At 40.4% G+C, this 133,201-nt stretch overlaps 6 protein-coding genes across 7 annotated transcripts; 2 read left to right on the top strand and 4 right to left on the bottom strand.

Annotated features, from left to right (window-relative positions):
- Positions 1-4,527: 4,527 nt before the first annotated feature.
- Positions 4,528-23,018, bottom strand: SCP2 (sterol carrier protein 2). Its single transcript, XM_083867585.1, has 16 exons — positions 22,906-23,018; positions 20,731-20,785; positions 20,100-20,171; positions 19,509-19,640; positions 18,792-18,856; positions 17,905-18,031; positions 17,155-17,218; positions 16,792-16,878; positions 15,979-16,129; positions 15,070-15,217; positions 13,392-13,499; positions 11,372-11,525; positions 8,782-8,875; positions 8,081-8,210; positions 6,644-6,723; positions 4,528-5,426 (listed from the first exon to the last, which is right to left on the bottom strand). The coding sequence occupies exons 1-16, from the start codon at positions 22,945-22,947 to the stop codon at positions 5,331-5,333; spliced, it is 1,605 nt and encodes a 534-aa protein (XP_083723711.1). The 5' UTR covers positions 22,948-23,018; the 3' UTR covers positions 4,528-5,330.
- A 169-nt stretch (positions 23,019-23,187) lies between these two features.
- ECHDC2 (enoyl-CoA hydratase domain containing 2) lies at positions 23,188-31,038 on the top strand. Of its 2 annotated transcripts, none has more exons than XM_083867579.1 (10): positions 23,188-23,370; positions 25,750-25,817; positions 26,461-26,548; positions 26,853-26,939; positions 28,091-28,183; positions 28,802-28,858; positions 29,253-29,440; positions 29,886-29,936; positions 30,264-30,311; positions 30,772-31,038. In XM_083867579.1, exons 1-10 carry the CDS (start codon positions 23,220-23,222, stop codon positions 30,847-30,849), a joined length of 909 nt encoding a protein of 302 aa, XP_083723705.1. In that variant the 5' UTR covers positions 23,188-23,219; the 3' UTR covers positions 30,850-31,038. The 2 variants fall into 2 exon arrangements, with proteins under 2 accessions (XP_083723705.1, XP_083723706.1); XM_083867580.1 differs by lacking the exon at positions 23,188-23,370 and adding an exon at positions 24,410-24,460.
- Positions 31,039-32,168: 1,130 nt separating this feature from the next.
- On the bottom strand, positions 32,169-53,240 carry LOC310912889 (protein zyg-11 homolog B). Its single transcript, XM_083867858.1, has 14 exons — positions 52,082-53,240; positions 46,384-46,549; positions 43,260-44,014; positions 41,074-41,214; positions 39,665-39,841; positions 39,429-39,493; positions 38,756-38,855; positions 38,625-38,675; positions 37,938-38,099; positions 37,783-37,830; positions 36,963-37,160; positions 36,815-36,867; positions 36,456-36,553; positions 32,169-34,160 (listed from the first exon to the last, which is right to left on the bottom strand). Exons 1-14 carry the CDS (start codon positions 52,082-52,084, stop codon positions 33,970-33,972), a joined length of 2,208 nt encoding a protein of 735 aa, XP_083723984.1. The 5' UTR covers positions 52,085-53,240; the 3' UTR covers positions 32,169-33,969.
- Positions 53,241-55,601: 2,361 nt separating this feature from the next.
- On the top strand, positions 55,602-57,475 carry COA7 (cytochrome c oxidase assembly factor 7). Its single transcript, XM_083867516.1, has 3 exons — positions 55,602-55,715; positions 55,937-56,077; positions 56,897-57,475. The coding sequence occupies exons 1-3, from the start codon at positions 55,610-55,612 to the stop codon at positions 57,343-57,345; spliced, it is 696 nt and encodes a 231-aa protein (XP_083723642.1). The 5' UTR covers positions 55,602-55,609; the 3' UTR covers positions 57,346-57,475.
- A 28,223-nt stretch (positions 57,476-85,698) lies between these two features.
- On the bottom strand, positions 85,699-105,426 carry SHISAL2A (shisa like 2A; the record flags this gene model as incomplete). The annotated part of the gene is given in 4 exon segments (XM_083867159.1): positions 85,699-87,151; positions 87,153-87,222; positions 97,540-97,679; positions 105,245-105,426. Coding segments are annotated over 4 exon segments (420 nt in total). The 3' UTR covers positions 85,699-87,123.
- Positions 105,427-122,688: 17,262 nt separating this feature from the next.
- GPX7 (glutathione peroxidase 7) lies at positions 122,689-131,683 on the bottom strand. The gene is made up of 3 exons (XM_083867843.1): positions 131,454-131,683; positions 125,078-125,339; positions 122,689-123,243 (listed from the first exon to the last, which is right to left on the bottom strand). The coding sequence occupies exons 1-3, from the start codon at positions 131,658-131,660 to the stop codon at positions 123,080-123,082; spliced, it is 633 nt and encodes a 210-aa protein (XP_083723969.1). The 5' UTR covers positions 131,661-131,683; the 3' UTR covers positions 122,689-123,079.
- Positions 131,684-133,201: the final 1,518 nt, after the last annotated feature.

Below are 133,201 nucleotides of genomic sequence, written 5' to 3' on the forward strand. Positions count from 1 at the left end.
GTGAGACCTGCTCAGCTCTGCAACTACTGTCACTGCCCTTAACAGGCTAAATTTAGTTGTGATATGATAAACTCAAAGAACAGACACACCAATCAAACAGCAGCATGGCAGAGAACAAAAGGTATAAGCAGATCTACTGAAGCACAAGCTAAAAGAACAGTGGTTCTCCAGGCTCACTTGTGAGTGAAGCACGAGGCATTCTGGAGGTTTCAGTTGTATCTTAAAAGGTAACAAAATGTTCTTTACTCTCACCTTTATTTATTTGATTTAGACTCTATGGAAATACTGACATTCCTGAAGTGCTCACTGCTATGTGCTGGTATTGTGCCTTTATAGAAAAGGAGAGAAAAAATCATTAGAATTCTTCTAAGTAACTTGCAGTCATTTTGCTTCAAAAAATGAATAATCAAAACACAAGGAATAAAAGGGGGTTTTGTCTCTAAAGCAGGAAGGGAAGTATTTTTCAAACCTAAGAATTCACAACAGTGCCTGGCCAGGAGCCTATTGGCATCTGTGTTTTGATCTGAATGAACTCTGAGATGTCTGTTCTCCCAGAGGACATGTACTGTTAAAAAAAAAGAAAAATTAAAAACCCATGACTGCTTTTAATCTACCTGAAATATGGGATACAGACACAGCATATTTTATACTTGTTTTATACTATCCATGTTCCTTTTAGCCTGCTGCAGCATTATTAGGATGTTTCTGTTCCTGTATCACAGCATATAACTAACATTTCCCAGAAAATCCACCCAGGGCCATACAAAACCATCTGCTTTCAAGTTAGCAACAAATTCTTCTTACAGATACAGGGTACAGAACAGCTCACACTGTCACTCCAACAAATTATGCTGCTGTTTATTTAAGTAATAAAGGCATTTGTTCCAAACAGTTGGGGCTTTTTCCAGCATTTAGTCTCCACATGTGGTTTGCTTCCTCAAGTGTTGATTTTTCATAGTTAAGAGACTTTTCCCTGCCTTTTATCCACCAGGCTAATTGCATTCTTACCCTTTTCTGCCTAACGAGAGCTGACAGGCAGCGCTCTCGGTGCTCTGCAGAGCAGGAAGCCATGGATTTCCTGTTCCAAGGAGGTAAGAGTTGAAGCTGACCTCAGATGAATTGGACATATGGGAAAAGGACAAAACCAGCCTTGTGACTATCTGCAGTTTTTTTCTATCCTAAGAGGGAAGATGTAGTCAAGGTCCTTTATCCCATCCTCATGCATCCTGAAATGATCTGTTGCCCAAAAATCCAGCTCTTGAGCCCAGCTGCCATCAACTGTGCTCAGCTGCTCAGAGCCTCCTCACTCTGCTGCTTTCCAGAGGGATCCCACACTGGACCAGGATGTGCTGTACACAGGCAAAGCCTCCACAATGCCACCTGCCAGACTGTGTCACACATGTGCATTTTCAAAAGTAAGTGTATTGTTCTGCACTGAACCTATTTCTGATTAGGCAAAGCAGCAGGACTGAAAACACAAAGCCCAAGTAAAAGTTTTAAAATAAAATCTGTGCTCCAAAACCAAAGCATTCACTCAAATTCTTGCAGGCCAGATCTGCTGAGTCAGGTATCAACTCTGCTCAATGGCTCCAACTCTGACAAATCATTTGCTTCTCTTGTTGTTTTCATTATAGTGAAAATTCCAACATGCAAGAATTACAGGTATTTTGCAAAAGAAAATAAAGGTAAGATATACCTGCCAACACCTCTGCTGTCACACTTATTATAGCTGGGAAAGAACCCCAAACCAAGAGCTGGCAAGGGGTACTCACTAGAGTCCATGAAAGAAGAACAACCCTTCCAAGTATTTTAATTTCTAAAGCTGAGGTTGCCCCTCAGGTGAGCTGGGAGTCTGAGAACACCAAACTCTCCGCCTAGAAGATTAAAATTATTTTTTTCTTTACACAAGGCCTTTGAAACCAAAATTAAAGCACTGCTATATTCAGTGACTGGCCACATTTGGTACCTCTCTAATTCTGCCCCCAAGGAATCCAGTTAACATAACACAATTGCTGTAACATAAACTTCATTTAAAAGGCCGATCTAAAGCTACAGGGGATTTTAGCTGAGAAGACGAACTTTATGCTGCTTGGTCAACAGAGTATTAGGGAGTGAGAAAGAAAACCTTTGTAGCAAGATTTCTAAAATGGTACAGACTTAAGTAATGCTTTGAGTTATGCAAAAAATGAGTAACAGAACTTCAAAGTGTCAAAAACTGCTTTGTACCACAGAGCTTTCCCTCCTGAAAGTAAATTATTTATATCCACTGTAACCTTTATTTATTCAAAGCTGTTCTATTCTAAGACTGGAGAATGTTCATGGAGGATTTGGGATTTCTAGAAAAAGACACCTTTCCCCTCAGTCCCAGAAAAATCAGTGGAAATATTATATTAAAAAATTACTCAGCAAGTTGTAACTCAAAGAAGATACTGAAAGTGAAGAAGGAATACAGGACAGATGTCAAAATAAGACATTAGCAGGTAAAATAGGTAAATATGACTTTGTCCCTTACACCATCTCCTTAAATCCTGCAGGAGAGACAGCCTGACCAGTTCTCCCAGCTGCAGGCTGTGCTAACCTTTGCACTACTCCCTCTACCTACTGCTGATGGGAATGGAAGGTTTAATCTGGGATTTCTCTGTTTTGATGACATCACAGCTGCACATGCTCAAGCCTGAAAGCCCCAGGCCTGTGCAAACCCAGATTTCTCTGAGGGAGAAATCGAGGCCTTACCCTTGGATATTATTCCTCTTGGTAGCAAACAAATCCAAAGTTATTTTTGCACTTTTTTCTTCCTTCATATTTCCATGCAACTTCTCCTCCCAAAAGAACTTAATCTCATTCTGCAGCCGAGCACATCTTACTTGAACTATTACTGGGATGGACCACTATTATCTATGTTATCTTGTTTACATTTCAAAATTCATTTTCTGCCTTAATTAAACAGTATGTTGTGTCTGTGCTCAAAATTCTTGAAAAGGCATGTTTTTAGCTTGCATAACAGACACCTCTTCAGAGTTCTTCTGGTAGTGTCAGTAATTCAAGAGGAGGAAAAAGTTGTTTTCTGTACAGAATTACTGCTGCAATCCTGTAATTCCCCTTTGTTTTAACCCACAAGCCAAATGGCAAGAACTTAGGAAAAAGCAGTGAACACAAGAGCAAGTGTTTGTTATTTTACAGAGAGTTAAACACTGCTTTCATTTGAGAGATATGACTCCTATCTATTCCAGTCCTTTAGATAAGTCAATAAACAATGCACAGGAGGAAACCATTTGTACAACCAGACTGTACTTTTAAAGGTTTACAGTGGAGCAATGCCATGTTTGTTCTAATTAACAGAAAACTAATGCCTTGGAAAAGATGATCAACAGTGGGGTCACAAACATTGATTCATCCAGATATTAAAGACCAGGCCTGAACACTGAGTTCCTGGGCAGTAAAAGAGAGCTGAAAATTCAATACAAATGAACTGATGAATACAGAACAGTAATTTAAAATATTTCAGTTTCACAGGGCAGAAATAAGCACTGAGTATGAAAGGAATGAGCAGCCTTCAGTTTTAAGAGACCTGAGAAAACATCACCCCAAAATAAGGAGTGGTCAGAAAAGCAACCAAGAAAAGAAAAATAGAGGCAGAAAATGCTCTTGTATCTTGAATTTTTTTAACAGGACAATTGGAATGCAGAATGCAGGAAGGATACCTGGATGGACAGAAGGTTACAAGGGTCTCTCCATGTGACACAGGTAAACATAATGACCTCTCTGTAAGCTGTGAAGCCTGAAGAAGACAGGGCAAGAATACAAACACCAGGAGTGCTCTGAAGCTGTTCACTGTTCTTCCAGTAAAACACAAAGCCCCCCAAAAAATGAGGTATAAAACTGCAAAGTATAGGATAGAAAGGAGTAAGTTTAATTCTGTATGATGTGTAGGTACAGAAACTCATGATCCATGCTAAACAAGCTGTCCCAGGATTCCAAAAGAGACTGGACAAACTCATGAAAGACAATCCAGACATAATCACTTCTGGCTCTAATTTGTGAGCTGGAAAAAAAAAAAAAAAAAAAAAAAAAAAAAAAAAAAAAAAAAAAAAAAAAAAAGACAATCAGTGGCAGTTAGAAAAGTACCCTAAGTAACCAGATGATTGGGCCATCTTCATCTTCTTTCCAAGGTACCCAACAGGGAGAAAATGCAGCAGGCCAGAAATATTTTTAGTCTGATGCAGTAGAGCCATTCTTACTGCTCAGCAATCTGTCACCATTCCCTATTGGAAGCAGAATGACTGGCTTGAATTTGCTCTTTTATTATTATTTTAGTTAAGCCAGAGAAGGGAAAGTTTCAGTGTAAGTTCCCAAGTATATGAGGATGTGAGATGTGTCTGCTGGACTGAGGTGAAGTTTATGGATGTACTGACAATGCCTGAGGAGGAAAAAGTGGAGATCTGCAGGTGCCAACCTGAATAAAACACTCAGTTTAGTACATTAACATGAAATCCATATTTATAAATCTGAGAAAGAGACACACAGAGGAACAGGAAAAGTATATTTAATTTTCTATTAAACTTCCAACCAGAATACATTTTCCCAAAACAGAACTTAAAGCTTTTACATAACTGACAAGAATTTCATCATGATCAACATGAGATTTTACCAGGAGAAAACAGGTAACATATTGATTATATTCCCTCTCTGCTCTCCTGGCAAACCTAATCTGTTTTCAAGCTGAAGTATTATCAAATCCTGTGAACCTCAGAGCAGCATTCTAGTTCCTGCTTACTTCTGGATATTTCATTTATTTTTTAATTCCAAAGTAGTAATAAGAAAAGTATTTTATAGCAAATTCCTAAAACTTATTCTAAAAAAATGTTGTCAGAGATCCCCTTTACAAGACCATTTTAATGTAAGCAGCAGCAAACTTGTTAGAATGCAAGTCTGAAAGCATTTGTATGACCTGCTATTACAGCCTTTAAAAAATGCAAATCATTCCATTGATAAGCCAAACTATTTATAACTTTCCTCTCTTCCTTCCCAACTAACCTCAACAACAGGAAGCAGCCTAATTCAGCTCTAATTTTTACAAAATTGTCCATATTGATTAGAACAAAAGCTGTCACAAACCCCACCATGTAGCATTTTAACTGTTAGTGCCTCAAGCTTAGCCATAGAGAAACCGATGGAAACTGTTAAGAGAATTAAGGTCTCTAACAACAGAATTTAGGTGAGAGAGGCCAAATCAAACCCAGCCTCTGATTTATTATTGATAATGTCTAGTTTCATTCTACTTTTTTTTTTTTGTCAAGAATATCAAGTACTGACTATTTACTTTACTGAGCTCAAAGTTTAGCTTTGCCTGGCTGAAGCTGTAGATTCTGAAGTTTCATTGCCATGCCCATGTTCCCAGAAATCTTCAATTTGCCTTGAAAGAATGCCTGAAAAGAAAGAAAGATTCTGTGAAATGCAATACAACATGTTGTCCCAAATGCACCCCTCCAGACAGTTCTGGGTTATGATGGATGAGCAGTTTGGGAATTCCAACAGTTCTGGCACACACATCCAGCAACAAATGCATTGTCTGACTGTACAACAGTCAACTGAGGAAGTTGTATTCTTATTTGTGATACCTAAAGAGAATAAATTGCTTGTTTCTTAGATTATCACAGCCATGGGTCTGTACCTGGAGCAGGCAGAACACCCCATGTTTGGGTGGTGACTGTTCAGAGCAGATTATTTCAAGCTGATTATTTCAACTGCAAACAATAAAGCCACAGTGACAGTGGGTGCCACAACTGATTTCTGAGCTCAGCCTTAACTGGCTTTGTTCCTGATCAATTCAATTTTACAAATCTTGTTTGTGAAACTGACATGCAAAAATTTGGATTTTTTTCCTCCAGACCTTATAAGGAGATAAATTGCATGCACCAAAATATTCAAAGTGTACATGTAAAGCTGGAGTTGCTTCTGAAATTTCTACATGTATGTTACAACGTTTCTATAATGTGTTTTAACTTAAAACTTCTCCTAGATGAATTTCAGTTTGCAAAATTTACCCCATGATTACCAGACCAAAATCTTGAAACAGTTACTCAGAGCATTTCAAATTTGGAAGCACAGAACAGCAATTTACAATTAACTTAAACATCTGGTTTACTAGTACATGATGATTGCTTTTGGCATACAGAGGAATAAAAAAAATATAAAATACCAAACCAAATCCCCCAAACTCCCCACTCAACAGCAAATAATCCCAGGCATTCAGTGGATGCTCACTTCAATTTCTACTTTTCACCATCAAGATGACTCCTTACACTAATGTCAGCTATGGGGGTAAAGCCCTTCAAAGAGAGGCCCACATTCCTTTTTCCTTATGGCATGTTGCAAAAACTGGATTGCCCCTTTTCTCTGCAAACCAAGCACTATTGTATCTCCTGGGATGTAACACAGGACACATCCCTGCAGGATGTCTGACATACATCCCTGTCCTTCTTGATGAATCTCACTTTGGCTGATTTGTTCTGAGCACACCAAGAATTGTCATTTTTCAGATCAGCCATGGCAATGTTGGATGAAAACATTCAAATGTTTTCAACTTAAACACATTCAAAACAAACCAAGCAGCTCCCTGATCAGGTCATTTTGCTGTACTTACAGTCTGAGGGTTCATTTTGCCAGTCATGAGTGCCAGCAGGTCAGTGTCAGCCATTGTGATTGTACAGTCTGCCTTCTTATCTGCAAGACACGAGTTGAAAGAAGATTCAAACTGAGAAATGAAACAGTTAGAGGAGCTACAACTATGTGGAACGTCCCTCCAGACCACAGGTCAGAAAATTGAAGTATGTACAAGTAAGAGCCATTAAAAAACATCAGCAAGAGGCCACCCAAAGCCAACAGGCAGCTGGGCCACCTTGCAGCACAGACCACCCCAACACTGAAGAAAGATGGGCCTTCCTGAAAAGCTAAGAAAATTCATTCCTTGAAAAGAAATAATAATCTACTTGTATCCAGACAGAATGTTCATTGCACTGATAATCATCTTTCAGTTTTATCAAGCTTATATTTGCTAGTATGAAGATCAGCTTGGAATAGATGAGTTTTCCCCTGTGACATTCTGAAGATATTCGTTACTGACATTTCAGGCATTTCCTGCCCTCTCCTTCCATGGGAACAACATGTGCATTCTGAAAGCACTCATTTGAATTAATTCAAGTACAGAAGTTTCTAGGATCTTCTTACTAGAAGTAAGCTGGAAAATTATTTTAATAAGCTCTGATATAAATGGTGATGTGTAAACCAAAGGGCTAAAACCTGCACACATCTTTTCTTACACTCACCTTATTATTACATTGGAATCTTTGATAAATTATTTTCCATGCAACAGTCTTCTTTTTGTAATAACACAACAATGAATTTATTAATCAAATCCCCTGTCATATTTTTAATTAAAAGTCTGTGATGAAGGTTCATGGATACATCAGATTTTGAGGACTGGCTCCTGTCTTAGTTTATTTTCCATTTTTATTACCAGAGTACAAATCCTGTGTTTTCAATATTTTTATGGGGTTCCCCAACACCACCCAATCTGTTTCTTATTTCTGCCTTTTTCAAAATGGAACTTGAAGTTTATGTCAGCTGGTACAGCACTGAAACCAATCAAGTTTTGTTGCTTAACTACTTGCAGAGGAGAAGTAACTTGACAAGGCAGACCAGTTTACTGCTTACCAGTGTCTCCAGTAAAGCAACTGAAGAAACACCAACAAATTACATTTTTGGCCCGAATTTTAAGAGGCGAGAGCAACAAAATCCCTTAGGTTTGATTTTCACTTTTTTTTCCCCATTCTGATTCCTGTGAAGTCATATCACAGATCTCCCTGTAGCCTCTAAGAAAATGCACTGTTATCTCTAGAGTAGAAGATGTTTAGTTCTTGGTCTGAAACACTATGGATTAAGTGTCAGTAACAAGAAAAGTTTAAAATTAAGGTCACTCCACATCATTTTTGCTCAAGGTCACTACAGCCTGAACAGAATATGCGTCTATATTCATTAGTTTTATGTGTGTTCTGTAATGACATAATAAAAGAGTACTGACCTGAATTAAGTGCCACAGAGCCTTTACCATTTTTCACATCTACTACCCAAGTTGCTTCTTTCCCACCAGGACCATCCTTTACTTTGAAGGCAAAGACTCCACCAATTTTCTTGACAAATTGCTCTCCCTCCTGTAATGACCATGGAATGAGAAAGTAATTTGCTTCAACATAACTTTCAGTTAGTCTTAATTTAACAGAAGTAATTAAAAAACCTTCACCATTTCTACTAATATAAAAATATCTATTCCCCCCATTAGGCATCATTTAAACAACCATCAAAAAAGCTAAACAAACAAAAACCCTCAAATTATGACTATCTATATTGAAATCTATTAAACTAAGAAGAATATTCCTAATAATCCTGATAGCCTTGTCCTGACATAAGTTTGACAAAATGTGATTTCTTCTTCTGATCACACTTACAAAGCACAAAGTTTCTTTGGTTACTTAGCAAGCTCCTCACACACAGTCTAAACTTGCCTCCACTGAAATATCCTTATGCAGATAGGAACTATCTGGAAAAAAGTAATTTAAAATCATGGCACAGTGTAAAAGGTTTCTGGCAAAATCCAAATCTGAAACATTTGTTTCAATGAACAGTCCTGAGGAAATGATGGATGCTAAAACATTCCTAACAGGTTTCACACACATCCTGCTATCAATTAAAATCCTGTTGTAGGTAAATGAAGTAGTCAGATACCTCTTGGAGCTTCTTTTCAATCTCTTTGAAGACCAGGTGTGCCTTAAATCCATCCACAGCTGCACTGAGAGGCACAGCCGCAATACGGCCGTTGCTGAAACAAAAAACATATAAACAATTATTTAAACACTTTAAATCATATTTTCAACATCTCCAAATGATCATATCTCCAAATAGGCCTAACACCAGCAAGAAACATTTTAACAGTATTGAGCAACTCTGATATCAAAGTGAAGCTTGCTCACTTGAATTACAATTACAGCTTGAATTAAATCACTCCAGGTTATCTGGGTGTTCTGTGTGTATGAACTGAAGATTAATTTTTTAATGAAAGTAAATCGTTAATCTTATTCCTGATACTCTGGAGAAATCACCTTGCATGGCCTGATAGCAACATGGAATCCAATTCTTGATTTCTACAGTGGCACAAAGAGCCAAAGTACAGAGACACATCCAAAGAAATGGCAATTCAAGCAGCAAGAGGAACGAGTTCACTGCTATTACCATCTCTTGGCAGCAGAGTCCAAAACTCTGGTCAGGTCTGATACTGCTCAAGTGACAGAATTGCACAAGAAGTGTTGCTGGAGCTCTCTGGGTGGTTCTGAAACTGCCCTGCAGATGTGTGACAGGGGAGCAAGAGTGGGCACTGCCTTGTCTGAAGGAGACACATCCATTTTGCTGATAAACCAAGGCTGGACTAACACCATGGAAACTGTAAGGTTCAGAAAAAACCACCAAACAAAAAGCAGAACTGTTTCAAAAACTAATGCAAAACAGATCAAGTCCTGCTGCCTTGATGCAGAGTCTTACCAGCTGTTACTAAAGCCACAGGCTTGATCTGGAACCAGTGATTAACTGTACATCCACTGCTGGAGGAAACTGGTGTGAAGGACCTTCGTGAACACAGAGTTTCACCACCTTTCCCTTAATTACACAATGCACATCATAACTCAGTTACATAAGGGGTGTCTGAGCACATCAGTCACACTGTTCCATTCCAGAGTCTGACACTATTGGTGCAACTCCCTGTGTCAGGGATCTCCCACACACAGCCCTTGGGAGAATTAAAGGGTTTTAAGCTTCTCTGGTGTAAGATGAAATCAGTATTGCTAAGATTTCTCTGGGTTGAGTTGTACTTAAGAAAGTATTTTTAAAATTCTGAACACCAGTGAAAGTGAAATGAGCCATAGTAAATTAGACTTATGTTTCTATCAAGGAGAAATATTATCTGTACATGAAAAGCTCTCCCTGACAGGAAGGAGTACTTCTAGCAGCACCTCAAGAGTGATGATAAAAAAATAGCAACAGGTTCTTTCCATAAAGTGATAATATTTTTAAAGACAAAGCTCAAAGTAATGGAAAAAGGTGTACTCCCTCTAACAGTCTTCTCCCCTCAAATTTAAAACTGTACCAACACCCACTGAGAATTTTTATGAGCATGTTTGAAGAGAATCCATATTTTTCCTCTATCTTTTTTCTCACATGGTACAACCTCTTATGCATTAAAAAAGAGGCAAAATTATTACTCCTGACACTACAAAAAGTCACTTCAAAGTTCAATGCCTTCTCTTATCACCTCTTCCACAAGTTATATTGTCACCTCCCAGGAACTGCACAGGTTTAGCTGACACAGATGTTAGAAATACGAGCTGGGAAGGAGGAGTATGTTTCTTTCTGAAAGGCCAATGTATGATTAATTCTGCTGTTCACAGGTTTTCAGAGATAACAAAGCACTGGGATGGAGCTTTAAAAGCCATAATACCACAATAAGCTGGTTGATCTTTCTAAGGAAAGCTGGAAGTGAAAACACAAAGGGAACTGTATTGTAAGTCTCCCCTGAAATATCAGAATAATATTAATTCTAAGTGTTTTCTCTCAAATCCTGTCCGTTGGAGCACTGAGCTACAGCAGAGTGCAGACACTTTCACAGCAGTGTTCTCTCACTATGAAATAGGCTACAATTGCAAATTCTGTAGACAGTAACACACCTGAATTCTAAGGAATTACAGTATCACATGAAACAGGATTGAAATCAATCCTTCAAAGAACTAAACCAGTAACAATCTTAGCAGTGAAAGCAGCGCTTTCTCTGCTCCCATGGATGTCGTGCTGGTTTTGGCAGATCTCTAATTTCAATTAATTAATTTTAATGTGGTGTGCTTTACTCTTGGAATGTTTTTTTATTTGTTTGGTGACTTTTTTTCCTCCGAACATTATTCTTCCTTACAGACAATCACAAGAACCATTTCTACAAGCCAGTTTGAACTTTTCAATAACTCTCAGTGAATAATGTGACACGACAGCGTGTGAGTTGTAACGTCAGCACAGACCCGCAGTGCCGCAGGTACACAAGAGTCACACGTGCTGGGTGTTTTAGTTTACAGGGCAATCTCCTCCTCGAGCAGCGGCAATAACTCTAAACCAACTAAGTTTGGAGGGCACAGGAGGCAGGACAGCCCGGCTGGGCCAGCAGCGCTCTGCCCGTGCGCTGTGTCCAACCCCAGCTGAGCGCTCCGGAAGGCCTGGCGGTGCCGCCCGCGGTTCCCCCCCGTGCCGGGCGATCCCCCGGCGTGTGTCAGCCCCGGCTCACCTGCTCTCCCGGGGGAAGCCCATCCTGAAGAGCGTCACGACCACGGCGCCGCCGATGCCCAGGTTGTGCTGCAGCGCGACCTTCGCCCCCGGCACCTGCCGCCGCCCCGCCAGCCCGCGCAGCTGCCAGCAGAGCTCCGCGCACTGCGCCAGACCTGAAACATCGAGCGCAGAGCGGCCCTCAGGCAGCGGCCTCCCCCGCCACCAGCGAGGGAAGGGATTGGGGAAACTGCCAGGGATCCGAGCAGCTCCCACAAGATCCCAGGGATCCGAGCTGCCAGGAGTGAACTGATGGCCTTTGGAAACCCAAAGGAAGGGGAACCCCTTGGCACCCCGACCCTGACGCTCTCTGATTATGTTTACCCACAGTCTCTCCCCACTGTTCTATCAGCTCTTTCTCCAGTCAAACAGACAAACTGGACTGGGTTCAGTCCCACTGTGCGCACAGTCACAGAGTTAATTAGGTTGGAAAAGAGCTCCCAGGTCATCGAGTCCAGCCTGTGACCAAGCACCAAGCTTGTCAGCTAGACCGTGGCACTTAGTGCCATGGCCAGTCTTTCCTTCAACACTCCACCTCCTCCCAGGGCAGCCCAATGTTTAGCCATCCTTTCTGTGTGAAAACTCCTCTTGATGTCCAGCCTAAACCTCCCCTAGCACAGCTTGAGGCTATATCCTCTCATCCTGTCTCTAGCTGTCTGGGTTACAACCCTTCTTTTTCAGGGAGATGGAGAGAGTGAGAAGTTCCCTCTGAGCCTCCTTTTCTCCAGGCTGAGCCCCCTCAGCCATTCCTCACAGGATTTGTGCTTCAGACCTTCCCCCAGCTCCACCGCCCTCCTCTGGACACACCTCACACGTTTCTCCTTCCCTCATCCCTTCCTCTCCCTTCCTCTGGACAACTGCACAGGTCTTTGGACAAGGCAGCCAAGGAATCTGCATTTCATGCACCGAATTTTACACGTTACCAACTGGAACATTATGAAGAAGATGAGTTAAGGAGTTTTAAAATTACAGTCATAGATGAGAATGAACAGGTTTCATTCACATTCTCTCAGCCTCAAGGAGCGGGTGTGTACTGTGGTGCAGCCTGCCCTGGAATGGTTTGGATATTTAAGAGGATTTAAATGACCCTTGTTTAGCATATAACTGGTCTCAAGACTGTTTCCAAGGAAAATGAAGCTGACAGGCTGGAGACATGTCATTTTCTGCATTTTACTGACTCTTCCTCCATCCCATGGCAATGGAGAAGCAAGAATGCCAGGAAGTGCCTCTGCTTTTATCACTGTGTAACTGACAAAAATTAACACAAACCTGGCAATGCAATATTCTCATACTGTCACAGATACCCACAGTCACATTTATCTGGAACCATTTTCCCCCAAAGTTTCCTAACACTTCCTCTGCCCCCACACTTAACTGCAAATTGTATCTCACTGTTACAACTGTTTAGATTAAGATTTGGTGTTTTACAAGGTTTCACCTTCCCCAGTTTTCTGCAAACTTCTCATTTCCAAACAAGGAGGGCAAATTATCTTCACAAATACAAATGCATTTTGTCCAAGAGCCAACTCATTTAGAAACAAGCACAGTAGTTTAAAGAAAGAAAAAAACACAAACAGAAAAAGGGAAAACCTCTGTTGGTGGGAAATTGGGAGTGACTGAGTGAGCTTCTGTTGTAAACATCAGATAAATATTTTGACATCCAAGACTTAAAGAATTGGCTTCCAGTACAGCTAACAATGGTGCAGGCTATTCAGAGGCAGTAAAAATCCCCAAATCCAGAATTTTAAAGGATGACATAATATTAGAATAATTATTCAAATACTATTCAGAAGTTGTACTATTGAGCAATTATTTAGGAAAGGTTAAGCTGTGTTAACCTGCCCCAACACTTGAATTATTTGGAAAGAAGACTGGGAAGAAGCTTTGAGGCCTCACATTTCAAGCACAGGTGGGAAGCACCTGCCTGCTCAAGAGCTGTATCTGTAATGTAATGAAGTATGTAATTAAGTGGTTTTGCATACCTGTGGCACCAAGAGGATGTCCCTTGGAAATCAAGCCACCACTGGGATTAATAACCCATTTTCCTCCATAAGTATTGTCTCCTCTGTCGATCAGGTCACATGCTTTTCCTATAAAACAGTATTTATGTTAGAAAAATGTTCTTTTTTAATTTGTAAGTGATTTTTCAGTTCTGCTGCAACTTACCAGAGATGCTGCATATCAGTCAAACTCTAGGAAATGCTGCAGCTCATATTTCACAAAGAGCAAAAACGAGCCAAACTACACTAATGACACTTGCTTATACCATTGGAGAAAGTATAACATGGAAGAGAAGCATTTGCTTTAAATTGTTTTTAATTTGCAGTTGAATTGTTCTGTTGGTATATACAACATTATGATATAATCGGCATAATTAAGCTATTTATATTTTGTTCATTAAACTGCAGTAATAACTATCGGTTTGGTTAGTTGTAATTTGTGACTCCCAGGACTTGGAGGGTGAACACCAAGTAGGACACAAGCCCTTGCCACAAAGGCAAACTAATGGTAACTTGGGCTGTATTAGACATTAAAATATAAAATAGCAAATAAAAGCACTCAGAAGACTAATGCTTGGACTTATTTAGCTTTGCAGAATACAGACAATTCTCCCTTTTAACCAGCTCTCACTCATTTATTCTTGTACCAGCTTCTTCAGCTTACATTATAACACTGAAGTCTAAAAAACATCATTCATGGTTCCATGGTGCCCTTAAATGAGAATACCAGGGTAGATTTGCCCATCTAAACCTACAGTGGTTTCTGCCATTTCATTTATCTTTATGCCTAATTAGTCTATCATTCCAAGATAAGTTTCATACACTATTAAGGGTTGTGAGAACAGCACAATGCACAAAGCTAATTAGTAAATAGACAAGTACCACCAGGATTGTTCTGCATCAATTAAAGGAATAAACCTAAAGAGCTTCATGCCCCTGTTTAAATATGTCAAACATTTACCATTTTTGCTGCAGATACCATAAAAACACAGCAAAAAATTACAGTAGAAAGCAAGCATTCAAAGGCAAACATACAACTCTTCCTGTAGTTCCATAAACGTCTGTTTCAGTAACAGAGCTCAGACTTCAAACACCACCTAGTGCCAGATTGTGGTATTTTCTCACAATTAGTTAAAAACAAATTAGAGAAAGATTATATCAGATGATAATCTGTGCAAAGCAAGAATATGTTTAGAATTTAAATATATCACAAACTGAAATAGCAGTTCAATGCATTATTAATTTGAAACCGTAACATACCCTCTTCAGCAGAAAATTTTAATGATTTTACTTACACAGAGCTGATTTCCACTGCCACTGATGATGTAAATCCAGCAAATTCACTGACATTAAACTAATCTGGGCAGACTGAGCACTGTTAAACAGTTGACTTTAGCTGCACCTTGACAATTTGCCAACAACTCTGAGGCAAAGATGCTTCAAAGATCAGTGACTTGCTAAGGCCTCCCACAGGCAACTCTTGTCCTATTTTTATCTTCTTAAAAGGAAATACATAGATGAAGGGAAATCTTGGGGTAAGATTATGATAGAATCCAGCCCCAAAAAAGGGCCTTAAGACTGAGATCACAGGAGTTCTTAATTTGGGTCTTTTTGGTGTGTTCCATTTTAATAAAATAATTATCTCCATTGCTGCTATTACCTTCTGGACACAGTCCCAGAGCTTCATAGGTGATTAACTCATTAACTGAGAAGCAGTCATGAAGTTCAATCACATCAACATCTGTAGGTTTCAGCCCTGCTTTTTCAAAACATTTTTGTGCAGCTTTTTTAGTCATATCATAGCCAACCTGAAAAAAGGGAGAAATTCTGTGTTAAAATATCATTACAGAAATATAGCTCACAGTTTAATTTTTACACTTAATTTTAACTTTGCTTCTATAGATCCTGCCAGTGAAAGAAGGAGATGGTATTCTGATTTATTTTAATGCATCACATGTCAGAGTTTGATATTCATATAATAAAAATTGTCTAGAAAGAAATAACACATTCTAAGGCTTATTGCTGGCATGCAAAACCTTTCTGGGGAATATCCTCTATTTCCTAAACCTTGATCACAACCCAACTTGTTCTTTTGAATGACTCAAATCATCAGCCTAGAAACAAATCCTCAAATTGTCTTGTTACCTTTTTCTATGATCCACCTGATTGCTTTAAATTTCATTACTTTTATAAAGAGAGAAATGAAAGGAATCTTCTTTTGCTGTTCAAGTTGTTTGAAAAACACCCTGTAAATAATTTGTTAAAAACTAGGTTTCTGATAGCCTGTTTATAAGTTACTTATTGTCATTCCACAGTCATACTCCTTGCTTATTCCATATCTGTCCAGATGAAATCAATTTTACATTCACCACAAACCATATATTTGCTCACTGACATTAAAATGTTTACAGCATCATTAGAACTTGCAAGTACTAAAAAAAAAAAAAAAAAGCTAACCCCCAAAACCAAACCAAAAAAAACCCCAGAAAACACCAACCCAAAACTATAAACAAAATCCTTAGAAAAACCACCCCAATGAGTACCAGGGAACACAGAATTGTAAACCTACCATCTTCATACAACTGTTGTCTTCAAATGTGCTTGGATAATCAGTAGCCATCACCTGGGCTAGAATTTCCACAGCTTTTGGCTGCAACTTATGCCTTTTCACAAACTCCTCATTAGCCAAAATTGCAGCTGCAGCACCATTTGATGTTGGACTGATTGGTGGAAAAAATAATGATATTATTGTTCTAAATCAGTAATGTCAATCTTCATTAGATTGTTGATCCTCCATAGATTTGTCTTTTAATACAAACGAAAAAATAAAACCAACAAACAAAACCCCACTTTCTTTGGCTGATATCACTGAAACTATAAATTCCATCAATGCTTATTCCTTATTCAGTGCTTATTCAGCACTTATTCCATCAATGCTTTCAGTAATACTTATAACATACCTTTGAAAATCATTACATTGAAAGAGAAATGTGTCATTAAGGTTTTTCAATTTAGGACAAATCAAAGCTTCTAGTTGGCTATAAACATATAAAAACATATATACACCCTCCAAGACTGCTTAGGAAAGGCTGAAGAGAAGAATTAACACTTAACAGCAATGGATGCACATTAGGGAAAGAACAGAACTACATGAGAACCCCAAAGTACAAAACTTATTTCAGCTCACTGTATTACACTGAGAGCAAGTATCTGGTGTTTGCTCATGAGAGAGTTCCCACATTTGTTTTATTTATAAAAAAGTTTTACTTAAAGCAATCTGTAAATTATAACTGGCACACAAACAGACATTATTTAAATAGATGTCCTACCATATTTGTCTTAACATCAAGATCTACTTCACAATGCAAAGTCCTCTCCTTACCAACACTGTAAGACAGTCAAGTAATCAAAAATTTTGCGAGAATGCAGAACTTCATCTAATGTGTACTCCTTCTGGAACTGGGAATACCTATGGAAAACACAGAGATGCCATCTCAGAGTGAGCAGCAGACATACTGATATCACACTATTAGGAAACCACAGAGCTCTTTCTACAAAGTACAAGGCACCAAACAGAGAATTAATTTTTATCTATTTTTAGAACAACTTATTTATTTTCTCATTCCATAATAAAGAAGATATGCTGAAAATATTCTCAGCATATTCCAAAAAATACTACTTTGTTGTGCAAGAATTTTTTTAACAACGAGGGATGTTGACTACAGAGGCAGAGTACGTGACTCACGGGTTGTTGGTTGAATGGCTGTGGTTCTTCCACGCAATTTTGGCAAAGTATTCTGGATTTGTCCCTGAAAAGGGGAAAGATAGCTGTGTTGAAATACTTTGTTTACTCAAACAGTGCTGACATAACAGTTTAAATATTGTGTCATAAGAATATGACCTTTACAAGCATCTTTACAAGAGACACTCTGTGATGAAGGCTTTCCTTAGAACCCAGCTGAGGAAAATAAGGAAAATTAGATAAAGACTACTAAACATGGCTGAGTTTTACCTGACAGAACAACTCACTTGCACGTTTAACAATTACATAAAAACACAGAAAACAAGTGCATTTTATTTGATGTATTACTGTATTATTGAAACTTAAATGCTCATTTTCCTATCAGTGCAAAAACAGCTGCAGTGAAATATTAGAGTCTAAGTCTGTATTTTTTTCATATAATAGTCTAAAAGTGCAAATAAAAGATGCACAACAGGCCAGGCTGTCTCCTTGGAGCCAATTCCCTTGTCTGGTCAGGGGGTAGCAAACAGCAGTGGCAGCAGCCTTGTACTAGGTATTAAATCAAATTAATTAAATTAATTATTAAATCAGCTTTTGCCAAACAGTTCAGCCCCTTGCCCATCTACCTATCCTAAGGCACAGGGATAAAATGCAGGAAGGTATGCAACCCTAATGCTACCATTTCTTAAAACAAAATCCTATTATTTTTAAATCACTTCAGAAAGACAATGAAAAAAAAGTATTTTCACAGACCATATTTCTCCATATGTTCTTTGCCAGCACTTGCAAACATCTGAGGTGCCACTGGAGCACTTGCTAGGCCATATTTATTTATCATAATTTCCAAATGTTTGTCAATCGGATTAGTTCTGTCTGCAAACTGAAAACAGAAATACAAAGCAAATCATAATTTCCTTTTCTTTTCAACATCACCACAAAACTGTCAAAGATTCCAAGAAAATGAAAGGTTTTTCTAATATTTTAACAAGTCTCTGGGCAGTATATTACACTTCAATGACATGTTCAGAAGTATTGATAATTGCCCAGCTATTAAAAAAGAGTAAATAAGCAGAAAATGCTTAACATTATAACCCCTGCACTGATTCATGGCAGGAGTCACTGCTACATGATTTCTATCACAGTCACTATTCAGCAGGGGACTTTGGGTATTTTTCAGCTCACTTAAAATCCTACAGTTAATATAGTTTCAAGTTATAAAATTGATACTCTATTCGTATTTTCAACGAAGCTTAGATGAAATATCATAAAGCATGTTAAAAGATAACTCTTTCTCATTTTTATCACTTGCTAAATTTAAGTTTTCACCCAAACCTCTTGAATATATTATTGAATTTGGCAGTTCTGCAGTTAAATGACATATGGGCTCTAATATTGCTTGCCTTAAGGCAAAACACAACAAACCCACACACACTTCTCCAGTAAAAACAAATAAGAGTCAAAAAGCCCTTAGTTTTTGTGAGAGTGTGTTAACAGGTCAGCTGAGTAAGCATCAGGACAGAAGACCCAGAATCCTTTGATTTGCTGTGTTGCAAATGGTGTTACTGAGAACATATCTCAGGGAATGAGGAAGGGTATCTCACGTACAAACACAAAACATGTCAAGTGTTTCAGACACTTACACCTGTAGCAAGAGATCCTTTGGCCATCCTCTCAAAGCCCAGTGCCAGGACACAGTCTGCCAGACCTTAAAATAAAAAGTGTGACATTGTAAAGCACAGTGTGATTACAAATGACACTATGTACTAATAACTATTCCTTACAATCATATGTACGCAAACATCTACCAGCTGCTCTTCCTTCCTCCTTCATTTTTGAGAGTCAAATTAAGATGGACAAGATATTGATACAAAGATATTGATACCTAAGAATGAAAGATCACTACAGGATTGGGGTTTAACTCTCTGACAGCAATTCTCATAGACAGCCAAGCTTTTATGTCTCAGCTACAAACACTAAAAAATCATACACAGTGTTACTATAGTTCTCATTACAGAAACATCAGCATCAGTGCAAGAAAGTATCAAACTCCACAAAGGAACTGCAGAAACAGGAGGAAATACTCATCTGCCAGTTCAAAGCATGGTCTGTCAGTGTGTATTAATTTCAAGTTAAAAGAAAAAAGCCAAGCTTTTTAGCAAACTCTTCTTTTCAGCCTGGAGGATCCAGTGCCTGCACTTGTTCTGCACTCCTCCAAATAATTAGTGCAGAAACACTTAACTGGCAGAACTGACTAGGTTTATTCAGCTCATGACACAGGAAAATACATGTACATCCACACACCCCATCCTACTGCATGCCAGACAATCTCTGGGTTTGCACAGAGCAAAACAACCCACCTCCTTCTACAAGCTGTCTGGCCATGAACAAAGCAGTGGATCCAGTAGCACAGTTGTTGTTAACATTGATGATGGGAATGCCAGTTAGACCCAGACCATGGTAGATTGCCCTCTGCCCACAGGTTGAGTCACCTTCAAATAGAAACACAACATTAAAATAAGGTACAAACTCAGAAAAAGAAATCCTGCCATGTATGTGCACTGTAAACTTGAACTTCTGAGCTGTTCCCTTGAGTGTGGCTTTCAGGTATGCACAGTAAAGAACCCCAGAAATAAGATGAAACTCCTCAGATTCTAAAACCAGAACTTTGTCCTGTTTGTGTTCCACAGGCTGTGAATCAAAGGGACATAACTGCACTGGACAGAAGGGTCTTAGTGTGGTTTGGGGCTGCTCTGGGTATCACAGCAGACTGACCCTACTTCAGCTGGGTCATTAATAGAGAACCAGAAGGAAAGTAAACAGAAAAATCTTTTTGGAATGGAAATAGATTTCCACTTAATAGAAAGCTTATTGATGGCATCCCTGATACTTTATCCAGACAGATGTCTGCAATTGTCCCAGAAGTGACATCCCAATCAAACAATACTCACCATAAACATAACCCACACATGCCTGCTTCACTGCTGAATAAGGAATCCCAGCATCAGCTAAAGCTGCCTGGCCTAAAAAAACAGTTTAAAAGTTAAAAAAAAGTTTAAAATTGAAGGAAAAAAAAAAAAAAGCAGCTCTCACAACCATAACAAGCCAACCTAGACTATGAGTTCTGCATTCACAAATGAGAGTTGAAGAAATTCCTCATTATATGGTGCAAATGGTCAATATAGTCTTGTACCTCATAAGGACAATTCTGTACTCACAAGGACAATTTCACAGTATTTTGAGTTCTGAACAAGCTTTTTTTATCAGAAAATTTCATTCAATCAATTCTGTGTTCATGCACCAAGGTTGTTCATTCCGATGACAGTATGTTTTGAATAATATAGCTAAGTATTAAATTATTTAAGTGCACAATCCAATTTTAAACCATCCTGCTGGCTTCAGCCTGGAAGGATTGACCTGGACAGAGCAGTTATGGATTTGTTGAAAGTGGTTTTAAATCTGTTTTTCAGATGTGCCTATTTATTGAACAGTAGCTTTTCCTTCATGTCTGTAATAAAATATTTGGTGTAAGATCTAAAATAAGCATCAGCAATCAAGCAAAATGCTTTATTACTAAATTACCTGCTTCCTTAGCCATGTCAGGATAATCAGCACTCTTCTCATCAGGTTTTGAAAACTGGCAAGAGAAAAGGAAAAAAAGCTGAGAATAAATCACTGTGAGATTTAATTCTTTTTTCCCCTCAAATTAGTATATTTAAAGGCTTTATATTTAATTTAGAAGTAAGTTTTATATAATGCAAACAATGTAATTTCATTGACCCAAAAGTGCATGTACAAATCTTTACAATTCCCAAGTGCTGCTGCCAGATCCTGCAATGGATAAAAGGAGAAAATAGTACAACTTTATGGGAGCTGAGGGCCATTTCTGGTCAGTGTTAAACAAGATCCATGACTGTGGAGATGGACAAGAATCCTGTCCAAAGCTTGGGGGTAGGACAGAGAATAACTGTAATCTTCACTGATTCATCATAATATATGACATAACTTTCACTAGAGCTTTGATAAATACTTCCCTTCCACTTTTTTTGTTGTTGTTATATTCCTATTTGTAACAAGAAAATGTTTGTTCTTTGTAGAGAATTTATCATACCTTACTCCTCACAGCTGATAGAGGTGGCATTTCTATTTTCTTTGCAGTGTGACTCATTAGAGACCACCACAACTACATGTGGTTTGTATTTGTACATCATTAACAAAAAGTGTCTCTGCTTAAAGAAATCCTCATGCTCACCACTTACAATCCCACCAATCATTTGATGTCCCCTGTGAATATATAAAAGTTAATTTGCTGCCTCCCTCTGCTTATCTCCCAGTTATTTGTACCACTTAGCTGTACTTTCTGCAGTGCCTCCTTTTGTTAATTTAGACAGAGAACCTGCACAGCAAAGCTCATAAGAAAAAACAGTTGGTGAGCTGATCAATGTAGAAGTCTGTAAGAGTGATTGATACTGCTTGGGCTAACAGAGAGGAGAAGGGAGTACTGACAGTTCCTCAGGTCATGCTGAACTGGGAACTGAGTTGATTCACTTCTGAAAATGCAGAGCACTGGGGAACTGACAGTTACACACAGAAAATGTGGAATGTTGGTGTGAGAAAATACAACGAGCTTCAGCAGTCATTACATCATTAATGTTAATTAAATAGAAGCAATACATTGTAAAATAATTAGGATGCAGTATGGTGTCTGACAGGTTTTACTTGTCTCTTCCATGAAGACATCACAAGTGAGCTCAATAACTTCTATTAGTACATTGTGTGATCTAGTCCTATAAACACAATTAACAGAATTGTCTTTAACCTTTCAATTCCTCCCCTATTACATGGCATGCTGGAGAAATACCCAACAGGACAAAAAGTCATTATTTAAAAGGTGGCCAGGGGGAGGAGCTTCTGATTATTCTGGCAAATATCAAAGTTGTGTTAGGATTCATCTATCAAGACAAAAATGATTGTTTTACTGCTCCTCTTTGAAAATCATAGAGTGGTTTAGGTTGGTAAAGATCTTTAAGATCAAGTCCAACTGTTACCCCAGCACTGCCAAATTCAGCACTAAATCCTGCTCCTAAGTAAACATCTTCGTGTCTTCGAAGTCCCCCCAAGGGATGGTGATTTCACCACTATCCTGGGCTACCTGTTCCTGGGTTTGACAACCCTTTCGATGAAGGAATTTTACTTAATCCTAGTCCTAACCTTAAACATGCCCTGTGGAAACTTGAGGCCAATTCCTCTTGCTCCGTCACTTGTGATTTGGGAGAAGAGCCCCAGGCCCACCTGGCTACACCTGCTCTGTGGAGCTGTGGAGGGGCTGAGCGGGCGGGCTGTGCGCTCACAACCAAGGCCCAGGAACAGAAATGCCCCTGCGGACCCTGCAGGGCCCTGCCCCCCCTTAACTCTTGCCCAGGCCCCAGGGACACGGGGACACGGTGACCGCTGCAGGGCTGCTCTATCGACCCGCTCTGTGGAGCACCACGTTCACCTTGGCGGGGCCCGGCCTTCCCCACACCCCCAGCCAGGGAGAACTTTGCGCCGCCGGGCCGGGGCCGGGCTGTGCCAGGGCGCTCCTGAGGTGCCCCCGCGCCCCCTGAGGGGCTCCAGCCGCGCCGGGGCGGGCGCGGGGCTCCCGCAGCGCCTTCCCCTCAGAGCCCGCGGGGAACGGCCCGGGGGCGCCGCCGGGACCGGCCTGGCGCGGGCCGCGTCCCCCCGCGCACACAGGGGTGCCGGGGAGGGCGGCGGTACCTTGGTCATGCCGACGCCCACCACGAACACTCGGCGCTGCATGATGGCGACGGCGGCGGGACAGACCGACTGCGCCCGGTGACACCGCCGCGTCCCGCCGGCCCTCAGCTACACCGGGGGCGGGGCCTCAGCCACGCCGGGGCGGGGCCAGAGGGTGGGGCGTGGCCTCAGCGACTCCGGGGCGGGGCCTCAGCCACACCGGGGGCGGGGCCAAAGCGCGGGGGCGGAGCGAGCGCCGGGGGCCGGGCCCATAGACCCGCCCCTTAAAGGCGCAGCGCCCCCTTTACGGCACCGTCTCTGTCCATAGCCCGGCCATGGCCAGTCTTACAGACATCCCTGCTTATCCCCCTGAATTCCCCCGGCCTGGCCACTATCAGGCGTTTTTTCCAAAGCGGAGGTGCAGGAAGCTCGCCGCTTCTCCAGAGAAGGGCAGCGAGGATGGGGAAGGGTCTGGAGTACAGTCCTGTGAGGAGCAGCGGAGGGAGCTGGGGGGGCTCACCCTGAGAAAAGGAGGCTCAGGGGGACCTGGAGGAGGGGGCAGCCAGGCAGGGTCAGGCTCTGCCCCCAGGGGACAAGGGACAGGATGAGAGAAATGGCCTAAAGTGGCACCAGAGGAGGTTTAGGTTGGACATTAGGAAGAATTTCTTCAGAGAAAGGGTGATTAGATATTGGAATGGGCTGCTCAGAGGTGCTGGAGTCTCCATCTCTGGAGGTGTTTAAGGAAAGACTGGACGTGGCAATCAGTGCCATGCTCTAGGGGACAAGGGGGCGATCAGCCACAGGCTGCTCTTGATGGTCTCAGAGATCTTTTCCAATCCAATTGATCCTGTGGTTCTGTAATTCGTTTTCTCCAGAGAGAGAAAAAGAGATCCCTTTTTCTTTGGGACGGACACATTCTCTTTTTCTGAAACGCTGCTTGTTACCTACAGACGTATTTACCGTGAGAGCCGAACATCTGACCCTTCATCAACACACGCTTCCCTTCATCCACTCGACTTCCCCTTCCCTCCCTGTCACCCCTGAGGCTCTCCCCGCCCCGGGCAGAGCGCAGATCCCCTCCTGCCCTCCCCAGCTCCGGCCCCATCCTGCACAGCCGGTACCAACTCCGGCCACGCTTCTGTTCCAGCCGCGCTGACTTCCTTTACCGGCGGCTCCCGGAGGCGGGGCCGGCCCGGGGCGGGAGGAGCGGGGCCGGAGGAGCGGGTTCCGGCAGCGGCCATGCTGCGGCTGTGCCGGGCCGTGTCCCGGGCCGTGTCCCGGGTGTCCCCGGGGCTGTGCCGGGCGGTGTCCCCGGTGTCCCCGGTGCTGTACCGGGCCGTGTCCCGGGCCGTGTCCCCGGGGCTGTGCCGGGCCGTGTCCCCGGGGCTGTACCGGGCCGTGTCCCGGGCCGTGTCCCGGGTGTCCCCGGGGCTGTACCGGGCCGTGTCCCGGGTGTCCCCGGGGCTGTGCCGGGCGGTGTCCCCGGTGTCCCCGGGGCCGGGCGGGGCTCGGGGCCGGGCGGGCGCGGCCGGGGCGCCCCGGGGTGCGGAGGTGCAGCTGAGCGCGGCCGGCGGCGGTGAGTGCCCGACCCGGAGCACTGGTGTTTCCTGGTGGAATCGCCTCGGGGCGCTCACGGTTGTTTTGCGTTCAGTTATTTCAGTTTTGCAGGAATAGTGCTGCTGAATGAACAGCTAGCTACCTTCCCCCCCCCTTAAAGTTGTGTGCAGAAGACCTCAATGCAGGAAGTTTTGATTTGCATACTTTAGATTTTTTTAACAGCATTAACGTGCAGTGATAAAGGTGGGACAGGACCTTGACACGCCTGTGCACATTTATCCGTGACAGCCACGAAGCGGTTTGAAGTTTGGTTCAGATTGCCGTGAATTTACTGTGCAACTGTTGCAGGAGCTTATAAACAGCTCTTGGTGTTTTGCTGGTTACAAAGACATCAAGTAGTTACATCAATAGTTACTAGCTGTAAATTTCCTTTGCTGTTCGCCTGTGTCTCCGTTCCAGTGTGACACATCTCTGGTTGAGTGTCTGGCCACCGCCACAGGCAGAGGAATAAACAGAGACTCCCAGCAGGGCAGAAAGACCAAGCAAGGCAGGGGTGAGGTACAGCTGTGCACCGACAGCACAGCAACAGCATCTGCCAGGGTTAAGGCCTGGGAAGGGAGCAGGAGTCCAGACAAGGAAATAGGAGATGTTTTTTTTTCTCTCCAAAGCATACAGAGGCCATTGGATAATAATTTACAAATCACATGTGCAAAGGAGAAGTAGGTAGGTGTTGTGGTTTTGTTTTTCTGCTTGGACTTAGGAACTTTGAGTGGAGTCCTTTCTGCTGATGAGCTTAGAATGTTGAAGTTAAATGGAGTTCAGTTTCAAAATGGTTCTGGAACATGAAGTGATCTGTCTGTGCTGTTCTCAGGCTAACAGCAATCCCAAGAGGATGGTTTCCTTCATTAGGGAATGTACTTGAACACAGTAAGACTGTACAATAAAAATAAATTAAGCAACATTCAAAGGAGAAACCTAAGATGGATCATTTGGATTTTCATTTGTTGTTTGGGGCTTTTTTTCCCCACAATTCTGCAGCGATTCTAACATATTTGTTCTTGGATGTTCTGTTCATTTTCATTTTCACTGTCTTTTACAGTGCTGCTGAATTTTACAGTTGTTCTGCATAACTGGGTTTTGTAGACATGGTGTGCCACCTCCAGTTTTAAAGTAACTGATTGTTTAGAATATACTTTATATGCATTTTCAGGAAGGAGAAGATGCAGCATATGCAGATATTATTCCCAGTTGAATTACTGTGTCAGAGATCTAAATGAAGTATAACTGAAATTGTCTCCTATTACTAAGGTATTGCTGAAATCCTAATGAACCGACCCCACGCGAGAAATTCACTGGGAAAAGTATTTGTAAATGAAGTGAGTATGGGCCTGGCCTGTGAGTGTGTTTGGAACCATGATCACTAACTGACTGCAGTGAGAATAGTTGTGGGAAATCTAAAAAAAACTCATGATGAAGGGCAGTGGAAGATGGCATTGGGGCAAGGCAGGTGAACCTGGAGAAAAACAGAGTGTAACAGTTACTGCCTGATGTAGACAGAGCTATCTGGGTTATTTAAGCTAGCTAATTTAATTTAATTTATTGAAGTTAATGCAGATGCAAGTTAATGTCCTCACTTGTGTCATTACAACAAAAGCATACCCATTGTCACACCTTAGCAGGTGGTGACAAGGATGTCATCAAGGATCTTCAAGGATGACACATCCTAGAGAAAGTCTGGCTCATGCCTGGACAGGAAGGGAAGTTTTAGGTACAGCAAAGGTTCATCTCTGAGTGGAAGGAAAAAAGAGATGGGCAAATGTGTCAATCTAAATTTGTAATGGAAAAAACTACAGGTTCCACTTACATAATTTCCATGAATTTTCTGGCAGCTGCAGGGAAGAAAAAAAAAACACCTAAAACATTTCTATCATAGATTAGGAACTTGCTATAATTTCAGTGTATATACACATCCATATGCCTAAATTTTTTCTTCTCCTGTCTGCACTCCCTCCCTCGTAGCTGTTCAGTGTCCTGGAACAGCTCCGCTTTGACGAGCAGGTGCGTGTGGTGGTGTTCAAGAGCCAGGTGAAAGGAGTGTTTTGTGCAGGTGAGTACCAAAGGCTCTGCAAACTGTTCTCAAAAAATGTGGTGGCCCTCAGGGCCATGCGCCAATCAGATCAGGCAGAAAAGCAGTTGGAAATGAGTGCTAAAAGATATAAAAATAAATCTGTCAAAAGGATGCAGAGGAGCACCCTCGTTACCTCGTTATCCACACTCCAACTTCCATGGACCTCACTTAACTAGAACGCTATTATCTCAAGTGTTTTTAAATGATCTGTCATCTGAGAGGGACAGGAGGGAGCATTTCAGATGTCTTTTCCTGGATTCTAACCTTTTTGTCCTTTATTTAGGAGCAGATTTAAAAGAACGTGCAAAGATGGATGATGCAGAAGTTGGAGAGTTTGTTAGAAGACTGAGAAATCTTATGGATGAAATAGGTAAAGGATTATATAGTTGGAAAATTTATCCTAGACCACCTGTAGTGAAACATTTAGAAATGCTGTAGGAGGGGATAACTAGAAGGTTATCCACCTAGGAGTAGCTTTCTAAATGGCTTCAGCTTATGGCTGAAAGAGAGATCCAATTAGAATTAAATACCAACCATCCTGCTGCCCTTCCAAGGACAAGATGCATTCCTTATCCACAACAAAGCACATACACACCTATGTAATAAATACCTGCTCTGGGAAAGCTTTTATTTATTCCACACTTCTGTGGAATCCTTGGGAGGCAAGTGTTGTGTTGGTTGTCCCACTTCCTGTACATGTTCAAAAACACTCAGAATATGGGAGAGACCTAAGAACATGGATTTGAATCTCTGAATGGATTTGCTAAATGGATTTGTGGAATGTCAGGGGGCGTTGTATCTACAACTCCCTCACCTCCCTTTTCTTTTTCTTTGCAAAAGGAATATGAACTTCTGCAATTAATTTTCTTTCCCTATTCATGAATTATTCTGCTCTCACTAGAAAGAAATACCAAAGTCAAATCTGTCTAAAATACCAATCAGAATTGCAATAATTTTTAAAAAATGACAGGAGCAGTCAGAGGGGTGGGTACAGCAGAGAAGTAGCTCACCTCTGAAGTTTGCATCCAGCTGCCTGAGTATTTTAAAAAGTATCTAGCAGCTAATCTCCAGATACATCAAGTTCCTCAACTATGAGGTAACCTAGTTAAACAGTGTTTACTGTTACTGTTTTCAGGAGCCTTGGCTAACAAAAGCACCACAAAAACTGAGTGTTGTGACAGGGCCTAGGGATGGTGTCAACTCTTTGGCTGTTTAACTGCAACAGATGAATATTCATATTATAAAATTGCAAGGAGAGGACTGATCCTGTTTTGCATTGCAGTATTTTGTGTTTGCAAGCTTCTTTGCATGGAAGAAGAACATTTTGTATTCTTACAAAGAAGGGAAAAGTGCAGGAAGATCATCTTTACTGTTTCCAAACCAAAAACTCGTGGCAGAAGAAAACGAGTTCTTGAGCAATTCTTAACTGAAAGCTTTAGAACGTTAAGGATTTAAATTCCAGGAGCATGTGAACGAAGAATTTGTGGAACACAACTGTGCAATGTGTGCTCTCTCCTGTAGCTGCCCTGCCCGTGCCCACGATCGCTGCCATCGATGGCTACGCCCTGGGGGGTGGATTGGAGCTGGCCCTGGCCTGTGACCTCCGAGTGGCAGGTTTGTGCTGCTCACTGTAGCAATCTCCTGGTAATTAACTGATGGCTGTGTTTTAAGGGGAACTTACACACTTGACAGTGGATTATTAATGGAATGCAGAAGCTTGAGAGAAATTTAACAGAAGGTTGCACAGAAATTGTGGCATTTAGTTACTATTTGGATAATGGTTCCTGTGCTAAAAAGTAAAGCCTATTTTTAGGTAAGATTAGTATTGCTTTAGGAAACTGCTTATTAGTAGGGTTGAATAGTTATTGTAACTTAATACTGGGTCAGATAGACTGTGGCTAGATCTAACCTTCCCAGTTTAAATCAGTTTGGGTTGGAAGACTTATTTCTTCTGTTTTCATGCTTCCATCCATTCTATTCTATCTAGCAGGGACCCGAGGTTCATTTTTCTAGCTAAAATTGCTATACTGGAGTAAGCTAACTTGAGATGGACATTGAATAAGTATTGTAGTATTCAGACTTTCTGGCTACTTGGAGAAATGGAGTTCCAATTAAGTACAGACAGCTTCTAATTTTATTGATCAGTTCAATCTGGAAAACTTCTAGTTATGCAAATCAAAATGTAGCTAAATTTTCTTTTTTTTTTTTTTTTTTTTTTTTTTTTTTAAATAGCTTCATCAGCTAAAATGGGCCTCATTGAGACCACACGAGGACTTCTGCCTGGAGCAGGTAACCTTCATTAAATCTTAACCTTCATTAAACCATCATTAATATTCATTAAATCTCATTTTCTCAGCTGTATTGTAAATATTTTGCCATTAGAGCGTGTTCTTGAACACTTGAAGTGTTTTGAATGTAAATTAGAAGTAGCATCTTACAGTCACGAAAAAGATCTATGAATCAAGAGTTCTGTCTCAGACTTACTCTGAATTTAGCAAAGTCAAAGGCCTTTTTTAGTAAAAGGCCTTTCAGATGCCTCTAAAAATGTTAACATATTCAGCCAGTAGTTATTAAAGAAACATATGATCCCTTCATTTTTTAAGCCTCCTGGTTTTATAAGGAGACAAATACTACTGGGGCATTTGTCAGAAATGGAAAATTATGTTTTCCCCATTGTCCTAAGGTGGAACCCAGCGCCTGCCCAGATGTGTTGGAATAGGTCTTGCAAAGGAACTCATTTTCACTGGCAGACAGATTGATGGAGAACAGGCAGCCTCCATGGGGCTGGTAAATCACTCAGTGCCACAGAACAGCGAGGGAGATGCAGCTTACCAGAGAGCTTTGGCTTTGGCTAAAGAAATCCTGCCCCAGGTAAGTGCATTGCTCATGGCACCAATGTAAAAACAGCGTTTGTGCTCCTCCTGAGAGAGCAAACACCTGAAATTCCTTCCTCTGAAATAATGAAGTCTTAGTTCCTCATCTTTAAGTCTCTTTAAGTCTGTTCCTTTTTATGAATGCAGTTTCTGTAGGAACAAGTGTTAACATCCAGATGCTTAACCCACAGGACTGTTTTACCCCCCAGCTGCAGCCACACAGACCTGCAGGACACATTGAAACCTCACACTGTGTTCATCTGTGAACTGCAGACAACACCAAACTGATTTTTTAAAAAATACTTATTAACTTACTGCAAATTTATGTAGACTAAAATGTCATTTGGAGCTAGGATAATAATACAATAATTATCTATTATGAATTAATGTGAATTTAATTATTTTAAAATATTTTTTGTGGTTGTGTTTTGTTTTTAATAAAGGCACCATTTGCTGTGAAAATGGGAAAACTGGCAATAAACAAAGGAATGGAGGTAATAATTATTTTTGTTTCAATATTGAGGTGAATAAAAAGATTATTAGCTCTTACAAATTACTACAGTAAAAATATTTAGAATGGATGAGTTATAAATTTTTTCTTTACATCAGACATTTAAAACCATTTCCAAGGTTTTAAAAATAATCTTTAAAGATAAAAATGGCAGGATTCTTTTTTCTACAGATACTAACACTGTACTTCTAATATTGGAGTAAAGATCACTTACTATGACTGTTTGAGAGTGACTGAGTGCTCTCATTGATTTGAGAGCTTTGAAGTAGCTTTGAGGGCTCAAACCTCACACCTTTCCTCTCCTCCCCAGGTTGACATTGCATCAGGAATGGCTATTGAGGGGATGTGCTATGCCCAGGTAAACTGCTTTCGGAATTCATTCCTGAAAGGAACAACTGTATGTTAGTTATAAAATGAGCTTTACAAATGGTCTTAGTTTAATTAAAAACAAATTCTCCTGTAGTTCTTTGCAGCAAGTTTTGAGAGCAGGCACCTTTCTCAGCTAATGAAACAATACAGGGTATTACAATATTACAATATAATGTGTCTCTCAGCATATTTTAAGATGATGAAATATGAAGATTATGGAAAACTGTTTTCCTATATAGATCTATGGGTTTTTTCTTAAGTGCTTGGTTTGTGAGTTACACTACAGCCTTGTCTCTTTTTTCCTAATTGCAAAACATGGAACTTTACATATCATTGAAAGAAAAGCAATCTTGGTCTTGGACCACTACTGCCAAATTAGTCAGGACTTACAAATGCATCATACTTGTTGTAAATGGAGAACATACCTCCTTCTTCTTTTTCTCATGCAGAATATTCCCACCAAAGACCGTCAGGAAGGGATGGCTGCCTTCAGGGAGAAGCGACCACCTCGGTTCACTGGCAAATGAGGCTTTCTGCTTCCTCTTGAGTTTTTGGTGATAAAGCAGGACTGAGGAGGATCCACTGATTTCTTAGGATTATTTTTATGACACCATTCTGTGCACTTAACTCCTTGCCTAGGACTGCATTTCTAACTACTCCACTGGATCATTTTTCTGTATGAATCTCCAAATAAAGATTTCACTTTGTACACCTGATCTTTAAAGCGTGTTCATCTTAAGTCAGGGGTTATGGCTCTCACACAGATGTCAAGTAAGGAATGTGGAGAAGCTCTGGCTCACCATAAGCAAATTTTTTAAAAAAGGCAGAAAACATACTGCATCTAAACAGGAAAAACAAACATTGGAGAGAAAATCAATTTATAAAGATGTATCAATGCTCTTCCAGCAGTACTAGCACAGAGCAGTGGCCCTTCACCCCAGCTCTGCTGTGAGTAGTGTATCACTGACCCACTCTATGAACCCAAATTCACCTCCCTTTGGAACCAGTGCTTGAGACAACACAGGGCCATCATATCAGTCTGTGCCAGACACCCCAAGCACATAAATATCTCTCCAGCACCTGTTTTCCTCTGTTGGCTGACTGGAAGTTGAGATTATTTTCTCCCTCTGCTTTGAGGTTCTCCAACACTAAAATATGCCACACAATTTAACTCTACAGCTTCTTAATTCCTTAGACTGGGGCTTTCAAGCAAAAGTGAACTAATCAGCAAATGTGGTTTTAGGAAATGCTTTATAGGAAATGATTTATAGGTTATCAAAATAAGATGTGGCTTACCACATTGGAACTCGGTGCTATGAGAGTATCAAAGGAAACCACAGTTTCATTTGTGCCAAAAGGGTGTGGGAACCTTACCAAATTATACACATACAAATTTTCTATGTAAAGATCTGCAAAGGTAAAGCCAAGTCAGAATTTTCAGCCTTCACAAAAGATGGCAAATGCTACAGGTGGAACACAAAGTTTAAAAGTTGCTTACAGAATTATTCTACCCTGGCAGAAACTCCTGAATTTGCACAGGAGTGTGAAGAGACCTTTCTATAAGTGGCATACACAAATAGAGAGAATGGATTTATACCTTGTAGGCATGCAAAGTTTTCAGCTTGAGAGAATTCTGCTCACTGATTGCCTGAACTGTGGGGGAGCAAAAGAAAAGGGGTATTCAGCATCTCTGCACTTGCTGGTTGCAGCACTTTAGAAGGGACATGTCTCTCAGTCATCTGGCCTGATGCCAGCAGCATCTTTGCATTTTGTGCTGCATGGAGGAGATTTTTTTTTCCAGTTAAGTTGCTTCAGCAACTTCTCCTGTTATTAGGAAAAGACAGCATTGTAAGGAGAGTTGTCATCTTTATTTTAAAATCTTGTAGCAATTGATTTGTATTCATTCTATTGACACCAACTTTGACAAGTTTTGTGTTCCATTTCATGGAACGGAAATTCCATAGCAGACATCTTAGAAGGGTGGTGGGTAAAAACCCTGTAGGCTGATTTTAATTTTTAAACCACCTTCATAATTCAAAGCTACAGCCAGCTGAATTTCTGTTGGAATTGAGAAAACTTTAGATAACCAGATCCACAGATGAAAATGATGCCAGCCAAAATTATACTCTTGTACAAAAACAATTACACAACACTGATTAAATTACTGGATAAGTAAGTACCTTTTGAAGTTGCTGAAATACACATCAATTAGGTTATTGAAGATTAGAGGTGGTGTTTTTATGTGAAGGATGGGAGGTGGGAGGGAAAGGACTTAAAAATAGTAAAATATGGTCATCATGAAGAAGCCATTTCTGCTAGTAAGCTACCAAACATAAGTTTTCTTTTTATATTCAATTACCCAATATTTACAGAAGTCTCTGAATATCAAGCAGTTGCCATGGAAATATGGAGACTAAGCAGATAAACAAAAACAACACCTGAAATTAAACTGAATTTGAATGGACATGCAGCTTGCTTCCATCACTTGCATTGTATCAAGCATCTGTACACGGTGCAATATGTTTCATTCAAAACATGGTTTGAAAACCCAAAGGTAACTAAGAAAGAAAGAAGTTGTTACAATTAGCATCTTTATGTAAAATATCACACTCCACAAAACAATGCAATTGACAACAGGGGTTACACAGAACATCGGGTGATATTTTGCACTCACTGTGATGGCTTGGAAATATAATTCACTGCTCAATACTGACAGAATATTTACAGAAAATAAGAGCAATCACTAGTCTCTTATAAATAAGGTGACCAAATATCCCAGCCTTCTATGAATACATGCAACTCCCTCCATGATGAAGTCATGTCAGTTATTTTGCTCTAATGAGGCTTCTCCTATCCCCATCAGTATTCTAAAAACAAAAGAAAGATACCTCACACAACCAAAAGTAGTCACACAACAACTCATTCTTATTACAAAATTTAAATTCTCAAACATCCTTTTAGTACTGTCTCATTCTAGCTCCATTTCTACTGCTTTACTTCAGTGGGTTTCCCCTTTCCCTGAATGGGATGCTGGAGCAGGGAGGATTCTGGAGAAATGAACTGTAAAATGGCATTGTCCCAGCAGTAAGGAAAACAAAAGAACATGGCTTGCAGGCAAAAGGAAAAGAAGATGAAGACCCCATTTGTGTCTAGAAGGGTTATGAGACATTTTGGTCGCCTTAGTTACAAGTCTCTCTGTCACCTGCATGCTTGGACTTTTGTTTTAGTCTGTAAATGTTGATCTCACAACCACACACAGTTTTATTCAAACACCAAACTGGTGAACAGTGTTATGAACAGCAATCACAAGGATGGAATAGCCTTTTCTCCCAGAAGTCACAAAACAAGATACTCCTTGAAGTCTTCTTTGCAGTTGTGCATATTGATCTGTACAAGTCCCATCTCCTGGTAGCCAGCACTAACCAACCCTACAGGCATGACCAGCTCAAGCTGTGACCCTTTACAAGTTGTGTACGAGGTTGCCATTAAAGGTGACGTTCAGCAAGGTTACCACACATGGCTTGGGTACCACAGATACCAGCAAATCACTTTAATGGTGACCAATATATTATAAGTTACTCCAACTACACACATATCAGAGAGGATTATTACAGAGACAATACTTTACACTCCTCTACCTGCAGCTTTCAGTTTGGTTTGGTTTGTTGCTGTTTTCTACACGGTGGTGGCCTCCCATGACGCATAATGTGTTTTTCTAAACTATCCAGGATGGCAACAGCAATCCTTTGGACATGGGGATCAGTGTGGACGTTTTCCTTGATGTTGTACAAATGCTGCAAACCTCCTTCTTCAATTAACATGCTGCAGTATCTGGCAGCTGTAATAGGATTATAAAAAGAGAATTAAAACCAGAATTATCTAGGGTAAAGGTAGCAGATACTGTAAACACTGATTCAAATCCACTTTTATCTCCAGGCAATATTTAAGACACTCCCTAAGTTGTTCACAGAAGTGCGTGAGTACTTTAACAAGGACAACACAACAGAGTTATTTGGACAGGACTCTGCTGTAATCAGGTCTCTTACCAGTCTGTCTCAGCTGACTGGAAAGTGCCCTGTAATATGCACAGTATTCTCTCTTCCCCTCACCTCCTCTAGGGGCATTTAAAATGCACATAAACAAACCAGAAGAAATGGGAATCAAAAGCACCACAGTGTCTATGAGTATCCAGGTAATAATACTGAACAGTTACTAAAAATGGTATCAGATATACCACATCATTTGACCAGGCTTGGAGGGTGAATACAAACTAGTTCCTTTCAATAGTTTGCCAAATATATTGATGGTGGCCTCTCATTAGTTATAAGTTGCTACAAAAGCCTTTCCAGGGTTTTTTCCACTTATATTCTGGAATACAGTAAGTTGAAATCACACCTCCATCAGCTGCAGCATTATTAAGAGCAGGGAACAGCTATAAAAAGAGCTGTAGGATGAAAGTAATGTGCAAGCTGCAGAAGTTGTTATGGAAAGGTCAGGATGACTGTAATGCAATCCACAGGGCATTACCTCAGATGGGCCAAATTTCACCATTCATCTCAGTGATGCAACACCAGACTTGTTTTAATGCTGATGTTGAGCATTTCACAGGGGATCACATTTGCTGTGGCAGTAGTAATATTTTAGTTAGGTTACCACATTGAGGTGACTGTGACATAAACAAACAGCAGCAGAAGGAAAAAATATACAAAAAAAATTAAACCAATTACTTCCAGACTACTTTACACTGTCATTTATAGGAGAGGGTCAAAATCAAAAGCATCTCCTCTCTAGGACTGCTAAAAGCTTTCTTGGTACCAAGCACCAAAAGCTGAAGATTTTCCTCCCAAACACATCTTCGAATTTCAGAATTAAACACACTTCCCCCCAGAGTAGGTTATTACATTTGCTACCAAACACTTCTGCAACTCTCTGCAACTTTGTCCAGGAGCTTCTGGCATCAACTACCATTAGAAATAAGGAATTTTGTCTTGGTCTCAAATCAGGAGTAGGCCAATCCAAATCTCAGTGGCATGTTAAAACCTCAGAGGTGAGGGCAGACAAAATACCAAAAATAAATAGAACAAATAGGACAACACAAAATTGACAGGACTGAGGGACAAAGATAAATTACAGGGCCTTATTTAAATTCTGTTATCCAGATCTGACCAGTAAAACAGTTCTGTCAGAACAGTCTGACTTCAACATGAAAAACCTCAGAGATTTCTGGTCAGAACCCTGGGAACAGTGGCTCATTATATTTATGAGCTCTACAAAGGGCAGCAGAGCAGTATTCTGTGTGCAGATATGTATTATGTCATGTTATTGGTTGGTCCTGAATAGATGCCTTGCACTGCAGCAATAGTGATTTATGGGACAGGCATAAAGAAGCCTAGATATGCTGCCATCAAGGAGATTAAAAACTGGCACAGAAAACACTTTAAATACTTCAGAAGAAATCTGCTTTATATAGATATATTCATGCCAAAAATTTCTGTCAAAACAAAAAAAGCATTCAAAGCCAGGAAGGTTTGTCCCCTCCTACATTAAGGTATGGTGGGGGATTTATTTCCTTTTCCCAACACTTTTTTGTGCATTACATCAAATGCTCTCAAATCATTCTACTTCTCATTTTGCAGAGGAGAAAGAAAGATTAAGAAAACTACATTTATGCCACAGCAGGTTACTGCAAAAAGGCAATTAGAGATGAGAATTAGCTATAGCTTCTGTTCCCATAGTAAGACACTGCTACCTGCCATGGTCATTGCTCTTAATTTAAAAGGAATTTGCTGCCCAGCATTAATGTTTGCATATTTTATTTGAATAAAAACACATGTGCAAGCAAAAGGTGTAGTTAAATCTTAACAAATCCACATATTGGAATTAATACTATGTATCTAACTGTAAAATTTCAGTTACTAGAAGAGATGTAAAGAACTTTTACTACTCTCTTTTTCTGCCCCATTTAGTCAAGCCCCAAATGTAGTTTCTCCAGAGGATCAGGAGTGAACTGCCCAGAAATTCTCTTGTTTCCCACTTCGTGCTAGTGAATAACATATCAAAAAAAAAAAAAAAAAAAAAAAAAAAAAAAAAAAAAAAAAAAGAATTTTTAGGGTAATATTCTCTGAATACATACGATTTTTGCTGCAGACGTGCTGCATGGCCCACACTGCCCATAGCTGGACACCAGGTGTCATGAAACAGCCAAGTAGTGGAAAAAATGGATTGAAAGACCTATTTGAAAAAAAAAAAAAAAAGAGAGAGAGAGAAACAGTTACTTGCTTTATTTGCTTTATTACTAGATACTATTACTTAAGAGGTCATATGTCTGCTCATATGTTAAGTACAGGAGATACTGATAAGCATTAAGAGGCTGTTCTGATGCATCTAAAATTCATTTAAGACAACTACCTGCAAATATCAGATATAGCAGATATGTGGTATGCTTTCCCCACCCCCCCCAAACTCCTGATCACAAAATAAGACAACAGTTACCTGTAAGCCACCATCTCACAATCTGGGGTTGGCCAGTTCAGAATGGCAGTGTGCTGTAAAATACAGAACCGAGAACATTGACTGTTAAATACAAACACTGAAGAAATAATAGAAAAAACTGTGATAAAATTCACCATCATTTCTGTACCAGCTGTTCAAGGAGAGATGTCCTCTGGCTGCGACTTAACGTCCAGGCCTGCTCTCCTCGAGATATCAGGTGAGCAATAATCCCTGCTGCAAAGTAGCTGACTTCCACCTCCACACTGTGCAACAGTTTGCTGATGTGGTCTATGAAGTCCTTCCACATCAATTCAGAATGGAGTTCTTTAACTTCAGCTATGTTATTCTGGAATGGGGAGATAAATAATTAAAAAAGAGAATGTCAACAGAAAGAAGATGGTGTGATAAACAAACTTGACTTCTATTGTTCAAGTAGTAGACACAGATAAACACTCAGGTGAGACCTCTGTACACCCAGGTGAGCACCACATCCAAAAATACTGGTTTTGCTTTAGGAAATTTTTTCCAGTCAGAAATTTGCTCAAAACAACGAGGTTTTCTCATAAGTGATTTTATGCCACTAACATGTAGATTACACTAAATCAAAGGTTGATTTTAACATTGTCAAGCACAACTTGAGACAAAAAAATTCAGCAGTGCAAAATTCTGCATTCCACTGACTTTCAAACCTACTATTTGCATTTGGACTAATGTGAAGCTTCACTCTCCTTTCTTAAAAGCTCTTTTTATTTACTCTAACCATCAATTTCAATATAACTTTTGAGAAGACATAAAACAGTCAAAAAAACATGTCAATTGTGAATAATACACACTACAAGGATTAAAGAAGAACATAAATATTAGGACATGAAAAACTAATTTTTCAGATTAACACAGGGTAAGAAAAAACCTTTTCAAAATAAAAATTTTAAAGCATATATTTCAGACTTTTTTCATTTTCATCTCACCAAGAGTCCAAGAACTTTCTGTTGGATGGATGATTCAGATGGAAAAGACTGTGGATAAAGGAAACAAAAACCAAGTAAACATTTATGCTTTTTCTTGAAACAGCTTTAATTATAAACGTGTGTTGATAACCCACCACCAAGCCCCACTTCCTCACCTCTAAGACTCTCATGAAAAGTTCTAGCCCTTGGTTTTCAATAAAGTGCCGACACGTTGTGGGAGATTCATCTGTGAGGTTCCAAAGTGCACTCAGTGTGAACTTGAGGGTGGTATCTACAAGATTCTGATTTGTTTTCTGCTTAACTATTTGTAGAAGTTGCTAGGGAAAAAAAAATATCAAAATATCAATATATGTATTAACTCCTCTGCTTCTTTCTACACTAACTGGGCAATGCATAGCTGTCATTTATATGCAAAGATATACATGTGTAGTCAAACTATACAAAATAAACCAGCTATTAAACTTTTTACCTCCTCTGTGAACATGGTTGTCTGCTAAAGGAATTAATTTGTTTCCACAGTAATTACATGTGTAAGGCTATTACAGACGGCACAAAGCCAACCACAGAACTCAGAACCTTTACAGCAATATTTACTTCAAATATCCTCGTTTTGAGCATCTTTTACCTTAAACAATGAATTTCAAATCAAGATATGTCTATTTTACTTTGCATTAACTGTGTTGAGTTTTTCCACTTTGGCTTACCTTCTAACTAATTTTCACATGAATACATGTTAATATATTCTTAGAATTTTATCTCCTTATGTTTACTTTGTATCTTAAGGAATACTGTTAGTAAGGAACAGCTGGAGAGGATGGATGGCAGAAAGGCATCTGACTTACCCTAACAATGAAGAGCTCTGCACCAAGTTGAGCTGTTTGCTCTGTTGAAAGCTGGAAGCAAACAAAAGCAGATCAACATTTTTTTTAGACTTAGAAATGTTATCCTATCATCTCAAAGCTTAATTCCATACCTTTGCAGCAAGAATGGAAATTATGGCTACAGCCATCCTTTGCATGTTTTGATCTTCATGATTACACAGCCACTGCATAACAAGTTTAGCTGCTTCAAACCTGGAAGTTAAAAATAAAAAGTGATTTTCATAAGTCTTGTAAATCTTAATAAAAAAAAGATGTACACAAACAACAGAAGAAGTATGCTTCATACCATACAAAATAGAAAGACACAGTGAAATTGCAGATGAGCCTCTGTCAGTTTTAAGCTGTTGGCTTAGGGTGTCTTACTTCTAATTATGTATCAAAGTGCACAGGAATTGCTCTCAAAGAAGGAAGAAAAATTTGGCACAATTTCCTGAAACATCAGACCATCACACTTCAAAGTATTTGGACAAAATATTTGAGTAGAAAAATGTCTGCAAAAAGCAACCCCAGAGAAATGCTGACTTCTGTTACATAGAATTAAGGATAGACCCATCCAGGTGAAATAAAAAAGCCCTGTATAGCAAAGGATTTTTTCAGACTCAATGGTATATATTTGGGTCAAAAGGCCTAAAACAATATAGGCCAGATAAATTCAGCAACACTGGAAGGATTTAAACTGAGCAAAACTGGGACCAGAAACAAAGCTTCTGAAGAAAAATATTCTGCAATGCTACATATCATTTCAACTGACATCTAAAAACTTACCTATTAAACGGGACGTCCTGAAGGATTCTGTCACTGCATAGTGAAAGAAGGCAATTCTTTTGCAGCTGTGAGAAACAAAAAATAATTGCTTCATTAGAATCACACAAATTTCAGAATACTTTCTTGCTATGAACATATTTCTGTGAGGGATTTCACATTTGGGATGTGGGGAAAGCTTTGGTTAAGACCCACGGGACAGAGAATGGGACAGAAAGCAGGGAAGTTTTGCCTGGTACCTGCTGATGGTTTGGGAAGTGCTCCATGGCCTTGAGCAGCAGGTGAGTGACGTCTGCCAGGAGGCGCACGGGCATCCCGGCCGCCAGGTCCTGCTTGGTGAGGTTGAAGACGCAGGCGCTGGCCGCCAGCTGCACCGGCAGGTTCAGGGGGTGGTTCCTCATCCCAATCACCACCAGCTGCAGCACAACATTTGGGCCCACGTTAGCTGCTCACACATCTGCTCACAGATCCCCAAGAACAATCTGCCTCCTGCTGGAGGCCACAACAGTGACTCACAGCACCCAGCTCCTGCCTCCCTTGTACTTGAGTGAGAAATCCATCTGTTGTGATTTTAGTTCTCAAGGGATAACATTTCCTTCTGCTCAGTGATTCAAAGCTGGCAATTTCTGCTTCTCCAAGTTCTTTTGCACAGCTTGTAGCAACCTCTCAAAGAAGAGGCTGCACAGATTGCAAGAAATTCCTAGAAAGAGCCAGGCTGGGATAAAATCACCAAGCCCTTCCAGAGGTGAATGAAGCAGGCCAGAGTTTCTGCAGTGCAATGACAATGATGCAGTGCCTTGTTGTTTGGTGATGAGCCATTTCAAATCACGTCCTGGACTGCTAGGTCAGGACAGATTTTTTCCAGCTTCTTCCTCAATGATGTTTCTGGGTATCTATGTTGATTGTGATCTCCCCTAATAAGCACCTAATAATAATAATATTTTTCTTGTTGATAACTGACTGGAAAAAGTCTTTTTGATATTGATGCCAGCAATTTTAAGGCCACTTGTTCAACACCAAAGATAGTAAGAAAAATAAAAACCACGTGTCCTACCAGTGCCTCTTTTTAGGATCCTTACAAAACTTAAACCATCTCTGGTGTTCTAGACATGGAAAGCCAATGCCTAGAATGGGTTTCTAAGGAAGTTTTTGGGCTCCAGGTTACAGCCCCATACAGAATACTAACAATATCCATTTGCCCATTACCATACTGGAGGGTGACGTAGAGAAACTGTCACTGAATTCTTTCCTTACTATTACTGTTTTGTGAGCATCAGCAGAAGGCACTGCTATGTCTGGTATATAAGAGTAGACAGACCTTTGATTAGAACCCCAACAGGTAGGATCTAATGGCAGAATTCAGCATCTGAAGAATATTTCATATCGTATTCAGAGTTATGTGAAAAAATTAATTTACATGCTACTAAATTTAGAAAATTTACTTTAGTACAGAACAATTTTACCTAACATAAAACACTACAGGGCAGCCTCTACATCACTCTTGACTAAACAGATCTTTATTCAACATTACAATTTTAATCTTAAAAAACACAACCAGAAAGGTAAAAGCTTATAAACTAATTTATACCAGGCTTTTGGGGATGAGCTCAGGAACAACACATGAGAACCATGAAAACTATTATTTTACCTTTAAAATTTCAGGCTTAGTTTTTTCCATTACATGTGTCAGGCTGAATAAATGAAAGAGTGCTTCTCTCACAAAGAAGGCCCGTTCACTGTAACGCTTCAGTGCTTCCGAAATCTGAGTTTCATTTGCTTCCCCTGACACCTGTGAACACAGAAATAATCTTTACTTCAAGATGTCAGCATTTTACTTTCAAAGTTTTGTTCTCAAAAAATGCAAAGCTGCAGTTTCAAAGGGAGTGATTTGGCCAAGCCCTTCAGTAAGCAAATGACTGCCAGCCTGCTCTAGTTTCCATTTAATGGTATCTTCTCTGTTTATAACTCTAAGTTGTATAACTAAAGATGGTTTTTTTCTTCAATCCTACTATTTAATGAATCATTGTTGCAATCACTGTTTTTTAAAATTCTTAGGGCAGCATGCAGAACTTGTTCTACTTAACATGGCACATACAAAAAAAGCATAAATGTTCACATTTATAAGTGTTACATTCTGTGCATCCTGTATTGTACAGGCACGGGGTTTTTTTTAAAACTTCTGAGACCAGAAATACATTATAGCCTTGAGAGAACTGATAGCATCTTGGATTTTGTTTTATATTCTCTACTGATTAGAACAGGACAACTCTGCTTACTGACATGTTGTACAGCCAATTATATCCTGCATGAAAAATTTCCACTTGGTTTCATGTTCTCAACTATAATATCTGCCTAATGTTCATAATCAAATTTCACAGGGCTGCTGTAAAGACAGTAATACTTTACCTCTGCTGTTTCTATGGGTTCTGTGTCTTGTTTATTCTTTAGCAGTATCTAGACTAAGCAGTTGAATATTTCAGTAGAGTTACTAATGAATTTAGGTCATTAAAAAAAAAAAAGTAAACAAAACCAATCATAGCCTACAGTCTCTTCTTGACAACTATGCCTTAAAAAAAAGGAATGCAAACTGCATTTTGCAAACCACAGTGCCACAAGTCCATTGTGACTTTCACATTACCAGAACTTTCTTCCTTCCTGCCTTTTCACAGCACAGACAGTTCCATGAAGCAAGCATTCTGAACAGCAAGGATTACATTGTATTATTTTATACCAAACATGAGGTATAACCTCCTGAGGCTGCATATCATCACCCCATAGGGGAACTTGCTTTCTCCAACTGCACATTTCAACATTCAGACACTTGGCTACCAGCTGTGACAACTAAGTACTCAACAGACCTGGCCCTCAACAACTGCCAAACATTTCAGGGAAAAAAAACCCACAAAATTGTGCAGCTGTGTTACTCCACTTGCCTACAACAAGAGCATTCTGAATTTTAAAACTGAAGTAGAAGACTAAACTTGCACAGGAGACAGACTAAGTTAGGCACACTCTTCCTCATTCCTTCTGCAGCTTCCATCATCCTCAAGACACAGCAGAAAACTCAGTGTCAAAGATGATACACCACTGAAATATGTAAAACAACTTTTTTAAAAGAAATTCTGACCTGCTCATTTTCCAATAACTGCATTCAGATTCTACAAAACAGGAAATGATGTCTTGTTGCCTGACTCTAAAAGATAAATAAAATGCACTTCAGAAAACATAATCTCATCCTAAGGGGCTAAGTAACTGAGGATTTGTTCAAGAAGAGGAAGTGTTTCATCCTAAGATATTGCTTCTTAGCTGTTGTATCATCACCAGAAGACCTTTTAAGATGGGTAGAAATATTTTAAGAGGAAATAACAGCAGTGATGGAGCATGACAGCAGCTGAGTTATTCAGCTTTACTGTATCTGCCATGTTAATCATGAACTGCTCAAAGCTTATGCAAATTCTACCTCCACCCCTTACACATTGCTGACTTATGCCAGATACTGTCTGGAATCCAAAGAATATTATCCCACTAAGTGACTTCAAACCAGACAAAGTTCAGCTCTCTTAGGTAAATCAGGATCTAAGGTTCACTGAAAAGGCACACAAAAAACAGATGCCTCTTACAAGTATATGTGTATATACAGTATTATATAAATTTAGCAGTTTGTGTCAAAATGAAGTAGGCATTTCACCTACAGACAGTAATTATAATTAACAGTCAAAAAAAAATGAACCTACAGCCTCCTACTGAAACACACACATACATCTGTTACAAACTATTAGCTCTGTTTTCCCTGCACATTTTATTTTTTCAGTGAAGTTAATTCCCCCACTCAACCTTCAGGTTTCCTTCTCCTGTTAGGAACTCTGAGTAGCCGGCGTCGGTAGCTAGCAGTCCTACAAACTGCATCGTGGGCCTCTGCAGAACAAATGCCTGTACAGCTTTGTCTGTGACATGTTTTCTTCCAGAAATGTCCAAAGACACAAGGTTAGGTAAGATGTCTCTCTGCTCCAGTAAACGAAGAGCTATGTCCGATGTGAACTGTTTGTCATCTGAAATATCAAGGTGATTCAGGTATTTCAGTTCTCTTATCACATCCAGGATCTGGGTTGTGGTCATTTTCAAGCATTTCAGGTGGTGCATGGTCAAAGACTTGAGCCGGTCTTTGCAGGTGAGGAGTGCTGTTATGTCAGTGACCGAGGTGTTGGATATATCCAGACTTTCCAACCTGGGAAGTGAAGCAACGTCTGCCAAGTCCTCGTTGTAGAACAGCACGTTGGTGATGCTCAAGGCGCGGAGCCCCGACAGCTGACTGAAACACCTCTCGTAAGGATCTTCCAGAGAAAGAGTCAGTGAGTTCAGCACCAGGCACTGCAGATTCTGCTGGATCCACTTATTGCTGCCCAGCCCGCTGATAATGTCTGTGATAGTTATGTCTGCGTTCACGCCCGTGGCGTCCAGCTCCACCAGCTTGTGGTGGCAGAAGGCTTTGCGGAAAGCCACGGCCGAGATTTTGGCTTTGCGGATGCAGGCTCGCTTCAGGCGCATCTGGTTCCCTCGGAAGATGCCCACGGTCCCATCGTTCAGGAGCCCTGTGGGAAAACAGCATCAGTGCCTGGCTCCAGTGTCACACAACACCACTTTGACATTAAGAACCCAAAAGGGATAAAGTGTTGGCAGAGAAAATTAATTACAAACTAGTTTGCCCTGGATCATTTATGCCCCCGAGCCCAAAATCTCACATTTGAGATTCCACTTTGAAGATTATAATGTCGTATTTGGAAAATTCCAGGTTTAAGAATAGGACAGATAAATAAGAAACAGTAAATGCATATTACCTGCTTGGCTCAGAAAATGGAACACACAATAAATAAAATATGGGTATGATTCAAAAACAATCAGACTGCTGCCCTCATTTGCTGTATTCTTCTCGCTGAACTAGAATAAGTTAGAAGTGTGCTAAAAACGGAATTTCAAAATTTCTGAGTGTAATTCTCCTCTGGCCACATTTTCATTAACCTCAAGATTGCACCACCTATCAATGACCTGTTCTCATCCTGCTTTAACTACATAATCTAGCATTTGACTGAGTTCATAAGTAGGATCAATCCTAAATTAAACTAATTAAGTTCTATATGATGAAGGTAGGAGTGTTGCTCAGAAACAAGCTGAATGTGAGAAAGAAACCTAAGAAGTGATTCAAAGAATAGAAAGAGGAGGGCAAGGAAAGGGTGGGAAGGAGAAAGAGACAGCAGTGAAAAAAAGAAAAAGCAACAATCTTGTTTAGTATCCTTTTACTCTGTAGAAAGAATGCATAAGTAGTCTTTTCTTGCATGACACTGGCAACAGCCTAACTGAAACAATCCATTTAGTTCCCTGCATGGAATTATCAAAAATGCATTGAATATAAAAATATGAAATCTTGGTGTCTTATCAACAGAAGGATTACAAAAAGCCATGTGAAGGGTACAGCTGCACAAGCATCCACACAAAAGGAGTAGGAAGAACATGTCCTAGTTTTGTTCCTACAGGTTTATAAATGTCAATACTCCTAGCTTTTAATCTCCTATCTTCACACATACTTAACAGAGAAAATGAAATAAAAACGCAATATATTTGAATAACAACATCAATGCCACTACATTTTGGATTTATGTCATGGGCTAGTAATTGCTTCTGTGACAAAGGCAAATTAATATAAAGATCTGCAGACCTTTCTAAGGAGCAAATGATTCAAACATTTCTGACCATTACTTTCCTCTTCCATGAGGAAAGCAAAAATATGGGATGAAACAACTGGTATGGAGCAGAAAAAGTAAAAGCAATAATTATAGTTTGGTTAAAGTATCACTAAATTACTCCTTAGTTTTTGTTTATCTCTTCATTTAAGGACCAAAGCTCTCTCCCTGGCCTACCTTAGGCACACCATGTTTACCTGACACACATTTTTTTCCATCCTGCACTCTGTGCTTCTGACATTTTGGTGCCTGGAAGTGTCTTCATCACTGTCAGCATCAGTAATAAGTTTCTGGTAATTCAGTTTCCTTGAATCTAATTTCTTGGGACTACTGTAAATAATTCCTTATCAGAAAGTAGTGTAGATTAAAGATTACCTCTTTTTTTTGGAGCTTGTCTTTTTTAGGACTATTCCTTCTGTTACTTCTGACCAGAACAATGTGAGAAAAGCACAACCTGCCCAATAAGACCCAAATAAAATCTGCACCTATAGGACAGGGTGTTTGGTCTGTTTGAAGTAACTTTTCAAGTGTCAGGTCTCTTTTTTTAACAAGTCTCCAGGACCTCAAGGAACAGGTTCCTCATCTCTCCTCCAGCACAATTTATACCTTTACTTTTTCATGATGAGAAGTTTTATTATACAAATTTTACCATGCTTAAAGCAAGCAACCAAGAGGGCAGCCCTCTCCTCAGAGAAAGGCTGACAGAGAACCAGAACACAAAATGTAAGAATACCATAAATTGTTTATACTGCTCTAAAACTGAGTGCTTTGAAACAAGTAATTCCACAACAATAAAGTGTTAAGAGGGATGAGAAACTGTTTTAACGATTTACAAGGCTATTTTCTAGCTTAATCACAGGGGCACAAAGTAAAAAAAAAATCATGAAAAAAGAGCATTAAATGCTCTTCAAGAGGTATTGTTGTTAGAAGTAGTAGAATAATTTTTTTTCTGAAGTGAGTGAAAGAAGACTGAAGAATGTTCAAATAAAGGAACATTAAAATCACAAACCAAGACTAAGAACTTTCTATTTAGATCTACGTGGTAATGCAAAGCTCAGCTGAAGCTGTGTAAAGCAAAAATAACAAAAAATTCTCTATTAAGGGATTACAGAACAGAGTTTTAACAGCTGCAGCAGCAGATTCTACTAGAAAATATAGCAGAACTGCAATGTCACATTCCAGTGAAATATTTTCACCACTGACCCACAAATGATTGTTTTTACCATGAAATGCCATCGTCTGCAGCAGTCGATCAGCAACTTCTTGAGGGAACATTCCTGGCTCCTGCAAGCAAAATGTTCCATCTTGTCGTTCTGTGCAGAACTTCTCCAAGTTCGCAGTCAGGAAATTCAAACAGATATCAAGTAAAGAATATGGAGAAGCTTCCTCCTGTCATATGCAAAACACAATGAAACAAAAGAGATTTAGATAAGTTGTTCTTTCTGTGAACCTTCCATTACTCTAGGATGTCTTTTCTGGCAAATATTACAAGAGGAGATGTCTCCCTCAGAGCCACACAATGAACAGCTCCTTCCCCAGCCACCCCCAGAACCACATCCAGTCACGTCTGCTGTGCTTTGAACCCTGCTTGTGTTCCCAGAGGAAGAAAAGCAATTGCTGAAAAATCATTTCGATTTATGAAGTCACCTGGGAATTAATCAATCAAGACAGAAAAATGATTTTAAATTGAAATTATACTTCTGGATTTAAAATATTTCTTTTAATCTTTCATTTAAGTCAATGCATATTAGAAGTCTACTACCAACCTATATAGGAAATGCAGATACTGCAAATAAATTGCATATATAGAAGCAATTTTTGATACTGAAAAGGGCAGCTAGAGCTTCACATCAAAAAAGGAAACCCAAAAAGAACTGGTTTAATTCCAAATCTTGTGCAGCAATAAACTAACATCTATTACAGTAATCCTTTTCCTCTTTCCAGGCGCTCTGCACCTGGAAATCATCTCTAGCAGAAGTCTGGGTTCAAAGGACAAGGCAGAATATAAACTTGATCTTTTCCCTCAGCGTTTGAGATTGTACACTTATACACGAAAACCTCAAAGGTTTTTCTATTCCATGTCTAATAATAACCTACTGTTTTCAGCCACACAGATTAATCAACATAAAGAATGACTCTCAGCACTGTGAATCATCCCCAGCACCACACAAAAGAAGGCCGAGTGACTGGTACATACTCCCCCAGACAATATTGAAAATAACAGCATCAACTGTTGCCAGATCTCATCTGTAGGAAAAATAGTAGCTTCCCTTTTATATGGAAAGTTCTGGATAATTTCACCTTTCTTTCTCAGCTCATTTAACTTCTGTTGCTTCGCTTGCCTAATATGCTGATGACAAGAACACTGAAATATGTAAAAGGTTATAGAGAAGAAATATAAATAAGTTTACAAAGATAAGTCTTCTAAAATAAGGTACACATATTTGAGGACAGGAAGGTACCACATTAGTGCAAAAATGAAATGGAGTCTATCTTTAATGAATCATGTACTGACAACAATTAGAGACTGCAGTTTAATAGCTCCTGAAGACTTAAGTACAGGTTTGGGAAATAAAATCTCCAAATTGTTCAAATGCAAGCTCTTTCTAGAGCTTTTACCATACCACTTCCATTCCTCTAACTCAGTTTTGCTAAGTGCTTAAGTTTCATCATTTTTTAAGCTTTATTATTACATTGTATTGTTATAAAAACAGGAGTTACTTTGTGATGCAACTTGCTCCCATATCAGAAAATGGCAATTTTAGCTGCCTCCAATCTTAAGTTGATAAGAAAACGAAGGATAGATTTTGGAATTGTGAATGTCTTTTGTTTCTTTTTGTTTCTTTGTAGTGTGCAATGATGCCTGATTATTTTAAAATAGCACATTTTTAAATATGAGATGGGAAAATTTCCTTTTAATTTAACTTAAAATCAACACATATACCCAGGACTTCCATGACAGCTGATGAATCAAACAAATATCAGAATCTTCACTCAAAGGTGTATGAAAATCATTCCCACTGAACCAAAGACATCCACATCTCCATCAGATCTTGTGTTTCTAATTTGATGCTCAAAGATGACAAAACCAGAATACTGGCTCTCTTCATTCCTCCTGGAACTGTTCCTTCCTGTCTGTCAGAAAAGCTGAAACACTTTTATGTATCAGTGAACAAACTCCAATGAGAATTTTTAGCCCTGTAGATAGGCCACTGGCATATGACTCAGAAAACTATTTTTTCAACCAGTACCTCTGAGTGGCCAATCTGTCCTCTGGAAATGTGAGTTTCATTTTTATATAATCCCTCTGGAAGTTCACACAGGGCATCTCCATACAATCAAGGAACAACAACCACAAGCAGGGATCAATTACACTTGCAAACAACACAGAGTTTTTATTAACTCCACTCATTCCCATTATAGGAGACATTTGTTAATATTTCTTCAACTTGCTGCCAAAAGGCTGAGGAAACACCCCTGACAAAGGCTCCTGAGGTAACCTGGGCAGACAGGCAAGATGTTTTTATCTGTATCTAATAAAGTCCTCTAAAACAAGCATCCTAAAAACAATTTCCTAGACTGTCTGCTGCTGAAATAGAACAGCTCAAACGCAGTCTGGAAGCCTTTGATGGGAGCTGGAGGCATTTCTCTTCTCAGTCCTCTGCACTTCAGGACAGTATTGACCAGTTAAAGTTGTATTTGAGCTCTTACAAGGTCAGAATTTAAGTGGTTCCTTTCTCCAGCTCTGCTTTTGAATGTCAGATTGAAGACAAAACTGGTGTTTGTTTTCAGATCACTTTCTGTCTAATGAGACACTATAAATGTATGTCAACCATAGCAGAGCATTTAAATTTTAATTATTTTTTATTTAATAAACATCACCCAGCAGTTTTTGAGTAGAACTTCCATTATGCTATTTTACTTTTTCACAGCCATATTAAATATCTGATATTTCAATTAACCTCACAGTTTCTTTCATTGTATCAAATTAATTGAGTAACCAGTAAACAAAAATAAAAATTAATTCCCCAAACCACAGAATTATGCATTACATGATGCAAGCTGGGGTGCCTTCATTAACTAAAACATATATTATCAGAGTAATGCGACACATTTAAAACTGGGTTAGCTTATGGAACAGCATAAAAAGAATAATTGCATTTAGATGGGCTTTTAAAGGCTTATTTAAATTAATTATTTTTAAAAAAACAAAACAACTTTTTAAGTGCTCAATATAATCAAGGCAAACCAAAAGAGTGCAGGGGGATGGAGTAAACTGCCTGGCTACTGCTCTCTAACAGTAATCCAATACAGTGAGGAACTGAAATGCAAAACCTGCTTCAACTTGATGTTACCAGTTCAGCTCCGAGCTCAGCCAGGGCAGTTGGAAAGGCTCTCCCAAAGAACATTATCCTCCACATTTTCTTTTGGGAATTCCATGAGTCAGCTTTAAATACCACTAGAATATATTCAACATGTATTTTTAAGTGCAGTTAAAAAGCACAAGGAGCTTAAGGGAACACATTAAAGCACCGAGAATAAGTTGGAGAATCTCAAACTAAGCTTTATAAACCCAGATTAACTGGCTGAGTGTGAGTGTCAAAACAAAATCCTGTTCCTTTGGGGAGGCATCACCAGCAAAGGACCTGCTTTTATAACAATACCTAAAAAGAGAATATGTAAGAAACAGGTATAACTGCTGTTTTCTGTCAGTCATTCCAATCGAGCTTAAAAAAAAAAAATCAATTCTACTGCTGTGTGAGCCTTTCTCACCACAGGAGTTGTGCTGATCCTACCAACTCCAGCCTGACAGATTCAGTTCCTAAGGGCTCTGTCTCTCAGACCCATTAAAAATCAAATTTTTTTTTTCCATCAGTACCATTTTGTTTTGGCTGGTTCTTTTTTTCCCCCCTCAATAAACCAGCATGTAACACTGGAAGACAAATACCAATTTTATCTCTAATAGAACTCTGTCTATGACAAGTGCTCCCCAAGTTTCATACCCAATTGCAGGTACAAAAAAACCAAACCCCAAACATGCAAAGTCTCTGTAAACCAGGCCATCTGCCTTTCCCCCTCTGAAGTATCAAAAGACAAGATGGGTACAGGGGTAGGAACTTTTCAATTTGTGGCAGTCATTTGTCTCAAAACATCAACAGGAAAATAAGAGGTAATTTAGAGCCTCAGTCTTTGATGTTGGATGCATCATGTTTTCCAGTTGTTTTCCACCTCTCCACAGCTCCAAAACTTTACTTACTTTCTTAAAATGAACATTCTTAAAACAATTAAGAAATAGCAACTCAAGCAACAGCCATCAAAAATCTTCTGAGGAAAGGCAGTGAAAAATAAACAGCTTCATGATTTATGCTACTAAGAAAGCTTTATGATTATCCTATTCAAATTAAGTTAAATGGAATTAAACAGAAGTAGGTGATTTATTAGCCAGACTCAAGGAAGGATTATGCCCAAAACTCCAATTTAACGTTAACTATTCTGGCACAAGAAGTGGGAACGTACTGATTAAAGCTGCTGCTGATACAAAGTCAGCAGTGATCACAAGAGGCTTAAAATTAAACAGCCCCCCATTAGAACGTACTTCAAAATTAATATCAAGAAGTTCAGATACAAGTTCATCAAATTCATCAATTACAAATGATAGAGGGTGGAACCAGAGTTGTCTGCTGAACCACAAAAAAAAAACAGCAGACAAAGAAGGTGCCAAGAGAAGCATAAAAAAATTTAAAAGGAAGAATTAAATCACTTTCAAGACACTCAGGAGATCTCACAGGGCTATTTATGTAAAGAGATACCTGCAGCATTTCAGTTTAAAGGTAACAGCTACTGGAATGCTCTGGGGAGGAAAAGCACACTGGGAATAGGCATAAACCCAGCTTTTCTTAGCCTGGAAGATCAAAAGGTGAGAGATACAAACGCTACCTATAAATAAATACAGCACAACGAATACAAACTATAGACGGAAAAAAGCCATTAAGGAGAAGCACCCTGCCAACACAGCAACAAAGATATGCAGAAATGCCGTAAACTGGAAGTTTTACCATAAATTTAGACATCAGTACACATTTAAGCAATGAAACCCTACCCTAGTTCACTGATTGGAAGAGCAGGCACAAAATGCACCTACTTCAATAGCAATAACACATAACTTTATTAAGAGATTGACTGAAATCAGGCTTTCAGCGATAAGGGATGAGACTAGATAGCCCAGGAAGGTCCTGCCAGCCCTTGAAAAACAAATATGCACACTCATGTCTGGAGCAGAGGAGCTCCCATATGGTCCGCTCCGGCCTGTCTGGAGCGGGGAAAGGCTGTTCCTTTGGCAGCCAGGCCCACGCACCGCGCCTGGGCACGGCTCCCTGCAGACAGACCCCGGACAAAGCAATTCCCGGCGGGAAGGGGCTGTTGGGGCAGGCAGGAGCCGGAGCAGCACAGGCGGCCGTGCTGTGTCCCCTCACACCGCCGGCTCTGCCCGCTCCGCTCCTCCCCGGTGCTGCACGGAGCGGCGGCTGAGGGCGGCGGGCCCGGCCGGGCTGTCAGTGCCCTCCCTGCGGACACCGGGGCGCACCGAGCCGGCACCGAGCCTCCCTCCCCGCCGTCCGCAGGGTCCCGAGCGCCCTTTTACATAACAGGCGGTTACACAACGACCGGCGGGGCTGCCCCGGCCCGGCCGCGGTACCGGCGGCAGAGAGGGGAGAGGGGAGAGGGGAGGGGGCCCCCTGAGCCCCTCAGCCGGGCTGGAGGCGCCATGGCGGGCCCTTCCCGGGTCACCTCCGCTACCTGCGCCGTGTCCGGCACCCGGGGCTGGAGCCAACAGCTCCCCTGCCCTTCCCTTCCTTTCCCTTCCTGCCTCCTTCCTTCTTTCCCTTCCCTGCCCTGCCCGCCGTCCCCTCACGGCCCCCTCACCATCGCGGCGCCGAGCGCCCAGCCTGCCGGTCCCGTCGCTGGGCTCCTTCTCTGTGCGCTTTTTTTTTTTTTTTTTTTTTTTTTCTTTCCCTTCCCCCGTGTTTACCCGCCCGACCTGGAAGTGAATATCGCCTCAGCCGGCCGGAGCCCGCCTCCCTTAAAGGGGCTGCGGCAGCGCGGGCTGGGGCCGAGCTGAGGGAGCGGGGCCTCAGCTCTCGCGTTTAGAGCTCGGAGTGTGGGGGGAAAAGGGGCAGAAAAGCTCATCGGCTTCTCTTGTTACAGTGTGGAACCTTTTCTTCGGCTTCGGAGCCGGGAACTGCGGTGAGGGCCCGGCTGGGGCAGGTGAGCGGCCCTGGGCGCCTCCCACAGCCCTGAACTGCCGCCAGCCCCACGCTCTGTGCTCTCCAGCCCCTGCAGTTTGTGTTTCCTGCACAAACTGGTTTATTCTGGTGATGTTATGAGTAATAACCTGCACCATTACAATAGGTGTTGCCGCCTGCTTTGGAGTGGAGCTTTGCTGTAAGCCCGAACCATTCCATACAAAGTGATTTTAGGTTTAGTAGTGAAGAAAATCTGTCTCCCGACTAATACATACAATGTGCTGTTGGCCAAGAGAATACAGTTATTTTTTATTTCAGTGTGCTGAATTTTTTTTTTATTTCCCAGTGTGCTTTTCCTCCCCAGAGCATTCTAGTAGCTGTTACCTTTAAACTGACATGCTGCAGATACCTCTTAACATAAATAGCCCTGTGAGATCTCCTGAGTGTCTTGAAAGTGACTTAATTCTTCCTTTTAATTTTTTTTTATGCTTCTCCTGGCACCTTTTATTTTATTTTTATTTTTTATTTTTTATACAGTTATTTTTTATTTATACAAAGTAAAGAGTGATGCAAATACTCTATCCAAATAGAATATAGAATTTATGTAAAATAATTGCTCAATCTATGTACAGAAGCTTTGGATAACTGTTGTTTGCAAACCAGCAAGACACATAAATATTAATGAACAATTGCTAAAATTATTTATGTTTCTGTCTTCACAAGATGCCAAAAGATTCTGTGAATACTATGAAACACAGTTTTACCAGTTTAAGGACTGCACAACAAAGGTCAGTTACAGTTTCAATTCTTTAGATTAGGCTGCTGACGTAGAGAAAAATTACATGCTCAGGATCTGACGAGCACAGAATTAAGAATCTTCATGTTCTGAATTTAACCACTTAAAAACCTAATCTGCTTAGAAGAAACAACTTATATAATTATGGACACAGATATTACCTCAGATAAGGAAGCAGCTTGTACTATTATTCTTAGTCCATTACATGTTTCTTCCACTTCATAATGTCTTTGCAACCTTCCAGGCTGTTCTTTCAATGTCTTTTAAATTCACTGATTCACTCTGACCTATCACCAGATGTCCTGTTTTCCAAATTTACGGTAAGAACTGTGCTCAGACAGGGAAAACTTTCAGAGACAGGCTGACCCCCTGCTCCCAGTGCCTGTTCTGGGCCTGCCTGGCTCTACTCAGGAATCCTCTGCACTCCTGGTATGGAGCAGCCATATGGTTGAGTTGGCACAGGCTCAACACGGGCACCAGAAACTGCAAAGACAAAAATCCCAGCAAGAGCAGACTCTTCAAGGACTTAAACTAATAAACTCAAGGAATTTCTACTGAGCCTGTGCGCACTGAAATGTTTTCAAAGCTGGATTTCCAGAGAAACAGCAAAGCAGTTCATCTTCTAAAGGCCTCATCCAGAATAAAGAGTCACACAAATATTCTCGGGGTGCAGCCCAGCACTGGCCAAGAAACGTGTGCCTTCTTCCTGCAGTCTCACACACTTTGCAGTGGGGTTTGGTCAATAGATATTGAAAACAAGGCTTTAGCTGCATATGGAAAATGGGCTTTAACTTCAAGCCAAATTTTTAACTGTCTGAAAAGATTTAAGGAAATATTTTAGAAGCTGTAAAGGGTGTTTCAGCTATGCACCTGGCAGGGTTTGCTGACAGTCCAGCTGGTGATGGTTGGTCACAATTAGCTCCAGCCCTTAATAAAGGACAAAAATTCTTCCTATGAGAGACTCTACACATGATTTTAACAGAGTTTTATTTATCCCAAAAACTCCACAAGCCAGTGTTATCCTACTGAAATAATTTGGGACAAAGCAATTGCAAATATTCTTTAAATTTATTTTAACTCCAACTCATATTAATTTTAAGCAATTCATCACACAGATTTCTAATGCGTTACTTTACTCAGAGAAAACTCAGTTTGTGCTCAGAGCTGCTGGAGTTGGATAGTGTGCCATGTTTTGTATAAGTATTCTGTTAGCATTTTTGGGTTATATTAATCCATAATGTTGTGGGTGCCCATCCCTGGAAGTATTCTAGGCCAGGCTGGGACTTTGAGCGACCTGTTCTAGTGGAAGGTGTCCCTGCCCATGGAATGGGGATGGGAGATGATATTTAAAGTCCCTTCCCACCCAAACCATTCTGTGACTCTCAGACCATCGGAGAACCAGGTTTATTGTGCTTACCAGCCTCTGGTGTTCCCAGTGCCCCTGGCACCGCCTGCTCAGTGCAGCTCCCAGGACTTCACAAAGCACCTGGAGAGCTTTGGTGGTGCCACAGAAAGGAGCAGTGGCTGGGAGTCTCTCACAGCAGCACCCCTGCTCTAAACCGGATTTGGAAATTATTGTTAACCCAGACAAAAGCGTGCAGGAGGCAGACTGAGGAATGGGGAAAGCAGCCCTGCTTGCTCCTGGGCCATGCAGAGCACAATTAATGTACTGTTACACCTCACTATCGGCGATTGAAGGAGAGATGGGGAGACTGACTATGATCAGAATCCGATTTTACTCAGGTTTTCCAAGAACTTATATACCATTTCAGTAAGGTTAATAATTTCTACTACAATAATTAGGTTAAAAGATCATACAAACAACTCATACATTTTCCAACATATCTATGTAGAGGGTTAATTGAATCTTCTTCTCTTAAGCAGATTTCTAATCCCATCTTCTCATGAGCTCAAAGTTCTGTTTGTTCTTTCCAGAGCATCCTAGTCACCAGACTAGATACGCTAATTAAGTCTGTCTTACTCTCGTGAATCCCCACACCTCACTTTATGGGCTGCGCTGAATCAGACCTGGGCAATACGCACTCGGCGGTGCAAAACTCTGAAAGTACAATTCTGACAGCGTGTTATCGCTTAAAACTGCTGAACCGTCAGAGTTCCCGGTCACCCCAAGAGGGAACTGTACTGCTGAGCGGAGCAAGGGAGGAACGGCAGACGAAAGTGTGCGAAGAGAGGATGGGGAAGAGGCGGGGAGAAGCCTGCACAGGGGCGGGAGAGGCGGCCGGAGGAGCGGCCACGGGCGGGGCAGGAGAACAGGGCGGGGAAGGGGCGGCCAGAGGCGGGGCCGGGCAGGGGCGGTGGGAAGGGGCGGTGGGAGCGGACGGAGGCGGGGCCGGGACCGAATCGATCACTCGGCGCTCGCAGGCCCCGCCGCCCCGATCCCGCCCCGCGGCCATGGCCGGCTTCATCAACTTCGCGGACGAGGAGGAGGTGCGGGCGTACCTGGAGAACTTGCACGTGGAGTACAGCTACCAGTGCTTCAAGGAGAAGGACCCGGACGGTGAGGCCCTGCCGCCGCTCCCCGCCCGGCTCAGCCCCTGTCCCCTGTCCCTTGCAGGGCTGCCCGGAGGCTCAGCCCCTGTTCCCTGTCCCTTGCAGGGCCGGTGAGAGGCTCAGCCCCTGTCCCCTGTCCCTTGCAGGGCCGGTGAGAGGCTCAGCCCCTGTCCCCTGTCCCTTGCAGGGCCGGTGAGAGGCTCAGCCCCTGTTCCCTGTCCCTTGCAGGCTGCCAGCGCTTCGCCGATTACCTGGACGCCGTGAGGAAGGATTTCGTGGCGGCGGCGCGGGTGCTGCGGGACAACTGCGAGGCGCACGGGCACAGCGAGAGCTGCTACAAACTGGGCGCCTACCAGGCCCTCGGCAAAGGTGGGCACGGGGGGGCAGGTGACTCCGCCACCCCCTTGGGGAACTCCTTCCCGAGGTGCCTGGACACCCCCACACCTGCCTGCCCTCCTGACCTTGAAAGAGCTACTACCTGTCCCGCCCCTTTCATGGCCACCTCATTAAAGTTTAGGATGAAAAACCTAAAATTGTTTCCTTCTGTAAAATCAGCTGTATGTTAACTATGTATTATTTTTTATAATTGCATCCGTTTAACAGGTAAGTACAGCCAGTGTTCAGTGTTGCTGCATATTCAGTTCATAATATTTCTTCTCGTCAGACTATTCTCAGTGAAAGAAAATAAGAAAGAAAGTCACAGACTAGTGACATGCATACCTAAGTAGTCCCCAAGTCTACTCAAAATGCATTTGCTGGCACAGTAATGGAAAGCATCTTAAATTAGTCACAGATCTTCCAAATGATAGTACTAGTAAGGAACAATGTTTTTACTGTTGTTCCAAACTAGTAAGAGTCTTGGTGTAGGTATACTGGCAAAATAATATTTGCCTTGTGTAAGATACTAAATCCATGGATGTAGTAGTGGAAAGAATGTTTTTTGGGTCTGGGTTATATTTTGGTTACTGATGCTGTTGTGTTTACTGATGAGTGGAAGAGAATTTTCCAACTCAAAGACATGAGCAAACTGTCACTGAGACAACAGTAATGTCTCTGAAGTCCTGAATGTTGACTGTAGTGTCTAAAGTGATGGATGCTGTATTCCCAGTGGGAACCATCCTGCAAAGCAGAAAGCTCCCAGCTGTTTTAACACGTCCTCACAGTAATGTTTTGGTTCTTGGCTGGCAGGTGGACTCGACCCGGATTTGAAAGCTGCCTACAAATCTTTCATGAAGTCGTGTGAGAAGGGTGGGAAGAAGTCACCCAACGCCTGTCACAGCGCTGGGCTGCTGGCCCAGGACGGGAGAGCCAACAATGATCAGCCTGACCCTGCTGTGGCCAGAGATTGTTACACAAAAGCCTGTGATGGCAATTTTGCTCCCAGCTGCTTCAACCTGAGTGTGATGTACCTGCAGGGAGCACCTGGGGTCCCCAAGGACATGAGCCAAGCCTTGAAGTACTCTCTGAAAGGCTGTGAGCTGGGGCACGTGTGGGCCTGTGCCAATGCCAGCCGCATGTACAAGCTGGGAGATGGTGTGGAGAAGAGTGATGCAAAGGCAGAGGAGCTGAAAAACAGGGCAAAGCAGTTGCATATAGAACAGAAAGAAGCTGCAAGTTCTCTAACGTTTGGGGAGTAAAACTGGCAGTTGTAGATATTAAGACTGTGGTTTTTAAATGGCAAGTGAACTTGTTATTTAAATTGAGCGTACTGTTTTCATTTAAATAAATATCCTGTATTTGGATATGCAAATTATATTTTTATGGATACAACAAATTACTATCTCTGCTGTGCCTTTCTATGTTTTTGAACACACAAGTTCTTAAGTGTGTTTGGCTTAGCTCCTTCCTTTCTTTTTAAGGAAGCCAAAAGCTTGTAGTCTTTTGGGACTTTGTTCCCATGGTTTCAAGCACAAAGGATCTCTTTTGTGTCCAACATTTAAATATCCAGCTTTGTAGACACACAAAAATCACAACTGCAGGTTGGGCAGTCTGAATTGTTCCATCTCTCACCAACATTTTCAGAACTTTGATAGCTGCACACTTGTGTGAGCTGCTCTAAAGCATGGATATTCATCTGTAATTCCGTAGGTCTAGGCCAATTCCCAGCTCCCTTATTTCCTGCCACTGGATTGTGACTGTGTATCTGCCTGTCATATGTGCCTGAGAGCTTCAGGCTGCTCTCCCAACACACTTGACTGTCCCTTATTTGATCACACACAGAACCTTTTACCTCCCTGCCAGCTTCTGGAACATTATGTTCTATTTTTTCTAATACAGAACAAGGTGCTTAACTCATCACGTCTTGGACTCAAATCCATAACTTATATATATACAAACTGTAGCTAAACATACAGATTCTGAAACAGCTGTTTAAATAAGCAGGGCAGTGTTTATGTATGTTTTCATGTGCTGACAAGCTCCTTTGTAATTTTGGTGTGTGTGAATATATGTGAAGTGTGTGGTGTGTATGTTTTGCTGTAAATTTACTACTCAGAACCTGAATCCTCTGGCTCTGGACTAAATAAAGATACAAACTTCACTGCTGAAATAAGTGAAGTGGGATTAAAAGCAACATTACTTTGGCTGTGGCCACAAGTGAAAACAGAATTGTTAGAATCTCACTGCATGTATGAATTAAAGCAGTTCTTCCAATATAACAGAGTTCTTGGGAAGGATGTTTGCTGCTGGAACAGAAACCTGAGCAGCACAGCACAGCAGTGACACAGGCACCCTGTAACAACAGATGGCAGTGTATGAAAACATTACTCCACACTGGTGTGGCTCTGGTATTCAGCAGCCTGGAAGAAAAACAAATAGTGGTGGTAAAATCAGAGTAATTTTTCTGTTAACAGTTATTAATTTTTGGCAGTTCAAAAGGCTAAAGCTCTTAGAGGGACACTTGTTGCCTGATTTTTTGCTAGGTACTATTCTGGGCGTTTGTTTCACTTGGGAAAGGTAAGTAAATGCTACTTCTGTGGAGTGTAACACCAGTAATAAAACAGTTTGGGATCCATGTGTTCAGGAGTAGGCAATTACAGGTGGGTCAAGGCACTGGAGAATTGGGTGATATTTTAAGCCCTGTAATGCTCACTGCCACAGAGTGCTTTGTTCAGATCCTCAGCCCAAACACTTGAGCACTTTTCTTCCAGCAGGACTAATGACTGTCAGTGATCCTCCCAGGAACTTCCAATCAACACAGCAAACAGGCACCAGAGAACATCCTCAGTAGAGTGACACACACTGTAGATAATTAAAGCCACATATAAAGTGCATGTTGTGGGGATGTTTTTTCATAGCACTTGAGAACTCACAGACTTTCAGAGCTTAAATACTATAAAGCAAACCATTTTCATAAAAGCTGTGAAGTGTGTGAGATAAGTTTATGAAGTGTCAGCCAATTTTGCACCACTGGTTGAAAAGGCAGACCCAAATTTGGGCAGGAAGGCTCTTGTGTTTTTAGGCTGTCTCTGAACAGTTTGCTGCCTGCTCTGGGCACACCTATATTTTTTTACACAAATATTGATGATGTTGTAACAGATGCACTTAGATAGCTAAGGCCCTCACCTATATGACTCCTTTCCCTCCAAACTGACAAAGTATTAAAAAAAAAAAAAAAAAAGTCAGCCAGTCTCATTACAAATTATATGTGGTTAATGCAGTCTGTAGCAGAGAACAAACTCTGTGAATAGCAGTCTATTCTCAACCTCAAGATTCTGTTCAGGAGACATAATCAAAATCTTAAAAGAGGTGAAAATTTTCCTGCAAATCTTGGCTTAAAACCATCTTGCTCTGGTATTATAGGGGTGTTACCAAAAGGCCAAGATCTTCCTGCTCTTTCTTTTACCTGATGTTACAAAGTCTAAACTTTATGCTCTCCTGGAAGAAAACTTTTTTCAAAGCCTCTGAGATCATAAAGAAAGAGTAATAGATATGTGATCATAGCAGAATACTTGGAAATATAGAAGAACCTGTTGATCTCTTCAGGATCAGTGGGTTTTCTAAGAAATAAAGGTGTTTATGTCAGCTTCACAGCTCCTAAACCACCGCCTGCTTTCCCTTTCATTTGTTTGCATTGATCTAAGTGCACAGCCAACCTCCATTAATAAAGCAGCAATGTACTTCAGAAGGAACCAACCCTAATTAATTAAATAGACATGTGAATACATTGCTGTAAATGATGAAAGAGCATTCTTTGCAGGATGCTTCCTGCAGCTGTGAAAAGATCACCAGAGGGCTGGTTTTGAACTGAGATTAAACACTACCCCCACATCATGTGTCATTAAGTATCATTTGGATTAATCCTGGACAAAAGATGGTGCCGGGTAAAGAAGCCACATGATTTTGCAGAAAAAGAGACTTTTTCTAGTGGTTCTGTTTATGTGCTATATTGTAATAAAAGCAGTTTTGCAGCTTGCTGACCTTTTGTTCAGCCATCAGTAACAACTCCTCTCTGTAATGTATGTGTGAAGGGAGTTCTTGTGGCTGTACATACCCACTCAGAGGGATGGTCTGGGTGATTTTGTGTCATCATCACACCAAGAAACAAAAATAGTGCTGTTCCTTGTTATAGCACAAACTTTTTGTTCAGTACAGAAAGAAATTTGCTCTGTTGGCAATTTTTCACTTCATCATGTGAGACAGAAGAACTCTCAAGTAGCTCTTCTCCTCCTTTGGTAGGTGGAGAAGGAAGAATTCCTCCTTTGCTTATGCTTCCCACCATCTCCTCCACTAAAGCTCAGAGCAACACAGTTCTGCTCAGGGTTGGCTTCTTTTGTGGGGAGTGAAGCAAGAAGAGAAAGGAAGGAAAAAGGAGTCACGGCACAGCAAGAAATAGACCAGAAAATAAGCAATAAATCTGGTTTTATCATTATTGCAGTAATCTGTGCTGGGGTAACACCCAGGGGTTCAAGTTCAATTCAGATCCTGACATTAGGCCATTTGTGTGCACCCATAACAACACCCCTGACCCAGAGATACATGGTCTAAGAGTCAGGATTGTCCAAAGTCCCTAACACATACTTCAGTACTAAACACTGGTACCCTGCTCTAATTTTACACACTGTATCAACAATACAGCCCAGAATCCACACAAAACAGATTTCCTCAAGAATCTTAAGACTATAAGGATCAATTCTGTGCCAAATTTGTCTGATTTAATTTCCCAGATCTGTAGCCTCCCAGTGCTTTCATTTTTCAGTATCCACACTTGAAGCAAGCACAATATCCAGTAATTACACTAATTTTAGACTGTCACATATTTCTTATTTGTAGTTATTGCTTTCTACTTTTAACATTAGTTACAAATTACCATTGCTATATTTGTTCTAAATGTGTTTTATACTTACAGACACCCATCGTTTTTTGCAGTCTTGTTTGTAATACCATAATATGGTTTTGTAATATTTTAAAAAACATTTTTGTAATCTTTTTACCCTAATCAACTAGTCAGACATTTGTGTGCTATGGAATTATAAAATTTAGGCCACTTTGGAGTGGTGATTTCAGATGGAGATTTGTGAACAGCGTAATTGCAATGCATTCTTGTGCTCAAATTCACGAGTGTGGTGGGAGTTCTCTGTAAGTTCTCATTCTGTCTATGCAAAAGTGAAGTACAGTGCTTTAAACGTACCCTGGAGAGTTTTTCTTAGCAACTGGTAAAAAAGAAGAAAGAAAGAAGATGAGAACCCCGCATGTTTATACAGCAGTTGTCACCCACAGCATTCTAGTGCACTTCACCCAGTCCTTTCCAGCTCACAGAGAGCCATTCCATACAGAGCTGGGGCAAGAAAGCCATTAAAGAAAAATGTTAATTGTTTAGCTGTGATGTAATTTCATAACTTGAAGATCAGGCTAAGCTGAATTTATGTTAGAAGTTCCTTATTCTGACAGTCCTCTTTTGACACATGATAGTCTGGTGTGACTATTTCATTTTCACCAAAAACACTGAAAAGAAGTGGGCTGGTTTCCTTCCAGCTCTCCTGCCACTGGAAGCACGCCATGTTCCTGCAGAGCTTCCTGCCCAGGAAACCCTTGTTGCTTTGCAACAACCTTTTCTGCAAACTCCTGAGAAGGAAACCTGGATTATGTCTATGGTTCAGGACAGGACAAGCCACTGAGCAGCTTCTGACTCATTGCAGGACACATGATGTCAGTAGGGGCCCAAAGTGATTATTCTCCAAATGATATTTAGCAAGGCAAGGACTTTTCAATTCTTTACAAGCCAAGAAACACTAAGATGGGAAACTGGCCTTTGAATGCTGTTCTGATAATGTTAATGGAGTATTATTCCTGACAGATGTGATAGCCAGCTCAGCACAAGTGTTATCAATAGCAGCTGAAGGGAAAATAAGAAGCTGTGACATTGTCAACACTGCAAGCAGCTCTTCAGAGAAGTTGTTTTCTGTGCCTTTTTAAATGAAGTGTTTTCTCCACAGCATTGTTTTACTTATTTGTTCTGCAGCTGACACAAAGGCAATATAAAATCTCTTACTTGTCAGAGAGGCTGATAGAGTGACATCAGCTGTCACGGGGATCCAAACTTGCTTCAGGGCTCACACGCTGTGGGATTCATGAACAGACAGTGACCCCCAGAGAGATTATTTATAATTTGAGGTTAAAAACTTTAGATATTTGGGAAATCTTGAGCTTATTCTAAATTCCTTTCTGCTGGGTTTTGTGAGTTTTAAATGTTTCTCAGAACTCAGAGGTTGATATCAGAAGATGCCAGGGACTGATATGGTTACAAAAGCCATAGAATATGTGAACAAATTCAATACAAATGAAGTTTTCTGCAGAAGCAGCACAAAGGTTTTTGTTACAGCAAACAGCAAAAACTCCCCACACCCTTTAACACTTAACCAAAACATCTCTGCAGTGTACCTGGCTTGATAATTTCTGTTTTCTGTGTACTGCAGCATGAAATGCCCAAGTGTGATGTTTGCTGACTGCTCTGTTCATTGCTCTCACAGCAGGGTATGGACATTTCCAGATCACACTATCACACCCTGGTGACAATGCTGATCCACTGATGCTTTAAACTGCAACACAAATCAACAGCTTGTTAATATAGTTCTATCAATGACAGGAGATAGGTGATCTGTAGTGTCTGGTTCTAATTCTCTATGACGTTTCTGTCCTAATCCAATGCCATCTTGATATGTGTGTCAAACTAAAGCCTATGGTCAGAGAGTATTTTCTTATGCAGTACCTGTACCCTTTAGGTAAGAATTTAAAGCTTTCAGTCCTTTCAAAAGAAGGATAATTTTGCTTTAGCTATTGTAGTTACAAGTTGCAACTTAAGGCTATATTTATACATCAGAGCCCTGGAGATATTATATGTATGCTATTTTCCCCATTATAATCTTTGGGGAACAATTTCAAGAAAGGGTTTTGTTCTATGATTTGAACAAATAAGTGACCACTTGATTTCAGTGCCTATTTTCCCCCTGCATTTTTCAGTGCTGACCCAGAATACTTGCTGTTGTCCCACAGGCAGATACATTACAACAATCAATGAGAGCTTTGAGCCAAACTGTGGAAAAGTTTTACATCTTTGAAGCTCCAATTGAAATGTTTTCCTCTGGAGAGCCAGAGGAAAGGTCATTTGGCAGGGGGCAATTCCAGCATCCTGCACACAACCTGGGAAATGGCATCCAGAGGCAAGCCAGGACACCTGGTGCTCAGGAGGCTGCTGACAGAGCTGAGGGGCTGCAAGCCCAGGCTGCTCACGCCTTGCTTGGTGCTCTCAAAACGCATTAATGTTGCTGGGGACAAACAGAGGGTGACAAAAAGAAAGGTGGTAACATCTTTTGATGTGTAAAGTGTGAAAGAACAAACGTTTTTGATTCAGTTCCTGTTCACTAGGCTGAACCAGAGATATTGTGAGGCTGGCAAACAGATGCAGCCTTGAAAACTAATTACATTGAGGATTAATGCTTGAAAATTTTCTTGCAGGAAGGTCCTTGTGCAATCCGGGATTATGGGCTATTTCTCTGCTTTTGTCTTGCCACTGCAAATGGATCAGATGAATGTGTGGAGAAAAATTGATTGAGTACTGTCTGTGCTTGGAGGCTTGAACTAATAAGTGACAAACATAAACACTGTTTCCTGTAAGAACCTGCTATGTGCAATCCTGCTCAGCCCATGAATAGAGTTAAAACCGAAGGGACTCTGCACACTTCCTGCAGCACATCAAGCATCAGCTTCCCCCACCTGGGACCTGTGTGATTGCTTTAGGGGGCTTGCAGGAATGTAACTCACCTTGGCCCAATCACTCCAAGAGGACAGATCATAGCAGAGCTGGTGAAAATAAACAGGATTTTTTAAAATAGTAGAGTCTGAAAAGAAGGGCAGCTTCACAACAGAAATGATCAGGAATCAATTTCATAGGAGAGGAACTATTTCTAGCTGGAACCTGCTTGTCCTTATACAAAACGAGATCATATGATTAATTAATTTGAAGCAAATTCTATTTTTTCTCATTGGCTCAGGTGATAAACCAAAAGGACAAGTAATTTAATTTGGCCATTGAAGCATCTCTTGATGCCAGGAAAGGGTCATATCAAACTGCTTTTTTCCACAATGTCTCCAGAGTGCAGCAAGAGCTACAGTTATACTGTGTGCAGCAGGGAGCCTGGACTTAGAGATGCTGGACTACCTTGTTTAGCTCTGGAGATAAACAGATGACAGTTTTTTCCATCTATGAGTGTTCCTAAAGGAAATCATCTCAATCCTAATTTAATGAAGGAACCAGATCCAGATCCTGATATATTCAGATGAGATATTTTCTGGAATAGAATCCCAAATCAGATCAAATTAGTCCTCAGGAATCTCCAAGGTGTCTGGACAACCTGAAACAGAAACCTTTCACAATCCAAGATCTCCCCTGGTAATTAACCCTGCAATCCATACAGCATGAAACTCCAGGCAGGAATAGGACTCCATGGCATAGAGTGGGCATTGATGGGCATTTATTAAATAAGGGCCAGGCTTAAACCCCCTGCAGGGCAGAGGATGTGAGGGCTGGGACAGAAATGTAGAGTTTCCTCAGGGGCTTCTTCACTTTCCATCTGCAGCCAGGGCTGAAACAGTGGGTAGGTGCACACACAAACACAAACGCACACACACATGTCTGAATTTTGGAAACTGAGGGTGTTTTTGAGCTCAGACCCAGCAGTGCATTTACTTGATGGGATTGCAATAGCCTTTTGAAGATTTTTGAGAACCCATTAAAGGCTGAAGAGTACCCCAGCACTTTGGATTGCAAGCAGTCTGAGTGGTCTGAATTGATAAAAGACTAGAAGTAGACATCTCTATTTAAAAAAAAGAAACAACTCTAACCCCACAACAAACCCAAATGTTCTCAGGACTGGATGAGCCTTTTGTGCTCTGTCCTCTCTACATGCTGCTCAGCTGTGCTTTTCTTATTTTCCTGTGGGAGGACTGTTCCCTTGGCTACCAGTGCTGGCCTCTAATAGTTGGCATTTGGGCGCAGGATGAAAACATTATTCTGTTTTTTTCTTTCAGGAGCAGTAGGAACACAACTGGACAGGTTTCTGGTAGGCAACAGCTCCAGATGATGCCACTGAACCAAGTTAGTTGATTCTGCCCTGCTGCACCCTTCCCTTCCAGGCACTGCTCCAGCTGATCTCTGTATTCCTGCTGGCCACTGCCTTGTCAGAGAAGTGCTAACAGGAGGTGAGGTTTGGGGCTTGTTTCTCTGCCCTCCTGCACAGGAGACAGCACAGGCCACCTTCAGCTGCTCCAGCCACAGGTATTTCCTTTTAGCCACAAGCAGCAGCAGTGCCCCATGAGGCACAAGGTGCACAGCCAGCCTCATACTAACAGGAGGACAGGTCACTGCAGACACAGCTAATGCCTGGGAGCTGTAAGCAGTGTCTCTTAATCTTGCTGGCTGTCTGTATTAAGGACATTGTTGCTTCTGCATTAGTGGAATTAGAACAGTCTCCTCTCCTCTTGAGATCTCAAGGTCCTGCCTTCATTTGTCATTATGGGCTCCATGAAACTCTGTTTCATTAAAGCCTCCACATAGTGACCTTTGCACAATAACCTGCTCTCTCTAGTCCCTCCATGGTCTGAGGCTGCTCTCATTTAAATTACACTTCTGTGAAGGGAATCAAATACATCTTTTTCTCTACTTAAATGCTTGGAGCAAACAAATGCTCTTCTGCAGTCATGAAATGCAACAAAGGGACCATGATCCCAAGGGCAAGGTGAGGCTTGCAGTTTCTGTGGAAACTGGAGACCAATGTGATGAAAGGGGCAGAAGAGGGAAGCAAGGACACAGATCTAGTAGATGAACAGAAACAACTGTACCTCACACAGAAGTTGAGCAAATGAGGCAATACATGTGAGAGGATGAAGAGTTGTACACTAGGTAGCTGGGAACCTGGTAAGGACTTGAAGTGACTTATAACACAAAAGTAATAAGGACACCGCTAATTTGGCATTGAGAGGAAAAGTCACAAATACAAAAAGACTGTACTGCTTTTATTATTCCCTCCCCACCCCCCTTGTTTTCTGTAGTGGCCATACCAGATACAGACATGACCAAACCTGAGAATTCAGGGACATGCCTGGTGCACAGGTAGATCAGTCCCATCTTTGTAAGCAGGGCTGCTGGCTTTGCCCACCAGAAGGGCTCAGAGGACAGAGAAGACAACTTGTGGAGGAGGAACATGGGAAGCATTGGTGCAGGAACTGCACTCAGGGTTTAGCTGTTGTACAGGAATTTGCAGTGTTCTTGCCTAGCTCAGGAACAGAGGGAAGGTGATTAGCAGGTTGGTTTGCTGAGCCTGTGTGACCTGAATTGAAATGGAGCTGTAAGTGGCCTTGCAGTTCTTCAGTCTGTTTCTCTGTCTCAAGACAGAATTATCTGTATTTATTATACCTGAGAGCTGTCTGATTAACCTCTACCAGAGGCTTTAGTCACTGCATGCAATTTTTTCCTGTGTTTTTGCTAAACTTTCAACCCATGATTTCCTCAACCACCACAAATACAACGTCATTAAAGAACATTTTGGAAGCAAGAAAGAACAACCCAGCAGCACAGAAGCAGGAGCCTTGGCAGCCTAAGGGCTCCTTAGGTCTCAGGTACTTATTTAGTTGAGGCTGACTGCAGTAGGATGTTGTTTACAATCAGGTGAAGAACAGGAGTCCTTTCAGCACTCTGGGAGGTGCAGACAAGGCACGATTCTTCAGCATCATAGAAGATAACTAGCAAGGGGTCAGTGTAAAAATGCAGTTCATTGCAATGAAGGAGAGAGGCAGGAAAAATGAGAGCAGCTTCTGGTACTAGTGATAAGGATTATCCCAGATTTATCTTTCCACTGTGTCGATGTGTAACTGCTCTTCAGGTTTTATTGTTAGTGCTGTCATTGCAATAATACACTAGAAATGAACTGCTTTATTTATTGATAAGAAAAGAGATTTACCCACCATGTGATATGCTCTATTTTCACACCTCTGCTAAGATTGTATCAGAAGTCCCAGCCAGTTAAATAGTACCTGGAATTAGAGGAAAGCAAACAGTAGAAACCTGCTGCTCCCAGCTTCTGTCCTAGTAGAGGTGCTATAATGTGCACTAAATCCTGATTTCCTTTAAAATACTTTTACTGAAAAATGAAAGCTCTCTAATGGCTGTGGTCCAGCTTCCCAGAAAAGAGGATCCAAGGCAACCTGCCCATTGCTGGCACAGACAACCTTGTCTCTGTCACCTCCCTGAGAAGCAAAGCTAAAAACAAAACCTGTTGATCTGAATAAGCAGCCTGACATGGTTTTCCAGTCCTAATCTGGAAATTGTGCCTCTGAAGGTTTGCTTGATGAGATGCAATATAGAAAGATACATAGTCCTTTGCAAAGGTTGGTCCACAGAACATTATTTCAGCCAAAAATTCCCATTTCAGACAAGGAAATCAGAGGAAACCCAGTGAAGACCATGTGAAAACAGAACTCACCCACCCAGCCATCCCAGTAAAAAGGCTCCTGGTGTGACCCAATGAGCCCAGCTCATTTTCTTTCAAGAAATTAATTTAGCAGAAGGCCTCAAACCACTTTGACTGAACAATTCTCTTAGTTTTCCACGGAGTAAAACACCAGATCCCATTTGCACGGTCTGTCATTTCCTTTTTGCATTAAAACTCTGAGCTGCCCTTATCAGGTCAGGGCTGCCTTATCACCTTCCCCAGAAAGGCTTCAGTGCTGTATATAATACAATTACTATTCACTGCATCCCTCAAGTCTTGGAGCTCACAATTTAAAATTCCAAGTGCTGGCTTGGTAGCTCCAGCAAACACTAGGAAGGATTGCCAAGATCTCTGTAGCTCCTAAACCTCTTGGCACAGGTTTCCTAAGTACAGCAGTGCTTTTAGGGAGCATCTCTGGCCATGGGCTGATCCCTGTGGATGTAAGAGACCAACAGCCCCAGTGGGAACACCAGGGATAACAGATCACTGTTCCCATTTAGCTCAAGATCATGATTTATTGGCATCAGTTACAAATGCAGCCTAATGAAAAGCAAAGCTGCAGAAACACATTTTATCATTGACTCAAAAGAGAAATCAATATGTTCATATATATTAGAGGGAGCAATCTCCATTAAAAAGCAAAGTGATGAGACAACAGTGTTCTTCATACTTACTAGGATCCCATGGGGTTTTTAACATTTAAGCCTCTCTGTCAAAAACTGATGGGTTCATACAAGAGATCAGCCCAATCCACCTGCTTTTACTGTGTCTTGGAAACTCACAGCCAATTACCAGGCTCTGCTGGGAAGGCACTTTTCCCAAAAGTGTGTGGAGGCCTGCAAAGAGAAAGGCTTTTGCCTGTGAATGGTTCAGAGTAACCAGAAGATGCAGTGAGGTTCAGTTTGCTCATACTGACACAGTACACTTTGCATTTGCGCACTCAAGAAAACAAAATTGCATTGAGGGGGTTTGTGCTTCCTCTGATTGCCAGGAGATTGAATGGGGGCTGTTTGGGTCAAATGAAAAATTTTAAGTGCATTGCTTTGTGCAGGTGTCTTTGTTAAAATAAAATAATAATTAAAAATAAACAGTCTGAGTCACTAGCAGCCTCTCTGTCCTGTAATCACTTGTGGTTTAATTTACTGAAATGAACATTTATTTGGATGCCACTTCAAGTAATTTCACCGCTTTCCTTCAGGAAACAAAAAGTGGAAAGAATTAAGCTGGTCAGAGCAAAAATTCTGTCACAGGAGGCAGCAGACATGACAAGAGTCACACACTACTCTGGCTTTACTAAGCCAGTGAATGCACATTTGCACAGCTGCAGTCTGCCCCAAACACCTGCTCATCACAGAACGGCAAAATCCACTAAAAGAAATTAACTCCAACATTTGCTGCAATAGCTAGGTGAGACACTGGTACATTTTGTTACTGAAAACAAGGAACTTTCCAAGTGGCTCTGGTCACAGACAGCATTATGCACCTTAAATGTCTGTGGCAGCAGGAGTACCAGACAGTAGGTAGGAGTGAGGAACATGAACTGAGAAAAGGCAGCAAAATTACCTAACACAGGCAGCAAAACCACCAGCAGAGACTCAGTGCCAAGTTCACAATGAGCTGGAAGCCACAACTCTACAAAGGTGTCAACCACTGCTTCTCACAGTACACGGTCTGTAAAGTACCTATGGCAGCCCTGCAGAGAAAAGTAGAAATGTGTTAACTAAGAAACACGAGGAAGATTTTAAGAATTCCTCTCTAACTATGATGTCAAAGTACTACTTTTACATTTTCTGGTGTCTCAGTGAAAACAGTCTGGGGAGGAAAATCTGTACTCAGGAGGATACTCCAATAACCTGGAGTGCAAACACAGATTATGTTCACAGCAGAGGGAGGGTCCTCAGCACCACTTCCAGCTTTGGAAGTTAGAAGTTACCTTATAGGTTGTGGTACTTTGGAAGAAAATACTGAAAAACTTGTTAAAACCAGACACAACTAACTAAAAAGTATGTCCTTTGTTTTCTTTAGAGTACCTTCAGCTCTGATAAAGTTCTGATAAAGCACTGAAATGTTTAAGCCTGTGCTTTGGCAAACCATGCCAGGCTCACCCCTACATGAGTGCGCTGACAAAGCATCTGGAGAGCTGTGAGCTGGGTGCTGCCTTGTTGTGCAAAGCCAGGACTCACCCAGTTTCTCCTGCCTCCTGTTCTGGCCATTCTGTGCTGCAGGTTTGGCCCCAAGTGCTATTCACAAGCTAAGCCACAAAATGCTGCAGCGAAGCATCCTAAAGGATAGAAACACATTTTTTATTATATACTCTGTACATAAAAACATTGCATCTAATTGAACATGTTCTACCTAAAATAAATGTTTGGTCCCTCTCTGCAAATTCAATGGAAGTCAGAGTAAACCCATCTGTTTTAATCTCTGAGACTAATATTGCTTCCTCTCTTTCATTAACATGTGTTTTATCTTGTTCTCCCTTGCACGGGAAATGCAGCAACTCTGAACTTTTATTAGCAGTAATCAGAAAACATCCACACCTGCATGTAGGCAGTGGGAGGCTTTTCAATTGGAAATGGATTTTGAGAACATCATGTCTCTGTTTTGAACGGGCAAATGCATCTTTTGAGGGATACAAGCATTAAAAACCATTTATGTATTGTACTTCTTCAAGGATAGTAATGCTATCATAGAATCAAGTGCCTTAATTGTTGAAGTGATTAATTTCTGCTCTTTGGAACTAAATATATTCAATGTTACTAAAGTCCTGGAGACTTTTTCAAAAGCTGGATGAGAGCACAGCCAGTGCCCATCATCTGACCAAAACAAGGTGTCCTTTTTCTTGTCCATTTTAGGTGCAAGGACTGTGGTGTGGGGACCTGCAGTGACACTAAAGCAGCCCAGACAGCACTGCAGCAGTGCAGGGCATGGAGGAGCAGGGTGATTTCTGCTGGAGAAAACAGCCTGGCAGGAAGCAGTGCTATATTGAAATCAGTGACTTTTATTCCTTCTGTTTCCAAGTCTCTACAATCTTGTTGAAATAAAGCCTTTGGAAGAAAAGTCTTCCCTGATGGTATAACTTTCTCATCTTTTGGTTAAATTCTAAGGATGATTCTGCTCCTCACTTGTCAGGTTCCCAGGAAAAAGGGAGGAAGGCAAGATTTACTATTCCCATAATACCTAAATATAAACTGTAATCAGATTTGTAAACAACATCTACAGACCTCTGTCATAAGCTATAAAAAGCTTTGAAAAGTACATCTGTGCACTTCTGTTTCCTTTTCATAGTCTTTCACCTCTGTTTCTATTTCCTTAAATAGAAAGATAATAGTATTAATCTATTCCTTGGGGCTTTTGTGAAGATCCACAATTAATATTTATGCAGTAAAATGGAATAAATGCTGTATAAGTGCTAAGCATCATTATTGTTCTCTCTCTTCATTAGCACATCATGTACATGCCAAGCAGAACAGATAAACACAGAAATTAGCTGTTCTCAAAGTCAGGGAAGTGAGAAAGGTAACATGACTGCTAGAGAACCATTAATTAAAAATGTTTGCTTTGGGTGACACCTGTGGCAAACAAAACAAACCTCTGAGATTTACTGAATTAAATAAATTTCTTTATTCATTTGAGCAAGTTCTGTCTGCAGCAAAGAAATTCTGGGAATACTTTCAAATTAAATATGCTGCACTTACTCCCACAGCAGCTGTGTCTTAAACAGGAATCCAACTGAGTCAGCAAGTAAGTTTTGCATTCTAAAACCTGGAAACCTCCTCAGGGATTCTTTCAAGGTCTCGTTTATTTCCTGTGCTTCTTCCTGTATGCGTGTTTTCCCAAAGCACAACTCACACGGAACTGGCTCCACCTTTGCAACTACTACAGTAGCCAATCCCCATTTCCACAGGTTTTTGATGCAGGAATTTGGATTAGTCCTAACACTATCAGAACTTCTCATTTGTCCATCTCAGGACTTGCCATGGCTATCTCATGCTGGCCTGCAGAGCTGAGGTGGCCATGCCCTTCAGAGCAGTAAGGTTTTGCAGGGATAACCTCAAAGATTTTCTCTCTAGGAATATCTGATTGAATCTAATTAACCCTGACACAGACAGATATTTTAAAAGTATTGAGGCATTTAATGTTCTAGTAGCACTTCCACTTCAGGAATATCCTAAAGGAAAAGGAGGGAGGATTCATCATGAATGCTGTCCACTAGTTTGGTTGATCTTTTCCTTTCAAGAGGAAAAATCACCAATGAAAAGCAGTGAAAACTGCAAATGGTGTGTAAGAATAAGTGTAATGTGAAGCTATAAATTAAAATGTCAATTTGCAATGGATAAGAGCTAATGAAAGAAACTCAGTGAAGCAGGACAGCTTTGCTCTCATCAAAATCAGAGCAGAATCTGCCTTTCATAAAATGAAATATTCTTTGTTCAAGCAGACCATTACACTGCTTTTTAAACATTCTTTGCATTTCCTAACCTCTCCTTAAAGCATCCTAAACTCCTGACATGTTCAAACCATTTCCAGGTAAGAAGAGAGACACTTCACAGAAAAAGGTAATAAAGCAAGTTTGTTTTTACTTTTCATGTTCTGAATAAATTAACTAGTTTTCTTATTTCTTTGGGGTTTTTTTCCTTTAGGACATGTGTTTCAGAAATTAATAAATAGCTAGTGCATTTATTCCACTCAGACTACTTTAATCAATATAATATCTGAATCAACTCCTTACCAATAGATTTTAATGGAAGATGTGCAGATGTTGCACTTAGGGACTGGGTTTAGGAGTGGACTTGGAAGTTTTGGATTAATGGTTGGATTTGATGACCATAAAGGTATTTTCCAGCCTAAATGGTTCTTTAATTCTTTGCAAGAGTGCTATCCACAGTTCTGCTAGGTGCCATCCACCCTACTTATGACTAAATATTAAATGTATCCACCCTGCTGCTCTCAGCTAGAGCTGCACCCAGGTACCAGAGTCACTTCTCTCCTGGTACTCTGCAGATGTTAGAGACTTTGTTGGAGAACTGTAGGAGCAAAGAGAGCATCCTGAGGCAAAGCTACCAGCAGCTTTCATGATGGGCAGTTTTGGATTCTTTCTTACTCATCTCAGTACCAATGGATGTTTGCTTCTCTGTTTTCTGCTGAGGTAGTTTATTAATCAAAGTATGAGTTGATCTGCAATTGATATTTTCCATAAACTTTTGTGGGAACTGTGAGAGATGGACAAAACTCTTTAAGGATCTCTCTGCTTTTCATACAGTCTTGCCATTTGCCTCTCTCCTACAATATCTGAAAGGCTGATCTGTACTCCAAGACAGCCACCTGGGTCCCTTCCAACAGCAAATAGCAGGAACACATGTTGCTGCAGGGTAGAATCTTTCTCCAGGGCCAGGAGGAATAGCCAAGTGCTGGTTCCTGTCTGTTATTTCCACTGGCTACAGAAGAAGTGTGGACAAATAGCTGAAACCAGCTAATTTTTAGATTGTTAAAAGGAGGGTGAGACAAACATGCCCTTTGCAGCTGTATCTGTTTTGCTTTGCTTTTAAAAGTTTCCTTTGTTTTACAAGACATAAGCAAGAATTTTTGCTTTCAGGAAAAATCCAGGAAGATTAAAGGAGCTTCCTTCCTCCAGTGGCACATTGTTATTCTTCCCTAGCCCTCTACCACTGTTTTGTTTAGGCTCCTTCCTGCAAAGCACCTGGCAGTGGGCATGCTGAGGTAGCTGCTGGATTGAACTAAACCTTTGAATGGGTTCAGGATGGAAATTCAGCAATACTGAATTCAGCAGTCCTGATGCTAGAAGTGAATACTGAACCATGCACAGGCATGCTGCCAAGAAGTTTACATTTATCCTTGCCCTTCCTCAATTACTAGTTTGAAAGTACATCTCCTGCTCCACTACACTGCAGCACAAAACTCACGTTGGGCTGTTTATTTTCCTTGACTGGCTTTTGCTTTTAGCAAGAGAAACATGCAGAACCCTGGTCCTAACCAGTGTTCTGCTCCTGTGACAATCCACAACAATCCTTAACTAGAACCACAGCCTGCGAGCGGTCTCTGTCAATTAACACCATTGCTACCAAATAGTAATGAAGGAGAAAAACCCTTTTAAAAATGAGAGAGTCATTGTAGCAGCAGTTGTTAACAGCAGCGGCCTTGCAGGACTCTCAGAGGAATCCAGAATGGAAAGCTATGTGTTACAGTCCCCACCTGATGCTGGGAGAGACACTGCCTTTAACCTATTTTTGCTGTGTTGTACCTATTTTGCTTGTACAGCAGGGTTTGGGTGGGGAGGAATGGATTGGGTAGGGAGTTATGGCTGATATAAACTTAAAACTAGCTTAGTTCATATTTAATTTCATAAAAAACCTTGGACAATGTATGATTCCACCTTACAGGAGCACAGAAGGTGAGTGGTGCTAGAAGTCCATGGGCTGTGATGGGAGGGAGTACCACGGCTGGTGCAAGCCTAATGCCAAAAGAACATGGTAAGACAAGGGGACCCGGAAGAGACTGGGAGCAGGAATGTATAATGAAGTTACCACATGGACAGGATGAAATAACTAAAAGCCATAAAAGTTACAGAAATCATGCTAAAGAAACTGGAATAGTGAACTTGGCTCCTATGCTTCTTAATGTGTCCTTACCTCTCCCAGTATCACTGATACTCATTTGCATTAAAGGATGCTTTATTTTATAGCAGCAAATGATTTGTCAGCAGGCCTCTGCATCTGCTCCCTGGTCATTTAGCCTAATGGTATTTGTGGTTTTTCTTTAAAAAAACTGTTGTAGCAGCTTTCTCATGGTGTCAAAAGGAGGATGTCTGTTGCTCTTCATGCTAATACTATCATTTTTAAAAGTCCAAGTTGTTTTTTTATTCACTTAAACTGGAAATATGACTAGCAAAAGAGAATTAAATTTGCATTGCATAAAATGAAGATGAAAGCACTGTGGCGGAGTCTTGATATACACTTAGGAAGCATTTTTAAAATACTCATATTCCCAAAATGTACATATAAACATTGAGGATCAGTTGCTTGTTCAAAGGATAATTTATTATTATTTATACTGTTTGGCTGCTGAAACAATCTGCTTTCTTCTTCCAGTATGACTCTAGATTATCTGAAAGGATCAGAGTCAGATGTTTGTTCCAGTGGATGTAGTCATCCACTACCATAAGCTTTCTTGTTCTTCTGGATAAGAATTTTATGCCCAACATTAAATATGGTCACATTTTTAGCATAACTTGCAACAGCTCTGTCTTTCTCCTTGGAGGGCTCTGGGCCAGTTCCATAGGAGGATTGCACATGGTCTGTACATAATCTGCCAGATCCACTAACTTCCTGTTAATTAGAGCTGCTTTTTTAAATTCAGGAATAAAGTAGCCTAGTCTCTGTCTCACTGAAATACCAGATAGAGTAGCTTATCCATTATTTGTGCTTCAAGTTCTTTATTTCATCCTGGTGATGAAGTTCATCAAAAATCCAAGCAAGTATGGAGAAATTAGGTACCAAAAGCCAGTGGCCTGATGTATTGAGGGAGGCAAGAGGAGAGCAGCTGTCTGTGGTGAGTGTGCATCAGGCAGTGGCAGTGCCCAGGCTGTACACTTGGATGCCTTCTCTTGTAATCCTCTGACACCTCAGAATGGGTCATTCAGCTTTTTAATCAGTGGTAAACTAGAGACACAATCCAATTTGCTAATTGTCTAGAAAGAAGAATAAAACAACATTGCTATAATTTTGTTGAACAATTTGGTTTCCATGATCTCCATATCCGTATTGCTGATTAATTCACATTTCCAGCTGCCCTTCATATACCCCATGAATTTACTTCACTCTAATAATTTTGTATCCTTTAAATTTTGATTTGACTGGAGCAATTCTTTTTCTCAGCTAATTCTAGTTGTTTCTAATTTGGAAGGCAAAGGCAGATATGGCTTAGTGTGACATTAATATCCCTCAACACTCTTCAGTTTTCATTTGGCCACTGAGGAATTCTTTAGCAGCTGGATGTCAGGTTTTAATGAAATGGTTTTTTTGCAAAAGCTGTTTTAGTTCAGTCCTTTGCCCTTCTGAGCCACATAAATAAAGCTGGAAAACTGAACTGCTATTTGAAAACTGGGTATTGGAAGACAAGATGTGTACAATGGCAGCTCACATACTTCTTGCATCACTTAAAAATCACATAGTATTCAAACTTGCAGCATTGGGATTTTATTCTGGAATTGTGCTGAGGGAGTTATGATACACTTTCCTTGATAATTGGTATGCATAATTAGATTATATTTCATTTAAAGAAAGCAGCTAGCAAGAAGAATTCTGACTCCAATAACATTAATTCATACTAAGCAAGATTTTTAATTACATCCAGGTATCTGGAGATGCAGCAAAGGGCTTAATCCATGTGGTCTGATGGAGAAGTAGGCTACAGTCTGTTTTATAAACCTCACTTCATCTTCCTTAAGACCAGTCCACCTTTCTGTTCTCTTCTCCTGCTCTCTCCTGAGCTCTCCCAGCCTGTGGTTCAGGCTGGCTGTGAGCCATACAGCACAGTCCTGAAGCTGAGCAAATGCAGATACCAGCCCAGACTCAGGGCTTTGCTAACCCATTGTTTGGAGATTGTATTTTCCTAGCAAGCAGAGTGAGATCATGTCTGCTCATTAAAAAAGTGTAGGCAGACCATTGGACCCAAGGTAATGTCAGTTATTCCCCAAAATTGCTGGCACATGGAGTGAAGCAGAGATTAAAAGCAAATATGGCCTTAACGTGCTGTTATGAGTTGTGCTGCTCAGGGCTTGGCAAATGTTCCCATCCAGAAGCCCCCTAGGGATTGTACTTATTCTGCCTATCAGGCCCAGGACCATAAATCATTACACTAGAAATAAGGAGCATTGGAAAACATCAACATTATTTAACATTGTAGAGCTGTTTCTCCAGAGAAAATAGAGTTGCTACAAGGATGAAATACAACTTATGGGTTTGGGATGTACTTTTGCCATGGCAAACCAAACCTGGGGGACAACGTGTATCCAGAAAATTTTAGTGAGCCAACTTAGTGCCAGCTTCCTTTCATTTTTCCTTAGCTTGCTGTGCTGAATCCAGGCCCCAGCTCTGGATTCCCTGGAGAGCACTTGTAAATGTGGCAGATTGTTGGGAAACAGGGCATCGATTCCTATTGATCTTCCACTTTTACCTTCATCCTGGCTAGACAAAATCCCCTGCTAATGTGCCCTGGGGTATTTTCCAGGGCTGGCCTTGCACTGGAGAGCACAGAGCAAAAAAATGACATCAATCTTTCCAAGTAAAAAACAGGACCAAACGTTTCTCAATTTACTTATGTGAGCAGCACAGCACCCTGGTAATTAGTAGTTTGGGGGGTTCTCATTCTGAAGAGCTTAACAAATATTAGTGATGTTGGGGAATGTTGCTTTGAATAGTAAACACCACCAGAGCTATTTATCAACAAAAGTTTTCAACCAAGGTCAGCACAGAGGATTAAAAAAAGCCAAAACTGTTTATGAAGTATTACTGGGTAAGTGACATTGCTTAAAAAAAACAGAAGAAACACAGGGGAAAGCTATTATACACATTATTAACTTATGGAATTTGATCTTTAGATATAATTTAATCCCCTTGTGAGGCATTCAATAACAATTTGGTACTGTTAATGCCACAGCATTTCATCAGTTTATGCAGAAACAATCATATGTTAACACAGCAAACACATGCCCTGTAATGTTTTTTATTCTAATATATTCTAAATCTATATTCACATAGATGCCTTCTTAAAAGTCCTTAGATAGGAAAGTAAGAACAACATTATGAATTATTTTAAGTGAAACCAAGATGGTCCCAGCTTTTAGTTTACTTTATTTCCTTTTCCAAAGTATTTTTTACTTTTGTCTACCAGTTACCAATCACAACTAAAAGCAGTCCTAAACCACCCCTGACGAGAGGCTTACATGAGATGCTTACAAAAGTAATGAGATTTTTAAGTATCTGTTTTTGTCCTTGGGGTTTGGCCATGGGTAAGATCCTAACATGCAGATTTGCACACCCTCCCCACCAAAGAGCATGCAGTATCTTTCCTTTTTTAATTTCCAGAAAAAATGCTTATTATAAATCTGGGATTATGGGCAGGTGTGGCCGCAAACAAATTTGGGAAGGTGAAGTAATTGCTGTTTGCTGAGGTAATTGCTTCCTGTTACGATTACCATAGCAATTAATGTAATTCTCTATAATACCATCGGGAATAATAAAGTTAGTGGAGAAGAACAGCAAACAAACACCTTTGTCTGCTCTGCAAAACAGATTAGTATCAAATCTGCCTTGTTATACGGACAGCAGGAGAGCTGCATCATCATTAGCACTTCACTTTCTTGCTCTTAAATGCTTGGCTTAGTCAAAGTCATAAGAGACAATTAGGTTTTTGTCACTTAGCAACCGTAACTGGGTTCAGGAGCGAAGCAATTTGCCACAGACAGTACTTGACCAGCGCAGCACATCTACAGCCACTCGCTCCTGTTTGAAATGCGGGAGTCTGGGCACAGAAAAACAACCAAAGCACCTTTTAAAAGAAGTGTTTGCGTTCCATTTTTCAAGCTACTAGAAGAAGTTTGTCTTCCCCTGATTTCCCATCATCCCATCAGCCGTATAGATGAGTTTTTGAAGAAGTCCTTGAGACAGGAAGCACACAGGGGAGCACCTAAAGCTGTCTCAAGGCATCTCAGTGCTATTGCCACCCAAGTCAACCTCAGTGAAACACCTGTGTACTGTGGATATCACAGTGGACCTCTCCTTCTGTGTGTTCACTTGTATCACTTAGGTGCTTTCCAGTTTCAAGTAGGTACTTGGGATGTCCTTGGATAAATAGGATGTTTTGAATGAAAATATGACACAATGAAATAATGAAAAAATTACTGTAATTCTACATTCCTTGTAAATTATGGAACCTTGGGTCTTCAACAGTGGTAGACAAATCAAACATTGGTGACAAAAATTCTATTCCTTTTTATAGAAATACTTCAAGTAACTGCATTTTAGAAGGATCACAATATGTAGTTAAGATTCAAGGCCTAATTCTGATATTGGTTGGAGCCATTCACACCATGGGCTCTCAATGACTCAATTTAAGAAGTGCATATGGGGCAGCAACAGGCACATTCTGCTTTCAGCTCTGACCTGATAAAAGCACTCTTGACTCACACAGCATTGTCCAGGAGTGAGACAATTGTGTACTTTCCTAGGAGTTTAAACACAACCTTGAAAAATGTTTGATGGATATTACAGGAGCTCCCAATGGAAGCAGGAGCCCAGTGCAGCTGGTCTCAGAACACTAATGGATGAAGAGAATTTTACTCTGATATTCCAGCATTCAGCTAAACCATTCAGTTCTGGAAGAGTGAATAGATTTAGTTGAAAATCACAGTAGCCAAGTATTTCTCATTACTTTTTGCTGCTGAAAACTCTATGGAAAATGGAGGAAATTACTTTGGCTGGGGCATGCAATGCTTGCCTGGAAGTCCTTAAGTATTTTGTTCAGCCCCAGTACACAGAAAATAAAAATGTCTGAACAAATTTATTGAGAGTTTATTTCTCTGCTTGTCACACTTGATAGCAAATCTGTGACTGGCTGGAGATTGATGCTGCTGTGTGGTGAAGGGCAGCTCTCTCTTGCCACACCACCCTGGCTAATCTCTGGCACTGGTGATCTGCTTATTGATCATTGCTGGGAGATCCAGCTTTACAGACTTCATCTGCAGGGATGCAGAAGAAAGGGAGTCAACAAAGGAAAAGTGGAACAGCAGCTGTGGGTCCTTGGCAGCTGAAGAGCAACTGCCTCTCCTCAAAGCAGCTCCTGTGATACCAGTGTCACAAAATCTACATTCACCTGAATTAGTACAAGATCCAACAACAGTCTTGGTATATTAGACATGTGTTAATTATGTTCTATAGAGAAATAAAATTACATTTAAATTGTTTCTAATAATGGAAGTGCACCATGAAACTACTGTATTTCTTTATGCTAAAGTAAGCAGCAAAGATTGTGATTATATTTTTGCTTTAAGAAATACTATTCTTTTTTTAACTTAGGCTTTTCATTAACACAAAATAATGGGTAACCACAGATCTAATTGTCAGGCTCAATTTATGCTTAATGACATGTGAAGTCTGCTCCTTAACTGCCAGAGAAATGTGGGTTTCTGGGTGTTTCCTTACATTCCTTTCTTGAGCATGTGCAGCATTCCTGCCTCCTAAAGATTCATTCTTTAAAAGGCTGTTATGAGCCTTTAATACCGGGGGATCCTACTCATCCTAGTCATTAGACTGGAAAGCCCATGTGTTACACAAACATTTGTTAAAAATATTCATTTTCCAAACCTGTTTCAAGACATACCTTATAAATATTCAGATGATCTTAGATTCTGAAAGTTACTAGGGATTAGTCTAATATTTTCAAGCCAAACCCCAGAGTTTTAGGTACTGAACTGAACATGGTGTACCTGAAAGAGAAGAACAAATTGGAAAACTGTAAACATTAGGGGAGGTATGACACAGGATCCAAAACTTCAAATAGTTTTTCCTGAATCATCTTATTCTGTGAGACTTGAAACCTACACAAACACCATTTCCTCCTGAGGCAGGAAGAATTTGAAATCTGGAGGCTGAAAAATAACTCTCCCAAAGACCTTTCTCTCAACATCTCTGCTGCCATGTTAGACACCAGAAAAAGCACAGGAGTGTGTGAAGGTCTGGATGTGAGCACCTGGCAGTGCCATGCCCCTGGGTGACCTGCCACTCCAGCAAGTCACAGGGTGATTGCTGAGCAGGGCAACCTGAGATCTGACAATCTCACTGAATTCTTTGCTACAGCAGCACACCTAAATCCCCTCTGGATCAATAAGCCCTGGGTGGAGAATGGTTTTAGCTTACCTGGTCCTTCCTTTCCTCTTTCTTTGTGTGCTTTTCAAATGGCACAAGGAAATAAATGGCCATCCCTGGTGCTGTACCTCACAATTTTGCCCAAACAAGCCTGAGCCACAGAATTTTTTGCAGGTTATGATGAAGCTGGACATGGCTATCTATTGGCCAGTGTCCTTGACAGGACGTATCTACAGAATTTCAAACATTTTGTCTGTGGTGTAAATGATCAGACAGAACAATGCCTTCCACAGGCTTTCTGTTCTCCGAGTCTTTTTTAACACCATCTTTTGGAGTAAACTCTTTTTACTGCTCATGCTTGTTGCTCCTGTTTCCCTTTCCCTGCATGTTACCACGTGGGACAAGCAATGCATGCTGAGTACTGCTCAGATACAGCCCAGTGATCTGCCAGCAAATCCCTTCTGTGGGTGTTTGAATTCCCCAAGAGTAACTTACAGATTTAATTTAGTCCCACTATATCACTGAAACAGAATTCTGCACTTTCATTTTTCTCTGTCCTGGGATATCTTATGCTATTCCCAAAAGCAGCTGTACAGGATATCATGTTTTGTGATGGTTTTATTTTTGGCTGGCTCATAATTAAGTGTTAGCTGGTGAGTTCAAGTATTATTCCATGTCCTTTGTCTAACACTACAGAGTAGACTGCTCAGTGCTTTACAACTTCTTTTTAAAAATTATTATTTAAGATATTGCGATATCCTGAATAACTTAGAAAATTACTTTATTTGACTTTATTGCATGCTACCACTGAGGACTCTTCAGGCTCCTCACACTACCTGCTGTTGCCAAGCTGATAAATATGAAACACTGCCTGTTGAAAACCTGCAAGGAATATTATTTTCCTCAAGTAGAACAAGCTCTCCAGTTGTGACGTATTTGAGGGACCTTGATGCCAACTGCCACCCATTAACATGCTAATCAGCAGCAAAGGCAAGAGGCAGAACCAAAACCACAAACCCAAAAACTCATCAAGGGTTGAAGGAAACCACATTTTAACCACAATAGTGTTATACCAGCTGTACCAGCATCTTTTGCTCAGACTCAGAACATTCATGCTTGAGGAAGAGGTGAGGACCTACAGGACTAGTTACCATTTCACCATATTTTCATCCAAAAGATTTAACCAGTCCTCATGACCTTTTCTTTCCCAGCTCCTGCCTTCCCATGGCAATGGAGAAAATAAAAAATACAGTATGTTCACAAATTACAGCATCTAATAACTTGTACCTTAGAAGAAACATATTACTCAGAGGTGATCTGTACATTTAGTCATTAGAGCCAACAACTTCAGCACTTGCTTTACCAACTATAGCTCAAACTGTCATTATTTTTTAAAAAGACATGTATTACATGAATACATAATCTATTTTTTGGAGTTACCTGTTAATTGTGGAGAGATTCTGAATTTGTTGTCTTCATCATGAATAAATCCATATATTTCACTTGCAATTTCTGGCTTTTCATACTGTAGGAAACATTCAGACACAATCTTGTGTGACGGTAAAGTCACTGCACCATGTCTCTCAACTTTATTAAAATAAGGAATCATCTCTGCTTAAAAATGCAAAGAAAAAATTCCCAGCTGCATGTTTTTCTCCTCTGGAGAAAGGATTTTGGGATCTTTTTTAAAAAGGACAAAATGAAAACCAACATTGGACTGAAAGAACAAGAATTTCCTTTACCTTTCAAAAAACCAAATGCACAAATACTGATTCTTCTGTTAGTTTGCCTCACTTCTTTGCAGTTAAAACATCTCTTTTGCAAAACCAGTAACTGAAGGGTGCAGCTAGTCTATAAAGCTCAGATGGGGTGAAAAATTGAGTTTTGAAACTTTGCAAACAAGTTGCTCTGAGCCAATTTTCCCACAGCTGAATCTTTGCCTTGTTTGTTCTCATTTCCCACAGGTAGTTATGGCATTGGCAATTTGAAATAACTTGCTGATATTCAGCACGTTGTTTTATTTTCTCTCCTATAATTGAGTTGTGCTGGTTTGACATTTTGATTCAGCGCTGTAAAAAAAGCAGATCCAATTTGCTGAAATTTCTGTGGTTGATTCAAAAATACTGATTCAATTTCTCAGTACATTCATTAAGGGAAACATACGTAACCTTACATTTGTTTGCAGAAACAAGTAGCCGTTCATCAGGAACAAGAGAACATCTCACTCTCCCTGGAGTAAGTCACAGCTTTGGGCAGGGATGGATCCAACCTGAGGCTTGGTTTCCACAAGGCTTTTCTGTTTTGGAGTACAGTGCCATGAAAGCCATTGCAGAGCCACTTCAGTACTCTCTTGACCCTGCATCAACACCTAAAATGCTTCCACCTGCTACACACTGTGTGAGAGAAGAGGGAGAGCAGAGGCAGCACTAATGGCAAAGGACCAGGTCAGTGCAAGGTGTTAACTGTGGAATCCAGATTATCATAGTAAACATGAGAATTGACAGCGTAAAATGTTCATAAGCCAGCTGCTCATTCTCCTCTATTTCTGAGAACAAGTCCTGGCTCTTGCTTCTGCCCACCTTTTTGGAATAGATACAGATTTTACCTGGACAAGGGCTCTGGAGGCTCAAGATGCTGCCCCATCAAGTCCATGCCCCTCTGCACAAATTCATCTACAGCCAAACAAAACCTGAACAACCCTTTTTCCCTCAAAACCTCTTGGTTACACTGCATCATCCAGCTGGCAAAATGCTCAGCACTGCTGATGGAGGAAAGAATCAAATCACGGTCCTTAATACCCTCTTGCCACCAGCTTCTTTTTAACCTGGGGGAAAAGGAAGCTGTGGTTTCATAAGATACTCTTCAGCTTTAGTGCCCTGAAACATCAGATGCAAAAATGTGCTTATATTCATCTCTTTGAACTTACACTGTTTCCACTAATCAATTTCACCACTCTGTTTTGCTGCTGCCATCAAAATGTAGTCTCAGTATATAAAGCAAGGCTCTTCAACAGTTTTTCTAAAGGATGTGGGTTGGAAAAAGCATAGGTATAATGGACAGGACTAAAAAGATGTTTTCAAGTAACTGGTTTATAATAGATGTGAGATCTAAATTTCAGTATACTTCTCACAGACTTAGGGATTTCAGAGATGCCTGGGTAGGTCCTTCCCATACAAAAGTATCTTATACACACTCTACACACATACCTGAATCACTTATCTCTACCTGTGTGCCACACTCAGGAACTACAGAATGACAGGAAAGGGAAGCTAAGTGCAATAATCCCGCTGAACACTAGAAACCAGCATCTGTTCCAAAGATCCAGAAATAAATGTTAGGAACTCGGAGAGATCCTGATGGTGGTTTTTCAGATGAGGTTTTCCACTTTTTCAGTCTCTTTCTGCAGTAGAGATTTCTTTTTTTGAACCAGACATACCTTCATATGGCTCAGAGCTGATTCTCCAAATGCCAGTCCTCTGTAGAATTCTCTCATCCTCTGCCTTTAATACAGTATTGGTGGATCTCTACCCCACTATTCAGCTTCTGTTAAAACAGGTACTTTTTTTCTTAAATTCCTAAACTTCCAAAGAAATGACTATAAAAAGAACAAGAGCACTTCAGAATCTATTGGACGAATTTTTAAATTCCTCACTTCACATCAAAAGACAGGATTCCTGTGAGCTTCAGGCTAACAGAACAGAACTTTAAAGCTTCTCATTCTTATTCCTAGGAAGTAGCTGAATCTTCATGCTTTTCCTGGCTCAATTTTTCCAAAACTTGAAGGATGTAACAGTTGTGAGAATCTCTAGCATTTGTCATGTTAGGAAAATAATTAAAACAGGCCTTATTTTCATTCAGTAAAACTGTGACTTTTCTTTGATCTTTCTTCCCTAATTTAAAAATTGCAAAGGATAAAGCCTTCAGAAATTACACTAAAAAAGTGATTAATTATGAAAATCATTATGTACTAGACTGATTGTGTGGCAGCATTGATTAGATATTTTCTACTTCGACCCAAAGTCAGATTCAGTAACACAAGCAAACAGGCAGTTATTTCTATTGCAGCATGTAGAGAATGGTAGGGATGACAAAAGTAGATTATTTTGCAGTGAGCTGCCACTTTTGCCAGTGTGACTTCAAAGGAAGAAGCAGCCAGGCCCAGAGCTGCCAGTGGGAATCAGCCACCCTGGTCCCACTGAAATCCCTCAGGGGCTGCTGCTCGTGCTGTTCTGTTGGTATCTGTGTGTGCAGACATAAACACACTTTCTACATCCCACAGTCTGAGAGGCCTATTTCATACTATTTTTATTTTGAGCCTATGCTTAGAAAAACTCCTCAACTTTGAAAAACAGTGAGAAATGCTCACAGCAACTCCTGTGACTTTTAGTAGCTTCTGTACAGCTGATGGCACAACAGCCCTGAATTTGCTTTATGTGGTAATTTAAGCAATTTAAGCTTAAAATGTTCCCAGGGCAAAAATTAGGGCTATGTCTAACAAGTACATTAAGGCTTATTATGCCTATTAAGCACAGGGAGTCACCCTTGTTGTGACTGCACATTACATTTGAAAGCTGTTCTGGGCAGTGTGCTGATTCCCTAATCAAACCTGCGTGGGAGGTACTTTTTGGTGACATTTAGAAACCCTCAATTACAAAACAACTAGCTAAAAGGGCAAAGAAATATGGGTTTTCCTAAACACAGTGACAGAAAACAAAAACACATCTTGGACATAGACAAAGAACTGTAACCTGCCTGAACAGAAAAAACAGAACTGTATTCTGTTTTTTACTTTTAATTCTGTTACTTTGAAGTCTTAAGAGACTCAAAATGAATAAATAGCCCAGTATGTGAGAGGAAAATAACCTTGTTATTTGAGGAATCAAAGATTTTGAAATTGCTCAAGAGATGGAAATCAAAGATATTTGGATCATGCAACGTTCAAAATACTGAGCACATCTTGTTACTTTTAAGTATCTTTAGAAATTAAAAATTAAAGAAGTACTGACTCAAATTCGTATGAAGTTAAAATAACTTAAATCTTTTTTTTCATCTTCCATAAATCTTTTATTAGTGGTTCAAAATGAAGCTTCATTTTGAACGTTTATCTCATAGCTGGCATCCTCCAAGGAAACCAGATGGCAAAACTCATAAATCCCTTCCCTTCCGCTCTCTGACAGTCCCAATCAAGAAGATTATGAGGCCAGAAGATCAGGTTTATGTCCTGTTGTTATAAAAACATTTTCTTTATGCATCCAATGTGGTTTCAATTTTCTCCAAGTCCATAGTGGCAAATAGCAGTTTAATGAGATATTATACACAGACAGCTACTGGAAGAACATACACCACATTCTCTACTTCAATGGGAGGCACTGGTGTATTGTGTCATACAAGAGCAGACGAAATCAGAAGCACTTTGGGGTTTTGATGCACAGTACCAGACAGCTACAGAGTTCAAATTTCAAGCACTCGCACACAAAAAGATGTCACTCCTAAACAGTAGACAAGGATTTTGTCTTTAGCAAGTTGAAGTATAACCACAGACAAAACTGACATGCAGGTAAATGTTTTAGGCTTCAGCTGCAAATGGAAGGTATCATCTGTCTACTGCTTTAATAACAACAGCATGGTTAAACAGTTTTGAAATTCTTTTGATCACTCACCTTAAAGAACCCTCACAAGATGAAAAGAAACCATTATCATTAATGTTCATGATTTCAAAACTGAAAGCTTGAGAGAACTGACAACTCAAATATGACAGTTAAGATTGTGTTGGTTGTTCCTAAGACTTCTAGGGAAATAAAATGTGCAATTAGAGCTCTTTGATTACCTGAAGGAAGTTCAACACTTCACAAATTAGTGCTCCAAACTGAAATACTACTGGAAAATTTTAGTTTGCTTCCCAAGAAATATTCCAACTTGTTTTGATGAAGAATCTGCAAAACAGTTATGGATGTTTATCTCAATTCATTTCAGTGTGTACCAATCCCAGTGAAAACAGCTGTTAAAATCTAAACTTCCCTACAAAAATTCATTCTTTATTAACTTCACCTTTTGTTAGAAAATTCTCCCATCAAAACAATTTCAAGATTCACAAGAACTTTCTGAGGAAAGAAAGGTGGGGGGAAATGATAGATTAAGAAAAATACAACACAAATGCCAGATTTTATTGAGGTACTGCATTCACATTGGTTTGTGCACTGAACAGTCACATTTGGCTAAAGACAACCATGTTCATGACATGAAGACACCACACTGAGATGGCACACAGGGAAAGCTTAAAATAAAGCTTGGTAAACATGGTGTGCCAAATTCATTTCTGCTTGACAACTGTGTTATCTCACTGGAATTGCACAGGATAGAGACAACTTGCATGAAAATGACTGACAGCAGTAGCTGACGTGCAAATCAAAACACACAACTTCTCAGTACAGCAACCACACACAAACACATCCTGGCACAGCTTCAGATTGGCCTCTGGTTATCGACAGTGCTTGTAAGAGCCAGGAAACACCTCTGGAAGAGTGAGTCAGGTTCTCGTGGCTTACAGTCACAGTCCATCCTTGTGGCTTAGGAAATCTCTTGAAGCCACTTGGCTCTGCCAACAGCTTGTTTTGGTGGGGCCTTTGTGGAGGATGCAGCTCTGTATCTGCAAAATACCAATGACAGTTACGAGTTGGACTGAACAGGGGAAGATTTTTTTTCCTACAAAAAAATCCAGAAGAAACCACACAGGTCAATCTATTTCACAGGCATTACTTCTTTTCAAGTATCTCATTATATTCTGAGCCTCTAGCATGTGAAGAACTGCACCCCTAAAGGGTATCACTGCAGCTATGACACACCAAGTGCCTCCTCTGGGGGTGTTTGTGGATGGATAACTCTGCTGCTGCTCCTCTACTGGGCAAGTGAGGATTTCCCCTTGTATGTGATAAAGGCCCACACCCAGTGGTGCTGAAACAAAACAAAAAAGGTTTTGTAGATAAAGACATTCATCTAACATTTCTATGCAGTGCCCTTTGGAAAAAAACTCCACTAATATCTACATCAAACCATGCATTTAATCTCTTTTTAATGATAGACATACTCGCAACGTGCTTTTAACCCTGAAAGACACCAGAATATATTCCAAACTACACTTGAGGAATTTCTATACAAATAAATTGCTCTACTGCTCATTAAAGCAGGATTGATTCTGAGGTAAAACACAACAGCTGTTGGTACAGATGGGTTTAGAAGCAAATGCTTGTCTGGATATCCAAAAAAAAATGGGCATGCACTGAAATCTGGCTGGACAATTTCAGCTAACTCAGCTACTGACAAGTTCTGAAGCATGAAATCTCTTGGACTCAAGGCAGATGGCAACTAGCAGCAAGAGCATCCTAACCAGCAAAGAACATCACTTCAATACTGGTTCACTGAGAGGAATGACAATCATTTGAATTATCAGTGATAGATTTTGTAGATTCTAGATTATTTTCTGCCACAGACTCTGAGGATGGTTACACATTCCTGCTGAACTAAAATGAAAACCTGAGACATACATGTGAACTTAGATTTGTACCCTTCCCCAGCACTGCCCTCTGGCTGACAGCAGCGTGCCCTGGCAGCTGAGGAGGCAAACCCCACGCTGGGGTGTGTCCAACACCAATAAACAACCAGCTGCTCAGAGGAAAGGATTATCCTGCTGTATTGAACCTTGGTGCAGCCTCACTGTCAAAGCAGAGTGTGGTTCTGGGTTCCACAATTCAAGAAGGATGTTAAGGTACTCAAAAGCATCCAAAAGAGACCAACAAAGCTGGAAAAAGAGCTGGAAGGACAGGTGGAAGGGGTGTCCCATGAGCAGCCTCTAAGGACTTTGGGTTTGTCTAGTTCAGGGACAAGGAGGCTGAGGGGTGACCTCACTGCTCTGTCCAGCTTCCTGAGGAGGGGAATGTGGACAGAATGGTGGCCCTGGCACAGGTATCCCAGAGAAGCAGTGGATGCCTCATTCCTGCAAGTGTTCAAGGCCAGGTGGGATGGAGCTCTGAGCAACCTGGTCTTCTGGAAGGTGTCTCTGCCAGATGATGCTGAAGGTCCCTTCCAACCCAAACCATGCTGTGATTCTCTGATCTCTTATCTCCAGGGAAAGGATTCATGGGGATGGTTCAAAGCTGCACCAAGGGAGGTTTAGACCGGACATTAGAAAGCATTTCTTTACTATTGAGTCAGCTTCTTTAGCTGTACTTGAGGATTTGGTTTCTCCTTTTTAACTACAGTACTTTGATTTTTATGGTATTCCACATTTTTTGTTTTATTTCAGAACATTTCTCGAGGGCAGTGAGATAATTCTGAAAGGAAGATTTAGCCCCAGAGTGTTGCAACCCCTCTCAGGGTGGTGTCAATCAAAAATTTTATTCATGTGCCCTTTACACCTTCAGCCAAGCTCTTACTACTTATCTGGGATAATGTATCAGACACTTCCCAAGATATCCTCTTTCCCTCCAAAAATGCACTTGAGAATGAGTCACTGAAAATTTCTCTTTGACTGCATTTTCACAACCATCTGTAATCACAGCCACTTGTTCACACTTACCTGATAGGCAAAATTACCTTGACAAAGAGAAAAATTAGATTGGTTTGTCATGATCTGTCTTCACAAAATCTGTGTCAGATTTTTCTTGTGTATAGCTCAACTATTTAATAATTTAATGTATTATCACTCTAAGTTAGAAGCAATGCCTTCATCTGCCTAGTTCTCTCTCCTTTCCCTTTGTAAAGCTCAGATCTGTGTTTGCCCTTTTGCTGGAAAAGAGCAGGCAAACAAGCTTGAATTGTATGCTGAACTACACCAGGCACAAGGGGTCCTGTTCCTAATTAAAACTCAGTGAACTTGGCAAAAGAAATATGCCTGCTAAAGGAAATCTAATTGGCACCTGTAGCTTTCTCCCACCAGGAGAAATTTGTAGCCACTGATGGACTCTCTGGCTTAATGCTGCACTGTGAAGTGGCTCCCCATGACAGGCGTGGGTATGAAATCTGCAGCAAGCACATGGGCAAAGCAGAGGATAAAAAACAGTGAGAGACCTGGAATTTCTACTAACACTTAGCCATATTATTGTGTGGAAGTTCAGAAAAGATCCTCACCTCCTTTTCCACTCTGAATTAGGAGGCAAAAAAGGCTCACAGGACAGAGTTTTCCTGGATTTAGCTCCAATTGAGTCTTCACTACAATGCCAACTTCATTTTGGCAACAAAAAAAAATTGGGTAATTCATCCACAAAAAAAGCTTCCAGGTTTTTTGGTCTTTATATAAAGTAGGCATTCAAACCCTACCCAAGTCCTTTGCAGCTGCCTCTCTCCCTGTAAGCAACAGTGGGTTAAGCAAGCACCCTGTAAACATCAGCCTCTCTACCAGGACAGAAAAGCAGACAAACAGAAGCATGAGGAAACAAGAGGCTCATGGCCTTCAGAAAGCAATGCCACATTCACAGAGCTCAGCTCATCCCAGTGCTTTGTGCCTGCCTGGGATATTTTTGTATTTTCTCACTACAGACGGCTTTCTGACTGCAGGATCCATTTTAGTCTTTCCATGGCATTTTTCTCCCACAAGCCATTTCATTTGCAACAGCAGAAGAAAAAAAAATGTGTGGAGGTGGTTAGGAGTTTTGAAATGAGTTTTATTACACTTCAGTATTTTTATAAAGACAAGGAGCCAAAATCAACTTGTTAGGCTGATAAAGAGTTCTGAGAAAGATGCATTTGCACTTGGGATGCACAATGTGGCTTTTCTTAAGGATACAACAGAAAATACATGAAACAGGGAACTCTGGACTCATTTACTTTCCTGCTCATCTGAAAACAACTGCTGAGCAAACAGGACCACTTATTTTTCTTGTGACAGACATTGCTGATCTGCAGCTATTCTCACATTCTGTGGCTGTTGAGCCATGAGCTTTCACCCCCTGCAGAAAGTAAAATGCATGTTTCATGCCATCTGAAGTCCTTTGCATTATTCATAGAGTCCTCTTAACTCTGAAGTACCACTCATATGTACCAGGGTACATTTTAAACACTGCTCTGCATGGTCTGTGCCATGGGCAGTTTGACCTTTACACATGATTTCAGCATAAAAATCAACTTTCTTTCAAGATAACCCTCTCCAGTTCTGTAGTAGAATTTACCTGGCACTCATTCCTGCATCCCCAGGAAGCAATGGAAGATTAAACTGCCCACCAGAAACTTCACTGCTTTCACCCTTTGTTACACAGGGGCCTTTCTGGCAATTCTTCACTAAAGAAATTCTTTTGGTAAGTTACAGTGTCTGTCTCCTTAGTAAGCTCTGGTGCACCCAGGACAGCTGAGGGAAAGGACAGTAACAGCATAAGGGGAATTTAATCTTGTCTGGCACATAACCATGATGGAGTATCCGTGTGCCAGTAAATCTAGAAGAGATTTGTCTGGGGAAGGACTCTGTCCAAGTCTCTGCAGATACATCCCTGTGCAAGGACAGCATCAGGGCAGTGCATAAATAAATCAGTCAGAGACAGTTTGCTAGTGCTTTTCAGAAAGCTAAAAACCCACATAAAGAATCATTTTATAAAATCCATGTAAAACAGAGTAGAGAGTACACAAATACAACAGAATAAGATGAAAATAAATGTTCTCATGGTACCTCTTTTCTTCATAATGTTGGTAGAATCCATTCAGTGCCTCTGTCTTTAACATATCGAACTCCCTCTGGCCTCACTGTCTGTAAAACAAAGGCATTTTTTAGAAGAATTAATAGCATTGTTCTTCCGTCAGCTGCAAGTAGTAATACATAGATATGCCCACTGCACTAGAGAAACCACAGTTCCTGGAATCTTCTACAATTTTTAGAGGATGAGACAGATCAAATCCATTCCACTTTGCATTCCTGGGCCTCGGGGAGGCTGCAGTTATTAACTTACTTGTGCTAAAAAGGAATAAACATCAAAGTGAAAAGCAGCTTTATGGTAGCAGCACTGTGGTATAAGATGGGCTTGTAGCAGGAAATTAGAAAGTCTCCTGAAATAAATTACATTAAATTTTCCCATATTCAAGAAAAAAGACCAGAAATTTTAAATATTCATCCCTCTCCAAACACAATCAATCACTGTTGCTTTCAGTGCATCTCCATCCAGTGACCCCAAAGCTCTGTGTGTGTGTGGGGAGGATCTCAGTATTTCTTTGCAAGTGTTACCCATGTTTTATAGAAAGATTAAAGTGATGACAGGAGCACATACAACTATTTCTAGTTAAGCATTTTAGCAATTTCCCACAAAATCTTTAGTTCTGGCATCTCCCATCTTTTAAGTGTTTGGTTTTAAAGCTTAGTAGCATTTGAATATTGTTTTTCAGAGCACAACTCCATAGGTAAATATAAGTAATAGTTAAAATTCCACCAGCTAACTGATACAGACACCTGCTTGGAGCAGAAGGGCAGGAATCTTTTGATTCAGTGCAGGTAACTCGAGTTTGCCCAGCTGATCAGAGCAACTAAAGCAATGGCAGCCTGCAGGTGGATCACTGCAGGAAGGGAGGAGAGAGGCACTCTGCCAGTTTCCACTGATCCCTGCTGACAGCTGAGAAAACAAAGCTCTAGAAGAAAAGACTTTCCCAAACACACTTCCAACTTATTTTCTTTCTTACCTGATATTCGCTCATTCATTCCCTTCCCAATTTCCTCAGTTTCCACTCCTTATTTTCTGCTACTATGCTTCCCATGATAGTCCCCAGACCCACAAATAAGTAGTCAGATTGGGAGTCTCTCCTCCCTTTTCTCTGCACTAAATCTCAACCCTGTCCATGATTCCCCCTCTGCCAGGCTCCCTCTCCATCTGTCTCCCCAGGCACCAGGCTCCTGCTCCCCAGCCCACCCACAGCCTCTGCTCCCCTTCTGGCCCCCAGGACATTCTCCACCCCCTGTGGCATCTCTGCCTCCCTGCTCTGCTGCTCTCAGTTCCATCAGTCCCATCCCTCTTCCAAAAGCTCCCAGCAGCATTCAGCTCCTTGCAGTCTTCTCCTTCATCTGCCAGCTCCAAAGCCTCTCCCTGCTTTATCCTGTCATCTAATTCTCCTTATGGAGCTCATCAATCTTCCTCCCAGATCTCCCTGTACCTTCCATTACCCTTTAGTTCAACACTGTCTTTGACATCATTTTCCACTTTCCCAAGTGTGAGACAACACAAAGAGACAGAAAAGATAAACTTAACTGGGCAGGGTACTTCTCTCCAAGCCAGTGTGTGGAGAAGGGATTGACAAACAGGTTCCCTATATCCAAAAAGGGATGAAAAGTTGAGAATGCTAATATTTTAATTCAATAAGAAACTGAAGCAAAGCAGATTGGGAAAGGGGAAATACTTGTTATTGAGGTGTTTTGAAAGCTTCATTTTATTTTTTTTCTTGTTTGAATTGAAAAAACTGCAGTTTGGTTTCAAAAATACTAAAATGAGATTTGACAGTTTAGCATTTGAAAAACTCTGTACAACAGCATTCAAGCTAAAATTTAGTTGAAAACAACTGAGTTATTTCAGCTGGGATAAAAACAAACCCAAAAAGAAGAAAAAAGAATTCTTATCAGTTACAGGGGAAGGTACTTTATTTTTGAAGCCTACAGCAGCTAAGGGTATATTTGTAGAAAACTGACTCTTAATGAGCTGCGAAAATCTCACTGCTACAAGTCTGGGAAATTTAAAAGCTAAGGAATCCAATAAAGACATGCCATAATTTAATCTTTTCTAGTGATGTACCCTTCCGCTAAATTTGAATTCCCAGCTTCAAAATGGAAATTTTCTTCATTTCCTAAATAAATAAAAAAAAAAAAAAAAAAAAAAAAAAAAAAAAAAAAAAAAAAAAAAAAAAAAAGTATTCTGTTTTTTTAAACAGTGGAGCCCACTTGGTTGATTTTTCTCCATGCAGAAATCTGAGGTAGATGACTGGCAAAGATAAAAGTAGCCTAACTGGGGACAATTTAAAGCCAGCAACAACAACACTATACAGATGAAATTACTCCTAAACCTAGAAGGCAAAATTATGAATGTACACTCCAAAAGCCAAGCAGTGCTTCTGAATTCAGACAGCAGATATCTGCTTTCACAACCAATAGTCAGATAATTGCACTGAGCTAAGAAGGACAATGTGTGAGACTTTCATGCTTTTTCATCAAAATACCTGAATATTTCATGTATTTGAATCACTCTCCATGAGGAATCTTTAATTAAGGAGAGAAATAGGGACAGGAAAGTCATCTGGCTATTTTTCAAGCTGTGTTTTTCCTTATTATGAAACGAAACCATGAACTTTTGCATACTGTGATGTCACTGCTTTGCAAGAAGAAGGAGTTAATAACTTCTATTAAAGCACATTTTCTCCAGCACTTATGATTAACTTACAAGGCCACAATTCTTTCACACTCCAACCCAAAGGTCCCTGCTGTCTGACTCTGAAGGCACTACAGAGGTCTTTCTGTGCTAAGTTTTAAGGAAAAAGTATTAGTTACCATCATAAAATGTAATTTGCTATTCATACTTTGCAGTGATATGGAACACTTCATCTCAAAGGTCTTTCCAGACCTGGCAGAAATACTGGGGCAACTCAGAAAATGTGTTTAAAAGCTGTTTGGGTCACCACCTTTTATCCCTCTGATGGCAAAGCCCATTCTCAGGGGCCAGCAAAGACGATCACTCCTCTCCCATCAGTTGCCTGGTCAAAGCAAGTGCATGTACACCTTTCCCAGAGCCAAGATGTGCCTCTGGATTTCCCCTTTTCTGCCTGATTACCACTCCTATCCTGACAATTATGCAATATTTACTCAGTCCTCCTTATCTCTGGCACTGTGGGAATGTTCCAGCATCTTTCACTCAGCCTAAACAAAACATTTAAATCCTGTGGCTTCCTAGTTCCCCATATTTTGAAGGGGATAAACCTTTTGCACAAAGAGAATTTTTTTGTTAGAAGAAGAACAAAGCACATGACCAAATTCCCTTTCACTTGAATAAATATATCATGTTTGCATATTCAGGGCTTGGATTTCTTTGAGGCCTTTTTTTATCACTGTTACAGGTCTCCAGCCATCAAATGGGAGAAACAAAAACATTTACAATGAGTTCAATGAAAAATACTTTCTCTTGGAAAGAGCTTAACGAACAACTGAAATGCAGGATCTTCATTTGTATGTTTGCCTGCACACACTGTCTTGCATATTATGGATCAACTCTGCACTCTACAAATAGAAATGTCTAACTCCAGTAACATTTAAGTAGTTCTTCCTTGTCTATACCAGTGGCTGAGCTCATTTTTCCTGAAATTCAATGCTCAGATTAAAATGTAATTTTTTCTAGGGCTAAAACACCCTTAGCTAACTCGAGAACCCAAACTGTAATACTCAGCGCTGATACTATGGAAGATCTGTGCTGATGCTATGGAAGACCATTTGTTTAAGGCTAAACAGAGGCAATTTCCAGTTGATATGCCTTTTGTAGAATCAGAAACTTTAATAAAGGGTTTCATATTCTGTTTATTGTTAGATTTATCATCCGTCTTGACATCATTTTTGTAAAAATTCAACCACTTCACTTCTGTATTTAGGAGATCCTGTATGAGCCTGCAGAACAATGACCAACTTTTGCTATTATGAGAGGTAGGAAAGGCATAAAATAACCAATTGTATGTTTAATGAGATATGAAACTCCAACTGAGCTGATGTATTATGGGTGAAATTGAAGATAATAAAAATACTGCTTTCAAAAATGAGTGCTGAGTGCCCCAGGGATGCAGATGTTGCACAACAACTAAAGTGTGACACAGCCTTCATCTAAAGGCAAAATTATGCCAGTTCAGAAAAAGCTGTGTTGAACTGAGTTCATACTTAAAACTCACGGTCCTCCAGCCTGCAGTTTTCTGAAGCGTCTAAAAATTTAATTTTTAAATTTGTTTTTATTGCTTATGTATGATTACCCTGCACTCTCAGAAGAACTGAAAGATGAGGAGAGAGGCTGCCTTTATTTTCCCCAGGGCTGCAAGCAGCTAACCAGCCATCTTGTCAGACACTCAGCCCTTGCATGACTTCCATGCAAAAGAAAGCCAAGGATGACGGAGGCAAGCATTCAGGCTTGTCAGTGAAATCCTGAAACATTTCCAAAGATCTCTCAACCTTGGCAAAGCAACTGGCTTTCAATTTCCAGCAACCCATCTCACCGTCAACCAAAGCTATGTGAATTTGGGTGTGAAATAATTGTCATTTGAAGGAGCCAAAGAAGCAGAAAAATAAAAGCAAAAAACACTAGATGAGAGCAGTCAAAACCATGTTTAAATACAAAGGGATTTGTCCAAGCAAAGCTCCAAACCACACAGGAGATGGCTGGGAAAAAGCAAAGATCCCTCAGCTTCCCAGACTCATGAGGTTTGGAATTGTGACTTGGAATGCTACAGGAATGCTGGGTCATCAGTAGAATGCTGTTCACCTCATGACAGGAAGAGAGGAACAACCTTTGCTACCCAAGCAGGATGTGGGTTTGCAGCAGGGTTTGAGTCTGTATGGGAAGATGGAATTTTTTGGCAGCAGTGATGCAGTAGCCCCTGCCTCCTTCCCAGCTCCCCACATGCCAAACGTGTCTGGCACAAAAATAAAAGGCATGAGAAATCCAGCACTGCTGTCCTGGCAATGGATTAAGAGCTGGTGCCATCACAGGAAAACCTGAGGGAAGAAGTTAAACAGCAACATGTTCAAAAACATAATGCCAGTTTATAATTAAAACAAAGCCATCTTGTAGAAGAGCACGAGAGCATTTTGTTCATCCCACCCAAGAGTTTATTTAGGTTGTTCTAGCTAGCAGGTCTTAATTCCACTCTCTCTCCAGGTCAAATGTGAGGTTTTCAATTTGTAGATTGGTAGCAGTTTGCTGAATGTGTGACTTCAGCAGCTCATACAGGTACAAAGGGGGGGCCTTGCAGTTCTACAGGTCTATGAACCACCTTTAAACCAAGGCCTGCATTCTCTGGACAACAAAGTTAGACATAGGAAGCTTGATATGAAGTGGACTGTGTTAACTAAACACTCAGGAGGGGGCTTAGTGCTCTATAATAGGCTGTAATTACAGTAACTCATTGGTCATTTACTGCCATGCAGGTATAGAAGCATTTTAAAATAACAAGAGAAAGTTTGAGCTGAGGGGACTTGTTTCTAAGAATTATTCCCCTTTTTCAAGTTACTGAGCTTCCAATGCCTAAATAAGTACAACATTCCTTTTATTTCCTATGACTTTACTGGTTGAACTGCTGAAGCAGTTCATTTAAATATTTAGGAACTCCCAAGACAAAGGGTGAAACTTGTCATGCCCTATCTTGCCAAGGAGACTTGCAGTCAGATTTCACAAATGTAGTGAACTGGAGCAGCAGCAGCAGCAATTTTCCTGTGTGAGTGGGTTAGTGCTGACTACATGCACTGGTCCCTGCAGGCATCTGCCAGCACAGTCTGAGCACAAAGGCATGGGCTATTGCTACTGAAACAAAGAGTTCTAGACTTTAAAGTCTGGATCCTATGCCAGGAAGAAAGGAAAAAAATGAATGACCTCTCTCTGTTATAAGAAAATACACTTAAAATCTCTCCTGAGATTCTTATTCCTAGAATGAATCACTACTATATGTTTACGTCCTCTTGGCAGGAAATCCAGAGCAACTAAGTCAGTAAATCTCCTCCTGATAAAGGGGCTAATTTACCCTCACACAGTATTGCAAACTTTTGCATTCTTCCTACCACTAAATAAATATACTGAGCTCGTCCTAGATGTTCTGAGTTTGGTGCAGATTTCACAGAGCAGGCAAAACAGCAGGACAGCCTGATTACATCTTGACATTCCCATCAGAAAGAAAACACACGCTGTTGGGTTCCTCCACATCCATTTAAAGACAGAGTAAGGCTTTTCCTCTGCAGGTGTTAATGCACATCAATAACAACCAGTCTTACCTGCCATCTGTAAGCTCAAACCAGTATCCAGTTTGCTGCGTGGCTTGGTGCTGATAAACAAATAACAGAGAACACACACAGTGATGATGAAAGCAAAGAGGACCACTGCTGCTATTGACAGGCCCACGAGTGCTCCAACACTGTAAGAGAAAACCAGAAAAATTAAATGTACAAACAGCCTGGGGTGCCCATTAAAACAACAGTCAAGATGATGTCTGGATTTTATTGTACTCAGGCATGAGAGTAACTGCATTTTACTGTAAACAGAAGTTTAGAGCTCAACACTTCAATTGCATAAACTGCAGTTATTTCACTGCCCTCAGAAGGGTCAATGCCATTACACAGCAGTTGAACATCTGGCCCTCAGTGACATTTCATGCATATTACTCCTGAGTCTGACTTAAAGTGTATTTATGAAGATCAGAAGTAACTTAATGCAGTAACTGATACCACCGAGATCAAAAAGTTCTTCAGTGCACACACAGAGAGGGATTCTAGGGCTCCAGGCAGCTCAAACAACATGACTATTAAAGCTGTATTTTCAGTCTGAAATGCCATTTTTATAGTATAAAAAACCATGCAATCCATGTTATTCAATTCTGTTAGCAGCTCTGCAGAGCAGGGTGGAGTACTGAGATCACTGTTGTGCCTTTGCATTAATGAAATACATCTCCAGTCAAGACCGGAGAAATTCTCCCATGACCTTTGCCACAGTAAAAGGAAAACTAAAGCTGAATTAGTTTACTCACAATATCAAAGGCATCAAAGAAGCAGGAATAAATGACTCTGGAAGCCAAACATACAGTACTTTACATAGATTTTATCAAGGTGCTATCCTGCAGGGTAAAAGCTACTTCATACATCTCCCATAGGCACACAGTGAGACAGTATATACATATACAGAAATCTCTCCTGATTTCCAACCCTTATTTTCAATTATTTTCCTAACATAAAATTCTCATAATGAAATACAGGACCCAATATAATACAGTCTAGCTATCATTTCCTACACTCTCCTGGGCCATTTCCATGTTCCATCCTCTATTCTACAGTCCATGACAAAGATCCTGACTTCTGGTGAAATTAAACAGCAGCCTTTGGGTCACAGATGAGGAGTCTGAGGACTGAGAATCCTTCTATTACTGCTCTGGTATATTTACAATTTTGACAGACGTCAAAAGGACAGAAGAGAGATGAATGTCTTGCATTCCATAAGCTCCATCCTCTAGTCACAGAAATGCCTTTATATATCATTGCTATCAGGGAGAAGTCGACTCTACTACAGCCTTGCAGGAAGAGAAAAAGAATTGTGCCTTGGGATGTTTTTATGAATTTTACATTCTAGATACTGCGAAGCCTCTCTACAAGCTCCCACAGCACCAGCACACAGATATGTCCACAGGAGAAACTCTTAAAATCAGCAGGATGAGAACAGCAGATAATCACTGTGACTTTCAGATGTGGTTTTTGTTAGTTACTGGTCAGATTCAGTAATGAAGTTTGAGCAACATTTAGCCCCATGCACAGCTAAAATAATTTGTTATCAGCAAAATGGTTCTGGGAAGAACTGCTTTACCCTTCTGAAGATTTTTCATGGTATTTATCATCTGCATTAAATAGGATATCCTTATGTGTTTGTGCATATATGCACATATTAAGCAAATTTTTCCTTATTGCTTTTTGGCTCAAAAAAAACCTTGCAGGCAAGCAGTATTCTGCTTATTATGGAATCTGAATATGACCTGCACTCAGAGATCTCACCTGGGCTCTGGCCTTATTTTTGCATTTTCACTTGGAACACCTTGACCCAAATAGACAAATAGAAGAAATACACATTACAGAAGGCTGAATAGCCATAGAACTATGTAATGCAAACAGGGCTCTTCAGAAACAGTTATTGGTGCTTTTTTTGTCATGATAGTACAGCCTTATTGTAAGATTCTTTTTTAATTCCAGTCCACACTGCAGGACTAAGGAGGTGGCTCACCATTATCCAAACACTGAGCAGAGTCAGTTGCCCTAAAGCCAAATAGATCAAGTACATATTAATGATTATATATTTTCCTATTCAGACATCTGTTACTTCTTGGTTGTAGTTGTAGAAGGTGACCTGAACAATACAGTTGTGTATTGCACAGCACAATCCATCTTCAGTATCACTACACAACTTGTGTAAGATGCTTTGGGAATTACAAAAGGCAAAGGTAAGAAAAACCTGAGGAACCCTCCAGGTCAAAGACTCATCATAGGTTATGTGCTACAAAAAATGTTTCTCATGTTCCAGCAGCAACACGAGAAGATCTCACCAGCATCACAAAACCAACCAGATACTCTGATTCCACTTCCTGAATGAATCAGGAATCAGGACAATTTGTACTTACTCTTTTTAAACACACAATGTTTTGATACCAGATTGTTCTCAAACTGCTGAAGACGTCAACCCACAGAGAAAGTATAATTAAGAATTAGTTTGGTTAAAGTTTAGGGATGGAGGGTTGTTTCTTAATTTATCTAATTCAGAGAAGTTGAATATGTCTTCCACAGCACTGAATACTGACGTTTCTTAAACAGAACACAATCTTTTCTTTCTTTTTCTACTAGTTGAAGCTGTAATCAGAAACAACACACCAAATAACTATGATCACTGACCACTTTAACAATTACACTCCTCTGAAAATAAAGACAACCTTACAGCATGTCATCTAGATTCTACAACAATCACCATGGTGCTGCATACCTGCTTTAAAAGGCTCTTGCTAAAAGCATTTTGCCACCTTCCATTTTTTACCTTAAACACTGTCTGAAGGCCACCCAGCAGTCACATGGTGACAGTCTACAGGCCTCAGGGTGTGTCATTGAGATCCATCTTCTGACAGCAGAGACAACAAACTAGCAAACTAGTAAGTCCCTCTTGGCCACAGCTGTGGCCTCATTAGTGAGCAAACCCCCTGCAGTAACAACCCACTCAGCCCCAAAGCAAGGATCTGGCACAAGGATGGCAGTGAAGGCCTCAGGTAACCCTGACATGAGCAATGTTAAGTTTGGTAGGAAATCCAAACAGAACTCTCCCAAGTTATTTTCCACATAAAGACAGAGCCATGCCCCACACTTCACTGCTGTTACACTGAGTGCCACATCCAGGCCTGCAGCACAGCCAAAGGCTTCACTCAGCAGAGAGGCTCCACTCTGCCAGCAGCCTCCCCACGTTGTGTCCAGAGAGATGCTGAGTTGGTCCATTGACGTGTCTGTCAGTGGATGCTCAGCATCACACACCTACAGCTATTTTTAGTTCACAATATTAGTCCATCCACACCATCAAAAGCCAGGGAAAATTTAAATACTGGCGAAGCAGAGGCAGTGTTGCCCACTGATGGACTAAAAGGAAGCTCATGAGTCACCCGGATCTGAGTAAATCAAATGTTCCCAATGCCATTGTTGCAGTGACGTGTCGTTCATAGTATTTGCAAAGCACACAGATAAATATTCTTGTAGAGACTGGAAGAATGGGCATAGAGAAACAAAAGACTTGCTATTTTGGAAAGCCAAAACAGATGCCTGGAGGTCAGTACAGCCAAGCAAAGCTTGCCCTCGAGTATTAGGCCACCATGGTTCTTTGGGTATTCATTAAGAAGGTATTTTGAGTAAAATCTATATGTGGCTTGACAGAATTTTAATCAAATATGTATTATTACATGCAATTTAAAAGATACAGCTTTGGAATGGATATCAGAATTCTATTTGATACTTTGAAAGAGGCCATTATAAAAATAAAACTTCACAGAAGAGTGACAAAAATAAACACAAAGTATTTTAGAACAAAGAGGAACAAAAAGGCTGACTGACCATAACGGCTGCGGTTCAGTACAAATATCACATTTTCAGCATTTCTCCCCTTCCACTCAGCTTGGGAGGTAAAGCAGATGTGATAACTGCATGTGCATGCACAGCACACTGCTCTGGAGGCTGAGCTGCTCAGTGTTTGGCTCACTGGTGTTCTACAGCATCTGTTTTGTGGATTCAAAAGCTAAATAACCTTCTCCCTTTTCCTAATGTTGCCTTCCCTGTTCCCAACAACTGTTAAGAGACAGCAAAATGTGTCCTTCCCTCTTTTTTGAGGAAATAAGTCTTTCAAGATCTATGATTTAAAAAAAAAAAAAACTATATTATTTTAAATACCAGAAAAAAAGTATAAGTCAGAAATTAATAATAACATTAATTATATACAGGAATCAATAATATTAGTAATTATATATAATAAATTCTGCAGAAAATGTGCAATCTGTCAGAGCTGCTCAATGGTCTATTATCTATGATAGTCCAGCAGCTCCCAGTACAGCAAGTATTAGGATGTTGTCAAATATTGCAGTTTTTGCAGAAGTGGGAGAGGAAAAGAGGATTCCATGTTGTTAAGGGATAGGTCAGCGTTTAGTTCTAAACATAGTAAAGGCAGTAGAGATTTGGCAAGAGAAAAGAAGAGCACAGGCCTGCAAGAAACTGTTGCTTCAGGTTGCCAAGGCTGCTTGTTTCTCCATGAACTGCTTCCGTCAGAGCTGGATGCCAACGGCTCTGGCAACATCCCTCCCACAGCAGGAAAAACACAAGTGAAATGTGCAACAGTTCCCTGAAATTCTACCTGGTGTGTCACCAAACTGAAGTAACCCCTGAGGTATCACCTCGTGGTGCAGTCAGTCACTGCTTTCAAATATCTGGGGGGAGTCAAGCAAATGAAGATTTAGGAGAAGAACCCCAATGTTCCAGAGTGCAGCCAAACATAAAACAGTTTCCCCACCAGAGCATCCTAGTCCTTCCCCTTACATCTCCAGACTCATCTTGGTTGGTTTGCCTAACTCTTGTTCAGTTTAAAATATTAAGGGTTTCAAGTCTTAAAAGAGCGACCTCAAAGGCTGAAAGAAGCATTTTAAGGGTTATTTTATCATATGGCTGTTACCAACCGATATCAGTAACAGTGTAGCGATCACCAAAACATTCTGAGAGGCCAGAAAATGTTATTTTTATGTTTTCCTTAAACTCCTAATTGAACTGTCATGTGAAAATGTAGTTTTCAAAATGATGTAATATTATAATGTTTCCAGTGTGTTAGAAACTAAAATTTATTCTGTTTGTTACTGAAAACACTTACAGGAAGTGGTTCAACTCTAACCACTCAGTAACTTTGCTTGGAGAGGTACATTGAATTTATTCACCTATTTTCTACAATGAATATAGAAATTTATGGCAGTGGAGCACAACCAAAACTCCACAAATGGTAGTTTCCAAGTCCTTTTAGCAGCTTGGGGTACTGTAGAAAGAAAAAACATCCTTAATTTTCAAAGTTTGGGCCCAAATTTCTGACTCAAGTGAAGGCTAAACAGTCACTTCCTAGGACCCTACAAAATCTTTTTCAAGGAAGAGCTTTCAGAGAGGTGTTTCATTAAAGCCTCTCTTGGGATTCAGTTCTTGGAGGTAGTTTTTGAAAAGATCAAGCTTTAAGAGTCTTCACTACAACATCCAGATGAGATCTGTGATGCAATACTAACTTATTCCTTCAGTTCTTCTGCCATCTTGAGAAGGTTTGCTGTGATTGAAACAGTCAAAGGCTGTTCAAAAATATAACATTAAAACAGTCTGAGTATTTGATAGCAGAAGTGTGATAAAAGACACTTGGGGATGTCTTCTCACCTCAGAGAAGCCAAGTAATTGTGTGTCAGTCACAGAGGTGGATGACTGGGAGATCCCCACAATCTTTGCACCAGACAAAGTAGATTTTAAATAATAATAATAATATGTTAAATATTAGACCAGATAAATTAAAATAGCAAATCCACAGTACTGGATAGCATTAACTGAGGAGCCCTGAGGGAATTCCCACGTGGAAGAGCAGAGCTGCTGGCCGAGGTGCTGAGGGGGGTCTGGCTGCACAGGGCTGAATCTGAGCCTGGCTGTGATACCAAAACTCACCCTCCTCAAACACAAGGGACAGGTCCTTTGATGGTAAAGCCTCCACCCTCAGCCATGCTCTACCCACAGAGAGCTGCTGGCACTTGCAGCTTCCTGACATAAAATCTTTAATGAAAGGATCAGCATCAGGATGAGGGGAAAACACTGCCTTTTTAACCTGCTGGAGGCTATGAAGTGTCGATATGCAGATGGATAAAAGAACCCAGCAGACAGAGTTAGATGCCTCAAAAAGCCTTTGGACAAAGGTCTGCACTGAAACTGGGGTTAAAATGACTGAACTTATATAGGATTAGGGAAAGGATTTTCTACAAATTTAAGGCTGCTTAAAAGCATAAGGAGCAAAGGGCAAGGCTTAAGTGGTCTCTTTTCAGTGTAAAGAGAAGTCACTGAGACTGATTTTTATTCATATCTTCATCTATGACCTGGTGAAGAAGGAAACCTGAGTTTCAGATGATCCTAAGCCCCTACAAGCAATCAAATGCTGAGGGCAAGGAATGCTACAGGACTTGCAGAAAACTAAGTGAACGGGCCAAAGTGATGTACAGGAGTTTCAGTGTACATAATGTAATCAAGCCTACATATCAATAAACTCAGAACAGGCAGTTCTGAACTTGAGGAAAGTTTTAGAGTCTTCAGTGACAGCTCACTGAAATCACAGAATCAATGTGAAGTGGCAGACAAACACATCAACAGCACATTGGCCACCAACAGAACGGATTTTGAGAGTGAGACTGGAGGCAACATTTGGCCACTCTGTAGAACCTTGGGCATGCAGCTCCAGATTATGCACCTCCAAGATCAGCCCTGTGAAGGGAAAAAACAGCATGGATGAGATGCAACCAAAACCATCAGCCTGTAGCATCTGCCTCAATGATAATCCAAAAGCTGTTCAGTTTGGAAAGGTGAAAGCTGAGAATAGATGCACCAAATGCTCACATTTTAAACACTGTGCATGAACTGAACCGGCAATCGCTGTTCACCAAATCTCACAGTCATAATACTAGAGGGCACTCAGGAAAAGTAGTAGGGAACAGTATAAAACAGTTAAAAGGATCTATCTTCAAACAGCAGGTAGTGACTGCTGCCACCAGGGCTGCAGAGAGCAGACAGTACAAGCAAGCCCAGAAGGGGACTTGGCAAAATCAAGGATAGTAACAAGTCCATCATAAACAAGTGGAAGCCCCATGCAGAGGTGTGCTGACATCCTGACACGGGCAGCGCTGTGGATCTGCGGAGCCCGCGGGGAATCGGGCACAGAAAGCGGCCGGGCTGGCTGAGCGCTGCTCTCCCTGCCGCTGCTGGAGACCCAGCCAGAGCCGGGCAGATCCCTGCACTATCCCGGGCTCATTATCTGCCCCTTCCAAGTGGAAAGTTACATAGTGATTTCTCTTACATGGAGAAGTAGCTCAAGTCACCGGGAACTTTATGTCACGCAGCATTTCACGCGCTCAGGCCCCGAGGCGGCCGCTCCCCTCACGCCCAAAGCGCGGGAGACGCGCCGGGTGCTCCGCCAGAGGCGCCCAGCCTTTCCCAGCGCCTCCTTACCAACACCACGAGTTATTTCCTTCAGAAACTACCCTGGCACGAGCAAGAACCTCTCCGGGCTGTAAGATGCAGCTCTACCGCTACTCTCGTCGGGATAAAGGCAGCCAGAAAGTGCCCGGCTTACAAGTACCTGACAAACACAACACCCGAGCCCAGCTCCCGCCCGGAGCCCCTGCCCCGGCAGGCACCGCCGCTCCCCTACCTGAGCCACCACATGTAGCTGTGCTCGTAGGGGAAGAAGCTGTGGGGGTCATCGCAGCAGTACTTGACGTCCTGGAAGCCGCAGCAGAACACGGCTCGGGCGTCGCCGCCCGCCCGCGGGCAGCTGAACCCGCTGACCAGCACCTTGTCGGCGTTGAGGTAACTGCTGCACTCGGCGCTCATGGCGCGGCCGCCCGTCCGCTCACTGCCCGCCCGGCGCCTGGGCTCGGCTGTGCCCGGGCGGGAGGCGAGGCGAGCAGAGAAGAGAGGAGAAGAGAGGCGAGGAGAGGAGAGGAGAGGAGAGGCTGTGGCGGGCGGAGCCGGGCGGGCAGGGGGCTGCGCTGGCGGCGGGACCGCCGCGCCCACTGTCCCCGGGGCCGGCACAGGGCGGGAGCCGCCCGCGCCCTCAGGGCGGGCAGTGGTGAGGGGACAGCGCCGTGAGGGACCCGCCCGCCCTGAGGGCTGCGATGGCAAAGCCTGGGGCACCGCTGTCCCTCAGGGCTGGGTCCCATCCCGAGGAGAGCTCTCAGGGGTCTGTCCTTACCCATAACCTGCGTGTGGCCAAACAGGGAGAGCATGTGGGGACGGATCGCCCTGCTGTAGGACTCAGGCCCCCTTGGCTGGATGGGCTCAGGCTCAAAACCAGGCTCAAAAACAGGCTCAAAAACAGGCTCGACACTTAGAAATGCACTGCACAAAGTGAGAGGGTGAATGACAGTGATGAGGCTCGTGCAAAGACTCCGGGAAAAGGGGAGATCAGGGGAAATCAATGAGTGTTTGGTATCAGCAAAGAAAAAGGCTTAAGGGTGATGGTGAGATTTTTATGAGAGTTGTAACGTCATCACTTGAGTTGTTCTGAGGAAATCAGATATAAGCAGATCAATCATTTTCATGATAAAATTGAGGATTGACTTATTTGAAATGTGTACAGGAAAATGATCTGCCAAAGAGCAGAAGGCAGCCTTTTCACCTCAGTTATGTCAATAATGTCATTACATATCATGATTTAATTGTGTGTGTTGTGTTACTTGAGATTAATAGACCAATCTGCTGGTCATTTTATTCACAAAGACATGGGGGCTGTGTTTCTGTGATTGAGGGAAGTCTCTAATGAGGGAGAGATGGGTGAATCTCAGAGCAAAAGCCATCAGTTGTTTGCCCAGACCATGTGTATGAATCAGGCAGCTAAACAACATGTGGTGTGCTTGAAACTAAGAAGTGCAGGGGTAAATCTCATGGGTTTGGAGACTGATTCAAGACTTCGTGGAGTTGCCAATCCTGTGTTTGCAACAGAGACCTAAATAAGTCTTAAACTTCCCAGGATGAAGAAATTCCAGTGTTATAGCACTTAATCTCTTGAAATATCTTTATGTACCTTGTTCAGTTGCTAACAACTATTTTTTTCTAAGACGTGAATTGCCATCCTTGTGTTTCTCTATGATTCTCTTTATACATCTGGGATTGCTCTTTTCTTCATCTTACACTTTCTTAACCTGTTTCCACTGAGGTTCTGTTCATACCAGAATTCAACAACCAGGGCAGAGAGTCATGAACCCAGGAGTCATTCAGTTCACATTTTCAAGTGAACATTCCCAGATCGAGTGGTCAAGAGACTTCCAGGAATATAGAAGATTCTTGGTTATTTTTGTATTTCACATTGCTGCTTTACTTTTGGAGATTTTTCTCTCATTAGTCAGAACTCAGATAACTATTTTGCTCTCAGAATTATTACTGCAGTGATGTGGAACAAATAAAATTACCCATCAGTTTTACAGTTTTATGCTCAGTCTTAGACAAACTTTCACTCATTCTTAATGAGTATGAGGTAGACCTGCGTCAGAGCTGGAGTAAGGGTGAATCCTTTGTCCAAACTTGGAGAAATTTGGTTTCAAAGAAAGCTGAAATGTTCTGAGGTGACAGCATCTTTGTTTTGTTTTGTTTGTTTCATCAATCAGTGTACTCATTTATACCATGCAATCAATTCGTATTTGCCATGATTACTGAGTGACAATAATTAGTGTGCTTTCTTGCTCCAATTATTTGGAAAGATTTATATGAAACATTTGAAATTACCTTTGAGCTATCTACCTCAGTGACTGAATTAACTACGTAATTGCTGGAGGATAGAAATAAAAAAGAAATAAAAATAAATTCTCTTTTGATGAGACACTCAGAAACAGGATTTGAAGGGAGAGTGGGAGGCTCTTCACTGACCAGTGGAGCGTGTGCATCATCTTTTATGTCAGAAGAAAACATCACATTCTTTTATCATTCCAGCTACACAGACCCCTTCCAGTAAGAGCTAGTGGTTCAGACCTTGTAAAATATATTGCAGTCCCTTTTCATTATTACCAATATCAATTTAAGTTACTACACAGATGACAAGACCAATTCTCTCTGCTGAGTGAGGAGTGTGTTTCCACCTCACAGTGAGGTCATCCAGCTTTCAAAGAAACACAGACCCAAAATCATTGTAGGACACTTGGAAGTAAGAGACAAATTATCCAGGTACTCAGGAGCAGCTTTCAGAACTGTACCCAAAACAGGATATTTCTACTCTCTGACTGCTGAGCTATTATCCTTGTGAACATGAGTCTTTTCTTCAGTGAAGCTCTAGCCCTAATTCTGGTAAAATATGCCAACTCTCTTACATGTTTGCAACCCAGACTCTTCTGCAAATCTTTAACTGATTTACTGTTATCCACATTGGTTTCCAAGAGACTGCTATGGCTGTACTTAAATTCTGTCTTCAAAATACTTGGGGCCATGGAACTGCAGCTTTCTCTTTCTTATAACTGCTTTCAAGCCCTGCAGATGAACTCATAAATGTAAATGTATGTATGTTGTCTATGCAATAATTAGAACAGCAGCATTTTTTGTAATCATTAAAAATGATTGTGATCTTCAACTAAACTACAATTAATGTGAAAAGTGTACAGCCTCTTATTTACTTATCCTGACTCCACAAGATATTGGTCAGCAGAACTGGGCTGGCTTAATTTTCCAGCCAGTTTCAGGAGTTTTTCTGGCTGATACAGTTTAGAGCAAAGGAGGCTTGAGAGAGAAGCTGAAACTTCCTGATTTTGCCATTCCATTTAGAGACAACTCAAAGTGAATTGTGCTTCTGCACTGACCACTACTTAAAAGCTAAAAACAAACACTCACATTAACAGTTGTGGGACACTTTTCTACCAGCCAACCTTCCACAGAAAGTTAATTATGAACTATAATACAGGTGTCTAGATCAGCATCAATCCTCAAACCTACATGGCAAGGTTTTCCTAAAAAGCATAACCTAATTATTAATTGGCAAAGATCCACATAAATTACTTTCAAAAGTAATCTTGTGGCAAATTATGCAATTAAACAAAATTGTCGCGCCAAGATGGTGTAATGAGCTCTGATTGGGAGTAAAAAGTTGAATTGACATCAGAGTTAGTGTAGATAATATATTTTATCATGTTACATGAGTAGCAGGCACTTCAGGAAGGCAGGTGATAGCAAAAGGTTCAAAACAGAAAGGGGCACAGAAGTTTTAAGTGGTGTGTACTTGCAGTACAGTGAGATGCTGTCACTCAGAGGACTAAAAAAGAACTGTGTGTATTAGTGAGGGACAGGAATCTATCAAGGGGATTTGATATATCCTGGGTTCTCCTCTCAATTCAACCACCTGTAAGCAAGTTGCTTTCCCAGATTGTGCTTCAGATTGTAAGTCTGTAGATTTGTGATAGTGATGGAGTAGTCTGACACTTGTATGCAAAAGTGTTTGTATTTTGAGACCCTCTCTGTGCAAGTGAACACATGTACAAATATCATTATATGAGGTTTTCATGTCACTCTAGAGCCTACCAATTTTCCTAGTCACTTTAACTGTCCTTCACACACATTGTCCTCTAATTGATTCCCCCAGTCAATATAGGGCATAGATTTGGCTTTCAACTGTCTCTGCTTCACAGAACTGAATAATGAAGAAGGAGAAAGTAATTGTGAGCATCAGGAAGTTGATGCTCAAAGGAGGTTTCAGTCAAAATCTTAAAAGGAAAAATCAGTGAAACAGAGAAGTAGGAAGTGACACTGGTAATTTTGCAACGAGGATGGAGATCTGATAAGTAATTTGTGTTTGTGTAATGGCCTCATTATCTACAGTGTCTGTGTGCTGTTATTGGTAAATATTTCAGAATAATGACTCAGTGAAGCAAATCTTACCTTTTTACACTTACTCTCCTATCTAGAAGTAGAACAGTCAGAAGCAGAAAATAGTTTTCCAGAAATGAACCTAACCAAATAGTCTTGACTGCAGTTTGTGCGGTGGTTTTCATTTCTTTTTCCTTTTCAGAAAGGAAAATAGTTTTTACTTATCTGAGTAAAAGGCACAAAACTGGCATGTTCCTTTCTCACAAAAAACCCCTCAATCTGACACTGCCTCAATCATTTACCTTTGCTTTCATTTACCCTGCCTGTAAAATAAAATTATTTATAATTTTAGAGACACAAATATATATTGTAACACATTTTCTACTTGAATAGAAGAATGCAAATTTTCAAGAGTTCTAACAAGTATGTAGTTTCTGTATGTAGGAGATGATTATGGAGATAATTCTGAAACAGTTACTCAATTACAAGAGAGTTAGAAATGATGGGGCTATTATTTCAGGCTGTTTAAGCAAGAACTCCATCAGAGATAGCACTTGCAAAACATGGAAGTTTCTTGATCTTTTCAGCATTTATTCTACACTAAGCAACAAAAGAGAAAATTATAGATTCATAGGCTTATATGAATTGTCACTTTCTACCATGCTTTGAATTTACTTTGTCTAAAACTGAAAATTAAAGAAAAATACCTAAGTAAATAGGTTTGAGGTGCTGACTTCTAAATACCAGTGAATAAATAATACAATAAAATATCTTCCCACCATTTTCATGGTAAACTTAAACGGAAGCTTTTAATTTTCTTCATTTTGTTCAAACTCTTAGGCCAATAATTAAGATTTAGCCCTATTAAGTATATTTTTAAAATACCAGAAGTTGTTTTGCTATAAAATTGTATACATTTTTTGCATATTTTTGTGTGGCTTGGCTCAGAATCCCTTCTGTCACAGTCATCACAGAGAACTTTCATTTATAATGAATTTATAATTCAAAGAGAGGCAGATACCAATAGCAACAATAATTCTTCCTCTTTAACCCTCCCACAACTGTCTTTATATTTTGTGTAGGGGGGTAACATCATCTATTGTTAAAATCCTGCAGCAGGAGAGAAACTTTCTACAGGAGCCTATTTCCAATTGCTTCTTATTTTAAAAAGCTTTATTGTGGGGACTGAAGTTTTCTGTCCTGTGTGAAAGAAGGTGTTAAAACCAAAGAGTTGGGCTCTGACTCATTTTGGGGTAAGAAACTGGAACTGGTGTGACAAATGTAAGAATTGAAGGCTGGGATTTGGCAGCTAAAGGGAACAGGGATAGGGTGAATGGTTTAGGAAAAGAGGTGTCTGGCAGGGAAAGCCAGAGCAACCCTTGGGATGGAGAATGTAAGCCCTCTCCCTCCGAATTATTATAATTTTTAAATTAAGGGGCTTTTGGGGAAAGATAAGGTAATAGGAATAACAGTTCTTTACTAGGAACATTTTTAAAAAACTGGTAGTACTGAAAAAAAAAAAAAAAAAAAAAAAAAAAAAACCTAACAAAAAAAGAAAACACTGACAGAATACAACCTGACCCCCTGTTGGTCATGGTGCTGGTGTCAGTCCAATCAAATCCTCCTGCAGTGACAGATGTGGTTGTGTTGGAGCAGAGATGATCCTGTAGAAGGGTGTAAAGGGTGTAGTTTTCCTCTGAAGGTCCAGTGGGGTTGAGATGGGTCTGGTCTTCCCCTGGGAATCCAGTGCAAACAGGCTGTGCTGGTGTCCTGAATCTCAGGTTTTATCCAGGTGGGAATGCTGGGCTCCTCCCACTGGGTGCAGCGTCTCCCCATGGGATGATGGAATTGTATCAGCCCTGCAGTGAGCCTGGATGGCCCATGGACAGCAGAGATCCCCTGGAGGGAGGATGGGTCCTGGAAGAGATAAAGAAAACACCTCCCCAGCTGGTTTCAACAAACGCAATAGAACACATACTTCTGTTACACCTTGCATTGCAACCCAAGACAGTGAAGAAACAGGAATAGGAAAGAAGCAAATGAAAGGACAAGGCAAAGAGGACCAGCCTTTGGCATAACAGGAACTCTGTACCTATGAAGCTTGGAACAGAACATAAGTTATCTGCTTGTTTCCTTTTTTATCAGCAAATATGTTTAAATCATCTGGAAAAATCTCTGCTTCATTCTCATGTCATTCCCAATATGAAATTCTTGTTTTCTCCATTTGTTTTCAAACAGAAGAAATTACATGTACAAAATCACATTCAAGGAATATTGGGTTACTCAAAATTTTGAAATGCCAGACTTAGAGCTAATAACCACACAACTCTTGAAGACATTTCAGCTCATTTCACAATGAGTTTTTAATGACTTTATTTTCTTACTCTTTTCTAATGCATGGTCAAAAGGTTATTTTTGAATGTTAATCATACCTAGTGGGAATACAGAATTACTTCTGTATTCTGTACAGCCACGGTTTTTGGTAGTACTTATGATCACCTCAGAGATACTGATTAATTTTTCCAGTGCTCTGTGATGTGAGGGTGTTTCACTCCTCATATAGTTACATTGCTCACAAGCATTGACATGCCTTTCTCAGCAATTGTTTTGACAGATATTCAGTTTTATTTTCTAGCTTCAAAAGCTCAGTTTTGTTCCTCATTTCTGGTGCTGAAGGTAAGTTTGTTTTCCATCTCTGAACAGTACTAGATTTGCGATGCTGTAAAGAGAACCATTTTCCATTCCTGTCTTTGGTTGAAATTTGGCTGAAAGCCTTATTCAGTTTCAAAACCCTTTTCTCTTCAGCAATGGATACAGGCAACAGTTATCCAACATAAGCAGATGATCCAAAAGAAAAATAAAAAATATATTCTTATTATGAACACCTAACACAGCTTATGCTCTGATAAGATGGTTCTGAACATTAAAGGATATAGACTGCTAATAATAAATAGAGGTTCAATGATTCTTATGTCTTCAAGACACTACAGGTCTTTCAATTTAACTACATTTGCACAGTATTTATTAAAATCCAACTGTTGTCTCTTAATCTTATGTATCCCTCATTATCCCTGATTACCACACAATCTGTAATTAGTGGGATTGCTCTGAGTAACAGACTAGACCTTCTGAAGCTGGGCCAAGTGAGCCATTGGTCAGGTCTCCACCTCCTCAGTTGTGCTTTGGTGAAATGATCACCAGCTACATCCCAGATGAGGGATTCATTTCCTCCCTGTTAGTCTGGGTAATCAGATGTTCTCCTAGAAATTGGATGAAGCAGTAAGATACATTGTATCTGTTCATCCTAACCATCTTCTCATCATTCTTCCCTATCTAGAATTTGCACCAAGGATTTTGACAGGAATTGTTTCTCTGTTGCTACTGAAATGGAATGCATCAGTGCAGCTCGTTGTCATGGGCATGATGGACATCCCAAGTGAAGTAGACAAAGCAGAATCAAACTAAACTACCTTAATTTACAGTAGCACTGTTGTTTGTCTTATGGAAAAGAATGTAATTACTTCATTTGTCTGTTGCTGTCTATTTCTCGCTTTAACTGGTGCCAAAATAATCAACATTCACATAATAGTTTGCTTTCTCTAAAGGTGATAGAGGCATCTGTACAAATGTGGAAGCAGAAGATTAAGTTCTATTATTCTTTCCTTTACTTTCACTTGTAACATGCTTTTGGGAAAATGGTATTACCCGTGTGCTTAGTGGCTTCATCCATAAGATCAATATCAAGATTTCTTTCCACAATGCTCTGAGGTTTCTGTAAGTCTCAGAATATAGTTATTATCATATTAGACTAAAAATGTTCTAATTTACCATTCTTTATTATTACTACAGTTCCTCCATCAGTAACAAACATTCTTGGTTTTCATCTCAGTAAAAATATTGGTTTGAACCTCATTGCATTCAATATGTATTAAATTTAAATAAAGCATTTAACATTTATTATAAAAATTGAAAAAGCTGTATTCTAGAATTTTAAAAAGGACAGTTGTTTAGGTTGGGGGGGCTTGTGGTTTGAGTTTTGGTTTTGTTTTCTGTAACTAGTGTTGAATTTAAAGATTAACAAAAAGATCTGCTGAGAAATTGCTTTTCCATTTGGATAACTAAGACTCCATCCTGGTGGAGTAAGAGTCAAATCTTAATTGTTCACAGAATAAATGTCCAAATAGTGCAAATTTGTGAAGGCAAGGCAGCCAAGGTCTGGTTGGTGTTCAGCCATAATTACATAATCTGAATTATAAGAAGAAAGAGATCCTCAGGTGAAGAAAAAACTGCAAGGGTTTGTCTTGGACTGGAAGTTCTGGATGGATTTATGAAAAGCTTGAGCCCATGAGCAGAGTTGTGTGTAGCTAATTGAGTTATACAGTCAGTGGGAAAAAAAAAAAGCTCCAAAAAAGGCTGATGTCACCACATCAGTTTTTATCATGGATATTTCCTAGTGGTCCATGTTGATTCACTTCATATTAGGAAGCTTCCTAAAGCAGCACACGGATCTTCTTCCCAATCAGATGTTTCAGTTATTGGGGAATTTTCCATCCTGCACATGTCCAGCCTTGTAAACATAAATATGGTATGAAGCCTCTTTACTTCAGAGCCAGTGCAGTCACTATGAGCTGTGAGTGCACAGGTATGACTGTGATTTCACATGCTTCTTCTTATTGTTGGACTTTAAATCAGCATTTGTATCAACGTAAAGAAAGATAAGAATAAAAGAAAATGAAATGTCAATGTTTTGTTGGAGGGTTTTTTTGCGTCACTGGTTGCTATTTTATAATTGAATTGCATTTTAAATTTTACATTGAAAATGTTCAGGCTGACACACAAGCACTACAATGCCTATTCCAATGGAAATTTGTATTTTTATCTCATTATAGGTCTAAAATTCAGAATTTTTATCACACTAGACATTTTTTACATTAGAAGCACCCACTCTAAATTCTAATCTCTTTTCTGATTCAGAGTAATGCCTATAGGAAATCTGTAATGTTTTTATATTACTGCAATTTGTTCTCAGAAAGTCTCAAATCTTGTTTTAAAAATGCAAGAATTGTGATTATATGAACAAATAAAGTCAGCATCCTATACAAGGCCAGACATAAGTAGTAATTCACCTTACCTTTAAGGCTTTCCACATTATCTCTTGGGTGTAGAAGTTCTGAGAGCCTAACTATTCTACATAAAGAGTCCTTACATCTGGAAATTGCCCACATTTTTTGGCAGAATGTGAATGAGATTATTCTGTGAGGAGCTGGACTCAATGAGTTTATGAGTCCCTTCCAAATTGAGATATTCTATGGTTCTGTGCCATCAGCAATATGGAAATACCTGCCTTTGAGTGTGAAAAACTTTGTGGGCTTTCTTTTGAAACAATGCAGTGTCATCTCACTGCTTGTATTTAAGTCTTGCACCAATTATTAGAATAACTTTAAGAGGAGTCGCCTTCCACAGGGGAATGCAAAAGGAAGAGAAATAACAAGTCTGCTGCCTCACTGCTGCACACAAAAGCAAACCTGGCCTGACAGTCAGGAGAGTGCTGAGCATTCTTTACTTCTCTGCAAATAACAGATGCTTCACTGTCTGTTCATTTTAGAAAATAATCCATTCAGCTCATAAATCAAGGGCTGAAATGTATTTAGAATAGTGGTAACAAAATCAGTCCCCTGCCATGAGGTCACTCTTCGGTGAGTCACCATCGAGTCTCAGAGACGTCATCCTGCTCTTCCCACCAGGTAATTATTGCAAACAGGAAAGGGGACCAATGGAATTGTAATTATCAGAGTTGGTGTATATATTGAGGAGGTTTTTAACTTATTTTGAGAGCTATCAAAGTGTATGAACTAAGATCACTAACCAAGTAGCATTGATAGTGATGTGCTAGGAGCATAACTGACTCTTTTTTCAAGTGTTTTTTTACTTCGTTATTCCCCAGTGACTGTGGCTCAAGATGAGTTTGATTGCGGAGAACAGATGACTCCCCGCATTTCTGACATTCAAGGGAGCCAACTGAGAGCCATAGGAATGTGAGATTATAACTGGCTGTTAGAGATTTAATACACAAAAAAGCCAGATATTTATAGATGCTAAGCCCTTTGTCCTTCCAGTACATCTCTGTAGCTATTGAAGGTATACAACATTATTTGTTTGTTAATTTAGGACTTATGTTCATATTATATTGTATATTTGAAGACCAGCCTCCATGTAGGATGTAATTTCATTCACTTGTTAATTAACTAACAAATATTTGCCTAGCATTATCAACTCTACAAAATGAGAGGAAAATAAGACAACAGACTGATTATTTAATATGCTTTGTATCAGAAAGGAGACATTTCCAATGCAAGAAGCCAAGTCCAACACTGAGAGTACCCAGTCTGAACACTTCATTATGCAAAAATCTGCAGCAGGTTTTTCATATGCAGTCCTTTAATGTGTACAAAATGCTCTTGGAAGGAAGAAATTAATTAGGTGTGTCCTTGATAAAGAACTGTCTCCAACATGAGGTTCAGAGTATTGCTTTCTTGAAAGGACCAGGCACATTTCAGACAAGTACACAGTATTTTGGACAAGGATTCTTCAGGAAGATTTTCAATAAATATTGGAATGCTTAGAAATGTTGTTTTGCAGGATATAAAATAGACAAGTACTCGCTGTAAGATTGGGATGCACAGGAGACTCAGGTAATTTTTGTTCATTGATCTTGTCATTGGTAGCAGTTACTGAGCTTCTGTATCTGGTACAGAATATAAGGAAGAGCATATCTTGGGGAAGGCTTATGAGAGATTTTCTTCAGAGAGATTTTCAGAGATTCAGTTGCCCTTGATCCTGGGCAGTGGAGTGGTTTTTCTAGCAGAAGTACAGGAGGCTGAGGCTCATCTTGAGTTTTAGAGCACAAAAGTGTGGCCAGAGCTTTCTTTGAGACCCAAGTCAGAATGACTCCTCTGAGTAAGCAGAGTTCATCATTCTAAAATTAATTAATCAAACTACCAGCCCTGGCTCCAAACTAGAATGATGCTCTTCCATCCAGGGCTCCCCTTTCAACACATTGCCATCCTAAATATCTCCTTTATCCTTTGTTGTCCTGCTGTTAATAGAAAGTGAGAAAATAATCTCTGATTGCGAACTAAACCAGAGAGAGAAAATAAAATTGATTCAAATCATTATACCTTCCACTGGACCCCTTTTCCTCCTTTTGTCTATTGTGTTTTGACCTACTACCAGATGCTTTAAGAATATTTTTCAATAGGCACTTTGTAGAGTGGGCTATCAACCTTTAATTATGTCAGAAGGAGACATCAAGGAAAGAATCAAAAGAAATGGTCAGAGTTGAAAGGCTAGAAAAGCAATGAACTTTAAATTGACAGGTAAAATTCACAGAGAACTATGTCACACCAGATTAAATATTCACAGGGCAGAAAAATTTCCCAGTAGATGACAGAGGATTATACATCACTTGCCACAGCTGCAGTAATTCAGGTTTTTATTAGAGCTTGATAACAAAAATATGCCTCTGCTCTAAAATCTTCCTCTGGCATTGAAATAATTTACCCTGAACTGTATATACAATGTATATACATCTGTATATACAATGACACCTTTTCACTGCATACCACTTCCCACCTAAAACTTGGGAAAAGTTTATCCTTTATCAGCTGGCTGTCTATTGGTGTTCTCTTATTTTCTTAAATCCTAAAAAGACATCTGGTTTACACCCTTTCTTTTATTTAAATTATTAAAATCATGCTGATTACATGTTAACTGCATGAATTATTCACATGATATTATTTTTAAGTCAGTTCTTTGAAATGTTTTGGTTTTCTGAAACTGTTTCAATGAACTCTTCATTCCCAGTTTCTTAATAGCTTGACAAACACATTCACTGAGCATGCAGTTAACAACTAGAAATGGTGTCTTGCAATTCCCAGTATTCAATAAAACCAAGTGATTCATATAATCAGAGAGGGACTTGATATTGGAATTTTACTCAATGATATATTCCTATTGAGTTCAGTATAGCTAAAGGCAGAATAGATTGGTAGCCTCTGAAGCTAGCAAGACTTTTTCAAAGGAACTGTCAAATTTTTTTAACCATACTGTTCCCTAAGCTGAAACTTGTAGGAAAAATGTTTTGACAAATTTCACAAAATAAATTTTCTGAGTTTTAAAATCATCAAAGCTCTTTATATTGGCATTTAGATTCTATTTCTTGGTTTAAAATTATTTTTATTTTTAATATTTTATTTATAAAGTTTGAAAACACGAATATCAGCTTTGAAATGTTTCTCATTAGTTGTATCCAGCTAAATATTTCACCTTAACCAAAAAGACAGTTTAGGGGTTACTTTTGCTTGAAAACTTACAATATTGTGCCTGGATTTGGAAGAGGAGATTTCAAATCCAAAATTATTATATGCCAGAAAAACATTTCCCTACATATCTCTAGTGGTTAGTGGTCTCTCTAGAGGACGGGAAAATACCAGTAATAAACAGTATTTTGAATATAGAAATAGTGACAAATCAGAATAAGTGACTTTAACTAAGGGTTGGAGAAGCTGATTTATAATTTAAACAGCGAATTCAGTAAGCTCTTTACTTACAAGGAACAGTTTGGCTATTGTGCCCTTTTCCAAAGGATGGATAAACAATCTGTGGGTTATGGATATTTTTCTTGCCAGCTGTTCTTTATTTATCATTGTCAGATTTCCTTGCTTGATAAAGAAAAATAGAATGGTTCATCCTATAATTCAGATGAAAGCACTAATTATGATGAAACAGCAATGCCCTTGGGGCAAGGGGGACAAAAAAACCCACAGAGACCTGTTTTATATAATACAATACAGCTTTCTTCCTACATCTTTCACTGAAGAAAGCTAAAACTACAGCTCCCTGAAGCTGGAATATCTGTAATTTCTGTCTGATGGGAAGTGTTCCACAGAACTGCAATTACAGATCAGGCATTACCAAGTTTGTTCTCCACAAAATTGTGCTTCAATTTTTTCTATTGTTCTAGAATACTGTTATTTCCTTTTACTGTCACTGTTCCATAAATTAGTGCTCGGGGAAGAATCTGTCCCTGACTAGGCAGATGCTGTTCTGCTTCAGTGGGGGAAAAGAATTTCCATCAGCAGAATCACCTGGAAAACTTTCATGTCTGTGCTTACCTTCAAGAATACAAGTCTGCTCACTCAAAACACAACAATCCTTCAATCGTTCTTGCTCCCAGGAGTATGTTTAGAAGACCTTGTTGAGCAGATATTGTGAAGGGCTTTGAGATAAACCAGCTCATGTTATCTCTTAGGCAGCTGGACTGATGGCTTGGGTCAGGTTTTTTAGGCTAAGGATGGAAACTTACTTGGGACTGCCTTCAGCTGCTGTGCAGAGACAGCTGGAAAAGGGCAGCCACTGTCACTAGAAAAGCCTCCACTGTTGTCTATGCCAGGGTGCTCAGAGTTGGCATAAAAGATGTTTTGTTGTTTTTTATCCTATATGGTGGGCATCACTGTGTTTGTGAGCTGCCTAGGTAGGTGAATTAGCTGTGCAGCACCAGCTCACAGACCAGCTTTGAGATGATGTTTGGTACAGCTCAGTGATTTCCTTCTGCTCTGTGTATGTCTCTGCTATGGAGCTTTAAAATTGCTAAGAATTAGTCCTCAAATTTGGTGCTTTCAGTATTTCATCTGTCAAAAGGTTTGTAAACTCCTTTGTGTGTTTGTCAGTGATGCTTTTACTGCAGGATCTGTTAATTGTCACAGAGAATACCTGATTTCTCTGCTTACTTGACTCTTTCTGTGAATGAGTCAGAAATAAGCATGCTAAATTCCATCTGTGCCTATGAGTAGATGAGTATAGATTTATCTGTGCATAGAATATATTTGGTTGATTTAATAATCAAAGGTAGCATAAAATTTGTTTGCTTAACCAAAGAGATGGCCAGTCTTCTGAAAATCATGATTAACATCAGCAATTTCTTGAATGAGATGCTGTTGTGTTTGAAAGGATAAATTGAGTACCATCCAGCACAGAGAAATTGTATCTGGTTTGCCACTGAAGTTTCTGACTAAAATCACAATAGAAACTCAAGTGAAACATTCCCAGCATTTATCTAAAACAGGAGACGTGACTGTCAGGATAGCTAGGGTATTTGGCTTTGTTCTCCTTATAATGCCAAAAAAGGAGGTTTAAGCCCCTGTCTATTTCTTCATTCAAATGCTCTCTTTCAATGTAGCATATTCCATTTCAAAACAGAACTTCAGTTTCATGTAGGTCTGATTATTACAATCTTTATGAGACAAAGTTTCAGAAGATCAGAAGTGCTCTGTCTAATTTTAAACCTATATTTAGGCTTTAAAATTATTTCTTTTCCCTGTGGCATGCCAGAGGGGGTACGTGTCTGCATACAATCCTGTCTGGGTGCTTAGTTTAATGTTTAAATCAACAGGGCAAGAGTTCACACCTGTAAAGGTGCAAACCATAGGAGATCAAGTCTTAGATGATCAAGGTAATTGTTCTTTATGCATCAATGTGCTCATCTGTTAATACACACTACTATTTTCTCTGCAAGGCAGATAAGTGGCAAGGAAAATGGTCTTGTGCTATAAATTCAGAGCTGGTTTACAGTTTTCAGAACTTGCTCTAGGGAAGATCTCTGTCAGATTAAAACAGTGCTGGAATTCACAAGGCAAAAAAAGTAATTTCTGATCTCTGCATGCTCTCTCTATAGTCTCAACAGTCAAATTCAACTCAGTGTAATTCGATTTGCAATTTTTCTGAGCAGGAAGTCATGAAGTACTTACAGTGTGACCAGATATGTATTAATTTACAATTGAGAATATTTACTTTTACTCCAGAACTTTGATTAAAAGGCCAAAGCATTTGTTCTACAAACTGATTTAGTGCAACAAAGGATGGAATCTATGCCATGGCTAATTTAATAATGAAAATGTAGCTGTTAAGTTCAGAGAAAGTAGTTATGTGCTTAAAATCATGTGGCTTTAAACATGTTGTTTTTCAAGGCTTGCATGTGTAATACTTACCTGAGTTCTCTTCAAATGGTCAAACTTGTAAGAGCATCAATTCTGACAGCATCAGTCTGGAGTTATTCTTAGCACTCAGGCATCTGCTCAGACTTCAGACTGCAGAAATTCTTCACTTACACTAAAATAATAACACTTACAATTGCAGCCTCATTGTTCCTTGACAGAAGCCCTTTGAAAATCTTGTCAGGAAGAACTCCTTTTATCTCAACAAAAACATAATGCTCAGGTTCCCTGCTCTTAACTCCAGGATGCTTTAGGAAGAATCTAGTCTTGTCCAATTGCAGTATCATTGACAAGTTAAAGCTTTTTTGTGCCTTCTAATGCTTTTAAAAGCAGCACAAACAATATTTGGCCATGTAGGACAAAACCTTCCCAACTGATTCTTGCCATTATATCTCTTCAGACTTGTAGAATTTGTCTAATAAAGATTGTTTCTATGTAAATCCAGAGTTCTGTTGGACACACAGAGTTGAAATGGAAAAGGCTTAAAATATTTTTCATAGCCTGGTTTGGTCTCATCCAGGCTTTGGGTGTAAAATAGAAACAAGCATTCTAAGGTGAAAATTTTAAGCCCTGCACCACTTGCTAACAGTGTGCTGGGCCATTGCAGTAGCCTCAAAGGACAGAAAAAATAGAAACAGTCTGTGGAGTAAAAAATACCTCCTTTTCTAGGAGCTGGATTCTCTGTCCCTGCACAGTGTCAGCTGGGCCTGATTTTCCTTCCTTTGTGATATCCTTAGCAACCACTGTCTTAGAGTGATCCATGTAAGAATAGACTAAATGACTGAATCAAGCATAAAGTTCACTTCTCTCACCATCAGAGGAGGAAAATACAGATATTCACTGCCACAAGCACCAATTTCCTGCACTCTTATGTTAGGTTACAGTTCAAGTGAGCAGTAGCTGATAGAGCTTGGAATGTACTCATTAGTATCAATGTTCAGACTTGAACATTTCCATGCTGCTTTTATCCCAAAGATTATTTGGCTGCAAACTGTCTTTTCATTTCCTTCTCATTTCTTTCTTTTTACTTGATTTTTCCTTTTACTTATGTTCTTCTATTACTCGTTCCTTTTATTCTCTCTTCCACCCCCTCTTTTTTTTTTTTTCACCCAAACTTAAAACCACTCTCGGCTTCTCTCAGGCAATTTGAGGTTGTTTTGTGCAGTATAATCTCTTCCCTTCATGTTCTTCCTGCAAATCCTAGCATACCTGGAGCTCACAGAACAAGCCCAGTCAGTATTCTTCTCTCCCCTCTTGTTCTGTGAGCCAGGCATTGCCATAATATTCACTTTCAATTTCGACAAGAGCTTGTTTGGATGCTGAAGAGCTCTAATGGCAGTGAGGAGTTGGGCCAAGTCTTTACCATGGTCAGGTCAATTAAGGTTTATTTGTACACATGAGCCCTAACAACTATATGGACAAATACTGTATTATTTGAAAGCATCAGAAAGCACAAAAAAGGCTTTCATTCATCAATAATACTGCAGCTGGACGATGCTAGATTCTTCTTAAGGCATCCTGAGGTTAACAGGATGGGAACATTTTTGTTGAGGTAAAAAGAGTTCTTCTGACAAGACTTTCAAAGGGTCTCTGTCAAGGAACAATGAGGCTGCCAAAGATACTGTTATTATTTTAGCATGAGCTAGGGACTTCTGAAGTCTGAGCAGATGCCTGACTGCTACAGTTGAAAAGGTTCCACTAAGCATTTGTAACACTAATGTGATATTAAACTATATAACATTATGCAAGAATTAAATATTTGAAGGATCATTTCCATGGAAAAAATAATTTGATTGTCTGATGTTTGTCTGTACATGCTGCAAAATTGGATAGTGTTATAAACTGAAAAATTAATTTAACATCAGTTTTATAGGGGGAGAGTAATTCTAAGGCAAAATAATAGAGAATAATTCTAAGGCTAATAGAAGAAAGAAATAGCCATTTCATGTAGACTCTGGGCCTGCAGATGTTCGAATGACTATTTAAATATCATCTGATAATCTTGGTGAAAAAATGCAGAAATTCTTCTCATTGCTTCTAGAAAATTTTTACAGGGCCTTTGTCTTCATATTGCTTTAATTTAAGCTTTATAGATGCCATGCCCTTCTAAACTTTCCCCATGCCCTTCTAAACTTCCTAGACAGATGAAATTAGCTATGTTTGGCTGTGGTAGCTGGAACATGCAAATTCTGCCCGGTCTGAAGATATCTGTTTCAGCCCCTTCCTAGCACATGCCTTAAGTCAATAATGCACGTTTTGCTGTTTATTTTATTCAGATTGCAAACAAAATATGACAACAGGTTTGTAGATATCAGGGAGATCCCAGCTAGAACATTCTCATTACTCTGATCTTTCTTCCTGTAGGAACTGACTTCATTTAGTGATACCAACAACTAATAATTGAATTGGGGAAGAAACAATTGCTGAAGATTTCTTCTTTCCTAGAAAATTCAAACTGAATTTGGTCAGAGAAAAATATTATATTGATTTGACCATGTTAACTTGCTGGTTTCTACATTGTTAGATGGTGAATGCAGAATCAACTGGTCATAATTTCCTTTGCCCATATCCTCTCTTCTGGAATGTGAAAAGACAAAGTCCAGCCCTAATTCTCAATTACCATGCAATTGGCTTGCTGGGATTTTTGAAAGTCATAATTCATCTTTCTTCTTTAGAATGATTTTCCTTACAAGTTCTGTAACATGGGGTCTTATTTCTTCAACAGAGACAGTAGAGTCCCACACCCTTACTACTTTCCCATTGGGGTCCACCAGGTATTTCCAGAAGTTCCAGGTTGGTTCTTCTCCTGTAGACTCTACAGGGACAAAAAACAAAAAAAAAAAAAAAAAAAAAAAAAAACAAAAAAAAAAAAAAAAAAATTAGAAAACTGCATTAGCCAATTCCTGACATTTCTTCATGTCAATTTGATGATTAACCTCACAGAGGAAGAAGGAATGTAAAATTAAGAGGAAGTTCAGACTGAATAAGATTAATTTTCTGACAGATAGCTGTAACTAGACAGTAGTCCCTTGGAGACCAATGGAAACAGGGAAGCTTGAGCCCAGAGAAAGCACAATAATCAGTGTTGAAGTGTGTGAGGGCATGTGTGTGTGGGGCTGTGCTATAGAGATGTACCTGATATAGCTGAACACTGATAGGAAAATGGAATTTGGCATGACAATATAGCTGTACCAGGACTGATTACTTGCTTATCCAGAATTTTGCCTCCAAAAGCAGCCAGTACCATGTGCTTCAGAAGATTGTTTCAAGAAATGCTACATGAAGAAATAACAAAGTAATTGTTCGTGGTTTCCACCTAATTGTTATCTACTACAGTTTTCCTTTTCCTGATCACATACCCTTTTATGAGTCACACTCTTAACCATTTACTCTTCTGATATGTGACTAACAAATTTTCCAGGACTTTCAAATAGACCAGGAACCTCATCCCCCTAAAAGCACAAGTACAGACACTACAAACAAATTAGCATCTTTTTTCCCACTGATTATACATTGGGAAAACCTCATAAGGAATCAGAAGTTATTTCAATGTATCATCAAGACACAGCCAGACCTACACTTTTAACTATGTTGTCATTGTGCTGAATGAAGACACAGCCTCCCCCTGCGGGCAGGTGAGCAGGGAAACACAAGTTTTGCAAGTTTCCTGGGACATGTCTGCAGGAACAACTCCTGGGCAAAACAGAGATGGAAGGATATGAAGAAGATTACAGGAAAGTTTGGCTAACAGACTGATCCATTCCAGACCTGGAAGGAGATGAGCTTGAGGTAGTCAAAAATAATATCCACACTCCTTTAAATTCAGTGGGATTTGGGAGAATACTGTGGTGCTGGAGAAAAGCAGCAGGGATATGGTCCTTGTAGAATGCAGCTCAGGTGATACTGTGTCACACTGGGCTTTACTATATTTCATTGCTGAAAGACATTTCCTTCACATTGGTTAAAGACTGACATTTTGATATAGCATTTAAATGGTATTTAGAGCATTTGTTCAGTGAAAGAAAAGTAGTGCCTTGATAAGGAATATCCTGCCTTGCTGGCAGGTAAGAACCAGAAAACCTCTTCAGGTACCAGTGCTGGCTATAAAGCAGATTGGAACTGGAGGAACTGCACAGTATGGCTGTTCCAGTGCTTGAGGAGGAAGGAAGGGAGTATTCAAGGACATTGTCTAGTGCCTGGTGACTTTTTGATTGTTGAAGTAAATTATGAGGTGCTTTGCTTCTACTGACCCCACAGCTCTTGAGACGAATCTTATAAATCCAACCTGCAGCACTTGTCTCACAGGAGGAGCACTTAGGAGGCTGCAAAGTGGAAGAAGGAAGGTCAGGGTGTTGTATGCATAGAGTATTTCATGGCCTGTATTCCATGTATTGATTTATTGGACCAGCTTTTACAGGACATCTGCTATTGATGTGCCTTCATCTCTGGACGTGTTTTTAGAAGGTAAGACAAAGGTGACAGAGAGAAATCCTGCCTTGTCCAGGAGGAGGAACTAGTGACTTCTGACCTCTTCAAGCCTGACAACTCTGTGAGCACAATCAGAAATCTCTTCTTTCTGTTGGATGGGATTTTGTGTCAGAGGACTTCTATGCAGGAGAAACAGCCCTCCAGCATCCCAGGTTACTCACCAATTAAGTACTTGAAGGCAGGAATTGCACCGGCTCCACTGACCGTGATTTTGCTGAACATGGGGAAGGAGGCACCGTAAGTCTTTCGAGCAAAGCTCTCAATTTCTTTGTTGGTGTCTGGTTCTTGCTGCCCAAACTGATTGCAGGGGAATGCCAGCACATTGAAATGGTATGGGCCCAGGTCTCTCTGCAGCTGCTGTAAGGCCTTGTAGTGGCTGTCTGTGTACCCACACTCACTTGCAACATTGACAACTAGAGATACCTGAAGAACAAGAGAGCACATTTAAAAATGTGTTACACATGTCAGTTTTCCAACAGGTAGGCTGACATGCAGACTATTTAAAAAAAAAAACTATGTCTAGGGAACTGTGGCTGAGCACATATTTGAAACTACATTGAGCTCTGTTCACAAAAGGAAGATTTAATATTCCTTTTAGGCAAGCATTAAGATAATCACCAACTGGTAAGCAATCTTAATCTTCAATTTACTGAGAATCTGTGCTTTTCCGTTCTGCCTTTTGGATAACTTTTAAGCATAATTAAGAAGTGACCATCCCACTAAGATATACCAAGTTTCATGAAAGAAACTTGCAAATCAATGTAAATTTTGCGGTTTATTTATCTGTTGTGAAGCATCTGCTCTGCAGCATGTTTCCTTGCTCAAAATTTAATGCCCCTGCAGAAGTAGCTGATCCATTTATCATTGCTAGTGTAGATGTCTTAACCTGGAAGTTAATAGAAGCAATTACAGGATTTGGGGTTGGTCTGTGCAGTGTGGGCTGTAAAAGTTCCCATCACTTCTAGAGTAAATCTACTCAGTTGTGACAAAATGACAACAGTTTTTGCACAAAGGTTTACTGCCTCAATTAGAGATACCAAGAAGTGAAGGCTGCCCACTATCCTTTGCAGTCATTCCTGCAGTGGATCATGTTCAGTGCTCTGTGTGTGCTGTGTCAGTCAGAGATGAGCAGCAGGCACGTGTCTGCCAGCACAGATCCAGCTGGGAGGAAGCTGTCACACACAGGTGAGCACCACAGGAACAACAGAATTTGCTGGGGATATCAAGTGACCTAACCATGAACTAACACATATTACAGTTTCTCAAAGCCTTGAAAATTTTTTCATTGGTTTTTGAGATATTTTATCCTTAAATAACTTTTATAATTTTAGACTTATAGTTTTCTTATTCTCACAAATTTTGTGTGAGTTGCCACTGATTCTACATAAATTGAGTCCATTCCAATACTTTTATACAGAAGTATTTAAGGAAATAGGATGTGTGAAATGAATTATATTTAGCCAAAAATAAGTAGCTACATGTGCATAGTGTTTTTAAAGCCAGAAAACTAACTGGCATATAAAGGTACATATCTGGGTAATATATGGGATCAGAAAATGAAATGTGTAGAAGAGGTAGGAAGGAGCAAAGAAAAAGCTAAGGGGATGTTGGTATTTGTAATTCCTTACATTAAACATTAGCACTTACTTTGTGTGTTTTCTACTTTGTGTAACTCTATGGCTATCAAAGAATCACAGAATATCCTGAGTTGGAAGGACCCATGAGGATCATTAAAGTCCAGCTACTGAATTTAAAGTGGATTTGGAGTGATACTGTTTTCCTGGGAAGACAGGAAATCTTTCTAAACTCAGGTTGGTGTAATGTTCTTTGTGGTGCAGTATGTCGACAGGATACAATCTAAACAACCCCTGTACACTTGTATGTGAACTACAACCTGCAGCCATCTCACCTCCAAATCATCACTTTCATTCAGACAACACTTACAACCTCTGTCTGAAATTTTAAATTTAGTCTCCTAAAACATCCAAAGTTATGGCACATAATTAGACTTTTTTTTTCAGAGAAGAGGTAATAATTTTATGATGCATTCCCGTTGCAGACTCTCAGCATTTGAAACAGAATTAGTATGTTGGACATAAAAAATAACTGTTGGCAGTTCTGTTCTTTTCACATAATCTGATTTATCAAGCATATGATAACTGTAGTTTAGTATGAAGTAAAGATAAATTGTATCACTAAGAGCTGAAGTCACATGTAGTTCTTCCATATAAATTTTTAGAAGCTTTTTAAAATATAGTTTAAGCCTTGGAATTTTCATGATGCAGAACTATTCTTACATCTTACTGAATTCACCTCTATTGGTTCCTTCTCTCAAATAGAAGGGTAATGTAAGAATTTGTCATTGGAGGATTGGGGGGAATAATGTCATGTAGGCATTGTGTTCATATTAAAACAGATATGAAAGATGAATTGCCAGTGAAAACAATCAAGATTTTACAACTTTTACTTGATTTTAAGTAAAACAAAGGCTTGAAAGAATTCACTCAAAAAGAAACAAATATTTTAATTTAAAAGTAATTTAAAGCCAGTGGTTACTTGGCATGGCGGTGAAAGGCTTGAGAGCTCACAGTGATAACAGTGCAAACTTCCAAACATATTCCCCCCAAACAAATGGAAGCTACACTCAGCACTTCTTGGGATGGCAGACACATTATGTTTCTCTTTTTCCCTTAGAAAAATGCATTCTCTGTAACTGAATTCTCCATTACTGAACTCCATAATTTAATAGTGCAAACCTCTTAAAAGTATAACTAACATATATAATGAAAACTTGTGTGATCTATTAGTATTTCTCAATGAATGTTTAAAATAATTCTTTAAAAATCTTTCCTGAGTTATATTTCAGATGTCTGATATTAGAAATAATTTCATGTGCTGAGTTTTTTGGTCTGTATTTTTTTTTAAATAAATAACTCACTCATTTTGCTTTCATGTAGAGGCTGCACTTTGACTTCTTACAACTATTAATGATTTAAATTAAGTTCAATATGCCTGACTTTAGGCTCTGACAGTGCAAGTCAAGCACACCACCTAGTGTGCAGTGCAAACAGTTCAATGGACCTCACAAAAATGATTTCATTTCAGCTGAATTATTTATCAGCTGTTGTCTGACCTCTTAAAACTATCATTCCCTTTGCTTAGAAAACCCATGCATTCTAGTAGTGAACTCAATTATTTAACACTGCAAAAACTCTTCTTGCTTCCCACCAGAGTGCCCCCTTTAGGGAAAAATCCTGGGACAGATTTAGGAATCTGTCTCAGCTTCAAGTCGGCAGAGACAGCAGATACTTGGGTTTTTAGATCCAGAAATTCTTAATTGCCTCCATGTGACTGATGGAAGAACCAGCCACAAGTGTCAGATGGCACCAACTCACTGAGCTGTCACCTTCATGGAACAAGTAGCAATATTTGTGCAGCAATTCAGTGCCTGTGCATTTATCCACACTCAGCAATGCCATATTCTTGGATTGCAGCGAGCCCGGGTCCAAAGCGCCTAGCAATACTTTCAATGATAATATTTAGTTAAAAATAGTACTTCAATTGTTATAGTGCCTAATGCTTTTCCATGATTATAGTACCTATGGTTCAAGATTTTCAAAGGCACTGCACTGACACTGTTTAATTCCACCCCAGCACACTCTACTGAGCTGGGTGGTGGATTGGTACCATCACATCAAGACAGGCACAAACACAGCAGGGAACAGTTGATGTTTGGGAGTTCTGACTCCCAAATAGGTACTATTTTTGGTAAGAATACTGCCTGTTACAGCCTAGCAGATACAGATCATATAATAAAAGATAAGATTATTGAATTAAATTAGACAGAAAACTAATCTTGTTTGGATCCTCTTGATTCTTGGCCAGCCATAATCGCTGTCCTTCTTTTTTAATATAGATGAGTGATGGGTCAACATTTTATGGCAGTGTGGAAAAACCACAGAAGGATGGCCTCCACAACACAGGGAACCAGACAGTTTTTTGATCTATTTCAGTTGTGGAACTCTTTTCTCAGTGGTAATAGTCGTCCCTTTCTTTACTATATAACAGAGGGTAATTGTGGTTCATACCAAGATACACTCAAACAGAAAGTGAGTTAATATCAATCAGTCTTTTTTTTTTCTTTCTATGAAAAAATTTTTTCAATGATCTGAATAGACACCAGTTTATGTTAATAATGATTTATTGAAGAATGATCCTGTCAGTCATGAATTGCACTGATTGTTTATACTTTGCACGCCTCTTGTGGTTTTAGAATTAGCAGACTTTATTAATTTTTTTAGAGTCTGGAAGCCTTTGCATTTTTTCAGTTCCTAGTAAGTTTCTTGACTAGCAATTAAGTAGTTATTTAAATAAATTAGCTGAGTGACTGAATTGAAGAAAATGTCTTCTCTACATCTGCCAGAAAGCTTAAGGCTGGTAATAGCTGTTTTAGCAATTAACAGACTATTGTTCCAGGAGCTAACGAGTGACTCACTTTCCTTAAAACACCACCAGCACACACATAGTACTTCAATAATATTTGCTTTCTTTTAATAGCTTTAAAATATTATGATAAACCTACTCCTTAACATTACTTATCTAACTGCAGATCTAAGCAAGTTTATTTTAAGAAATAAATGGGAGTTTTAATTAACCTTTTTCTATCTTGATACTGAGTTCTGACAACATGACAGAAAGGGATGTGTTTTATTGCTGTAATTTTCTTTAAAATTGTGCACATACATTAGCAAAGGACAAGTAGCCTGAACATTAATGAGATCTCTGAACGCAAATCTATCTTTTATTCCACACAGAAGCTGAATGTCACTTTTTTGGAATAAACTATTCCATGTGGCCTAGCAGAGATCAAAGAATAGCATTCATCAATGCTCTTATCTTTCCCAGATACAGCTCTAGAGCTCCCCTTCCTGAAACCAGCCATACCTCGAGGGTGGCCTGAAACCACAGCACTGGATACAGCACACACCCTGAACCTGCCAGCTCATGAGATTCCAGATCAGGCTCTGCAGCTTGTTCCAGAGGGGATCAACACCCCCAGCCTCTGCTGAGTGGCTGTAAGGAATTCTTCCAAGTTCTCCCTTAACTCCTTTCCATGTGGATTCTGGCCCTGAGACAGAGGTGGTATTTGCTTATTCAGATTAGCAGATCATATGTAGACAAAACATGCCCCAGTAACAGGATTTATTGACAGGGCCTTTGGAAGGAGCTCATTTAAAAAGCACAAATATTGCTCAATATTAAATAGCTTCCATGTTTTTCTCCAACATAGATATTTGAGTGGGCATGGGACCAGTTCTGCTGTATCTCAGTTGTGAATGGAGGCAGATGAGGACTCTGACCAGAGAGGATTTAGACTTCTCATTTGGTCCAAATCATCTCTTTCTGCTGAGGTAAGAAAATGTGCATCTCCCTGTACAGCTTCTCTGCCTCCCTGCCAATGTTTTAGTGACCTGCTTCTGTGGACCACTGAGCTCAGACATCTGAGGAGGGGAAAAAGGAAGGTGTAAATACAAAGCTGGAGTAAAAGGGTGAAAATGAGAAGTCGTGCTGCCATTTTGGGCAGCAGTGAATCTATTGGACTGCCTGACTGTAGCACAGATGTGTCACTTGAGTGCTAAAAGTGGCACTTGTGGGATTTATGTTGATTTTAGCTTCTATAATTTGTGAAAGAGACTATAAGAACTTATGGCATTAAGCATAATGAGTATGCTAAGTTCTCTTTTCACTCTTCCATAGGTACCAACCATCTTTTCTAGATGACCAAACCACTAATAAAATAAAATTAAATAAAATCAGATTATAGTCAAGGACGTTGTTTTAAAATGGCATGGAAAACTATGCCTAGAAATACTTAATGTAATATGTAAATACAATTTAGAAGACATCATAAAAGCATATGTATCTAGTGCCCTTCTTCATATTGTAGTCACACTAAAAAGCCAGAGAGGAATCTGCATGATGTTACACTTTCACTATACTCTGATACTTTGTAATGTCTCATGTTTTTTACTAACTACAGTGAAATGTTAACGCCATTAGCCACGGATCAAATCCTTTTTTTTTTTTTTTTTTTTTTTTTTTTTCCCTTAATGTAGCTCATTAAAAAGGAATGGGATTTAGGGTAAGAATAACACACAAGAAGTCATGCAGTTAAAAGGGCGAAATAAGCTACAAAACTAAGTTACACAAAGACACAAATCTCCTGAATAGGCAGAATCCAGAGCAATCCGTCCTGCTGCAAGAACCGGCGGGAGGGCAGCGTTCCCTGCCTGCCACGTCTACAGGCGGCTGCAGCGGGAGAAGACGCGGACACACACGGGGGTTAGACTGCAAACGCTTTATTGAAGAGGAGCCCGTGTTAGCCAGAGGTGTTCGCCCAAGGGCAGAGGCACAGAGTGAGCAGCCCGGGTGCGCCCCGAGGCTCCGAGCCCTGTCCCCCGCGCTCGCCCCGCGGACATGCAAAGGGCTGCCTGTTAGTGAGCCCGGGCGGGAGCCGCCCCTCCCCGCCGCACTTACCGAGCCCCTGTACTTCTCCAGAGACACAAGCTTGCCCCTGATGTTTACAACTTTAAAAGTGTAAAAATCAGGCTCCTTCTGCCGCGTAGCGGAAAAGGCTAAAAGCAGGAGCGCCGCGATTGCGAGGAGCATGGCTAGAGGGATGAGGAGGACTTTGGGGAAGGAGGAGGCAGGCTGGTGCTCCACACTGCCCTCCGGGTCCAGCATGCTGCACGGCCGCCGCGCTCTGCCCGGCCCCGGCCCGGCCGCGCTGCCGCAAACGCCTCACTACTGCTGCTGCTGCTGCTGCTGCTGCTGCTGCTGCTGCTGCTGCTGCAAACGGGCCTTTTGCGGCACCCGCAGCTCTGCCCGCTCCGCACTTCGCTGGGATGGCTCCCCGGAGGATGCACACGCTCTCAAACACAGCGTTTCGCCCTGGAAATAGTGCGCTGAATGGTTGTGGGTTTAAAGCGCTAAGTTGGTTCAGTCTCGTGGGATGCCAGGCACAGAATCGCAGAATATTCTGGGTTGGAAGGCACCCACAAGGATCACTGAGTCCAACTCTTAAGCAATAGCCCATACAGGGATCAAAGTGATGATCTTAGTGTTATTAAAGATCCTAGTTTAACTATGATTATGATTTTTGAAGGGTTTGCAAAGGCCCTTCTCTTATGTACTGACTATAGCATGTAGTGACTACAGTGTAATGTCAAAGGACAGCAGTGGCTTGGTTGCTACTGGTTACTGAGGCGAGTGCTCCGAACAAGAGTCACAGCACACAGCCAGCAAAACCCAAGAATCACCAACACACCACATAAAACAGCCTCAGCAGCCAGGCCTGCAGGAAATTCAGCTCTGCATGCACCTGGCTGGTGAGAAGTAAATGGCCAGACCACTGGTTTCACTGTGTGAGATGGGAGAAACCAGACTACAGGAGGGTTTTCAAGCAAGAAAGAGCCATAAAGCATCAGGAGCTGAGTTTGGTATCAAAGTGTTCAGACATTCAGAGCCAAAGCACTGCCTCAGTGCACTGATGTCATTCTTGGGTTGTCTGCAAAAAAATGCCATTTGTAGAGTTTGCTACTCTGCCTGCTGGAAGAAAAGATTTGTACTTAAAAAGTAACAACAATAGAAAGCTTTTGATGGTCATTGATTTCTTCTTGGACCAAGAAACTGGTCAGCCATGGATGGCTAAGACTCTGATAGTTCTTGGCAAAGAAAAAGAAAATGCAGGGATTTACAGAAAACAATTAAGTGGCTCCAAGGCATATTGGAAATTTGTCTTTTGAAGAGCAAATTACATTTTGTAACTCACTTTGTGTTTGTTTCTTTTTTTAAAAGAACTGAATTTTGGTAGATCTTTGACATTTTGATTAAATTTGCTTAGGTAATTCAAGCATGACTGGCATTACTGCAAGGGAAGAAGCCATATATAGCTAGTTGAAAAACTTACAGTTCTTAAGCGCTTCAGATTTTTCACATTTTTTATGTATTTCAGTTTAGGTAGACACCCAATATCAAGAAATAATATACTACAAAAATATATAGATGAATAGATGGAGAATATTCTGCCATGCTGTCTACAGGAAAGATATATTGTGATGAGAATGTGAAGTTCTTTACAGATAAATGCTATTTTCCTGGATACTTTCCTGGCTGTAGTATTGATGTATCAATATTGGTAGTGTTGACCAAAATGACAGTCAAGTATGATTTCCTCATTTTATAAATAAATTATCTAAGAAGCTTTATAGTTTCTTCAGACCCAT

The sequence above is a fragment of the Zosterops lateralis genome (genome assembly GCF_965231275.1).
Source record: "Zosterops lateralis genome assembly, chromosome: 9".
Taxonomy (NCBI): Eukaryota; Metazoa; Chordata; class Aves; order Passeriformes; family Zosteropidae; genus Zosterops; species Zosterops lateralis.

What these genes read in the sequence shown, in the direction of transcription:
- ECHDC2 (XM_083867579.1), top strand. Translation starts at nt 23,220, where the DNA reads ATGGCCAGTCTTACAGACATCCCTGCTTATCCCCCTGAATTCCCCCGG. An exon ending in GAAAGGAGTGTTTTGTGCAG is followed by an intron (nt 26,549 to 26,852) that starts GTGAGTACCAAA and finishes TCCTTTATTTAG; the next exon opens with GAGCAGATTTAAAAGAACGT. An exon ending in CTAAAGAAATCCTGCCCCAG is followed by an intron (nt 29,441 to 29,885) that starts GTAAGTGCATTG and finishes TTTTTAATAAAG; the next exon opens with GCACCATTTGCTGTGAAAAT.
- LOC310912889 (XM_083867858.1), bottom strand. An exon ending in CAGGAGAAGGAAACCTGAAG is followed by an intron (nt 41,215 to 43,259) that starts GTTGAGTGGGGG and finishes CTGTGTTCACAG; the next exon opens with GTGTCAGGGGAAGCAAATGA. An exon ending in TGTGAGATGGTGGCTTACAG is followed by an intron (nt 36,554 to 36,814) that starts GTAACTGTTGTC and finishes TTTTTCAAATAG; the next exon opens with GTCTTTCAATCCATTTTTTC.
- SCP2 (XM_083867585.1), bottom strand. Translation starts at nt 22,947, where the DNA reads ATGCAGCGCCGAGTGTTCGTGGTGGGCGTCGGCATGACCAAG. An exon ending in TTGACTGTCTTACAGTGTTG is followed by an intron (nt 16,130 to 16,791) that starts GTAAGGAGAGGA and finishes TCCACCAATCAG; the next exon opens with TCCAACATCAAATGGTGCTG. An exon ending in ACATCCTCTTGGTGCCACAG is followed by an intron (nt 11,526 to 13,391) that starts GTATGCAAAACC and finishes TCGATGTTTCAG; the next exon opens with GTCTGGCGCAGTGCGCGGAG.
- COA7 (XM_083867516.1), top strand. Translation starts at nt 55,610, where the DNA reads ATGGCCGGCTTCATCAACTTCGCGGACGAGGAGGAGGTGCGGGCGTAC. An exon ending in CAAGGAGAAGGACCCGGACG is followed by an intron (nt 55,716 to 55,936) that starts GTGAGGCCCTGC and finishes TGTCCCTTGCAG; the next exon opens with GCTGCCAGCGCTTCGCCGAT. An exon ending in CTACCAGGCCCTCGGCAAAG is followed by an intron (nt 56,078 to 56,896) that starts GTGGGCACGGGG and finishes CTTGGCTGGCAG; the next exon opens with GTGGACTCGACCCGGATTTG.
- GPX7 (XM_083867843.1), bottom strand. Translation starts at nt 131,660, where the DNA reads ATGCTGGACCCGGAGGGCAGTGTGGAGCACCAGCCTGCCTCCTCCTTC. An exon ending in TGGAGAAGTACAGGGGCTCG is followed by an intron (nt 125,340 to 131,453) that starts GTAAGTGCGGCG and finishes CTTGTTCTTCAG; the next exon opens with GTATCTCTAGTTGTCAATGT. An exon ending in TGCCTTCAAGTACTTAATTG is followed by an intron (nt 123,244 to 125,077) that starts GTGAGTAACCTG and finishes TTGTCCCTGTAG; the next exon opens with AGTCTACAGGAGAAGAACCA.